The 110064-nt window shown below is 37.1% G+C and overlaps 5 protein-coding genes across 6 annotated transcripts; 2 read left to right on the top strand and 3 right to left on the bottom strand.

Moving 5' to 3' along the window:
- Nucleotides 1-19248: 19248 nt before the first annotated feature.
- LOC306871244 (transient receptor potential cation channel subfamily V member 4-like) lies at nt 19249-44179 on the bottom strand. Its single transcript, XM_079419038.1, has 17 exons — nt 43763-44179; nt 40183-40282; nt 38179-38606; nt 35729-35904; nt 34883-35035; nt 33040-33180; nt 26419-26717; nt 26138-26317; nt 25769-25927; nt 24879-24971; nt 24621-24694; nt 23989-24154; nt 23257-23323; nt 22858-23162; nt 21272-21399; nt 21037-21149; nt 19249-20428 (listed from the first exon to the last, which is right to left on the bottom strand). The coding sequence occupies exons 2-17, from the start codon at nt 40189-40191 to the stop codon at nt 20316-20318; spliced, it is 2604 nt and encodes an 867-aa protein (XP_079275164.1). The 5' UTR covers nt 40192-40282; nt 43763-44179; the 3' UTR covers nt 19249-20315.
- Nucleotides 44180-45606: 1427 nt separating this feature from the next.
- On the bottom strand, nt 45607-52581 carry LOC306872006 (glycolipid transfer protein). The gene is made up of 5 exons (XM_079420318.1): nt 52325-52581; nt 48812-48870; nt 48586-48719; nt 47151-47301; nt 45607-46974 (listed from the first exon to the last, which is right to left on the bottom strand). Exons 1-5 carry the CDS (start codon nt 52425-52427, stop codon nt 46792-46794), a joined length of 630 nt encoding a protein of 209 aa, XP_079276444.1. The 5' UTR covers nt 52428-52581; the 3' UTR covers nt 45607-46791.
- A 2085-nt stretch (nt 52582-54666) lies between these two features.
- LOC306871008 (trichoplein keratin filament-binding protein) lies at nt 54667-61302 on the top strand. Its single transcript, XM_079418649.1, has 12 exons — nt 54667-55224; nt 56938-57148; nt 57229-57285; nt 58116-58184; nt 58394-58567; nt 59059-59171; nt 59502-59568; nt 59658-59830; nt 59916-59997; nt 60616-60801; nt 60891-61034; nt 61136-61302. Exons 1-12 carry the CDS (start codon nt 55046-55048, stop codon nt 61166-61168), a joined length of 1488 nt encoding a protein of 495 aa, XP_079274775.1. The 5' UTR covers nt 54667-55045; the 3' UTR covers nt 61169-61302.
- Nucleotides 61303-64703: 3401 nt separating this feature from the next.
- Nucleotides 64704-94678, bottom strand: LOC306871169 (ARF GTPase-activating protein GIT2-like). Of its 2 annotated transcripts, XM_079418923.1 has the most exons (20): nt 94036-94678; nt 89624-89757; nt 84756-84868; nt 84207-84312; nt 83909-83995; nt 83694-83824; nt 82747-82841; nt 82431-82476; nt 81644-81695; nt 80516-80588; nt 80316-80413; nt 79350-79461; nt 79125-79267; nt 78870-79019; nt 76699-76968; nt 72542-72624; nt 72140-72331; nt 69382-69537; nt 68410-68473; nt 64710-65369 (listed from the first exon to the last, which is right to left on the bottom strand). In XM_079418923.1, exons 1-20 carry the CDS (start codon nt 94115-94117, stop codon nt 65160-65162), a joined length of 2397 nt encoding a protein of 798 aa, XP_079275049.1. In that variant the 5' UTR covers nt 94118-94678; the 3' UTR covers nt 64710-65159. The 2 variants fall into 2 exon arrangements, with proteins under 2 accessions (XP_079275048.1, XP_079275049.1); XM_079418922.1 differs by lacking the exon at nt 69382-69537 and having other exon boundaries at nt 64704-65369.
- On the top strand, nt 94222-106572 carry LOC306871170 (ankyrin repeat domain-containing protein 13A-like). The gene is made up of 15 exons (XM_079418924.1): nt 94222-95446; nt 96127-96262; nt 98235-98359; nt 99627-99672; nt 99774-99917; nt 100165-100354; nt 100946-101012; nt 101165-101246; nt 101645-101706; nt 101998-102128; nt 102253-102410; nt 103094-103234; nt 103375-103550; nt 103634-103695; nt 104233-106572. Exons 1-15 carry the CDS (start codon nt 95339-95341, stop codon nt 104426-104428), a joined length of 1824 nt encoding a protein of 607 aa, XP_079275050.1. The 5' UTR covers nt 94222-95338; the 3' UTR covers nt 104429-106572.
- The last annotated feature ends 3492 nt before the right edge of the window (nt 106573-110064 follow it).

Here is a 110064-nt window from a genome sequence, read left to right as displayed (position 1 = left end):
TTTTGATTGCTTCCATTGTCCTTGTTTGTAAGTCTCTTCGGATAAAAGCGTCTGCTAAATGACTAAGTGTAAATGTACTAAACAGAGTTTTTCCACAATTGAAATGGTTTACCCAAAGTCATTTTTGACTTAATCATAGTAAACAATTTATACTTTACCCTGGGTTATTAATCAGTCCTCGTAGTCAGGTTTTGAGACTTCACCCTGCAAACCCTTTGCATATTACGAGGTTAACAACATTGATTTGACAAGTGCAGCATGAAACGTGTTTTAATAACTGCTTGTCGATCACTCCAAGTTTGCTGTCACTGTTCAATTTTTTTCCCTCAAACACAGAAAGGAAACGCAGCATGTGAGTTTTGTTCATTAGTATTTAAGATAAGCAGCATGGATTATCATTGGTTGTTGCTAAACCACTTGCTGTGACATTTTAGAGCAACATTGTTTCACAATGCACATCTTTTGGCACAGCAATCTGGGTTTAGTGCCTTAAGTAGAGCAAAATGTAATAATAATAATCCAAAGCTAAAAGTGGGCCTAACCACATATATGTGAAACATTGCAAAAAGATAGTTTACCAAAAATGGAAACTTTTCTCATTTACTCATTTACCCTCATGTCACTTGTATGACTTTATTTCAACCCCAATGTTTTTCAAAAAATCTACTTTTTGTTCCAAAGAAGAAAGAAAGGACAGGAGGGTAAGTAAATGCATAAGTGTACAATCTGTTCTGTTCAATCTTATTTTATTTTGTTTTATGTTTATTTATTTTTAGCATTTATGATAATGCTGTAATAAAACTGCAAATTTAAAAGACTGTAAAAATCCTACGGTAATAGCATGTTAATTAGTTAATAATAGTTAATAGATTAACACTAGTGGGGGGTTTCATTTAAAAAATACCGTTAAATGTACAGGTTGTGAGTGAAAAGAACAAGTCATATTATAATTTAGTTCAATTCGCATTCCTAAAATTCTCTGTCACAGCTCACATTTGATGGTTTTTCACTGAAATAACTATTTTGGTAACACTTTATTTCGATAGTCCACTTTAGACATTCTACTAACAGTAAGTAACTTTGCAACTACATGTCAACTAGCAGTCATTAGAGTATTAGTACAGCTTTCCTGTAGCTAAAATAGTAGAGCGTGGCGCTAGCAACGCCAATGTCATGGGTTCGATTCCCAGGGAAAGCAAGAGCTGATAAAATGTAAAAACTGTAACTTGAATGCAATGTAAGTCGCTTTGGATAAAAGCATCTGCTAAATGCATAAATGTATATGTAGCAGACTCTCTGCTTAATATCTGCTAACACTTTATTTTGATGGGTCCACAACATACTGACTATGAGAAACTTTGCAAGTATATGTCAACTTATTCTACTAAACCTACCCTACAGAGAATTAGTAGACATGTAGTTGCAAATTAATGATAATTAGTTGACATGTAGTTACAAAGTTACTTATAGTTAGTAGAATGTCTGAAGTGGACTATCGAAATAAAATATAACTACTATTTTTTCCTAGTTTTTTTTTTTTTTGTCGTGCATCTTGTGTTGCTAAATTGTTTATTGCATGGACGATCGTTCACCTTGTCTCAGTGGTTCATCTGACTGTAATCACGTTCCAAAACACAGTCCTCAAAAGTATTTTGACTGATACGTCAGAAACGTAGCTTGCCATGTTTCAGTTTGAAACACTGAAGTGAAAACCTCACGAGCAGCTGAAATACACACATAGTACAGCGTTTCTCCTCAGAAGACAGCAAAAGCGCTACAGTGCATGTCCACAGAGATTCATTGTGTCTCTGCAGAGAAGCCATGTAAGAAGTGATTGTGTTAGTCAGGCTGAGCATGCTTGGAGTGTGCCGTATTGATCTGCTGTAGATTAGCTCATAATAGCGCACCGCTTGCTTTGAAGACAAACAAGGGGACCTGCAGGGAATACAGGCAGCACACCTGAAGTCAGCCTTGCCTACACTCTGCTTTCACATCACTAGTCTTCAAGCAGATTTTTTACTTTTTCTGTCCATCAGTGCCGTGTTTGTGCTAGATAAGGGGTGATATCCTAGATAAAATGCGTTCTGAAGTATGTGAGCTCATGTTGGTTTAGAGAAACCAGAGTTGTAACCGTCTATAAACATCTCGGAGTGCACGCTGTCTTTTTTCCGTGTGTAGTTTTTGTCAGCTTGAAAGATGTGCTTCTGATCACATCCCTGGGGGCTTTCCTCTCTGCCTCCCTGCTGCTGTCATCCTTTATGTTCTATCTCTGCTGTGTTAATGGATTTGAGGAGTCCGCTGCAGCACAGGACTCTCTTTCAATCTTTCTTTTTCTCGTCTTCTGCCCTCTACAATTCAGAATGCAGCCTTTCATTTTATTTAGAAATAGAATGGACTTCATCGGCTGGAGGCTGATGGTGCTATGCAACTACTAAGTCATTCTCTCTTTACGTAATGGTGTACAGAAAGACTTACAGTGCCCTCCATAAGTATTGGAACAGTAAAGACAAAATTTATCTGTTGGCTGTGGAGAATCACAGCAGTGAATCTGTGACCCATAGACATCTCCAGACTCATCCTTTGAAATGCTTGTCCCAGCCTTTAATGCAGCCAATTCCAGTTGTTTCTTGTTTTGTTTTTAAATCTGATTTAAATCTGGAGATTGACTTGGGCAATCTAGGACTTTCCATTTCTTTGCCCTTATAAATTCCTTGACTGAACTGGCAGGGTGTTTTGGGTCATTGTCCTGATGCAATATGAAGCACTTCCCAATGAATCTGGTGGCATTTTCTTGAATATTGGTAGGCAAGATGGTTTTGTACCCTTCCAAATTCATTCTGCTACTGCCATCATACATTAAGTCATCAGTAAAGTTGAGAGGGCCTGTTCCAGAGACAGCCATGCATCCCCATGCCATGACACCACCTCCACCATGCTTTACAGATGAGGCTGTATGCTTGGGATCATTGCAGTTCCCTTTTTTCCTCCCCATTTTTGCTTTCCCATCACTTAGATAAAGGTTCATCTTTGTCTCATCGGTCCATAAACACAGTTCCAAAACTCTTCTGGCTCACCTTTGTGCTTTTTTGCAAACTCTAATCTTACCTTTCTATTTTTGGTGCTGGTCAGAGGTCATCTTGCTGTGTAGCATCTGTAATTCTGTGTCAAAGTCTCCTGAGGACAGTAGATTGTCAGAGCATCACCCCAGCTTTCTGGAAGTTGTTGGTGATTTTACAGACACGTCTTTTAGGGTTCATTTTCACAGCTTTTATGATTTTTCTGTCATCAACTACTGTTGTTTTCTCAGCCGATCAGGTAGTTGTTGGTTGCTGGTGTCGGTGGTGGTTTCCAAACTCTTGATTTCTCCATGCCCTTTGTTTTTGCTAGAGCTCTAACTGACTTCCTCTTTTCTTTTGCATCCAAATTGCTTGCTTTTCTCTCAAAGTCAGCTCCCTCATCCTCATCGTCATCTTTTAATCATATTTGTAAATGTCTTGACTCCACAGCCAACAGAGCAATTTTGTCTTTACTGTTCCAATACTTTTGGAGGGCACTGTAGATATTATGTATTGCCAAGAATCTTTGGTACATCCAACAGACATTTTGAACACTTTTAAAACCCATGGCAGTTTTTCACCACTATTTAATCACGCCACGCTTTGGAATACTTTATTCTGATTGGTCGATCACAGTATTCCGCAAGTAGATATGTTCACTGTCGTCGATGTATATCAGTCCACTCCTACATACAAACACAACACCATCTCATGTCTCATTTATCAACTGTAGTGAAAATGACAATAATAATATATTACAGTAATACTGTTGCTGTGTTTGTCTACGGGCAATTTAGTTTTTTTTCTTGAGGAAAAATCTAAAATAATGTTGTAAATATGCTGTAATTTTAATAGTATCCTAAAAACCTTTTAACTGGTTAACAATAAATTCCCTTACTCTATACCGTGAAAAAACGCTAAAATATAGAATGGGACTTTTCCAAGTTTACAGTAAAATTGTTAAATGTACAGGTTTTGGAAGTAAAAAAACAAATCATCTTATAATTTACAATGAAAAAACATAAATTGACAGCGGTCTCTATGTGACCGCTCACATTTGATAGGTTTTCTTAAGTAAATGTATTATTTTGTTCTTATTATTTACCTTAGGGTTTTCTATATATTAATATTTACCTTATTTTATGCCAAAACTACTTGTAATGAACTTCATGTGGTGGTTATTATATATTATAAAAGCAAACAAATATTTTAGTAATTTGGTATATCAACATTATTTCAGGAAATAAAATGTACTGTTTTTTACTGTAAATTTAATTTTAATCTGTAAAATTGAATGTTGCTACCATATATATTTTTACAGTGAATTTATGGCAGCCTCAACTGCTATTTTTTTGTTTGTTTTTAACTATAAAATCATGTATTAAATTTATGATTTATTTAATTGATTTACTTTTATGTTTTGCTTAAAGTTCATGTAGTCTACATTCAGTAGTTCAATAGTCGAAATGTCACGAAACAGATTAATGTAGTGTCACACATAATTAGCAGCACCAAATATAATAACAGCAAAAATAAACAGGTTTTTCTGACCACTCTATTGTTTGTCCCGCCTCAAACTCATGCCATATGTTGACCTGTCGGACCGCTCAAGCAGAACAATGTTTCTCAAGCTCCACCGAGAGACAGTGTTTACATTTCCCAGGAACTCAACCTACAAAGGCTTATAGTTGTTTCTGCAATTTTTTTAAATGAAAAACATTTTGAATATATATATATTTTTTCAAAAGTGCAGTTTGAGCTACTGATCCATTAAGCATTATGTAATGCGAATGAATTACATTTTTGGTGAAGTGTAACCCAGTTCTACTTAGCATCTTGCTGAACTGGCCCGAGCGCTAATGCAAGCAGAGAGACAGATTGGTGTCAGGAACAATAGGCCTCTTAGCGTCCATACAAATAATAGCATTAGACCCCGTAAAGAATCTCAGCGAGTCGAGTCCTCATCTTCTTTGGCTTTAAGAAGACATATGGACCATCAGCAGCTGCACCTGTCCTTTGAAGCACCATCTCTTTGAGTGATCGCTTGTTTTCCGAGGGATTAGACTGGCGCTCAGATGTGCTGTCGCAGAGTTACAGCGAGGCAGACTTTGGAGAAAGAAAGAGACCGAACAGGCGGGGGTTCAGAGCAGCCCTGGAGCATGAAGTCGTCCTGGTTGGTAATCAGGATAATTGCAGCGTTGCTAGTGCTCTAGTCTCCAGTCTCTGAGTGTGGGCCTCTGTGGCCCTGTGTGCAGATTGGCCCCTCAGGCGCCGTGAACCAGGCCACTGCAATTCCCTTCTGCAAAGAGAGAGAGAGTGAGACAGCTCTACCTTCGGCCTGTCTTATTAGACATACTTATCAGATTCGTTTAATGAGGATCATAAAACTGATAAAAATACACCATTCTGACATTATACAAGTAGACTTGAAATCAAAATTAGACCCTATTTACGCTCTTAAAGGAGTAGTTCACCCAAAAATGAAAATTTACTCACCCTTAGGCCATCCAAGATGTAGGTGAGTTTGTTTCTACATCTGAACAGATTTGGAGAAAATTAGCATCACATCACTTGCTCACCAACAGATCCTCTGCAGTGAATGGGTGCCGTCAGATAGTGAGTCTGATAATGTACAGTCCATCGATTAACGAATTGTGAAGTGAAAAGCTGTATTTTTTTAATAAAAGACATCATTAAGACGTTTTTAACTTCAAACTATTTGTTCTGGCTAAAATAAGAGTCCTCTATTCATAATATTGTTTTTTTTCAGTGAAAAAGTCATCTTGTTTGGATAAGGAGAGGAATATGTACAGATCAAGCACCGTTTATAAACAAAAACAGTCCAAAATAGTTCTAAACAAACATCTTGGTGGATTTTGATGTGAGAGGACAACATTGGAGATGGACTTCATTGGAGGAAGCATTATTACAGATTATGGACTTTGTCTTAACTAGTAGCCAAGCAGCTATTTAGGCATCTTAGCATTTTAGGCTTCTGTTGTAGAAAATGATTTTTTTTTTCAAAAATTTTGCCAATAGTCGACATTAATTAACATTAATATAATAAATATTATGGGAGTATTGCAAATAATAACGATCTGAAAGACAATATGCATAATGCAATGTTAAGTTCATGAGTTTGATTGCATGACCTGGTAAAGACACTGTCATTCTGCCAAATGCATGAATGGATGCAAATGAAGCGCTACCACTGAGAAGCTCTGGAGAGTGAACTTGAACTTTAACCTTCATGTTTCATCTTCAAAAGTGGGTTCTGGTGTGGAACGCCCAATTTTCATGATCCAGTCATTTCCAGATTAATAAAATCCTGGCCTACTTTTATAAATATTCAGAAATATTCTATGAAGTGCATGGCATTATAAAAGTAAAATGGGCTGTGATTTTTTTTTTTTTTTTTTTTTTTTTTTTTTATGCTGACATTGAGGTGGCTTCACTTGAAAGGCAGATTTTGCATTCTGGCTTCATTTGGATTCACTGTAGAAGTTTTTGTCTTTCAGCCTCACCGCTTGACTTTCCTGCTTCTCATGCCCACATACCTTGACATGCTCAGCCACTTTGAGCGGATTTTGTTGTCACTTAACTGTTGAAATGGCAGAGCGGGTCAGAGCATCCCATTAACAGATCCATATGTGGGCTTTCATTCAATACCCTCTCTCTCTCTCTCGGGGTCTTTATTCTCTCTCTCTGTCGCACTCTCTTTCTGTCTCTCTCACCCTCTCATTGTAATTTAAATAGCTAAAGCAGCACTCCTTTTCTTCTCTGCTGGTTCAGTGCTACAGTCATTAATTAGTTCATCTTTGGTTCTGTTCAGCTGTCAGACGGAAAAGCTCTGGGTTCAGCGCTCTGGCTTTAACATACGGATCTCTTCCTCTCTGCCATTATAAGCTAAACATGATTTCAGAGGACGTATGGCCTGTAAATACATCCTATGCATCCAATTAGTGTACCACAGTCAACATTTGAACCCACTTTGGATTCCACCTGAGCCATGAATCATTTTTCATATTGATATTTAAAAAATCTAATTTTTCTTTTTTTCCCCTCACATCTCATTATAGAAACATTTTAGTTCCATATCAATATCTTTATTAATTATTTTGTTGCCTCAAGGCTACTTTGTGCAATTAGGGTACCAAAACTCATATGAAAATATTATTAATTAGTGATTTTTAATAGAGTATAGCAACTGTGCACAAGTACGGTAATTAAGAGAACGGTTTTGAATTTTTTTCTTTGTAATCTTTGCCTTTTTATCCTTTTTAGTCTGTCGTTCTTCTAATTCCACACTGTTCAAAATATTTGAAATAAATTCCTGGTAGCAGAAAAATGCAAGTATCCTTAATATTTCCTGCACGTGATGATTAACGTGCCATTGCGTCCTGGTTCTGAACGGCATCTTCTTTTTCCCCAGCCTTGCCTGTTATGCATGGTGTCCCTGTATGAGGACAATTTATTTAAGATAATTTTTGTTAAATGTAGAGATTAGTAAGCACATAAACCACCACAGACTCAGTGTTACAATGAGCCACAATCCTGAATGCTATTGCATGTGCACAAATTATCCCTGACTGCAGAAATTGGTGACTTTTAATGAGAAGATTGAGAAGATGAATATGCATGTCGCAAAAGAAGTCTCTCATGTTCACCAAGGCTGCATTTATTAAATAAAAATACAGTAATATTGTGAAATATTATTATAGTTTAGAGTAACTCATTTCTGTAGCAATATATTGAATTTGTAAATTATTCCTGTAATGGTAAAGCTGTATTTTCAGCATCATTACTCCAGTCTTCAGTGTCACATGATCCTTCAGAAATCATTCCAATATGCTGATTTGGTGCACAAGAAACATTTTGTATGTTGAAAACAGCTGCTTAGTATTTTAGTGGAAGCTGTAATACATTTGTATGAATAGAAACTTTAAAGGAACAACATTTGTTTGAAATAGAAATCTTTTGGTACATTAGAAATGTCTTTATGACCACATTTAGTTGATTCATTGCAAGTTATAATTAGTTTATATTGCTTATTTATATTCATAGCTATACTCCATATTGGCTTCTGAAACAAAGTAAGTTACGATTGTTTGGAGCGTCCCTGCTGGGAAGGAGATGTAGAGATTGGACCTCCAGGAACTTTAATTGAATGCCTCTGCTATATATTATCAGTGAATGTGACTCGGTTGAAATCATATGTGCATGGCAAACAACTACGCATCAAAATAATTCTCTTTCATCGGAATGAATTGAGTGGCATTTCTGCCCCGTCTGTCTATATCAGCGTTATCTAGATCTAGATTCACGTCTACGTCTAGGCAACACTGGTGGCGTTGTGCACAGCAGGCCATTGTTACACAGCCAAGTATTTGAAGGGCACAGGCCCTGTGGGAGAGAGACAGGAGCCAGTAACAGGGAGAGAGATATGGCAACACAGTGAGCTTGATAGAGAGCTAAAGCCCATAATCCCTCTGGTTCAAACCACAAGTGAGAGTCTTTCCCCTGTGCGCTTGATGGCAGTGTCTAACCCTTTGGTGTGCGTGCGCATACGAGGCCAAAAGCAAGGCATGCTGATAAAAGCCATCCCTCTCGCTTCCTCCTTATCCATCTCGCTCAGAAAACAGAAATAAAAATAAGGGCAGCTGCTCTCACCGCAGATCTCTGGCACTGCGTCTCGAGCATGGAACGCACACAAACACGTAAACACACAAACTGTAGGTCTTGCCCCCATTGTGGTTCAAGCTCGGTGAGGTGCATGTAAACCAAAACATTGCTTTTAAAAGAGCGTTGCCTCTAGTGCAGAATGTATGTACTCTCATGGAGAGCTTCGCTTCTGATCTGGCTGCTCTCCAGCACACTACGCATTTAAGAGAGATACAGGCCTGACGTTCATCCAACCGATCAATGCCAGGGGCCTCGATGGTAACTCGGCCCATCCGAACCTTACGCTCCTTTCATGGTATAACATTTTTAGATGTTTTAATGTTCTGTCAGGAGTTCACTGGGCTGCATCCCAATACGCCTACTTATAGTATGCACTGGAAGTATGCACTTCACTGGTGAGAGGAAAGTACTGTATGAACTGCGAAAGAGTCTTGTTTACCTACCCTCATGTTGTTCCAAACCTGTATGTACCTTCTGTGGAACAAAGAAGGTACAGTGAGGTACAGTGTTGAAGAACAAAACAACACTGTACCTCACTGAATTGCAGTCAAAAACATCACTGAGACTTTCAAATGTCTTCTTTTGTGTTCCACAGAAAGAGTAAGTTAAACAGGTTTGGAGGGTGAGTAAATAATTCTTCAAAATTTTCTACATTGAGATATTCTTCACAAATTAACACACCTTTGAATAATTTGAAGCCTAAATAGAATCATCAGAAGTAAAAAGGTAACGTAGACTATAAACACACTACGCCAAGGTCGCACGACTTCAGTGTCAGCACCATTAAGCTTCTAACAGATCTCTCAGTCTTTATCTAAAACCGTTTTCCCTGAAAGTTTGAGATGGCACACAACGAGGCTGTGAAAGCGGACCAGTGAGTAGATCACCGTTGGAAAAAAACCCAGCATATGCTGGTTAGGTATGTTTTGAAGCATGGCTGCTGGTCATCAGTGGGTTTAAGCTGGTCATGTGCTTCAAAACATATCTAATCAGCACATGCTGGGGTTTTTATCAACAGTTTACCTGTTTGGTATGATGATGTTTAATGTTCCTGACAACCTCTGTACTACCATTTAGCCACTTGGTAGCAAAAGCTGCCTTCTAAAGATTTAACAACAACAACAAATATCTTGGTGTATTTTATGTTGTTGAATAAAGACATTATTTCGGGCATTTAACCAAAAAACGATTAAAAAAAACCTTTTGACTTCAGGAAGATGGAACCAGAAGTGCTAAAAACGTTAACTTTTTCCAGGTTTTGGCCTACAAAAACAGGCCATCCCTAAAGGACTCTATTCAAGATGCAGTGCTTGCGTTATGTGGCGCACATTTGAATCATAATCATATCTGATGCTGTTTGTTCATAATGTTACATGTTATATGAAATGTAGTCCCGAATGTCGTATGAATAAACACCCAATCATTCTGAGGATCAAGACAGATGTTCCTTTGTGGTTAAATTGTTGAACACATGGGTCAAAGGACAATGTCAACATGGCAGATATAGTACGTGCAGGAATGTATTTACACCTAAAGTCGTGCTTCATAAACGGTCGTGAAGTTCAGCTCATTCTCTGAAAGTCTCTCTTTTTCCTTCTTGTACTGGTATCTTTTTAACCGAAGGCAACTGAAAGGCGCAATCTCTTTTTAGTCAGACAGTCAGCAAAACTAAAAGACAAGAAGAACAGTGGCATTGTTTTTTAAGTTGCAAGCCAGAAGATTTCACTTCACTGGCCTTTCCTCGGAGGAATTGCAGTGAAACTGAAGATAGCCACAGATGAAAGAGACACAGAAAAGAGAGCGAGAGGGAGGGTGAAAGAGCTTTGTATTTGTCGCTAAATTGGATTAAAGATTTAGCTGGCATCATTTGTAGTAATGTATGCAGAGTTAAACGCTGCTCAGAAGCCTCTCTCTCTCAAAGAGCTTTAATACTGAAACTGAACAAAGTGCATTCAGCTGCGCTGAACACAATCTCCACGGGATGAGCAGTTTCCTTTTAATGTTACCATAACTACACTTCACCGCACTTTTGGCAAATTTCCCACCCTTTGAAAAAATTTCAAAATGCTGCTGTTTCACTCGCTGTCTAATGTACGAAGAGCACTAGACAGTCTGGAGATTAGTTCAGCAGTTTTATTTCCCATTAATTGCTGTATTGTTTTGTTGGGCTCACACTGAGAATACATCTGTGACTGAGCAGAAGCAGTTCCGCAATGAGAACCAATCACAAGCCTAGACAATGAATCTGGAAATTCAGTTTAATGCTTGACAAAGACCTTGTTTTTACTCTTCTGAAAGAGATGTACCTGACTTTTTGAAAAGATGAAGACAAGCTGACATGAACGATATGCTTGCGCTGATCGCTTACTCTCCTCTGAAAGTGTCTGGTTAATGCATAACTGTGTTATATTTCAGGTTTTCATTTGAGTGTTTTATATGAATTCTGTTACGGATGATTCGTTGTGAGCTTTTAGTTCAGAAAGTTGCTCAGGGCTTCAGCATCAGATCTGATTCAACATCATATTCAGTATCATAGTGAAGGATGTCGAGGATGGAGGTGGTGGAAAAGAAGAATATAGATGGAGATGGCCTTTACATTTTGTGCGCTTGTAAAAGGCATGATCCCATTTAAATCAGTTATGGAGTCACAGTAACAGTATAAAGATCTTTCCAGACAGTCTGTCTGGCCAGTTTTAGCTGTGATCAGCTGAAGGTCAAATCGTTTCGCCTTCTGAACTCTACTGCTTTTTCTTTGAAATAGATGAAGTAATGCAAGCAAGCAAGAAACAAACAAAAAACAAGCTTTCTTGCTTGTGAATCACCCAAAATGAAAATTAGTATCTAAAATGTAGATGACTCTTTCTTCATCTAAACAGACTGATAGAAATGTAGCTTTACATCGCTTGCTCACCAATGGATCACCAACTGTTTTGGACTGTAAACGCTGCTTGATTGGTGCATATTTGTCTCCTGATTCTGACTCATATTTTAGCTGGAAGCGAAGTTAAAACTGGATTTGTTTTTACAAACGCGCAGCTTTTGGCTTCATAAGATGTTGATTTATTACGTCTTGTCAATGACTTGATCAGCTACTCTTATCAGCTGTTGGGACATTTCTGCTTATTCTACAGTTCTAAAAATGGTGTATTGTTAAATAATGGTGTTCATCACAGTTTTTTCTAGGTTTATTGGTTGTGTTTAGTGTGAATGTGCTTGCATGCTAAAAAATATTGATTGTAATATACTCAAAAAGATACTAATAAAGACTAGCTACAGTTTCAAAGTAGCTTCTCTGGTGCTGGTGGGTGTACAAATAAATGGGTTTTATCAGTCTGTGTGTGAAAAGACTATTAAAAAAGAGAGAGAGCGAGAAAGCTTTTGGGGGATGGAGGAGGGTTTGTGTGTGTGGCTTGGAGAGGGAAATGCAAATAACCATGAACGTGGCAAAATAACAGCGTGAAAATTCAACTGTGCAGAAATTCCTCACAAATCAAGCTTCAAGCACCCAAAATTGTGCCATCAGCACTCCACCCATAAGCCGAGCAGCGTCTGAGTTCATTAAGGCTCGTGAGCGAAGGTGCAGCTGCACATGAGTGTGTTTGATTAACTCTGCAATGATTTCTGACTTAATCAGTCAGAAGAACAAATTCAGTGAGCAGGAAGCCTTTTATCAGCCAGACTCACTCACCTGCACATCTTCCTGCCTTTTAGCCAGCAGCAAATTAGCAAACCGACGGCTGTCAAAAATGAATAATTGAACTACATTTCCTAGCCCTTGTGAAAAATTAGTGCACTTAAGTATACTTTTATAAAGTGTACTTATTGCAGAAATAATATACTTTAAAAGAACACACATAAGTGCGAATTAAATTTATTTTCAAAGTTATTTTCAACGCTTAGATACATTGTTTTTTAATTAACTTCAAATATATCACATTTTAAAGAGATATTAAATGCAATAAGATGAACTTTAAAGTAATTTTTTTAAACCATTTAAGTGGTACTTTTTAGTACATTTGTACATGTACTTTCATAATTGTTTCTAGTGTCTTTAAAATATGGTTAAAGTGTACTACTAATGTACTGACAAGCAATTAATGTTAACTAAAATATACTTTAATGTCAGTTAACAATACACTTAAGCATGAATTAAATGTCATATTTTTCGACCACCTAAATGCATGTTATTTGTAATTGATTGCAAATATATTAGTTTAAAATTACATTAAATGCAATTAGTTGAACTTTTGAGGGATATTTTTGAACCACTTAAGTGGGACTTTAGTATATTTTATATGTACTTCTCAATAAGCAATTAATGTAAACTGAAATGACATTCAAGTATATTTTAATGTACTTTAATGTTACATATCTCTGGCAATGAAGTTGAAATTTAGTATAAGCTATTTAAAATTTTATTTAAAAAAGAAATCTCTTAATTATCTAGTTACAATCAACAGAAACACAAAATGAAAACCCACTACATTTATTGACCAAAATCTCTAAAACAAATGCACAAAAATTATTTTTGCTTATGCACAAGAAAAACCCAACACTATACACGCAGCTGCAACACTTTAACTCACTTATTAGAGTCTGGAGAACAATGCAAAATCACTTACATACATACATACAAAAGTACCTAATCTCGCCATCATAGAAAACAACATTCTGTATGATGTATAAGCCTGTTTCCTCATTGGGGACCTAAATTTCCTGGTATTACTATACTTGTGGAGTCATTTGGTCTCCATAACGTATAGGATTACTAACACACAAACACACACACATTTAATATAAATCAAGAAAATTCATACAACAAATGAGACCTTATTGTAAAACATTACCAAACTGTGTTAATGGTGTCCCCGGTTTCACAGAAAAGGCTTAAGACCAGCCCCAGACTAAAATGTAATTCTGAGCGGTTTCAACTGAAATAAACTTGCACTGACTGATCTTTAAAAATGCCAGTGCCTTTGTGTTGTCTCAAGATGCACACCAGTAATGTTTTTTCTAAGGCATGTTAATGAAAATGACTTAAATGTCCTAATTGAACTATGGCCTAATCTTGGCTTAGTCTAAGCCCTGTCTGTGAAACCAGGCCATAAATTCTCAAACCTTTACTAGCACCAACATTAAACAGGACCTCCAGCATTAGTGAATGCAAGTTTGACTAAATAAATAAAGGTCCCAATGAACTTGCTGGGAAGTGCTGTTTGTCAGTGTCCCAGAATCTCTGTACAAGAAGAACTGTATAAGAAAGTGTATTTTAGTTTAGACGACAAATACATTTCAAGTGCATTAATGCTAACTAATGTATTTTAGATGGGGGTACTTAAGTGTGTTCTTAAAAATTAAAGTCAATTATTTTACACGTGCTTTAGTATACTGATAAATATATCAAAATAAGTGTACTTATTTAAAACACAATAAGATCATAATTATGTAAAATGTATGTTTAAGTAATACTTAATTAGATATTATTATAAAGTGCATTTTTAAAAAGTGCACTTAAGTATGTTAACACCTATTGTCATTAAAGTGTACTCTCTTTAAGTACACTTAAGTGGCCTTTAATTTATATTATAATATATTATCTGCAAGTGCACTTTTTAAAAAGTATACTTTTAATAATTGAAGTACACAAAAAGTACACTTTTACTGCAATTAAGCACACTTCTTTTTCACAAGGGAGATGAAGGCTGCACATGAGTGCTCCATTCTGTCTGAAATTACATACGGTCAGAGTTTAATAAAGCATTAACCATTGATAAAGCACATTCTGTAAGCATCAGATGTGTGTAATATGAGTGCAGTCTGGTCATATTAACCCACCCATAAGTTATATTTGACATGTTATTGTTTCCTGCCATTTACAAATATTATAATGCCTCATCCGTGGCTTCATGAGATGGTTAAGTGTCCATCAGATGGCAGTAGGTCATTCAGATATTTTTGTTTAATTTTTACCACATTGACTTTAATATGATTTCCACAAGGCACCCAGATAGTTATTTTGCATCAAATCCTATGTAGTGGCGGACAAAATGCCTTAACATTAGCTGAAAATAACCTGGTCAAAAAATGGTTCAAGAAAGGTTATAAAATGAAATAAAAAGAAAATAATTAACTTACATTTGTATGTAGACCTCAGCGAAGAATAAATCTATGATAATAATAATAATAATATGATAAAATGATAGATATTGCTGTGTGAACCTTATTGTTGATTTTGAACCAGAACATACAAAGTTTATTTTGCATTAAGCAGATTAAGATTTTGAAAGCATCAGTGTTTAATGTGAGATGATGTTAAAACACAAAAATCTCTTTCCAAACAAGAAAACCTCTGTTGTCTCATACTGCAAATCTCATTCATTCAGAAATGTCTCACGTTGGCGATGAATCGCACCGCTGTGTCTGAAACCTATGCCTTCCTCCTTCTTCAAAGTAAGGACACATTTACTTGGGAGAAGAGGAATGTCTGAACCAATAAAGAACAGAGAGGGGTTAAACAGTGTCAATACCATAACCTCATTTATCTGCCGCCTTTAGGTCAGCAGGGCCGGCTCCAGCCGATGTTAGCCATTAGCCCAGCCATTTGCCCATGTGTTGGAGCAAATGAGTGCTCAGATAAGTCATGGATCCGATAATACACCCATGAGCAGTTAGATTTGACTTTTAAATTGGACTGATACTGTATGGTTCATTTTGCTGGAAAAAGATCCCAGTGTGCAGTGTTTTATAATTGAACTCACACATTCATTGCAAAATATTATCTTCTTAATCAGTATGCTACCAAATGCTACACTGATTTGGAGCTATAAATTGTGATAAAATTCACTGAATGTGACTTTATCACATAAAATTCAGGGCCAGTTACATAAACATAGTCACCACGTTAGGACTGTCTTAAGAACTAGTTTAGTAGCAGCTAACCAAGTGGTAGTCAGTCTTACATTTCGGATTTAAGTTAGACCAATTTATGTTTTATGGAACTGACTTTAAAAAGTTATGACCGGTCTTGCAGAAAAAAATAGATGATTAACTTTTAAGACCAGTCTAAGCGGTTTATACAGCCAGCTACAGAATTTATGTCATTTTTTTTGTCTTGGATACTTTTTAATTGTAGTATTCTGTCATTTTTCCCCCCAGAATGGATACTGAAAAAAAAATGTCATGCTTATAGCTAAATTTTAAGGCTCCTATAATCTGTCTGCTCGCACTTTTAGCACAGTTTAGTTCAAGGAAATTATTAAAAATTATTTGAAGGGAAAGTAATCATTTGAATTTATGATTAATATATTTTTTTCCACCTACAGTAGATTATTGGGGCCTGCGAGTACAGTAGTGGAAAAAAATATGAAATGAGAAATATGATGCTTTTGTGTTCACTTTCATAGTATTCAAGTATTACATTCCCCCGAGAAACTTTGCATTTGCAAAATCACTGAAATACTTTTATTTTTTTTATTTCCATCACAAAAGTTTTACAAGTGAGTTCTCTGGGATTGCAAAAAGTTTTAAACTTTAAATGAACTTTAAAAACTTTAAATGAGCATTATGTTACCATTCCTGGAAGAATGTTCACAGTCTAATTTTCTTTCGTTTCGTATCTGAAACCTGAGTCAGCTCACTAAAGCCAGCACAACATGATGACTGATGCTAACATTTAACCAAGAAATAAAATGCTTCTTTTATGGTACATTACAATTCGTGGAACTGTTTGATGGGTCACAACTTTTTAATGAAAGTAAATTTACAATTTAATATTTTCAGAGAATTTGTCTTGAATATAAGTGTATTTTCTTTTTTCACTGGAAGATTTTGCCTTTTTTTCACTTGAAATAAAAAATAGTATTAGAATAAACCTCAATAAATTTATGGATGTTTATATATTTTTACTACAATCCAAGACAAAGTTTTTTTTTTTTTTTTTTTTTTTTTTTTTTTTTGCAGTGTTCATTATCCCACACAGATGAAAAAGGGCCATTTTCTTTGGGTTCTGAGCACAAACTCACACTCATGTTCAGAGTATCAGTGCTCTGGCAAATAAGCCATCTGCTGGGGCCTGGAGGGCAGAGTTAAATCAACGTTAGTCCAGCGCTGGCAAACAACGCTGAGCTATTGCCTCACGATTCTGAGGCCAAACATTCATCTTTCCTCTTCGTATCATCCATCTCTTCTTATTCATTTCCTTCCTGCTTCGTTCTATCGCATTTTCTCCTTCCTGCAGCTCTCATCTGTGGTCTGTCGTTCTCTCTGAGGAGTGTGCGGTCGGAGCTGAGCCGCTTAGGTTCTACTGCGGTTACAGAGGTGCTGACGGTGACACTTGCCGGCCCAGACCGTGCCCTACTTACAGAGAGTGAGAGAGAGAAGGGAGAGAAGGAGGGTGGGTAGGCTAAAGTGTCAGCAGTGCGAGGTGCTCAGTGCTTAGATAAACTCCTGTGGGATTAATGGCCTAGTTAAAGTTGGAGCTAAAGAGGATTAGCCTCCTCGGAGAGGTGGCAATAGATCCAGCATGTCCTTCAGCGGTGGAAGGGGGAGAGAGGGGGAGCTTCTAGATTGCTACTGAGCATGCAAAAAACAATCACATCTTGCAGGTTGACACAAGGTCAAAATGTCGCCTGTCACCAAGGTGGTGGAAAATGACGGCAAAGACGAGGGCGGTGTAGCAGGTGTTCTTGCAAATCGTGACTCCAGCAAGTGATTTGATTTTCAGTGGACGGTGCACTGGACCATCTTTAGCAGGTGTCATGGAGTCTTGGCTGTTCATGTATGGTCTCGGTTTGAGTGAATATTTGTGCATGGCCGTTGTATATTCTGTGTTGTTTGTATTGGGACTTCACTGGTCTGGTCTGAAGGAAGGTGTCATTTTTATTCTGTTTCCCCTAACGGTGTAAAAAAAGTAAAAATTTTTGACAGCATGGTTGCATTATAGTACTTTGGAATACATACTGTACATATTTACAAGCTTTTCTTTACTGCTTTATTCAGACATGACCAATTAATAGCCATAATACACATAAAAATAAAATCTAAAAATACAATATTGATTAGCTATCTGTGTGTACATTTTGTAAGCTGCAGTTGATGTGTGTTGGGACAGCCATACAGCACTTTATCGCCATCTAGTGGTCAGCAGAAGAACAAACGCTACAAATCGCCTTGAAGCAGGCGGCTAGAGTCGAGTTGAAGACTTTTGCAGAAGCTCCACATCGAACGGAACATTTGTTAACAGTATGAATTTAAATAGTATTTTTTTTTTCTAAAAATGTGTTAGTTAAATCTCATTCTATAAGTAGGTTATCCCAGTACTGATGTTGACTGTTAAATCAGATCATTTTCTTAAATCATAATTAAATTGATTCTGAAATTGGTGAACGAGGCGTTCTTTGACTCTCTGAATCTGGTTCGAACCGTTATTTGACTCTCTGAATCTGGTTCGAACAGTTCTTTGACTCTCTGAATCTGGTTCGAACAGTTCTTTGACTCTCTGAATCTGGTTCGAACCGTTATTTGACTCTCTGAATCTGGTTCGAACCGTTATTTGACTCTCTGAATCTGGTTCGAACAGTTCTTTGACTCACTGAACCAAGAACCGTTTCGTTTGGACTTAGTGGGCCAAGGAGCAGATATTTAGTGAACCGAGGCAGAACAGCAGGAATGTTAATAAAACATAAACTATGATGTTATTATATTTGGAGAACAAAACCAGTCTTAAGTCGCTGGGGTATATTTGTAGCAATAGCCAAAAATACATTGTATGGGTAAAAATGGATTTTTCCTTTATGCCAAAAATCATTAGGACATTAAGTAAAGATCATGTTAAATATATAGCATAGCTAAGAACTTCCTTTAGACAACTTTAAAGGAGATTTTCTCAATATCTTGATTTTTTTTTTGCACGCTCAGATTCCAGATTTTCAAATACTTGCATCTTCAGCCAAATATTGTCCAATCCTAACAAACTATACATCAATGGAAAGCTCATTTATTCAGCTTTCATATGATGTATAAATCTCAATTTTCAAAAAATTGACATTTATGACTGGTTTTGTGGTCCAGGGTCACATATGGGCAGTTTTATAAACACATGCGTAGTTAAAATTGCTATTTATTAGTGCACAAACTTTTTTTCAGACAAGAGTTACAAATGAATTTTAGCTCTATAAATGCAAATTATATTTAGGGCTAGATTGTAAATCTCTTTTTTATTAGCTGAAATGAGACACGTGAAATTACAATCATATTTATTAAAACAAAGCAATATATTTGATGAGTTTTACTGGAATATTTTAGAGCTATCACGCCACGATGTGAAAGAATTGCTTTAACTATTTTTTTTCTAATGGCACGTTAAATAGGACTGCTGAAGATTCCTTTAGAAAAGTAATCAATTTCAATTCTTTCCTTTTTGCATGCTTAAGGCATTCAGATCAGTGATTAAGAAACAAAGGAGATTAATTAAAAATACAATAAGTAGCACACAAATGAAAATAAGACTTTCAGATGGTTAAGAGTGGGCGATCCAGAATCTCTTTATTGTTGATGGAACAAATCTCTCTGATTGTTTGAATAGTCAGCACATAAAATAATGCTTATCGACAGCAGGATCAAACATCTAACATACTGGCAGGATAATATCTGCTACCATGAATATATTACCATCTATTTCTGTACATACCTAAACTATACTTAGTGTCTAATAAAATAAAATGATTTTTTAAATGACTAGAGTGTGGAAATCAGGCCTGTAAACAAAGTCAAGTCCTCGAAATCACACTTCATGGACTTACAGACAATGCCTTTTTTACTCTGTTAAAAAAGAATATAAAATATATTAAAAATGCATAAAATAGTTCCCCTACAATATGTGCCATTGTGTCTTTTGGCATGGGTTTATCAGTGAAATAAGAAACCTCTAAACTGAACGGGTCGCTTTAAATCATTACCACTATCACACCAATTAAGTTCAGTGTCACACTATTGCTGGCATACTGAGGTGAAAATAGCAAACTGCTGCTGTCTGGCGTCGTGCACACTCCTGGTGTGGGTGCCACATCTGTTTTCTACATGACCTTTATTACAAAACAAAGCCAAAGGCCAAATCAGAGCAGCATTTTTTGTCTTTTCATAATAGGTTGGCAATATAACAAAAGAATAACAATATGATTTTTCATTAAAAAAAGGACTGTACTTTATCACATTTAACACTGAGGTAATCTGACATGATTATTGATTAAAATATAACCTTTTCCACATAATCCACAAAAATGTCAGCAGAAATCAATAGAGCTGACAGACGCTGCTACTCAAATCCAAGTCCTTGTGGGGTGTTGTTTTTTTTGATCAAAAATCACTATTGCACATCACAATATTACACATCAAATATGTTCCTGAGTGTCTCATGGGTCCAAATATACACGTAAAACACACTTTAATATATGGAGCTGTTCTCCCAATAGTGATGAAAAACTCTACAACTATTGTCAGCTTTTATAAAATACATAAAAGAGGGTCAAGCCCTTGAAACTTTTATTACTGGGCAGACAGTTAAGTCCTTGGCGTTCAGATTTAGCTTTCAGACTTGGGTCTGTGTCTGCCTGTGAGAGGCTCCAGCTCTACGATATGGTCTCTGGAGCCCCTGTTCAGCTCAACCACTCTTGGGACGACAGTGGACCAACGATCTGTTGGAGTAGAGATGAGAAATTATATTTGTTAGTTGATTTTTCAAACGTACATTTCCATGTATTAGGGATGTGCATCTCAAATAACTGGGGCTGATGCTATAAGCATCTCAATGCATAGCCAATGCATCTAATAATTATATATAAATAAACTGATTTTTACCAATGCAAATATGTTAGAAACAATGCATTGCGATACAAATACCAACTTGTACCCGATGCACATTTTTTAAAATTCATGCATCGCATCGTTAACTTTTATGCTGATGCACCGATGCAAATCAGTGAATCTTACCATCCCTACTGTGTATGTATTTTGTCCTAGTACCTTGCAAAATAGCTTCCAAGACTATTCGAGAACTTTTAGTCTTACTACTACAAACTTTTGTGTTTAATCTAATGTATGACCTGCCACTTATTCAAAATTGTGAACTTAACTAGCAATTTCTGAGTGAGAATTGTTTTTGCACCAATTTTTTTCTGTGTAATTTTGGAAAATTTGTGCCCAACAGTCATAAAGCATTTTTTAATTCTAAAAAAGCATTTGTTTAGGGATTTATCTATGCAGCACAGCGGCTGTGAAAAATCATGTCTGCTCATTTACCGACCTCTTCGAAGGCCTCGGCCACCTTGTGTCTGCTCGTAATGGTCTTTCTGACCTGGATCCTCATTTATGATCCCCAGATTTTGATTCCAGTGGGACCACTTGACCTCGTCCACTCTAAAAAGCGTTGTAAAGGATTTGAAAGTGAAAGTAAAGTGACATGTGGCCAAGTATGGTAACCCATACTCGGAAATAGGCTGTTATTTAATAAATGAGTAGCGGATATCTTGTAGTTCTACCTGAAGCACCAGCGTTTGTCTGGCGTCCCATCCAAGCCCCTGCCCACAGTAACCATCTCTCCAGCACGGAAAGACTTCCGCAGACACACAGGGAAGGACCGCTCGATGTCCAGGATAGTAGTTGCCCACTGATGCAAACAAAAGGAAAATGACATGTTAGAGAGGAAAGCCATTTATAACCAGTGAATACTGAGGTAAAAGCTTTAGACAGAAGTTAACAAAAAAAACTGAAGTGAAGTGTCAGATGTGCACCAAAGTAAACCACTGAAACAAAAACGCAAAGGAATAGTTCACCCAAAAACTGTCATCGTTCACTTTCTCACACACATCATTCCAACCCAGTTTTTTATTTTTCTCTCTCTCTCTCTATTTTTGTTTCAAGAAAACACAAAAGGACATTCTTCTACAATTAATATGTATGAAAATAAGCGTTGGGAAAATTACTTTGGAAATGTAATCGGTTACAGATTACAAGTTACCATATTTCAATTACTTTATTAATGTAACTGATTACATTTGATTACTTTTCTAAATTTCTAACAAATGTTTTCAAATGTTAATCAGTTTGAAACATTTAAAGCAGTCAGGGTTAACCTTACAGATTACTGTCAGACTTTCAAAATCCTTCATCACTTGAAATAAGATTATAAAAATGTTATTTGAAAGCACAACCACCACAAAATCAGACTTTAGCACCTCTTTTTACTTTGAGATCAGTTTAAATACAGATTTAAAATCATAAGATATAGTTTAATAGCTATGATACTGTTTTTGAAATCAAATCTTTACATAGCTATGACAGGCACTGAAAACTAACAATGCTTTGGAAAAAACAGTTCATCTTTAAAAAATAAAGCATGTACATAAATCCAAATAGGAAATAAATCTCGAATAAGTTCGAAAAAATGTTTAGAGCAGTCAATGCAATTCAGGAAAGAAATCAATCAAATCTGTATGTGTGTGAAAATATTCAGATGTAACCCCCTTTGTATGCATTAACATTTTCATAATTTAATTTCACATTTGGTTACACTTTATTTTAAGGTGTCCTTGTTGCAGTGTAACTATATATTTAAGTACTGAGTAATATTAATTAACTACATGTACGTACTTTATGGTTAGGGTTAGGATTAGGGTTTGGCTTAGGGTTACTTGCATGTAATTATGCATAATTAATTGCTATTATAACAGTAAGTACATGTAATGTGTAACAAGGACACCTCACATTGTTTCTCAGTAACTGTAACAGATTACAGTTATACTTATTTTGTAAATAATTTACGTAATTCCATTACATGTAACTAGTTTTTCCCCAACACTAATTATAATTCATACAGCCAAAAAGGATATAGACAAAGGCGAATGGAGGTTTTATGATACTTTTATGTATGAATTGGCATTTAATGTTGCTACCTGGAAAATAAAATCTCTGACATTCTGCGTTACATCCCGTGCTTAACAGAAGCTATTAAAATAAATGGGGTTGAAATGACATCAAGAAGTTACATTTTTGGTCAAATGACTTTAACCTTTTTACTATCTATAACAGACTGCCACATTTGACCTTTTGTATAGCCCTCACTCACCTGCAGTTTCCAGATCTGCTTGCTCTCTTTGGACACCTGTCCCACTGTCTCCCCCATCAAAGCAATTAACATGTTGAGTAACAGGACGAAGGTGAGAATAATGTAGGTGACTAGGAGAATGAGGAAGACGACAGGATACTGTGCGCCTTTCAACATGTCGTCCAGCTCTCCAATGCCTATGGTCAGCTTAAACAGGGCCAACAGAAATTCACTGAAGGTGTTTGTATCTCGGCATTCTGGGTATTTAGGGCAGGTACCATTACATACACTCTTTTCAGGGCAGATTTTCAGCAGTGACACTAACGCTGGAGCAGAATACAAAACAAAATAGTCAGAGTCATTCATTCCGGCAAATGCTTCCATAAAATACCAATAATTGAACTATTATTACTAGAATACCTGATGCATAGCCGATCATGAAGAGCACGTAGACCAGCAGGAACCGGAACAAATCTTTGATGAGGATCTGAAAGAAATACCCAAATTGAAGACAGAAAGGTAAACGGAATGGTCTCTTACTTGCATTGATAATATAAGAAGAAAGCAGACCAGCAAGGATGCTAATTATTTTAAGTGTTTTATGTAGTTTCTAGTAGCAGTGTATACCGTTAGGATTGTAGTCATTACTGGAAACAGCAGCTTGTTATACACTTAACTACGAAGACATGCTGTTTAACAAGCAGGACGATCAAGAACATCATTGTATGAATACATATTAAAAATATCATTAGGATATTAAGTAAAGATCATGTTCCATGAAGATATTTTTAAATTTTGTCCTACTGTAAATATATTAAAACTTAATTTTTGATTAGTAATATGCATTGCTAAGAATTTCATTTGGACAAATTTAAAGGCAATTTTTTCAGTGTTTAGATTTTTTTGCACCCTCAGATTCCAGATTTGAAATAGTTGTATCTCGGCCAAATATTGTCCTTATTTATTCAGCTTTCAGATGATGTATAAATCTAAAAAATTGACACTTATAACTGGTTTTGTGGTCCAGGGTCACAAATAGTGATTTGTTTTACTGACAAGCCAGCCAGTAAAATCATTCATAAAGACAGGTGAAGAGAAAAAAAGTAAAGAAAACATATCCCGATCAAAGACCTAAACCTGCTCTTTTCATACCTTTTGAATCATGATGCTGTAAGTTCCAGTGAGTTTAAGGCCTCTGGTAAAATAGAGGGTGTTCATCCAACCTAATACTAGAGCAAACACCATCACACACACGTAGGCCTCGATCCCTGACAGATACAGCGCTGCACTCACCAGCACCAACACGGAGTAGCTGAAGCTATGGAAACACAAGGGATTGGTCAACAGGTAATGTACTCGTCATCAACATACTTCAACTATTAAGGTTACCAATTGCTTTAGGTTACCGACGACTAATTGTCAGTTCAAAATTGATAACTTAACATGCTGTGGCCTCTGGCTATTTTCATATTTTGTACTTGTGAAGGTTACAGAACGTCTTATTTGCGGAGTTTCAATATGTAAGATTTGCTTTTCAAATGCAAAATGCCTCACTGGTTTAGCAATGCCATATATTAATTATAATTAACATAAACATATCGGTGAACCGCAGTCATCTTTGCTTGGATCGTGCTGTTTTTATGCAAGGAGATTAACTATTAAAACATGCCAAAAAAGGGTTCTGGAATTAATTAGACGGCTCAATTAAAAAGAGGGAGAAAATCGCCTTAGGGAAAGACATGGAGAGTAAAGGAAGACACAAAGAATGGGACCGAGTGTCTTACTAGAGAAGTTGAAAGGATCCATCAATAAATAAAGAATTCACCCCCGGGCACTTCTTCAGGAAAAGGTCCTTAATCTAAATCAGGGGAGAAAACCAAGAAATGCTGCTAAAGGCTTTTAGTGATGGCTAAGGAGGAAAGGTAGGGAAAGAAAGAGTGATTTTGTGTACTAAAACATACAATCTTTCAGCAAGCTCAGATGGAAGTGTGATCTTATACATTAAAGTAGTATTAAAAATTATTGGTTGTTGTGTAGCTTACATTTGTTGCGAAGAAAAAGACTCCAGAAGCCACGGTTATGATCTCGCCTGCCAAACGCACCTTGTCTTCTGTAGAGTTGTAGGCGTAAGGGGGCTGTGTGGGTATAAGATTCAGGAATCAACTACAGACCTGTTCATTCCCAGAAAGCATCTCATGAACTCTCTTTCATGCAGGAGGAACTATTACTCTGTATTTTAAAACACCCACATGTACACTATCGTTCAAATGTATGGGGTTAAGTGTCTTATGTTCACCAAGGTTGCATTTATTCCATCAAAAATATAATAAGACAGTAACATTGTGAAATATTATTACAATTTTAAAAGCTTTTCTATTTCAAATAATTTTTTTAAAATGTAATTTATTAATGGGATGGCAAAGCTGAATTTTCAGCATCATTACTCCAGTCTTCAGTGTCACATGATCCTTTAGAGATCATACTAATATAATGATTTGCTACTCAAGAAACATTGAAAATAAGAAGAAATATTTAAATCAGTTGTGTTGCTCTTTCAAACATCTTTTATTTCAAATAGAAATCTTCTGAAATATAATGTAGTATAAAAAATTCTTACTGATCCAAAACTTTTGAACAGAGCTGTATCAGAAAACTATTCATAGAAAAAATGAATAGCTCAATATACTCGCTGGACAAATATGTAGCGTGTTTTAGCCTGATTTAAGCCTAAAGAAGCTGAATTTAATTCTAATCCCATTGTTTTTGTCATTTGATTGGTGAATTGACATATACTGCCAAACGTAATCTTCACCAACCGTTTTAGAGAGTTCAGTCGTTCAAGATGTACTCGTCTGATTGGAAACTATGGAGCAAAGCCAAGATGGCTGCTGAGCAAACTGACTTGCCTTAAAAGGATTTAGACTGTACTCACTGTACCCGTGGATGGGCGATAGTAGGCCACAAGAGTGAAGATGATCATGGTGGCAAGGTAGGAAAACACACTGATGTAGAAGGTCACAGCGGCAAACTTTTGCCACTTGGCCCTCAGCAGCTCGTTTATGGGTTCCACCGCCAACATCTCATGGCGATTCTGCATAATCAACATAATGAAGAGAGTTTTTGGCTGTATTTTTACACCATTTCTATAAATGCTTTTCTAAACATTCACAACAAATTATTCATTCAATCATTCACCTTGCGCTGTTCAGGTCTGCAAGGCCTCTAATCTCATTTGACAAAATATGGAGTGCTATACAGAACACAGTCTATCTCCCTCACTTCCTTTTGTCTACAAGTTCACCTCAATCCTGCTGTTGTAGACGAGTATCTCCAGAACAGAGACTTCCTCTCCGCAGGTATCCAGTGAAGACAGATCATACAGGTTGGAGTATACGGGTCCATAAACCCAGTCCTTAAATTTCCGGGAAAGATGTCGAGCCTCCTCATCTTTTATCTCTCTTCGGATGATGTGCTGGAACACCTGTGGAAAAAACAACAACATTTCATTTTAGTTTGCTCCGCCATTTCCTATCACACTTTCCTAATGCATGTTCCTAAAGCTGGCATAAGGCAATCTCCTACCCCAATTTTACCCAGCTTGGCAGCCATCATAAGAGGGGACATGTTATCATTGTTGAGTACGTTCTCCAAGTTGCAGTCTGGGTAGAGTTTGGCACATTTAATGAGCAGCAAGTCGTACATCTTAGTGACGAAACGCGTGTTGTCCCGAGTGTTGTCAGCGATATGGACCAGGGCGTGCAGGACTGTGTTTCCCCTCGAGTCCTGCCTCCGCAGATCTGCTGCCTTGTGGCTGTTCTCGGTCAGGTAATGCACCATATCTGGTTGGTTGGTACAAGCTGCGAGTGAGAGAGGCAGCTCACCTGTGCAATGAGAAAGAGACTATCAATTTCAGTTGTCAATTTGTTTCAATTGAAGAAAAAAAAAATCATTATAACAACATTTGTTTACACTTTATTTTAAAGTGTCCTTGTTTCAGTGTAATTATCTATTTAAGTACTGTGTAATATTAATTAACTACATGTTCTTACTATATGGTTAGGGTTTGGCTTAGGGTTTCTTGCATGTAATTATGCATAATTTATTGTTATTATAATAGTAAGTACATGTAATGTGTAACAAAGAGTTTCGGGTTAAAAAAAATATTAATACTTGTATTCAGCAAGGATGCAATAAGTTGATCAAACGTGACAATAAATGGATTTAGAATGTTACAAAATAATTCTATTCCAAATAAATGCCGTTCTTTTAAAAGTTTTATTTATCAAATAATCCTGAAAAATAATGTATCATGGTTCCACAGAAATATTCAACATTGATACTAATAAAAAATGTTTCTTGTACATCAAATCAGCATATTAGAATCATTTCTGAAGAATCATGTGACACTGAGGACTAGAGTAATGGCTTCTAAAAAGCCAGCATTGCCATCACAGGAAGAAATTACATTTTAAAATATATTAAAGGGATAGTTCACCCAAAAAAGAAAATTGTGTCATTAATTACTCCCCCTTGTGTCGTTCCAAACCCGTAATTCGTTCATCTTCGGAACACAAATTAAGATATTTTTTATGAATTCCGAGAGCTCTCTGACCCTCCATAGACAGCAAGGGTACTACCACGATCAACGCACAGAAACGTAGCAAGGGCATCAATAAAATAATCCACGTGACATCAGTGGTTCAACTGTAATTTTACAAAGCTACGAGAATACTTTTTGTGTGCAAACTACAAAAATAACTACTTTATTCAACAATTCTTCACCCTGGCGCCATTTTGGAGAGTATTCGCTGAATGTAAACAAAGTATGCTGTTCTGTGTCAGCCGCACCACGTGGATATGTTGTTTTCGTTCAGATCAAAGCATGTGCATACGTTGTGATACTCTCCAAAATGGCGCCAGAGCGAGACGAATTGTTAAATAAAGTAGTTATTTTTGGTTTCTTTGCGCACAAAACGTATTTTCAAAGCTTTGTAAAATTACGGGTAAACCACTGATGTCACATGGACTATTTTATCGATGTCCTTGCTATGTTTCTGGACCTTGATCGTGTTAGGATTACGTGTTACAGCTTTCCTGTAGCTCAAATAGTAGAGCATGGCGCTAGCAACGCCAAGGTCATGGGTTCGATTCCCAGGGAAAGCAAGAGCTGATAAAATGTAAAAACTGTAACTTGAATGCAATGTAAGTCGCTTTGAATAAAAGCATCTGCTAAATGCATAAATGTAGGACCCTTGCTGTCTATAGAGGGTCAGAAAGCTCTCGGAATTCATCAAAAATATCTTAATTTGTGTTCCAAAGATGAACGAAGGTCTTACGGGTTTGGAACAACATGAGGAAGAGTAATTAATGACAGAGTTTTCATTTTTGGGTGAACTAACCCTTTAAGATTTTAAATTGTAATGTGTCACAATATTACTGTTTTTACAGGCTTGGTGAACATGAGACTTCTTAATTAAAAAAAATCTAGACCATCATTGTGGTTTATGCTGGTTTGGACATTGAACATCATGGTCCGATAAATCAGGTTGCAAAAGGAAGTCTTGCTGGTTAAGCTAGTTAAAAAGCCTGATGAGGACTAGCATCCAAAAAAAAAAAAAAACTGCAACCACCTGCCATCTTCTGTAGGATTTCTGCCCAGCCATTAGACTCCAACCTCCAGAAGCCCCTTTTATCTATCATTTGCCTTTACTACACACCACGATGAAGAAATACAATTAGCCACTAAAAGTCAATCAGTCCTTTGCAGGGCTCTCATGACAAATGCTCTTTGATCTAAATGTCACTATTTGTATCCAGTACTCAATTAGTGCTCGTCTCACGAGAACCATCTCAAACAGGGAAACCAAACAGAGAGCCTTGAGAGTGAGCTGTTGCCAGGGGTGACAGATTATTTTCATGTCACTTCTTATAGAAACGCTTCGCTCTCATTGATTTGCACGCGCTCAGAGAGCGGTTAGTGTGACTGCTAAATCACATTAGCTGTCAGTGCTCACAGGTTCACGCTCACATCACCGGGAAGCTCCGCGGCGAATGACTCCCTTCGTGCTCAGATCAGGAGGGATTAAACACTGACAGCCGTGTCTAATACAAATGAAAATAATTTACAGGTGAATAAAAGAGAGATGGAGACTCCTGGCAGAGCACCAGAAAAGATCATCCTATTCTGTCATCCTTGGATTATTTTAAAATAGTTTTGCATCTTTCAATCAGTTCCAAAGCAGACGTCTTGTTTTGGGTAGAGATCGACCGATATATCGATTTACCGATATTTTTCCCGATATTTAAGCATTTTTCCATAATCGAATATCGGTTTTGTAATATCGGATTCCCCGATAAACACCGCCATCTTGTGGACGTTTTCAGAATTGCGCGCAGGATCGCAATTGCAGCGCATCTGAGGGGAGACGAGACAGCAACGGCGTGCAGGTACTTGATTTGCTGTAGTTAGTAAACTATTTAATATTACAGGCATTAATGCACAAATTAGATGTATTACATAAATGCCTGATATGTAGTTTAAATGCAACTTGGCTCTAAGAAATATGATAAATAAGATACTCTGTCAAGCCCTGTCCCTATAAAGATAGGCTATAACTTTGCCTGAAATAACACAGCCATGAATTAGCACATGGTGGAAATAAAAGCGCTGAATTTAATTCTCTCTGTGGTCTATTAGTCTCCTGAAGTCGGAGTCACATAGATAATCCGTCAAGTCCTCTCCCAATAAAGACGTAACTTTGCATGAATTAAATAATACAGCCATGAATGATTGCATGTTGGAAAGAAAAGCATTGAATGTAATTCTCTCTCTGTTGTCTATATGCTCATCATTAGTCTCGTGAAGCCGCTTTCATATTGCAGTTCACTCAGCGGTTGATGTTCAAGAAATGCTCAGCACGGCCACCGCATGTAACTTTTAACAAGATTCACTTTTTTGAAGCACCCTAAATTGTATTAACACTTACTATATAACCATTATTTCGTTTATAAACATCTAAATTAATACAACTCTATGGAAATTAATTATTTATTATCTCCGCGATCGATCGCAGTTTGAGTAGCCTATAGTTCTGTGTAAAGGCATATAAACCGCGCTGTCAGCAGCATAATTTAGAGCATGCCAGTTGAGAAATGCAATAAAATACAATGCTTGTTATACTCCAATATTCCAGAGAATATTATTCCGTGAATTAACATTATCCAGTGAATTATTCTTCACTCTTTATCCTATTAAACAGCTTATAAACCTAGGCTACTAAAACTGTAGTTAAAAATGAAGTTGATATGACTCCTTTCCTTTATTTTCTCCATTTGAAAACATTAGACTTTCTATGTTCATTTTGCTTGCTGCTAATATTAGTGTTGCTGCTAAAGCTTTTTATAAATAAAATGTTTTTTTATTGTTGTAATACGAAGATTAAATTGAACATGACAGGGCTCTAGACTGCGACCAAAATGGTAATCGTTTGCGAGTTAAAATTTGACGTGGTCGCATTTGTACGAGTGCCAGGTCTGCGCTGCTCCAAAGCGTCTGCTTCATACAGCGCGCGCTGCCAGCCGCAGCACATTATAGCAGGAGTCAGATTTCACTGATCACGTGAAGAGAGGTGCTTTCAGCCGAGCGCTTAGTGGGTAGAGCCTGGTTTATACCCGCCGCGTCAGCACGAGCGTGAAGGTGCGCGTCGCGGATGGAGCGCAACGGATGGATTTGTTTTCAAACTAAAGTAAAAGACCGCTTCTTAAACCAGAGAAGGTGAACGTGGTGGTATTCTTGTAGAAAAAACTCCTGTCAGCTACAGCCAGTTTAGTTTTACTTTTCTTTTTGTTTTCGTTTTGAGAAGCTTGTTATCTTTGCTGTTTACCTCAGGTTATGCTATGGAGGCTTTCCTTAATTAAAAAAAAATATATATTAATATTTATTTGCTTCCTCAGAGTTTGCTAAACATTCTGTAATATACTAGGTATATAGTACAGCATGTGGTGTGTCCTATGCCATGCCTCGTCTTATTCGTTTTTGTTGATAAATGTTATGTAAGAGTTTGTCATTGTCAATGTACTGTTTTATTGTTGTTGCGCTTTTTAATTAAGAATAACAATGAATCCATCTTTTGTTTTAGTCTTAAAAAGTTAAAGGTGTATAGATATAAGCAAAACAGACAATGATCTTTTCTTGTAAAATGTGACACCAAGATCGCAAATTTGAAAGTGAAAGCGCACGAAAAAAGGAATTCCTGTTCACAAAATTTAAATCACAAATAATACAGATGAAAAAGAACGAGTTGAATGTTGAAAACTTTCGTTACCATATAACTATAAACTATGATAAAAGTTCATTAGCATGCATTGATTAATCAAATGTTGTAGCAAAAACAAAAAACAAATTGCAACCAAATTATGTGCTCGTGCGCAAAAGTGAGATCAGTGGGAAGAATGAGTCTAGCCCTGCGTGAAAGACTGCTAATTCTCAAAACATTTTTTGTTAAGATGACTGAAAGGAGGAAAAACCAAAGTGAAGTATGGACTTACTTCACGCAGTCATTTATTTACTTTATAACAGTAAATAAATATCGGTTCTGCATATCGGTTATCGGGCACATAGACATGCAAATAATTGGTATCGGTATCGGTTATAAAAAATCAATATCGGTCGATCACTAGTTTTGGGGTTTAACATTTGTGAGATGTAAATGAGGCTCATGAATAGGGAACTCAAATTCTCAGCTTGATTTTAAAATCACGGCTTTGTAACCTCTAACATCCTGTGAGGATAAACTAATTAGAATATTTGACATGACAAAAGAAATGTAGGGGCAGGACTTACACACATTATCCAAAGATGACACTTCAGAAGTAAAGCAAAGCTTACATTTTGATGAAAAATGACAGACTTTTTCTTTGGAATAACCTGCACCAATAAATCATGCCCAATAGCGCGTAGAAGCATGCATCGAAGGGATAGTTCACCCAAAAAAGAAAACCTTGTCATTATTTACTCACCCAAACCCATTGACCTCCATAGTATTTTTTGTCAATACATCAGAAGTTCATAGGGAAACAAAACGGTTTAGTTTCCAACATTCTTCAGAATATCTGTTTTTGTGTTCCACAGAATGCACGTGGGTTTGGAACATCATGAGGATGAGCGTTTTAAGGTGGACTATCCCTTTAAGAAAGTCAATTTTCACTCAGCTGTAGTAACACATCTCATTAACAGGGGGCAGAATGTGTTTAGGCAGATGAGAGGAAACTTTTCTAGTATACTTCAGACCATCATCAGGCCTCCAAATATAAGACCCTTGTACTGTATTTCCGTTGCAAACACAGAGGCTCCATTCACTCTCTTCCACTTGTTTTATTTGTGACATAATGTCTTGTTGGTTTTCCTCTGAGCTACAGAAACCTTTTTACTCACAGCTAAACATTTAATGAATGTAAACTGTGTGATGCATCTCACATTTGCCAACTAAAGAGAGGTTTTTTGGAAAAAGCAAAGTTAATCACCTGATGTTACTATGGCAAACACTGGGCCAAAATGCATTGGTTATTCATTGGCAAAGTTATGATAAAAAGCAATATTATTATAAATGATATATTATTACAATTTAAAATGATGTCATTCATTTCTGTAATGGCAAAGCTGAATTTTCAGCAGCCATTAGTGTCACATGATCCTTCAGAAATCATTATAATATGCTGATTTGATTCTCAAGAAATATTTTCCATTATCAATGCTGAAAACGGTTGTACCGTTTAATATTTATGTGGAAACGGTGCAGAACTTTTGATAAATAAAGCAAACAATTTTTATCTTTTTTTTACATTATGCATGTATTTACACTTGTCACTTTTGATCAATTTAATGCTTGTTAAATAAAAGTACATTATTCGTTTCTTTCAACAAAAAAAAAAAAAATTGACTGACCCCGAAGTGACTGATAAAACAGGAAATGGAGCTTCCCACACATAACTTTGGCAGTTAAAGGCATGTTGTAATGAGGTTAAAAGCATTCGATATATGAATGAAGATTTATGACTGAAACTATAGCAGATTCATATCCTACACAATACACTGAAAATCCCCTCATATTCTCAGTACATTAAACATTAATAACTGGTTGGATTCCTTATCACTCACAATAAAGATGATTTAAACCTTTACAAAACTAGCATCAACAAACTCACCAAAGTAGAAGTATCCACCCTCCTCTCTGGGCTGAAAGAATCGGCCCCTGGCCTGAGCATGAACATCAGCACCATTCTCCACCAGAAGCTCCACGTACTGCTTGCATCGTCGCTCTATGGCGATATGCAGTGCCGTCTGACCTACGGACACACCACATTTATATTATAGATGAAGATGCCAGTATCAGTAAGAAGCAGTTCATCACGTGATAATGAATTGACCTTAACATCCAAACCAAAGCGCTCTGTAACGTTACAGGAAAACTGATATCTATGATACATCTTATCAGACAAAGCAGAGGGAACCGGCATAATATTATTAGATACTATCAACTTATCTTACACAAGAGGAAGTATTGCAATATGAAAATTAGGCAATCCGGCTCATATTGTGTCTAGAGCCTGTAGTTTTATAATGAGTGTTTGTGAGAGAGCTCTATAGGACACAAACACGTTTTGTTCTCTCTCTGCTACTTTTGTTCTTATTTTAGATTACAGAAAACACTCATTTTTTACAAGAATATTCGGCTTGCCTGTTTTCTCGTTTAGCTTCTGATTTGCTTTAGCTATTAACATTCATGTTTAGCAGTGACCCATGTGTCATCAGTTTGAACAGACCGCTACCCTCTGTCCAAATTTACAAAACAATTAGGTTTCATATTTCATGTGTGCATGAAAGTACATCACCAGTGCACGGTAATAACATCTGTCCTTGTGACTGTGACTAACACTCTTATATTACTGATGGAAACTTTCTTTCTTTCTATTGTCCACAGATTTAACAGAATAATAAAGGTTGCCTAAACTTAAAGTCTAAGTTTAAGGAAGCAATTTATCATATACTTGGCTGAACTAAGAAGAAAGGAATCATCTTAAATGACTTGCTTTTAGTGGTTCAGTGTATTTGCATGCTTTTTGGTAGTGGGTCTACATGAGGAAATCTACTGAAATCAAACTGAACCAATGTGTGAATGATTGTTTCCTGAGGAAATGAGAGGCAGACTACACAACGTCTGCTGCAAGGACATTATTATGTATTTGGAGAACTATGACTTCCCGGTATTAATAATGCTGCTCTTACAAACCATGTACAAGTCAAAGATTACAACGGAATAAAAATAAAAATTAGGTTTAAACAAAACCATAAAAAATACTTTTTTCGGTGGTTAGAAAGTTCAAAGAAACAGCATTTATTTGAAATAAAAATCTTTTGTAGCAATGTAAAAGACTTTACTGTCACTTTTAATCAATTTCATGCGTACTTACTGAAGAAAAGCATCAATTTCTTTAAAACCACAAACTTCTGAACAGCAGTGTATATAAATATTTGAACATATTTGATCATTTATTTGGAATATTTTGCCACTTTAATTGACATGGAAAAAAAGAAGAGATAACATGAGCCAGACTTGAATTTGTCACCCTCAGGAGCTCTGAGCTGCTAGGTTTCAGCACTGAAAACTGTGATGCAAAACATTCAGCATTTTTTTGTATCAGAGGGAAAGTTATGAAGTGCATCGGGTGTGGCACTGGCAAATTCAAATACCCTAAACAGGCCACAGAGGAACAGCGTTAAATTGAGCAGTGCTTGTGAGGACTCTTTGTACTGAACAGGGTGGGGACTGCTGGAAACCCAACACTAACTCTGGGGTAACTTCTCTAACATTGAGCTCAATCAGAAGCACACATGAAGCTCCACCTTCCTGCTCAGATTTCATGAACCTGCTCAGGGTTGCCCAAGAAGCTGCCGTTCACAGATTTTGGAAACATTTCAGACAAATGATGCTTGAAAACTGGTTCTGACGTCTGAATCTGGTCGGTCTTTAGTGGTTGGAGGACTCACCCCTATAATACACATCTCTGAAGGGCGTGTTGATGAACTCTCTGAGGTTTCCTGTCTGGTCGGCAATGTCCACCAACGCAGGAATGGTGTCGTTCTGACCACTGTGCAGGTTCAGAAGTGCTTTTGGTAGGCAAGTCTTCCCTGTAGAAGGTTCTAGAGAAAGTCCAGGAAAGAACATCTGTTATCAGCTACAGTTTTACATTTTATTAAGAAAATTTGAGTCTGTCCCAAGTCTTCTATGGGATTATATTTGGCTTTTTTTAATCATCCAGCAAGTGCAAATTTTGAGTCTGGTTACTTAGAAAAGCAATAAAGAGAAAATGTGCACATAAAAGTTTAATAATTAATCTGAAGTATGAAAGTAATAGTAATGTTTGCTGCCTTTCTTTCATAAAGGTATATTGATAAATCCTGATTCACACATGGATCAAGTGAGATTTTTTTTCATTATTTATATTTAGCCAGGGTTATCTGTTTGATCCCCTCATTCCATTTGTGACAGTTTGCTGTGATTTCTTACTGCTCTTTGTTAAAAGTTTGCTTGAGCCTTTGAGGCAGGAAGCAGAAATATACGACCCCACCTTGCAGGATCACATCAGCTGATATAATAGAATTTCCTTTGCTAAACGAAAAAGGCACAACAGGGACACGACCCTGTTGATTCTCAAGTGTAATATAGGAGGGCTTTGTCTTTTTAATAAAAAAGTGGGATCGTTATTAAGGAAAGCAACATGTCCTAATAATAGTCTTTACTCTAGTAAAACGGTCAAGAACATCGTAGTTCAATCATTCTCTATTTACACTCAGTGCTGTTTGCTCAGAGTCTAAACCATTCCCAGAATGCACCTTTGAACTCCTCATCAGTCAGCCTCTTTTCATTTGACTGAAGATACTGCAGGAGACCATCCAGAGCTTTTCTATTTGCTCGAGATACGGCTTCAAACAACAGCCAGCGGTTGAAGACTTTAAGAACAGGGGGATCCGGGGATCCATCGTCACATGACATCTCAACCTCGGCCTTCCTGCAGGGGGAAACATACACTTTCAGAGGAACTTTAAAGATTATGACTATTTAAAAGTGCACCAAGTATCTTTATGTTTCACTGTCCCAAACTGACTCAAGACACGGCTGGTTGTGATGTAAGACTGCTTCCTTAATGATGGGATTGGCTTATCTTAACATTTTTAAGCCACTTACAAAAGTTAAAGGATTAGTTCACTTTTAAAAAAACTTTTGCTGATAATTTACTCACCCCCATGTCATCCAAGATGTCCATGTCTTTCTTTCTTCAGTCGAAAAGAAATTAAAGTTTTTGATGAAAACATTTCTCCATATAATGGACTTCAATGGGACCCAAACGGTTCAAGGTCCAAATGACAGTTTCAGTGCAGCTTCAAAGGGCTTTAAACGATACCAGACGATGAATAAGGGTCTTATCTAGCGAAACGATCGGTCACTTCAAAAATAAATAAAAAAATTTAAGTTTTATAAGCACAAATGCTCGCCTTGCTCTGTTCTGTGATGCGCGTTCGTGACGTCACGTAATGCGCAATGACGTGGAAAAGGTCACGGTTGACTTAGGCGGAAGTACCGAGTCAGTGTTTACAAATGTGCGGAAGGGGGACCATATACACATATTCAAATGTCTTTGTGTCAGTTTATCGTTTAAAATGCCCATTTCGTGTGTGTATCCTGGGTGTTTTAATATTAAAAAGCCTACTGACTCGGTACTTCCGCCTACCTCATCCGTGACCTTTTCCACGTAATTGTGTATTACGTGACGTCACGAACGCGCATCACAGAACAGAGCAAGGCGAGCATTTGTGCTTATAAAACTTCAACTTTTTTATTTCTTTTTGAAATGACCGATCGTTTCACTAGATAAGACCCTCATTCATCATCTGGTATCGTTTAAAGCCCTTTGAAGCTGCACTGAAACTGTCATTTGGACCTTGAACCGTTTGGGTCCCATTGAAGTCCATTATATGGAGAAATGTTTTCATCAAAAACCTTAATTTCTTTTCGACTGAAGAAAGAAAGACATGGACATCTTGGATGACATGGGGGTGAGTAAATTATCAGCAAAAGTTTTTTTAAAAGTGAACTAATCCTTTAATGATCACTTACACCCTTTTTTTGAAGAAACATTACTTGTTGCACCTTTGAACATTTAACAAATATAAAACTGTACAGAGTATTCACGAAAACGTTGAGGTGTAGCGGATGAGCTGTAATGGAACCACCCTACCTGGCTTGAATTTTACCATAGCCAAGTCCTAATAGACTATGAAAAAACTCCCACAAATAAGTCTATGTACTGAGGAAAAACTGACTGCCTAACAGACCTCAACATAAACATTACCCCAAAAGCATTCATGGAAACAACAACAGACATTCATTTGCCCCACTGTGCATGATCAAGACTGTCCACAGCATGGAGCATAATACATGCAAAAGAGACACTTCATTGTCTGTATAACATTCAGAGAAGATCTGACCACAGTCTCACCACAATTAAAGCAATATTTTTTTATATTCTGACCTGTAAAGAACTTTAAGCTGCATTGTTTTATGTACAGTATGAAAGGTGCTATACAAGTAAATATTTAGGACTATTAACAACCTCAAAACATCACAATTGTGAAACGTTCCAAAGAGTGATTATTTCATAATAAGCAGTCCTCAAACCACAGTCTGCACTTTATCACCCAGTAAACAACATGTCCCTCTCTGTTTTCAGATTCCAGAAGGTAACTGTATACACTTGAATGATTTTTATTGGTTTTGGCAGTGGCTCACTTGCTATGCTAAACACATACCCAAAGAATATTAACAACTTTGTATTTCTTTAAGTGTAAAAGAAAGATGGTATGTAAAATGTTATATTAGAAATACATATTATATTATATTTCATTACATTACATTATATATTAAAAATAAACCAATAAATATAATAAATATACCAAAAATATTTATTTATTTTTCAGTGCACTAAAGTGATCTTGAGCCAGTAATCAACATGATTTATTGCATGGAAAACAGCAACTTTTAAAAAGTTTAAAGAGTTGAAATCATATAAATGACCAGCAGAAGAACTTATCTGAGAGGGCGAGAGGTTATATACATGTACAGAGTTATATACAGAGCTTAGTGCATGTGTTTGGCAAGTTTGCATTCTGACATTTTCCTGATCTCATTCCCCCCATTTCATCATCTCCTGTACCCTTTCCACTACTGAATCAATAAAAGTGGCGCAAATATAAAACAAAATCACATGAGAAGCTATGTCTCTCACCCTCGTGGAAGCTTCTTCCTGCGCTTTTTCTGGTTGTTGATCTCCCTACATGTGCCGTAGTCAAACAGGGAGTCCATAGGTGCTTTCTTCGGCCCAGGTGCCACTGGATACTCAGACATGGTGGACTCAAGAAGGTCCATGGGGTTAGGAACTCCCTTCTTAAAGGCCCCTGGGAACCTTATTCGCGAGTTCTGCTTGTTATCATTCTGTTGTCCAGGTCGAGCTGAATCCTGGGCTGGCTGTGACCCATCATCATTGTCCAGAAGTTCTGCCAGTGAAGACATGGGGAAGTTGGGATCCCCGTCTGCTGAAATGTCCTTACCCTCTGACAGGTCCTCAGCAGCAGTCCCGGATGGTGAGGAGACGGAGTTTGACTCTGTCATAGCCAGACGATAACGCTTTAGTAGAGTGGAAGCAGACAAACCCTGCTGGAAAGTCAAAAATGGATTGAGTGGACTTTAAGTACAAAAAAAACAATTACTCTGGAATGTACTCTAGACTTCAAAAGTTAATTATTTAAATGGAAAGTAATTAAAATTGCAGCTAGGCAACTATCTAAACCAATACGTAAGACTTAATTTGATGCTTGCTTAATGGAACTTGTACAGGGCTTTGGAAACAATCTAAAAATATACAGTAACTTAAAGTGGTCAAAGTTCGTTTCCCCAACTGTAGGCTAATTAATTAGTATTCTTGAAACTTTATAATTTGCTCTTCTGGTCTGATTAGATCAATTATATAGCAGGAGCAGGTATAACTGGAAATAGCATTGCTGCTTCCAGGAAGTGTTCTGTGTTTGTTCCTTTAAATGTTGTTTTTAACAAATGTTAATGAGATGGGATACAGTACTGCCTTGCCACTGTTGCCTTCTGGCTTGCTCATTTGGGATCTGAAAGATATTTAAAAAAATGTATTGATATGACCGCACTGACTGGCACTATCGTTGTCTTTAGAGCGGCTTTACAGCTGAAGAGCATCTTGCAATGTCAACACTGACTCGAGTCAACACCAAACTGACTCAAACTGAATAATGACATGCCCTTGGTAAAACTACTTATGGCTGAACTGAACTCGTTTCAAAAACTTATTTTCTCCAGCATTTTTTTACAGCAGAACCGGAATCGTCTCTATAGTTATTTCCATAACTGATTCTGCTAATTTCTCTTTAAAGCTGCTTTGACACAATCCGTATTGTATAAACGCTATAGAAATAAAAGTGTCTTGAGATTCTGTCTCTGTTTTCACCTTCAACAAATCCACTTCAGCAACTAAACACAGAAAACTCTGCAGGAGAGATGCATTCCAGAAACAAAAACAGTCCTGGAATCTGCACTTGACTGTGAAATCCAGGAAACAGTTTATTCCTGAATGAACAAGAAAAATGAAGATACATAGCAGAAATAAGGCTCTTTATCCTTTATCCTGCTGGTACTACTAGACAACCTTATGACCCAGGATTTCCTCTCTCTCTCTCCCAATAGTGTTTAATAAGTTCAATTGCGTCTGCTTCTTTTGTTTTTGACAGGGATCTTTCTTCCTCCAGCAGAGTCAAGGATACTTGCTTGTGTCCTGACTTTCATTAGCAGTTCTCTATTACTTTGTTGCTACATTACTTTGTAATTTCAGCTTCTTTTTCAGTGTAGCCTGATGGAATCGTTTTAATAAATGTTCTATTTTATTAATACATTTTGTGTATGACCACTTTTAAATTGCAGTCAAGAATGAGTTGGATGTAACAGCTTAAAGACACTTTCAAGACACCGACTGCAATCAGACCGATGGCTTTTTCTTCTTTCTTACGTTGTATGTATGTAAGAGTTGGTATCGCCAGTGAGGACTCTTACCAAACATCTGCTGTAACTTTGGGCTGTTAATCAAAAACATTTCTGACCTTCTGAAAGCCTTAATCAATTTTGCAAGACACTTTTGCACTGCAATGACGGCTTGAAGAAAATTTGAAGTCAGGCTTGGACATAATTAAATAGAAATACATAGGCTACTTACTTCAGTCATTTCTTTGTATGCTACGTGCACTTCCTCAATGCCAAATTACTCCTCCGGGGAGCTGGAAAGTGTCAGGAGGTCTGCAGGGACACAAACAAACCTGGAGGGGGGAAATAAAACAATACCAGCGTTTACAGAAGACAACTGTCAAACTGGAACTCAACAAGAACCATGTTGTAAGATCCATGTCCCACAATATTCCCGAGGCTTCTGAAACCATTCAGTCATTTACACCTGGTTCATATTTGCTGTTTATGTAAACAAGTAAGCACATTGTGAAATGCTGTCAGCCCACATGCAGCTCTGAGAGTTCATTTGTGTACTGTGGATTTGTCTATCCTAGTTCATTGTTTTCTGCCCCACCCTGTGGGAAGTCGTGGCCTAATGGTTAGAGAGTCGGACTCGTAATCGAAAGGTTGCGAGTTCGAGCCCCCGGCCGGCAGGAATTGTAGGTGGGGGAGGGAATGTCCAGCGCTCTCTCCACCCTCAATACCACGACTGAGGTGCCCTTGAACCCCCAACTGCTCCCCGGGCGCCGCAGCATGGCTGCCCACTGCTCCGGGTGTGTGTTCACGGTGTGTGTGTGTGTGTGTGTGTGTGTGTGTGTGTGCATTTGTTCACTACTCACTGCTGTGTGTGTGCACTTGGATGGGTTAAACGCAGAGCACCAATTTCGAGTATGGGTCACCATACTTGACAATACGTCACGACTTATATTCTTGGATTTCGGTTTTAATTTGTTACATGTGTTCTGAACTGATTTTGACAGCCTGGTACTGTTGTTGTGAACCTGCATTGTACCTTGGATTGGGTTTGTTTTTAATTATGTGTATGAATTTCAATCCTAATCCAGTATCTGAATAAACATAAGTACTGTAATTCGAAACCATATGATAAGTCCCACTACAGACAGGTGAACAAATATTAAATGTGTGAATTCAAGGCCAGCAATTCAAAAAGAAAGACATTAAGAATCATGAATCATATAATGGTGCCCATGCATGTAATGTTTTGAACCAAGCCACTTCGTCACAGCTAAAAAAAAAACACCTCTCTATTCACCCCAGATATCCCCTCCACACATCCCACTCTAGTCCCTTTGTCCACATGTCACAATCCATCGTGGGATTCATCTCAGTCCTAAACTGATTCTCTCATTTCCCAGAACAGGCATGACTAACACCAACACTCCTCTGTTCTATTCTCTTCCCAGTTTGAAGGGAACTTCCTCCTGATTGCATCTAAGTACAGTTAAATCTGAACTCCTGAGACAATGGATGATGACGACATCAAAGAACCACTATTGCTGATGTTACATTTAATTACAGTGCTGCTTAAAACACTGCATTCAAAAGTAAAAACTCTATCATTTTGTTTCGAAACTGAGTTTCTTGCTTTTGTGGAATACGAAAGAAGACATTTTACAGAATGTTCACGCTGCTCTTTTCCATACAACCAAAGTATACAGTGACAAAGGGTAGACAACCACTCAAAATGAATAAAAGCACCAGGGTCAATCAAGAGGTCCAATGAAAGCTGCTCAACTTTCTTTTTATGTCTAAACAACAAGAATGTTCAAAAACTGGAAAAGTGAAAAATTTAAAATCAACCAAAAGTATCATATTTGTTGGTATAGACTATCTTTGTGATATTTTTTATGTATTTTTTTTTTTTTTTGTAAAAAAAAAAGAAAAAAATCCCTGGATGCTATATACTTTTGTATGAACAGAGCAGCGTGGACATTCAGAAAAAATATCAACTTTTGTGTTCTGCATATGATAGAGAGTCATATGGTTTGGAATGACATGAGGTTTAGGGTTAGGCAATGATTGAAATTAACTCATGATTTGGCAATATAGGACAGTGTCATCTTCCAGGTTTTGTTTTTTTTCCGGATTCTCCATGAGCTCATCGCCACCATAACAATCACTGGTCCTGTTCAGGCATGTCTGAGACGCTCCACAACTCCTCTGAGAGAAAGTTTAGGAGTAATCCCCAACAATGTATACTTATTTTAGAATGAATGACAAATTCTCAAATTTTAGGCTGGAATATACTAGGGTTGCAAAAAGGAGGACAATTTTTAGAAACTTACAAAACTTTTTGTGAATTTTTGGAAACTTTTGGACATTTTTCGTCCCCTTTTCAACCCTAGAATACACTACATGACTTTTACCCAGATTTTGGCCCCGAATTACAGTCTGGACAAGATGACAGTTGTCACAAGTCAGAGCCAGCCTGCAGATTTTGAGCAGTTGGAGTTGGCAGAGTTCAAAGAAAACTGTGTAGTGTATAATGGGCACAGGTTTTTTTAGCTTCAGACTTTTATTCCATTCAATCGTAGGATATCATCAAACACCTTTGATATTTTTAGCCGCTTTTAAAACACATTGTTTTCATTTGTCATGCATCTCCTAGCAAGGTGCATGCTTCTCTGTGAGTTTCTTGTGTTCGGAATTACTTTTACTTATATAAAATAAATCCAAATCAACCAACTTTACAATTTTTGGACCACTTAAGATGGACTGACCCAGCTTGAAATATAGCCTATTTAGATGTATGGACAATCTTTGTGTCTGGGTGATAGGTATATAATGCCTATATTGTAGGCATTTCAAAAGTCTTGTATTGTATTCCAGCCTTACATTTACATTTAGCAGACGCTTTTATCCAAAGCGACTTACAAAAGAGGACAATGGAGGTAATCAAAATCAACAAAACAGCAATGATATGCAAGTGCTAATAAAGACTACACCACTGATACTGAAGGTTTTTATCACTCTTTCCCCAAACGTTCAGTATGAAAGTTTTCATCTGCCCCTCATGTTTGCTTAAGCGGATGGTGGAAATCTAGCACAAGCCCCCACAGTTACTGCCCCTGGCCTGGCAAGCACTACCCAAATACTGGCTACAGCAGCACCTCTGCTTTGACCGGACTCCAATACAGTCCATTATCACCACAGAGAGTGAAAGCAGAACAGTGGAAGTTTTGATAAGCTGTGGTAACATGGAAGTGCGATGGACTAATCATATTGTGTTTTGGGAATTGGAGAGTGAGGTGGTGGTGCATCAGACCATGTAACTGGAAGACCTAGTGAGAAATGTAACAGATGTGAAAAAGGCCTATCTACATAGAATAGCATAAGATAACAACTGGAAATGACAGACTCCATCTCCGTGCTCCCAGAGGAAGATCTACGCTTCCTTTTCCATGGCATAAGGTCTCCAAAGAGCCAAACAGCTGGGATGAGGTTGTGGGAAAAATGAACGTAAGTCAAAGAGCATTCAGTGTTGGTTCTTCTGACAGGTCACCCACAGTTCTGAGCTAATGAGATGACTGTAAAACATTTAAATTTGAGAAGCAAATAACAAAACAGATCTGTGCATGTCAAACAGGTTCTATGTTGATACAGACAACAATATGACTAGGAAATAATCAGGTATAGCGTCAAGAGGAAGTTGTTACTTTTTCAATTCTAAATGGTTCTAAACTGTTTCATTTTGATTTTAAATTCCCCAACATTCCAACAAAACAGCTATAAAACTATATCACAAGTCATGGATTGGAAAAGTTGCTCACCTGTAAAAAACAAATGCACTGCTAGACGTTTCTTCTTCTTAGATGTAGAATCAGTAGTTATTCCGTTTATGAGGTCAAATTCGTCCATTTATTCCTCAGGTAGGATCCGTACAGCTCTTTAGGTAAACTTTGGAAACGGCTTCATCGTTCCTCCTGGGTGTTTCATACCGACAATGGGACAGAAGGACTGCAGAAGCAGTTTTGATTCCACTGAATGGAAACCTGTAGAAATGAGCGTTAACTTCGGGGTAGGGACCTCTTCATTCAGAGCCGTAGACGTAAGAGACAGGGATCATTTTACACAACCAAACACAATCTCCACAGTCTAACTTATGAACTTGAGCCATTTCACTTAGAAAGCCTTGTAGACAAACTAAATACTTCACTGCTTCATATAAGGTGTTTCATAACAGGTATGACCGGTTTGGTTCATTTACATTGCTAAGCTTTTTGTTATGGATGGCGTTTACATCCAAAATGTTGGGAATGGCGTCCTCTGGTGTTCTCCTGAAGGAGCAGCTTAAGAGACCGTCTCGTTTTTAAGAGGCTAATAATGGCCAACTCATATTTGTTTTCAATATTAGTGTCATTATAAAGACACCTTGGCCCGGTTTCACAAACGGGGCTTAGCTTAAGCCAGGACTCGGCCTTAGTTAAATTAAGATTTTTAAGCAACTTTTACAAAAATGCCTTAGAAGAAAACATTAGGGTGTGCATCTTGACACAGAACAATGACACTGACAAGATAAGATATGTCAGAGCAAGATATATTCAGTTGAGACAGCTCAAACATGCATTTTAAGCCTCGTCTGTGAAACCAGGGGCTATAATAATTTATTAAACACTATTATCAAAATAAATACTTTGCACGTTTTTAGTTACAGTATATCTTTTTACTTCCCTCTTCTTTGAATTCAGTTCAGATTAATGTGTATATCAGGCTGGACTGGGACAAAAAATCCCACCACTTCTGTATATATACACTACCAGTCAAAAGTTTTTGAACAATAAGATTTTTAATATTTTTTAAAGAATTTGTGCTCACCAAGCCTGCATTTATTTGATGCTAAATACAGAAAAAGCAGTAATATTGTGAAATATTTTTACTATTTAAAATAATAATATTTGTTAAAATGTAATTTATTCTTGTGATTTCAAAGCTGAATTTTCAGCATCATTACTCCAGTCACAAGATCCTTCAGAAATCATTCAAATATTCTGATTTGCTGCTCAAAAAACATTTATTATTAATATTATTATGTTGAAAGCTGAGTAGAATTTTTTTCAGATTTTTTTTTGATTAACAGAAAGTTCAGAAGAACAGCATTTATCTGTAATACAAATCTTTTGTAACAATATAAACGTCTTTATCATCATTTTTGATCAATTTAAAGCATCCTTGCTAAATAAAAGTATTAACTTCTATAATCCCCCCCCCCCCCCCATTCAAGCTTTTGAATGGTATAGTGTATAATGTTACAAAAGCTTTTTATTTCAGAATCGTTACTAAGTAGTGTTATTATATATGTATAAATATTTTAAACATCTTTAACAAATGTCGAATTACACTTCAGATAACCTCAAAATGCATTTGTATTTCACTTTTAAAAATCTACATTTTCCACAGACTCCCTTGAGGCCCCCAAGACTTTTATTTATTTAAAAGTAGCTCTTATTTATGTATTTGCAAATTCAAATCTGGATTTTAAGCACACAGTTATATGATGTCTTAATATGCATTTACATATAGAGGAAAAGTATGGTTATACTAGAGGAATAAAACAGAACAAAATATAAAGGCCTTTTTAGCGCAGCCAAAAGGAAAGTACACAGCAAAACAACTTACACAAGGTTGTGATTTTAATGATATTTTAAAGAGACTACACATGACTTTGATCATTATAAGACACATTGAGATACAAAAATGACAGTGGAAGAGCAAAACAGCACCTGAAGGCATCACAGGGTCATCATGATTTACTGCTTCAGGTTTGCCCGTCCTCTACACCAGTGAGATAAATGAGCTTTTATTGATGTCAGCTCCACTTAAAATAACATCTTCAGAACGCACTGTATGTTGTCCTGTGAAATGCATCAGAGTTGTTGGATAGTGGTGTAACCTGGGACAGAACTGAGATGTGCTTCATCAGGATTTGCCTACTGACCAAGCAATAGCAAAGTGAAATAAGTCTGTAATGTCATAAAACGAAGCACAAGGCATTAACACTAACATTAACATTTATTCCTAAAAAGCAGTTTGAATGAAATTAACCTTTGGGAATGACAAATTAAAACCTACAAACCAACAATACTCATCCATTACATAAACAAAACATCAGACCAATTACGTCTATGAAGATTCAGTCATCTGTATAATAAGAGTATTAAGAAGTAATAAATTACAACACAAATTTTTATTAAGAAATTATTACTATTTATTGTTTCACCCCTCAATATAGAGGCTTCATTGTCACTTCTGAGGAAGTGGTTTCTGTTTTATGTCACATTCAAGTATTTTTTTCTCATAAAATAGAATCCAAAGTAAAAACTAACAGCAGTACAGTCAATGTCAGATATTTGGTTAGAGAGTCTCCAGACTTTTGTTTTGGTATAATTAAAAAAGTCAAATGAAAACCTTAATTTGCAGTATATAGTTAAAGGTTACACATACTTAAAAGTGCATGTATCAAGAATCAAACAGAAATTATTAGTAGTTAAGGTTATAAAACACTCACAAACTCTCTTTTGTAAGAAGACTACTTTTCTCAAGAAAATCCAAAGCATTCAACACGAGCAGAACAAACAATAACAGACATCCTCCCTTCCAAAACCACCAAAGTCTTCAGCAGCTTGGACCCTAATTGTCCCCCAAGAGAAAACACAACAGCGTACTGCTGGACATGCAGGATCCAGTAGGAGAGAAGAACGGTCCAGTGAGGAGACTAAGGAGGAGTCTACGGGGAGGCAACAGTGATCCAGTGGGACAGCAGTAGATGAGGTCTGACGTTTGCTCGTTTGTGAATGTGAGATCACACAGTGTAGTCCAGCTCTGCGTTCATCTTGGTGTACATTTCATAGATGGCGTCGATAGTAGCTGTGAAGTTTACTAAGAACTGCCGCACTTTGTCCAAGCATTCTTCCTCCTTGACCTCTCGACCTTTAGAAAGAGCTTTGAGAAAATCTGATCTGTATGGAGCGGCATATAGTGCTGCCTGAAAAAATGAAAAACAGACAGAGCAAGGTTTTTCCAAGCTTTTGCAGTCATCCGAAATGTCTACATTTCACTCATTTCACTTTCAGATGACGAAAAACTATTTTTAACTTACATAAAAACAACTTCTGAATACATACATACACATATGCATGCATTTTTTTTAAAGAAACTTACTGTAAAGAGCTTCTGGACAAACCAGCCATGATACTTCTTCAATGCCATTTCATACGCTTTGGTGATGTTGACTCTGATGAGGTTAGGGTTGTTTTCATCTTTATCCCCTTCCACTAGGCTCTGGAGAAGAACCTGGATGAAGCGTAGCCCCCTAACAAAAAACACAAGGAAAACAGGTTTTAGTTAAAGGGTAAATCAAAATTCACATTCTCAAAAAGTGTGGTTTCACAGAATGTTCTGGGTGCTTGTTTTTCCAGAATGAAACTCAGATGTTGTCAAGTTCCAAAAATATCATAAATCATAAACGTAGTTTGTTACTAAAGGCCAAGTAAATGATAACCGAATTTACTGTTCCTTAAAGGAATAGTTCACCCAAAAATGTAAATTTGTTGAAAATGCACTCACCCTCAGGCCATCCAAGATGTAGATGAGTTTGCCTCTTCATTAAAATAGATTTGGCTCAACAGTGGATCCTCTGCAGTGAATGGGTGCCATCAGAACAAGAGTCCAAACGGCTGATTAAAAACATCACAATAATACACAGGTAATTCTCAGGACTCCAGTCCATCAATTAACATCTTGCGAAGTGAAGAGCTGTGTGATTGTAAGAAAAATCCATCATCAAGCAAGCAGTTGCTTCTGGCCAAAATAGTCGCTTATTGGAGCCCATAATCCATAATATTGCTTCCTCCAGTGAAAAAAATTCATCCCGTTTTTTTTCTCACATGACAATCCACCAACATATTTGTTTTAGACTGTTTAAACAACTTTTTCACTGGAGAAAGCTACATTATGGATAGAGGAACGGAAGAAACAGTTTGAAGTTAAAGTCTTAAGGTCTATGTGAAATCTTCGTCCGAAATTATTGCACGTTAAACAATAAATACGACCTCACGTGGTGTCAATCTCGTTTGCACACTGCCTCTGAAACTTTCGTCCGTCAAAAAAAATTCGGATCAGGTTCGATTTTCTGCGTTTTCGCATCCGTAGCATGCATTTTGATAGGAAAGGATGGGGAATACGAAAAAAACGCATGCAAAAATTTCGTACTCAGTGTGCAATGGCCTTTAATGATGGGTTTGTTTATTAGAAACACACAGCTTTTCACTTCACAAGATATTAACTGACAGACGGGAGGCATGTGGCTTACTTGTGGATGTTTTTATCTGCCGTTTGGACTCTCATTCTGACGGCACCCATTCACTGCAGAGGATCCGTTGGTGAGCAAGTGATGTAATGCAAAATTTCTCCAAATCTGCTCTCATGACTAAACAAATTCTTGGATGACCTGACGGTGAGCACATTTTCAGCATTTTTTACTTGAACTATTTCTTTAACAAAGACAGAAGTCCATGTTTTCGTTATGCAGCTTTAAAGCAACTGTTTTTTGCTTTCACTTCTCTAAAATCAACAAACATTTCAGGCCCAGCCTTGCCTTTTCAGCCACATGAGGGCAAGTGTTGCTCCTACTTTTGGCCACTCGGTTCCATGCATCTCCTTCTCTGCTTCCAAAATGTGCTGCAGGGTTTTAAACCTGGTAGGGTTGCTGTCATACACAGCCTTGATTTTCTGTGAGAAAAAGCAGAGGTGGGTGGAGTTATGATTGTAAATGTTATACTGTTCAGTGCTTATCAACTGTTTATGTCACGTGGTGAACTTACAGTAATGTTACCTGCGATATCAGCTTTGATGGGGGTAAAAACAGCAGAGCCGAGGCAATCTAAGAGGAGATAAAAAGAACAGATGAATAATATTTGAATGCATGCAAATATGTTATTAACATTTATGGAATTTGCACGTATCTGAAATGTTGCCTGGCAACCTACTGTACACATGAAAACTAGATTATGTTATACACATGTGAGAATGCAACATTCTTTCACAGAGCTGTGAGGTAATCCTCTTTTTGCATACTAGAATATTTACAGGAATGTAGCAGACACACGGTAAAAGTATTGCCGCTTCTGATCCCTTAGAACTTAGAGTGAACTCTGACATTACCGCCTTAAAAAAAGAGCTCTAAATAATTAACTGTGCTTAGAGAGCATGACAGATTTCTGAAAGCACCCATGCGGTTCATTAAAGTTTCAGTACCACCCATTATCAAGCTGAGACACGCCGTCTGATAATGAAATAAACACCTGTGGAAAGGGAAACACACTGAATCACTGTATATAACCAATAGACACTGTATATGCTTTGTCAATTTTTTGTATTTAAAAAAAAAAAAGGTTTGATTGTATGTTGTTTGCATGCACGCACTGCCTAACTCTGTAAGCATAACATGCCCTTCAAATTTACTTTGTGTGGGTTACACATACCGACAAAAGGGTCATGCCGTTTCAAATTGAGCAAATTAGATTTTGAGTGCAACTCCTAAAAATGGTATCTTTGATAATTAGTTTGCATGTCTAATTAGATTATAAACCTGATTACTACTTGTTTAAAACTATTGATGCGTCGATATTAACACTCTGCCTGATACCGAATAACCTGATGATTATATTCATGTATTGAGCATTAATAAACGGACAATAATAAAATGATTGACTATTTTGCCTAAACAAATTAAAACTAAAACACTGGCAACAAAACTCAATTGTTTTAAATGCCTAAAGTGAATTTAGGCATCACAACATTATAATGTACAATATGAAAAATGGATATTCATTTTGAAATATTGTGAGTATAAAATATCTAGTGAGTATAAAAATTATGGTAAATGTAATATAAATGTAAAAATAGAGGAAATGAATATGCACAGTATCTAATATCAGCCAATATATTGATAAATAAAGAGTGTGTTTACACTTGTAGTTCACTTCTCTTGGTGTTTTGGTCCGGACCTGCTTCACTTAGTGTTCACACTGTAATTTTTTTATATCAAACCTAAAAATATAAGAAAAGGATGAAGTCACAACCTGATTAGACAGCTTTTATGACGTATATTTTGCAAACTGTATGCAGTTTTTTGTATGTGAGTACATATGATGGTGTTTTTACCAGCTGATGATTCACAAAGAGCTTATAAAATGTGTAAAGAGTCAAAACAGCACACTGAGCCTGCGGTTCTGGCACCTGTACCGAACTGTAAAGGGCAACAGGACAAGTTCATATTGCTTGTTTTTGTTCATATATCAGTCAAACCGCACCAGAGTTCATTTGGAAGCCTGAAAAGGTGGGTCTCGGTCCACTTGTTTGGTTACTCAGATGAACCGTACAAACAAGAGCAATTGCACCAAAGTTTGCTTTAATCAAATGGTACCAAGAAAGTCACGACTGCCACTGGTGCCCCTCACAAAAATAAATGTATGATATCCTTGTATATAACAGCATTTTATGCAGGCAGAGGATCTAAGCCCCATTCAAAAAAAAATGCCTGAACGAGAAAGGCCTTAGAAAGTGATATACAGTATGTGTTCCTCAAGTGAGAGTAGCAGCTAGAATTTCCCAACATAAAAGTGATATGTTCAACAGTGTAGAGTTCAAGCCAGCACAGTCCATTGGAAAGATCTGGGTCATCAGCATGTTGTACTATTAGCAAAAGGAGCATCTCTGGTTACAGATGACTCTAAACAAGCATCTAGTCTGCTTACACTCCAGCTTTTTCTGTGTGAATGAATGCCTTATAATTACAGAAAACACACACACATTCACTCACATGCCAAACAATGCCTCCCTCCCTCCTGTTTTCCTGATGTTGGTACTCCACACAGGGCTTTTTGTGTTAAAGTGTGAATGCTAAACAAGAGCTGGGAAGCTTAATTGTCTTTCTGTGGGAGTTAGCGACATCCACAACAACCAGTGTCCCCAATCACCTTATGACATCACACGATCATAAATACGTCTCCAATCATAGCCTGCCATACAAAGTTCATCTACTGAGGTTAAGCAGCTGTATCATTCATAGATCAGTTTAACTATGGGTTCCACCTGGAGATTCTTGTAGAACAAACAGTTGGGTCCAAAAGTCTGAGATCACTAGTGAAAATGCTTAATTTTTTTTTTTCAAATGACTGTTATTTCTAATGAAAATGTTTATTACATTAGAGAATACTAATATTTAATAATGTATTGAACATTTTCATTAGAAATTATATTATCAATATAATAATTTGAGCAAAAAAAAAAAAAATTAAGTAAAAAAGCACAACATTTTAAATAATATATCAAAGTTCAACATGGTCAATTTAATTAGTGACCTAATATAGAGCAGAATCGAAAATATTTCAAATCCATTTTAGATTAAAAATTTATTGAAAATCCTAAAACAGTTGTTTTTTTATTAGATTTTAAGTCTTGGGTTTTTAATGCGTCTCAGACTTGTCGACCTCCACTGTAGTTCTGTATTTTCACTATAAGGTTAATTTTTTTCTCCTTTCATATCCAGTTTGTTTTACAACCACAGCAAGAAAATGAGCCTTTTAGTGGCGGCTGGCAAAAAATTCAAGAGTACATTATGAGCTAATGTGAACACCTCAGGCTTGGCGTTTCAAGTGGCAAATTCATTTTAAATGCATTTTTCATATTAATACCAAATGAGGCTTCGAACAAAGATGCTCTGATGTTCCGTTCCACCAATGAACAGAGCAGGGCAACTCAACACCATGCTAATCAATTTTCTCAACTTCCAAAATCGAGGGCAGCAGATTAAATTATGCATGCAATTGGTTTGTGGCCTTCTTTGTGAAAAGAAATTTGAGCCAAAAAAAGATTAGTCCTCAATAGCAAACAATGGCTTCTGCTTGACAGCTAGGCTTTGTCAGACTCCTGCAGAGCACTGAAGATCTTGATCAGGAGTGGAAAATCTCACCCCTGATCAAGCAGCTGCAATATCCCAGAAAATCAGATGACATCAGACTATTGGTTTCTGTAACTACATTTTTATAATTATGTAACTGAATCAGTTTACAACTCTTCTTCTCTTAACATGCATGCATCACGAATTCATTAATTTTGAAGATGACATTCAGAAGTGATTTATGAGGGAGGGAATCCAAACTAACAAACACTAGCTATTTGATCATTTGCATATTGAAATAGATAATAAAGTAACTTTTTGACGACTTGAACAAGTCGTGCTGAACACTGAAAACTTGAAAACCTCAAAATATTGTCTTAAAGATCATTTGAAAGTCGTTTCATGACAGCACAGAGTTCACGGAAGAACCTACCGAAGAAAGGAGGAAGGTGAGACACCGCCTCGAGAAACGGCCGGGTTTCCACTTGTTTGTCAGCTGGAAGTTGCCGGAACTGGTGCTCCATTAGGAGAGCCATGATTGCCTAAAGTGGGCGAAAGTGACTTTTTTTTGCCTACAACATAAGACGGGGACAACACAGCAGCACTGAAGACGGAACCCGGAACTACCGCCACACACACAGACAGCATAGAATCACTTCTCCTTCTAGCGCTGCGCTGCACAGCTGGACTGCCCCCTGCTCCGCCCCTTTATGCAAATATATGCAGACTAATGAGGAGGAGCCAATCATATCGCACGGGGCGGGGCCAAAGCTTATAATACAGTCTTTTCAGTGCCCACACTTTACGATAAATAGCCAAATAGCCAAAAAAAAAAAAAACTAGATAAACATATAAACTTAAATCTACTATCTTTTCTTTATACTTAAATTATTTTTTAATCAGATAGAATATTAAAGTTAAATTATTAAATCAAATAATTATAAGTAGCTATATAAATCATAAATAAATAATTAAGGGAATCTAAAACTAATTAGTCCAGTATGCTGAGGAGGATATAGGCCTCTGCTTATTACTCTGTTACTACCATTGGTAAAATGTGAACAAATAAAATTCAAATTAAGGGCGGGGTATCCTGTGATTACAAATCATTACAAAATTTGTCTAATTTTTTATTTTTTTTATTTTACACTATGGTTTATGAGCTGTTTTCCTTGTGTCAAAACTTATATAATAGCCGGTTTAAGTTTATATAAACCTATATTAACTGCTGAAATTATTTTTATTACTCTCACCATTTAAACAGATGAAATATAAGTAAAAAAATCCAAAACTATAGTACACTGATCATATTATCAGCTTATAGGCTCTGGTTATTACATGAAACGCATCCACTGAGTTGGATTTTCCCAGGCTTATGGACCCTTTTTACATTTCTGTTTCTCAGAAGCAGAAGTTGTCAAAGTTGGATAAACTTCTAAAGCAGGAGATTACATCAAATGTATTTTTTGTGTTCCCATTTCCTCAAATAATGGCTGTCAGAAGAGAGAACGATGAACGAATTTACCATCACTTCCTTAGCTTAACTATTTTTTGTCATCTGATGCAAAGGTAGGCCTGATATGCAATGTATGGTGTTATAAATGTACATGATTTTTTTAAATAAAATAAAAACTTTGTGGGATTTACGATGCAGATTACCATTGAAACACATCATCACAGTCTGTAAAAAGGATCCATTTATAATTCTGAATTAAGAATTAAAAATGCTGATTATTATTGAAGTAAAATATTCTGATACTCTTATTGAAGTTCAGCTTTAGGCAGATTAAAGGACATGTTTAATGCACAAATGATCCATCGTGAAATCATCTAAAAGTGTTTCTCTTCAAAGAAAGTTAATAAGTAAAAGTAATGTCAACATGCTGCTTAATTTCACAACTGCTTCTTGAAGGGAATAAAGTAATCAAACCAGCTCTGAGTATTTGCTGAAACTTAAGGGGCCTCATTTAGTTAATAATTAAAATGTCCTTTACCCTGTTACTGACATTAGAGGTTTAAGCGGGGAGTCTTTCTGACGACGATTAGACACGATTATCTGGTCACCATTAAACATTCACATGCAATGTTTAATTCATCCAGCATAGGCTTAACCCACAATGACCCAGAAAGTGATGCCATTCTCTCTCTATTAATACTGCCATCAGATTCTCTTCTTTGACTCACACCTCGGCTGACTGCACATTTTTAATCAATATTTAATCTTGTAAAGCAGAGTCACCTTCTGTGTAGATCTTGATCACGTCTGGAATAGCCCTGAATATTACTGAAGGGCCAGCATGTCTGAATTATAAGTATTTTAATATCTTTTGATACTTTTTGAAACTTCAACCCTCTAAAATGTCCAGGGGAGTTGTAAAATATGGATGCAAATTTAGTGTAAATCAACTAGCAGAGTTCAAATTGTGTAGTGCATTTGACCTATTGAATTTGATCCAATGCTGATTTGGGTTTTGGCAGCTATTTACGCAACTTCACAACTTTAAAGGAATCACTCAGACAGTCTTATTCTGTGAAGAGCATGCCTGCATTTCCTTTCTATTCATCAAGAAAAGTCTTTCTTTTAGGCTATAGGCCTGCTCTTGTTTTAAGATTAATCAGTTTATAAAATAATACTTTGATTTACCACATTTGCTACTGTAAGCTTTGATATCATAGTTCTATAGCTACACATTAAAGTAGTGTGGAAATCCACAACTTATCCCTTTACCCAATCGCCTCGCTGTGTTTGTACCTCACTGCTCGCCGTAGGTAACCAGGAAGTAGTGCCGTAACCAAGTGGAACGCTTCTCTTTTGTGTTTAGCTTCGTGCCGTTAACGGCTTTTCTCTTTTGTTTTCATAATATTCATTGAATAAGCAGAGCACCAGAAGTTAAACGCCTCTGTCTGTGCGCTAAATCCACAGCTTTCAACGTAAATTTTGAAACGGAGAGTTAGCAAGCAGAGCCTAATTTACTTTATTTAACGTTAGCTTCGACTGCAGCATTAGCGCCTGTCTGTCATATATGCAATATAGTTATATTTTTATGATCACAGCATTTTTGTGAACTAATATCGACTGCTACAGTGATTGTAGGTCAAGGTCTATCATATAGGTCCGGATAGAAATAACGTTTCGGAGCTAAACTCCTGGTCCATGGCTCTCCCGACGCTCTCGGCGCGCTGGCCGGGTCTGGAGAGGCAGCTGGTGCGGCAGCGGGAGCAGGAGGCTCGCTGGAGGCAGCAGTGGGAGCTGCACTCCCGGTACTTCAGAGAGCAGGAGGTCCGCAGCAGCAAACAGACGCAGTGGAGCTCACGACAGTCCTTCCAGCGCAGGTACTGATGCTCAATCCGATCAGGAATTTCTTCCATTAGTCCTTTAGTTTGTTTGAGCTTATGCGCAAAGTTTAGAATTGAGAACACACTCCTGCCCACATTCAGGCCTGTTCTGGGATCAAGCTATGTGACGCAAATTTTCAAAGATTAAGACAGAAAATATAAATACATATGTACACTACCAGTCAAAAGTTTTTGGAAAGTAAGATTTTTAACTTTTCTGCATTTATTTGATCCAAAATACAGCAAAAGCAGTAATATTGTGAAATATTTTTTAAATAACTGCTTTCAATTTTAATATAATTTAAAATGTAATTATTCCTGTGATCAAAGCAAAATTTCCAGCATCATTTTACTCCGGTCATGATCCTTCAGAAATCATTCTAATATGCTGATTTGCTGCTCAAGAAACATTTTTATTGTCAATATTTAAAACAGTTGAGTAATTTTTTTCAGGATTCTTTGAATAGGAAGATCCAAAGATCAGCATTATCTGAAATAAAAAGCTTTTTGTAATATCATACACTATCCCATTCAAAAGCTTGGAGTAGGTATAATTTTTTAATTTTTTGGGTATACAAATTAATCATTTTATTTAGGAAGGATGCTTTAAATTGATCAAAAGTGATGATAAAGCCATTTATAATGTTACAAAAGATTTCTATTTTAGATAAATGCTGTTCTTCCGAAATTTCTATTCATCAAAGAAACCTGAAAAAATTCTACTCAGCTGTTTTCAGCATAATAATAATAGGTTTTTTTTTTTTTTTTTTTGAGCAGCAAATCTGAATATTAGAATGATTTCTGAAGGATCATGTGACTGGAGTAATGATGCTGAAAATTCAGCTTTGAAATCACAGGAATAAAATGTTAAAGTGTATTCAAATAGAAAAGAGCTTTTTAAAATAAAAAATATTTCAAATTTTTACTGTTTTTGCTGTATTTTGGATCAAATAAATGCAGGCTTGGTGAGCAGAAGACACTTATTTTAAAAAAACATTAAAAATCTTACTGTTTAAAAACTTTTGACCGGTAGTGTATATGTATATATACATATATAATCATATACATGTTATTGTACATAAGTATAGTGGATGATAGAACAATCTAAAAATGTCATATTTTACATTTAAAAGAGATATTTGAGCCATATATAATGATTAAAATATCAAATAGTTCCACCTTAATAATAACTGTATTGAAACTTTATAAAAAAATGTATATAAATATAATACACCCATTAATGTTATTCACGTCAAATGTTGGGATGTGAATATGATTTTGTGATTTTCACTCTATTAAGGCTTTCTGAGAAGTAAAACTTTGGAACACTTAAGTTATTAATGTAAATATATTGATCAATCAGAAGACAATATGATATAATGGGCATGGTTTAATTGTGAACCTTACCTTTTTTTTGTTATTTAATCGTGAATATTACTATGATTGGCTGATTTCACTTATTCAGTGGAACAATTTGAAAAAAATGTATATAGACCTTATCCATTATGTAGCTCCACCAGCTAATTACTCTTCAAAAGTGATACTATAGACTAAAGCTACTGCAAAAGCTGACGTTTAAAGACAAAATTCTAAAGATGGCTGTGTTTCTCGAACGCATATGTTCTGTGTGAACTGCCTTTTGCATCCAAAGTGATGTTGAAGATAATATATCTATAACAAAGTTACAAACTTTGTTTCATGGCGTTTTAGTATGTCAGCATTTCAGCGGGAGCGAATGAAGGAGGAGAAGCAGCAGAAACTGCAGGAACGCAGGGAGCGTCTGAGGATAATGCTCCAGGAAGAGAGAGACCAGTTGGAGGCCGAGCTCAGAAATGTTCGTCCAGACAGAGACACACTGTCCAGACAGCTGGTAGAAAAAACAGATGCCCTCCGGTCTGCCAGAGAAGAGAGGAGGAAAAATGTACAGTATGAACTCCTGTCTTAAAATTATGTTATGGAACACAACTGAAACAGATTTATTGATCTTTTTTTTTTTTTTAGCTTGCACAGGAGCTGCTGAGGGAACACTGGAAGCAGAACAACCCAGAACTGCGGAAGGTCAGTCATATATCAGTAAAACAATCGCAAGCAGAAAACTTGACATGTATGTTAGTTATGAGTATTATCAAATATGCAAGTTTGGGGTCAGCAAGAATTTTTTTTAAAGGAATCAGCAAGGATGCAGTAAAGAGACATTCATAATATTACAAAATATCTATTTTTTTTATTACGGTTTTCATACAAATATTAAGCACACAACTGTTCAGCATTGACAATAATAAGAAATGTTTCTTGATCTCCAAATCAGCATATTAAATTGATTTCTGAAGGATCACGTGACACTGATGACTGGAGCAATGATGCAGAAAATTCAGCTATTCCATCACAACAAATATTATAATAAATAATATTTCACAATAATACTGTTTTTATTGTATTTTTGATCAATTAAATGCAGCCTAGATGAGCTTAAGAGACTCTTTTCAAACCCATTAAAATATTACAGTCCCTAAACATTTGAAGTTTGAAAGAAAACAAAACGAGCTTCACATTTCTGCTTTTAAAACCCTCAAATTATATATTTGTCTTGTTTACCTCAACTGAAAGTGTCTTACTGTTACTCAAATTGTTCCTTCTGAAAAAAGCTGAGAGATGAGTCAGAATTTCTGTGCTAATCGACTCAATGCCGTCAATAGTGCTGGAACATTCACCAAGATTTCTTTTTAATCAAGAACCAGACATGACTGTAAGTTAATAGGGCATGTGATGTGTGTCTTCCATGGCTGATCTGTAACTCTGAGCTCGGGATTTGGTTCCGAACACAGGCAAGCACTTCTGGGGCGTTGTTTAATCAGACATCTCAGTGTCTCAAATGTTTGTGCATACAGGTGGAGACAGAGTTGCACAAAGATCACATTGTGAGCCAGTGGCAGGTTCAACAGCAGGAGAGAAAACAGGTGAGATGTTCACAGGAGGTGGTAAATGCCAGTGCTGCCATGTTGGCTCATGCATGAGCATCATTTAACATTAACATCTTGAGTTTTGTGTTAGAATAATAGTAGCTGCGTCCTTGTAGAAGAAGGACATTTCCTTTTTTCTTTTTTTAGTTTAACAATGTTCTTTCATGTTATCGCATTGAAATGTAACTCTGTTCTGTAACATTCAGGCTGATGAGAGAACTCAGGAGGAGAAACAGCGTTTTGAGAATGAGTATGAGAGAACAAGACGGGAGGCTCTGGAGAGAATGAAAGAAGCAGAGGAGAAGAGAAGACAAGAGGAAAAGAAGCGAGCTGAAGACCTCTGTAAACAGATGGAGGAGCTCAGGCTACGGGAACAGGAAGTATGGAATTACTGTAAAATAGAATTACACTTGCAATCAGGGCTGTGCAAATGTAACTATCATGTGCATCTCATGCGACGCATCTCAGATGGAGCAGCATTTACTACACAGAGCCGTAGTTCACTGACAAGCTACACATTATCCTCTTCATAATCGTAGGCGATACATTGCCGATAATTAACGTGATATTGTGGAGCTTGTCAGTGAACTACGGCTCTGTGTAGTAAATGCCGCACCATCTGATAGCATGTGATGGAGATTTACTACTAATCACAGAACTGGCGTTACTGACGAGATGAGCATGATCATCGCATTCGATTATTTGCACAAAAATAACCATGTGACAAAAAACAAATGCCATAAAGATCAAGTAAACTCAACTTTCTGTGTGTTTGTTAATGTGTATATTGTTTAATGTGTAAAATTAACCTTTTTAAGGTCTATACATGCAACAAATGTAAGGCTTACATTTCATCGCGTTCTTGTTCCAGGCTGAGCGTCTTAAGCAGGAACAGGAAGCTCTAATGTCTCAACGCTGGGAGCTTGAGAAGCTAGAGGATGAGAGGAAGAGGATGGAGGAAAGCAGGAGGAAAACTGAATTTGGGTAAAATAATTAGGAACATTTTTTTTTTTAACTAAAACTATTCAAAATGTACGTTAAATTAAATAAATCTGAAATATAATATAAATAATAGGTGAAAAACAACTAAATTAGATGTCGCCTTGGCCCCAAGCTGAAATAAAAAGTGAAGTACAAAAATTATTTAAAAATTTATTAAACCTATTTAAAAAATAAAAATGACAAACGCACATAACAAAATGACTAAAAATATAAAAGTTAATTTAAAATGTGAACACAAAATACAGGATATAAATAACACTAAATTGAAACTGTTCTGCAGTAGCCTAAAGCCAGTGTTCTCTGCTTCCGCAGGCATTTCCTGACTCGTCAATACCGTGCTCAGCTGAAAAGGAGAGCACAGCAGGTGCAGGAGGAACTGGTGGGTTACCACGAAAACTGAAGCTTTGCCCTAAAGCCGAATAGAATTTGTCTTGACTGAGTGACCTCAATAGCTTTCCTGTCCACCAGGAGGCAGACCGCAAGATCTTAGCAGTGCTGCTGGAGGGAGAAGTGGATGATCAGAGACTGGAGAAAGCCAGGAGAGAGAGAGCCGTCGCTGACGCCGCCTGGATGAAGAGAGTCATAGAGGAGCAGCTCCAGCTGGAGAGGGAGAGGGAGGCAGAGTTTGATATTTTATATCGGTGAGTAAAGTCAGGATGTTTGTTAAGAACTTGCCTTTGGAACTGGAAGTCAATTTCATACTCTGGTTTTGTTTGCCGCCTGCAGGGAGGAAGCTCAGCGTGTTTGGGAGAAGAGAGAGGCAGAGTGGGAGAAGGAGAGGAGAGCCAGAGAGAGACTCATGCGGGAGGTGAGGACGATGGCCAGCAGACCAGCAGGCACATGCTCCAACTCAAGCTCCCTTCAACAGTGCTCTTTACTTACATAATTCACGTGAATAAGTTCACGAAGTTTAGCATTTTTTAAAAGGGGTCAAATAATGAGGAATTCCATTTTCCTTAATCTTTTGAAATATAAGTGGTATAGATATAGTAGTTGAGAAATATTGTCCCCAGACTCATTCTGCTGAGTCAGACAAATGCATACATTAATATATTCAAATCCTCAGCTAGGAAGTAAGTGCTAAATATCGTTTCATATGCATTAAGGTCACATCAGCGTAAATCATGAAAATCAAATTTGGTGTTATAATATACACATTACCTTTCAAAAGTCAGTATGAAATCTCCTATGTTCATTAATGCTGCATTTATTTGATCAAAAATACAGTAAAAACAGTAATATTGTGAAATATTATTAGAATTTAAAAGAACTATTTATATTTTTTCCTGTTTTAAAATGCAACATATTCCTGTGATCGCAAAGCAAAATTTTCATCAGCCATTACTCAATTTTTTTTTAAAGAAATGTAGTTAAATAGCTGACAGTGTTTGGATGCTTTGATATATTTTTAGTCAATGTTTGGTAGGTCCTGACAGGGCGCCAGCAGCAGCTGGAGGAACGAATGAAGGAGAACAGGCTGGCAAGGGAGGAGTCTCTGTGGAGGAGAGAAGAGCTCATCCAGCAGCTGGAGCAAGAGAGAGTCACCCAACGGCAGGAGAGGGAGCAGCAGGAGGGAGCACGCACCGCTCGCATGCAGGAGATCAATGCTCAGGTCTGGACAGAGAAACACTACCTAGTAGATTTACTTGGGTTATAAAGTATGGCTTCTAGATGTCTTCAACTGATGTATTTGTCCAACAGGTGGAGCACAGGCGCAGGGAACAGTGGGAGGAGCAGCGACGACTAGAGCAAGAAGAACTACAAGAGAGGGAGGAGCTTAGACAGCAGGAGGAGGAGCTTCATCTTGAGACAGAGAGAATGATTCGACAGGGCTACAAGGATAAAGTGAGTGAAGATTAAAGTGTTAACGAGGACATGGCGTTTATTTGAAATTAGATTTTAAGTGCTTTGTAATATTATAACTGATCTATTTTTCATCGTGGCAGATTCACAACAGACCCCGGTCAGCATGGACATGAGAGCGCTTCACAGGAAGAGTCTTTGTGCCACATCCCCTTTCAGGTGCTAGGAGTATTTTCTAGCACTGTTTTTCATTAAGAATTGGGGATATCTATGTCCATGTTGATCTCGGCCACTTTGTACTTAAATGAGAACCAGGTTCCCTCTCAGAGATGCTTTATATATATATATATATATATATGTTAATGATTTACATTATGGCTTCCATAAATGATTGTATAGGTAAGTTCTCAATCTTAAATTTCCATTGCACTAGTGTTGAGGTTTCAATGTAGGTCTGGTTTTATATGTCGACTGATTTGTATAGATGAATTTCATTGACACGTTTTTCAATAAAGACAACGTTATCCATTGTTTACTGCATTCATATATAATTAAGAATTTTAACTGGACAGCAATGTGTGCAAGCAGTAATAAAAATATGTAAAAAAGTAACACCTAGTCAACAATGCAAGAAAGAGACGTGATGAGTAGATTTCTATTATAATTAACACTGACTATGAGATTTTTTTTATTAAAAGTTTACATTTGTGTTCTCGACTGACACATTGTTTTGGAGTTTAAAAACATTTTATGGTGTTTTACAGTTATAGTGCTAAATAGTACATATCAGTTTTAAGATTAAAAATGCCAGTAGGTATGCTAATTATATCATAGTTAAAGGAATAGTGCACCTAAAGTGAACATTTGTACTCACACTCAGGCCATCTAAAGTATATACGAGTGTTTCATCGGAACAGATTTGGGGAAACTTTACATGACTGCAGTGCTCCTCTGCAGTGAATGGGTGCCGTCAGAATGAGAGTCCAAACAAAAATAAACAAATTAAAACATCACAATAATCCACAAATATTTAGGTTTGCACTTCTGTAACCAAATCTGAATTTCTTCTCCCATGTAATATGTCAGCCATATTGCCACACCAGCAAAACGCTTCTAGCGGAGAGTTGAACTGGCAAGAGATTGACGGATAAGAGCGGACCTGCTTTAATGTTTTGATAGTGCCTGGAAGGCTCAGTGTTTAAAATTTGGGGTATGATAAACACATGCTTATAGTAGTCAATGAACATAAACTGGTAGGGGTGGGCGATATGACCAAAATCGTATATCACGATATAGTAATTTTATAGGGTGACCATATGTGCCATTTTTCCCAGATGCATCCTGGCCAGGATTTCTATATTGCTTTGATTCAAAGTACCTCAAGAGCGTTCGAAAACATAAGGAACCGATGTCATATACCAATCGGTCTGCACACGCAAACAAAGCCAAATCCTAGATATTTCAGGCAATATAGAAATCCTGGCCAGGACGCGCGTGTCTGGGAAAAATGGCACGTATGGTCACCCTAAATTTTATTTCACGGTAACTATTACTACTATTATAATTTGTATAGCGCTTTTAACAATGCAAATGATGTCAAACAATGTAGAACTCGTGGCTCGATTGGACTCGTCATGTCAGAAAGTGATCATTTAAAAGCGATAATACGGGAAAGTGCTGTGTGAATGAGACATTTCGAGACTCACACCTGTAAAGAAAATGCGGTTGTCAATCCCAAAAACTGACAGTGTGAACGTTGCCTTATAGACTGCTGTCACTGTAGAAGATTTTTATTAGTCAAAAGATGAATTAATCAAGTATAATGTCAATTTAACCATATATGTATTAAGCTATATTTCCATTATAATCATATGCCTGTGTGTCTGAGGCCTGAATGAATGAAATGTGCTGACCCTCATGATAGGAAACGTGTAAAAATACAAAAGGGGCTTCTTTCCTTACTATAAACAGGAGCCCCTAGGAGTCTAGGAGCCCCTTCTCTCTAGAACATATGTATAAGGAATTTAGACGAAAAAGGTAAAGCGCATATGTATGAAATGTATTGAACAGGCCTAGAGGAAAAACTATTTAAAGAGAACATTCGAGAGATCTTTTCTGCAGAACACTTCTCAGCTTTATTCTCTTTTAGACATTTATTATTTCATTCAACCGATTCATTCAAATGGCTGATTCATTCAGAAACGAGGCAAATGACTGTCCTTATGAATGGGCCACTGAATCATTGACTCACTCGATTCGTTCAAAAACGTGGATTCATTCAGTAACGAAACACCGCTGTAGAAGTAGAAATAATTTGGGATGAGGTTTAGGTCTTTCACTTTATTCATATGGCTCAATTTCTGATATTAACAAGAACACTGGAGCAACAATTGAAGCTCAAAATGATAAATTAAGTTTATTTAAAAAATAAACATTTTCTTTTTAACCACAGGCATAGTAATAATATTAACGAGTGGAAGGCCAGTTCATCTAAACAACTACAAACACTCAAACAAGGGGAATTTTAACACTGAGCTACCAATCCACTGCACAAACTGTTTGGTAAGACTAACCTGATCAGGCTAGACTAAAATACTTAGAGAGGAAATAAAAAGATCTGTGAAGTTAAGAGCTGCCCAAAACACTGAACTGAATGTACAATATGAGGAACTATCAAAAAACAAAAACACATCTAAACCATCACAAACACAGTATCAGTGTCTGCTGGTGGAGATTGTTCATCTGCAGTGTAGTAAAAAAAAAAGAGGATGTAATTAAATACTGTACTTGGACCTCCAAATAACAGATTAAATATGAGGTTAAGGTCAATTAACGTTTCCTCACTTTATTTTTTTTTCATGCACTCTAGGGGTCGACCGATGTGTGTTTTGACATGGCTGGTGTTGGAATTGAACTGCGAGTTTGTCTGGCCAGAGGAGAACTGGACCCCCGACTGAGCCTGGTTTCTCCCAAGGGTTTTTTCTCCATTCTGTCACAGAGGGAGTTTTGGTTCCTTGCCGCGGTCTCCTCTGGCTTGCTCAGTTGGGGACACTTAATTTCTAGCGATTATCGTCAATTTGATTGCACAGATACTATTTAAACTAAACTGAGGTAGACAATGACATCACTGAATTCAATAATGAAATGCCTTTAACTGAAAATTGAGTGTTTAATCTTATTATACATTACGGACACTCCATCCTTCAATTTGATACTGTTAAGTGCTTTGACACAATCTGTATTGTTAAAAGCGATATATAAAAGGTGACACGACTTGTTTTTCAGGGCCGATGCCGATATTTATTATTACAGATCAAGTAGACAGATAACCAATATTTTGAACCAATGTCTGGTGTTAAAATGTATTTTTTACACCATAATAAGGGCTCTGACAAAAACTCTTTTTAAATGCTTTTAAATTATTTTATCGTCAAATCAGTTTTGAAAATAACCAATACCGATAACCATAAAATTGCTTAATATCAACGGTGATAATTGGTTGACCCCTACTGCACACTGTAAATCTGAATTATAGCCACCTGATTTATCCAACCGAGAAAAAGGTACCTTGGGCATGAAATTAAATATCTTTAATTCATACTTAATTTGACATCTTTATAATTACAAGTTTATTGTATCTGTACCTAAACTTGACCTACCTGACTACAACTGAATGTTTTGTACAATAGTTTTTTTTTTTTTTTTTATATTATACATATATTTAACTGAGATTGAAAAAAAAAGCTTGATTTTAACCATTCAAAAACAACCACAAAATTTTTTTTAACTAAATGTTTGAATATGAAGAGGTAAAAGCAGTCAAAATTTTCAGAATAGTGCAAAGAGTCAAGCATTTACTGAATATTTAGTACATGATTGGCTGCGCTATTGCGGATTCATTTCTGCTTAAATCCTTCTCAATCCACAACTGCCATCTAATCAAATACAGTTTGACAGGTCCACACATATACACATCCTTACCCTTGAGAGCACTTCAGGCTTTATCTTATGGCTTCAAGCCAAACAACACTGACAACAGACACCTTAAATTAAAAATAAAAACATGCAAATACACCTTGGTCACACCAAAAACTCATGTGACAGCTAATAATTACTGCTAAAATAACACCAGGGTTGCATTACAGATGGAAATGGGTGGAAGCAGGATCAGTTGTTCTCTTTGGTGGTTATGGTAACAAGTTGCTTCGCAGCCTTGGCGATGTCATAAGCGCACTGGATGACCTGCTGGGTGACCAACTGCACATCGGCTGCAGGGCTGCTCTCCAGAGGAGACGCTTTCTTATACTCACCCTGCAGGCGGTTTGCGCTGGATGTTAACAATCGCAAAGAGCTCCTCACCGTCTCAGAGCGTGGTCTCTGGGAAAGGTGAAAATACAGAAACAAATATAGAAAATACATTAAGACTATTTTATAGTTCAGTATAATTATACTTTGGTAACTACTACATGAAGGTATTTGGACACAAAAATAAAACATAAAAATGTAATGTCATCTTATTTAAATAATAATGTGTATATTATAATTTACAAATAATATTTTATCAAAAGCATGAAGAATTTCAGTCACTTTTCAGGCCTCATCATAGCACAGAAACTGCACTTGTTAAAATTACAAATGACTTGTTTCTTGCTTCAGACCAAGGCTGCATCTCATTGCTAGTATTACTTCATCTTAGTGCTGCGTTCGACACTATAGACCATGACATACTCATAGATCGATTACAAAACTATACTGGTATTCAAGGGCAGGCTTTAAGATGGTTTAGATCCTACCTGTCTGATCGCTACCACTTTGTTCATTTAAATCTCAATTATCACCAGTAAAGTATGGAGTACCACAAGGATCTGTCCTAGGTCCTCTGCTATTTTCAATGAATTTTCAATATATATGTTGCCCCTTGGTAATATTATTAGAAAATATGGGATTAGTTTTCATTGTTATGCTGATGATACTCAACTATATATCTCAAGACCAGATGAAACTTTTAAATTAAGCTAATAGATTGTGTAAAAAAATATAAACGATTGGATGACCAATAATTTCCTCCTATTAAATTCAGATAAAACCGAGATTTTACTTATTGGACCAAAAAAACAGTACACAAAATCTCTTGGATTACAATTTGCAACTAGACGGATGTACCGTTATGTCCTATAAAGTAAAAAATCTGGGTGTTATATTAGACAGAAACTTGTCTTTTGAAAATCATATTTCCCATGTTACAAAAACAGCATTCTTCCATCTTAGAAACATTGCCAAGCTTCGAAACATGCTACCTGTTTCTTATGCAGAAAAGCTAGTTCATGCATTCATGACCTCTAGACTGGACTATTGTAATGCACTGCTAGGTAGTTGTCCTGCATCTTCAATAAACAAGCTACAGATAGTCCAAAATGCAGCGGCTAGAGTTCTTACCAGGTCAAGGAAATATACATATATATTTTACGGTCTCTGCACTGGCTACCTATTAAGTTCCGTATCATTTACAAAATATTATTACTTGCCTATAAGGCCCTAAATGGTTTAGCTCCTGCGTACCTAACTTGTCTTCTACCACGCTACAATCCAACCTGCTCCCTAGCAAATATAGGATAGCAAAGTCCACTAAAGGAGGTAGAGCTTTTTCACATTTGGCTCCCAAACTCTGGAATAGCCTTCCTGATAACGTTCGGGGTTCAGACACACTCTCTATGTTTAAATCTAGATTAAAGACTCATCTCTTTAGCCAAGCATTCACATAATGCATCTTATAATCTTGTACTGCAGTTATATCTGATCAAATGTACATTTATTATTATTCTTTAGCTTGGGTTGAAAAAATAATTTTTGCTTAGATGTAACAGCAGCTACCCTAATTATGTCTCTATTGGTTTCTGTTTCTGCCACGGGATTAACATCCCATGGTAATTAGGAATTACAGAAGCTTCCGTCTGGATCCAACCCTTAAATGATCTGAGATGACCGAACACCTGAGAAGAGATGATACCAACCTCTCAGAGGATGCCAAAGCTCAGACAACATACAGAATTACCAAATTTTGCCATAAGTTAAATATATTAAGGTTCTGCAAAATATAAATGTATTGTGGAAACTTAATTTCCTGTAAAGCTGCTTTGCAACGATTTGTATCGTAAAAAGCGCTATACAAATAAACTTGAACTAGTTCACCCAAAATTGAAAATTCTGTTATTGAAAGTGGGGTATGCATTTATTCAAAAACGCTTTAGAAAACGAGTCGGGTTAAGTACCAAAACAAACTTGGAGCCAATCAGCAGTAAGGGGGAGTTTTATGCTCTACTCATGATGAGGGGGAGAGAGCACTCAGTGCACAAGACGGACGAGTCGAGTGATGGCAGAATGATAGAGATGGCGGATAAAAAAACAAAAGAGGGAAAATGTCTGTGGAACAAAAGGTGGCTTATACACTGTCTACAGCGGTTTGTCGTGTTGCGCCACACAGCACCAGCTAAAGTCTGTCTACAGTGGTAGACAGCAAAGGCAAGAAGTAGGACCCGTGTAAATATCAGATCAGCTTTCCAACGATCGGTGAGTAACATTGGTTTTGCTTTGTTTCCCAGACCTATCGTTCCCTGGTTTGCATATGTATGTGTGGGGTGGAGCTATCAAAATCGGGGCGTGTTTGTTTTGGTGATTTCAAATCTCAACATTGGCTACCAGAAATCACTTACCCCACCTTTAATTACTCACCCTCATGTCGTTCCAAACCCGTAAGGCCTTTGTTCATCTTTGGAACACAAATTAAGATATTTTTAAATAAGAGAGCTTTCTGACCCTGCATAGACAGAAATGCAACTACCGCGATCAAGGCCCAGAAAGGTAGTAAGGACATCATTAAAATAGCCCTTAAAATTCACGAGAGTATCATGACGTATGCGTGTGCATTCCTCTCTTTGCAAACAAGCCGTAGTGCATTCGGGTTCTACGTCAGAACGCCGGATCCTGCGTCAGCAGGATCACACGCATGCATCGTGGGACTAGTGCGTCGAAGTCTGACATGGAAGAGAAGAATCTGATGAATAGAGTCGTTATTTTTATTTAACATTACGGTTGAACCACTCATGTCACATGGACTATTTTAACAATGTTCTTACTACCTTTCTGGGCCTTGAATGTGGCAATTGTGTTGCCGTCTATGCAGGGCCAGAAAGCACTTGGATTTCATTTCATCAAAAACAACTTAATTTGTGTTCCAAAGATGAACAAAGGTCTTGCGGTTTTAGAACAACATGAGGGTGAGTAATTAATGACAGAATTTAAATTTTTGGGGTGAACTATTCCTTTAAGCCAGACTTAAACATACAAAAACAAATAATTTTAAGTTATTATTTTTCTGATTTTTTATTGCATTTATGAAGTGTGGAGAGAAAGTGCACACCTTGGGGAACAGGGCAGCCATTTCATTCACAGCCACATGTATTCTTTCTGCGCAGGGTATAAAGCTATTAGAGGAGAAAATGATAGATACTGTATTAAAAAAAAATCAGTTTGAAGAGTGAAAAGTGAAGAAACAGCAATCAGAGGGTAAAGCTTTAAAGGCCTGTTCACACCAATTTTTTAGCCGATGAATGGCAAAACCACTGACAGTCAATCAGAAATGCTTTAAGAAGCTTACAGTTCTAATATAGTTATCGCTATAGTTATTGTTCTTGGTGTGAATGGGCCTTAAAGCTGGACATTTACGCTATCATTGAAAATACAATTTGTCCATAATATTGTACTGTATACAGACCGTTTTGTGTCTTTAAAAAATACCTTTTGTCAAATAGTAGTGATTTTTATTCCACTCAGACATATCAGTTCACAAAAAAATTACAGGTATATTAAGAAAATGTGTGGAATACATTTGCCTCGATTTATTTACAAGTGTTGCAGTAAATGCTGTAAGTGTTACAATTTCTGTGCAAAAATCCACACACACACACAAAAAAAAAAAAAACATGCAGATCTGTTTGAAACGTTAGTTGTGCAGCAGACATGATGCATCCCCAGCGCCAATACATTTTTAAGAGGGTAAAACATCTTGTAAAATAATTTCAACAAATTGAGAAATAACTTTAAAAATAACAGCTTATTTTGCAATGAAATACAAACCAGTGCAAAACAGAAAGGCCAAAAGTTAGATGGATATCAGTACAAAGCCTTTTCCTAAAAGAGAAACCAAGTGCACCAACGTGAGTTCCTGCAGATAAAGGTGAGGTTTAGAAGACAATGCAAACTGACACAAGCCTTCAGCAAAGTAGTAATCATGCGTATTCCATTCATGTTCAGATTAGTGGGTTATGAGGTTATGAAGAGAGAGATAGAGGTAGAGACTGTGCCTGTGAGGCAGGGACAGAGGCCAGAGTACCAGGAGGCAGGGTTGTTGGGGTTGGCTGGGTGGGGAGCTCTTAGGCCGAGGGACTGCATGGGAGACGGGGGCTTGTCTGCCCAAGGCACCAGTGTGCTGAAACAACCCAGACTGTGTCTAAGTCTGCGGACACTCTCCCTCTGCTCACATGATGCACTGGTGGGGAAACAGACAGATCGGGACCCAAACAGAGCATGGCCCCCGACAGGACAGACCCCAAATGATGAACACAGACAATTGAGAGTAGACAGAAAATGGAGAAGCTATGAATGGAGGAACTGAGTCAAAGAAGTGATCTGCATAAACAGGCACTTTCCATGAATAGGGTACAAAAAGCCTCATATGCATCCGCAGATATATACCATTTGAAAAGTCAGCAAGACTTTTTAAAAATAAATTAAAACTTTATTTATAGTGAATACATGTTGAATTTTACACTTAGATTTAGTCATTTAGCAGACACTTTTGTCCAAAGCGACAAATGAGGACAAAAGAAGCAATTAAAGCAACATTATTTAAGTGCTGTGACAAGTCCCAGTTAACGTAGCAAGGTTTTTTTTTTTTTTTTTATATAGAATAGAATAGAAAACAAAGAGAACGCTAGTGTTAGAGGGTCAATTTTTTTAATAAATAAAAAGAAAAGTCAAAAGAACAGAAAGAATATAGAATGCTAGTGTTAGAGGATGCTGTCAAACGATTAATCGTGATTAATCGCATCCAAAAAAGTTTGTTTACATAATGTGTGCGCGTACTGTGCATACTTATGTATATATAAATACACACATATACAGTATATAGCTTGGAAATATTTACATGTATATTCATATTAATGTAATTTGTTATAAATATATAAACATGTTTCTCTAAAATATATACGTGCATGTGTGTGTAGCTATATACACACATAATACATACAGATATTCACACTACACACTATGCAAACAAAAAATTATTTTGTATGTGATTATTTGTTTGACAGCACTATATATAATTTTTATTTTTTTTACTACTATAATGAATTATGTCATTGGTAAGGACAGGCCAAAAAACGGTTTAAAACTTGCCATTTTTTATGCTTTGGTATTATGTTAGATTTAATCTGAAATATCTAAAAATTCTTACAACTAAAAACATTGATTTCTAAAAAAAAAAAAAAACATTGATTGTCTCTAATGATTTAAAGGGATAGTCCACCAAAAATAAATATGTCATCACCTTCATGTCATTTCAAACCCTGTATGACTATTTCTTTTACAGAACATAAAAGATACACTGTCCATCCAAAAAGTCACCACCTGGATTTAACTAAGCAAATAGGTAAGATCCTCCCATTGGATAATTACTGCATGCATGATTATGTTATGTGCCCAAAGAATGAGGTCAGCTGACTACCTGAATATACTGAATGACCAGGATTATATTCCAAGATGACAATGCCAGGATTCATCGGGCTCAAATTGTGAACGAGTGGTTCAGGGAGCATGAGACATCCTTTTCACACATGGATTGGCCACCACAGAGTCAGACCTTCACCCCACTGAGAATCTTTTGGATGTGCTGGAGAAGACTTTGCACAGCGGTCCGACTCTCCCATCATCAGGGAGAGGTTCATCATCAGTCATCATCCTCCCATCATCAGTCTGGTTCAGCTCAGCTACCAAATCTGACCTCAGAAGACTACGGAAGGTAGTCTGGACTGCTGAGCGAATCATTGGTACAACCCTCCCCACTCTCCAAGAACTGTACTTATCCAGAGTGAGCAAAAAGGCTGGTAAAATCACTCTGGACCCCTCACATCCAGCACACAACCTCTTTGAACTTTTACCATCTGGTCGACGCTACAGAGCTCTGAGCACCAGAACGACCAGACACAGGAACAGTTTCTTCCCTCAGGCAATCCATCTCATGAACACTCAATAAATAAACGTAGAACACACAACTAATACATTATCCATTCACCACACTCACTTATTTGATTTTATTTTCTCATTTCTAATTTGCACATACTTGACCTGTACATACATAGTCGCCTATATTATATATTGTGTATTTTTTATTTTTTTTTGCTGCTTTGTACATTGGTTATTGGCTATTTCCTGTTATTTTGTTTCATTACCTGTGTCCTGTCCCGTTACTGTCTTTCTGTTGCACTGTGGAGCTTTTGTCACTATAACAAATTCCTTGTATGTGTAAACATACCTGGCCAATAAAGCTCATTCTGATTCTGATTCTGATTCTGATCAATACAAGATCTTGGCGAAAAATAAATGCAACTCTAGACGGGAATAAATGTTGTGACAATACAGAAGCTTATCGGAATGATGCCACGGCGAATGCGTGCCGTAATCAAAGCTAAAGACGGTCCAACAAAATAAAGTGTGTGACTCTTTTTTTGGAAGGGCAGTGTATTTTAAAGAATGTTGGTGACCAAACAGTTTCGGTTCATTGTAACTTTTGTCCGATTGACTTACAACTGTTTGATCACCAACAATTTTCAAAATATCTTCTTTTATGTTCCGTAGAAGAAAGAAAGTCATACAGGTTGAGGGTGAGCAAAAGAAGAATTTGAATGTTTTGGTGGACTATCCCTTTTATTTGTAACCTACTCATGAAATGTGCCAACAATTTACATGTGAATTTGTTACATATGTGGCAGAAGTTAAAAGGAAGAAGAGAATTAAATGACATCAGATTTTTTGCTGCCATATATGATGGAAGAAATACGAGATGGGAGATGCTGACACTGACGTCCTCTCACCTCTCATGCTTGTTCTCCTGCGCAGCCCTCAGCAGGTCCTGGATGTTCTTGGTGATCTGCTCAGTTTTACGGATGACGTCTTCGGTGCTGGGCAGACTGGGGTCAGGCTCACACTCGTGATCATCCAGCTCAGGTATAGAGCCGCTTTCTCCCATCCAGCCACTGCTGCGCAGACGACATCTTCGGCCAAAGCTGCGAGGTGGGAGGATGTAATAATGAGGCGTCAGGGATGAGTCATGCTCGATGCCTTTAGAGCATCATTAGTGTGTTTCCTCACTTTACTTGGCTAAAAGCAGAGGACTGGCAGATATTATTTTCAGAGGGAAAAGAGGCTGGTTTTGTTTGCCAGCAGGATTTGAGATATGAGTTTTTTAGGTCATAAAAAGGAAACTGGACACATACCCAGAGTCATCCTGATCAGATTCGTTAACCGTGTTATCATAGTCACCATCGGACACACTGCTCTGCTTGTCAAATTTGGAAGCCTAAAGAGAGGAAAGGGTACAGCAAAAGAACAGGTGGCACATAATGAAATCAGCGATTATCAATATATCTGGTAGTTCATATGAAATCAATTATTAAATTAAACAATCTGCATTATTGGAATGCTCAAGTCTAGAATTAAGCAAGCTTTTAGCATTAGATATTTCAGGCAATATACTTTGAAAAGCACAAGGTGTGAAAACCTGAGGAGAGCAAACTAATTAGTTTAAGTAAAGTCTGTAAATGTGCTTAAGTGAGTTCTTATGTACATGCACTACTAGCCTATATCTACCATATTTAACTGAGCGCTAAGATGCCAGCAACAATTTGAGCCTCATTCTTTACACTTGATTATTTTCTCCATTTGCCTCTGTTTGAAAAGACCAATATGGCTGGACATTGTTATACATTGTGCTTTGGATGCTGGTATCTAACACGGAGCTTACAATGCCAAGGTCACGGTTTGCCTACTAGTAAACACACACACACACACTTACGAAAACAGTATATACACCACTGTTCAAGAGTTTAGGGATTGCAAGATTTTTCTTTTTAAGAGAAATCAGAAATCATCATAACATTGTAATAACTGCTACTAAAAATCTTACCAACCCCAAACTTTTAAAACCGTGTGTATCGTACCTTTGCACTTTTATGTCCAGCGGATAGGTCATCTTTGTTTTGCAGCTGACCAGTGGATGCAAAAACTAAACTAGTGTCCTTAGGAGTTAAACTCAGGGTTCTAACTGAATGTAGGTCATGGCTCTGATCAGTGTTTTCCTTTGCAGCGCAGTAAAGCATTTACAGTAAAGATATTTGACAGTCTCACTGAAGCATGATTCACTGTGCTCAAGGATAATGAGGTAATGGGGTCAGATGCCAGCAGCGCTCTGAGCTGGGATATTAACAGAGCATTGAATCAATTTGTTATCAGGGCAGCACCGGTCATGATGCTTGGAGACCTGCCACATGATGTGGAATAATCAAATTAAGGTTCCACTGTACACCCTCTTATGCATCTGCTCTACACACATCTTGTAGGGATGTAAAACTGCACCAATGCTTTGTGGTGCATTGATCTAACAATTTAAAATCAGTAGAGTTTAATAATTGATTATATTAATGCCCAGTGTACTGAACAGTACATTCTATTAATCGGCTAAAAATCCAGATTCTCAATCATCTTCCAAGTGAGGATATACACTACTGTTCAAAAGTTTGGGGTCAATACGATTTTATCGGTTTTTCAGGGATGCTTTAAATTGATCATAAGTGACTGCAAAGACATTTCTAACGTTATAAGATTTCGATTTCAAAATTCCTATTAATCAAAGAATCCTAAAAAAATTGCATCACAGTGTCCACAAAAATAGAGCGCAAACGCTTTCAACAACAATACAAATTATTATTGTTTCTTGAGCAGCAAAATAGCATATAAGAATTATTTCTTAAGGATCATGTGACAATGATGATGAAAATTCAGCTTGGCAGCACAGAAAAAAAAAATACAGATTAAAATAGAAAATACTTATTTTATATTGTAATATTTCACATTATTTCTGCATTTTTAATAAAATAAACAGCCTTAGTGAGCATAAGACACTTAAAAAATTTTTTTTAAATAACCCCAAACTTTAACGGTAGTTGAATGGTATAGTGTATTCAAAAACAATTAAAAATATATAAATAAATTGGCTGATTGATTGAATCAAATTGTCAGATCAATGCATTAAAAAATATAATTGTCACAATAAAAATTTAGATAAAACGTGGCTCATTTTGTGAAAAGTGCTAAACACCCATAAACAAGACCCAAAATGCACAAACACACCAATCTAAAAATCTGCACACACAGCTCATTTACATATTAATATTTCACAAATGGGCATTTCTTCTTTCTACTGTCAGCTTTACAAGACATCCTGAACAGATGTGTGAGCAGCAGCAGTAGACAAGCCCTGAGCAGTGCACCCTGGGAATGAAGATACAAGCCATGAAATGCATGTGCTATCTATGAGGATGATGGTGATGATGAAGGCAGAAATACGTATCAGTTGAAAACAGCAGCCCCCGGAGGGTCGGTGGACGGAGCGTTCATGCATGGTGATGCGTGGAGCACAACAGGTGTAAGAGGAAAAGGGATGGATGGGAGTTGAGGAGGAGTTTGTGAAGGAGGGTGGAGAGGAGGTGAAGGGTTCCGGCGGCTTCCGTCCGGTCCCGTGAGGAGCGTACTTAACCCTTTGTGTACTCTCATCCCACAAAAAGGACGGAGAAGATGAGGAGGGGAGGGAAGAGGAGGTGGCCATAAACACACCCTTTCCCATCTAAAAAGGGGTGCAAATAAAACTTAAGAATGAAAGACAAAAAATATATATATTAAATACTTGGCCATGATGGAGAGCCTGGGCTGGAGAACAAGGTGCTAAGAGTAATTTTGACTTCTGTAAGATGGCATGATGTTGTCAACAGTAACAATCTAACAAAATAGAAGTCAGTCAGTCAATGGTAATAATTTAGTAACACTTTACAATAAGGTTCAATTCTTTACCATTAATGTAGAAACTTAAACTTACAACGATCCAAGTTAATATTAATTCATACACAAGCAAGCTTAAAAGTTTGGGCTTGGCAAGATTTTTTAATGTTTTTGAAAGAGAGGTCTTATGTTCACCAAGGCTGCATTTATTTGATCACAAATACAGTACAATAGTAATATTGTGAAATATTACAATTTAAAATAACCATTTTCTCCTAGAATACAATTTTATTATGCAATTTATTCCTGTGATGGCAAAGCTGAATTTTCAGCCGCCACATGTTCCTTCAGAAATTATTCTTATATGCCGATTTGCTGCTCAAGAAACATTATTATTATCATCATCAATGTTGAAATCAGTTGTTATGCTTAATATTTTAGTGGAAACCATGAACACACTCTTATGCGTGTTATGTTTTGTAACATTAAAAATACATGCATTGTCCAATTTGATCAATTTAATGCACTCTTTATAAATGTATCAATATTATTAATATGAATAATTACTATTAAGTATTAAATTCTTTAAAAAAAAAAATAATAATAATAATAATAATGACCCCAAACTTTTGACTGGTTGTGTATACCAATACATTATTAACATTATAAACTAGTTATGAATTATGAACAATCATAAAGCAATAGTTTTATAGAACCCAGCACAAATCCAGTGTTAAATAATAATGACTGATGAATAAAGTTTGAAAAGCTGCAACATTTACATGCAGAAAATAATCAGTATCATTCAAATTCAGTAAAAGCGATGCAAAGCCATAGGGTTAAAACATTTTTAATGTCAACACTTAAAAGGTCTGTAAAAAAAAAAGGAAGGAAATGAAATAGGAACTTACATTATAAAAAGACAACTGAAAATAAAATACTGGGCATTTTACATCAAGACGATACTGAATTTTGTGAGCTAGAGTAACCGTGACATGTACAAAATATATTTTTATGGTGTAAAACAACAACAACAACAACAACATTTAAAAAAAAATACACTTAAGTAACTTTTTCCACTGTGAAAATGTTGTATCCCTGAATAGATGTTTAATACTTAAAAATAGGTTTAAAATGATGTACACTGACTTGAAGCATATTCAATTACTCACTTTATATCAGTAAAACCCAATTATTGGACCCTGGTACAACATTATCGGTCATTGTCATAAAATTGCTTAGTGCACCTTTTCCTTGAAAGCTTGAAATGAAACAAAAATTCTACGTACAGACCAAGTTACATAAAGCAATGAGAATGAGACTGTGTGACTTATGCATTGAGTTGGCCATAAAGACATGTTTTGTAACCCCCAAATGACATGAAATTAAAACAGGAAACAGAAAGTATGGTGAAATAGCTGCTATGCGAGTTGACAGGATGCATTGTGAAGTAATACGTGGAATAGTCCAAAACGTGTATTTTGGAAACTCTCATAAAGCGCAGAGAATTGGAAACGTACCATGCGCATGCTGCAACATTTGAAAAGCAAGGCGAGGAAGAAAAAGGAGGAGAAAAGGCAAGAGGTAGGTTTTTACTTACATAGGTTGGGAAGGGTTGCAGGGTGGGGAAGGTCTCCTCAGGATAAGGGGTCTCTCCCTTGGGGAGAAAGGGCTTCAGACCAGAGCCGGTTTCATACATAGACATGGGGCGGCTCGCCCGTGCAGACAGGTGGCGTTTCAGGGCAGAGGAGGAGGAAGAGGAGGAGGGACTGGAGGGATTGGGGTGGTCAGGGCCACCGGGGGCCTGATAGGGCTGTTGAGTGGAGACCTGCCGCCTGAGAGAGCTGTTCTCGCTTTGCAGAGACTGCAGCTGAAGAGAAACACCAGTAAGCTAGAGAAACGCAGAGAAAAGCAGAAACCGTAGCAAAGCTGAGCTTACAGGAAAAACTGTCAGTCAAGAAATAAATGACCTTCAGTTCAGGAATCCTCCCACTACGGGCCTACAGAATTTTGATATTAGCCACGGAAAAAAAAAATAATTGCCTTTTCCATTTAATAAATAAAATTAGTAATCAAAATAATGGGTCTCATCCACTAATAACTGCGTGGATTACAGTAGAAATTTTCATGAAAAATGTTAATTTCAGAGCTGTTATTCAGAGAAACCTCACAGCTTAATTATGTATTCATTTTCATCTTAACGCGAATGTAAGGCCACAGAGTATGTGTGGTTTCAGTTGTTTCATACATCATCTTGTATATTTTGAATCTATTATAAAACTTTGTGAATCATGATTTGTTCATGAAAATATTTCTATCAGATTTTATGCACATATTTATGCGTGCACATTCTTAGTGAATGAGATCCAATATTACCAAATAGTGGGGAAAAAAAAAAAAAAAAAAAATTTTTTACCCACATATTTTCTATTATTTAGTTTGATGGAACAGCTTTCAAATCTGGCCTATGAGAAATCAATATAATTAGCATATCTAAACTGCTTTAAGAAACCGTTATATGGAGTTGCTCAATAAATCCAAACATCTCATCAGCAAAAAGTCCAGTTTAGCATGCAGGCACAGGCAGATGCAATGTCTAGACATGCTCAGGGAACGAGCGCAAGTTAGACGTGCCTAAGAATCTGCAGGGAGAGAGACAGAGATTCACTCCGCAGCTTAGAGAGAAGCTAAACAGCTCGAGCAGACACGATCAAAAAGGAAATGCAGAGCATAACAAAAGAGCCTAAAGACGTCACTCATGATAATATGATTTTAGCCATCTCTATTTTTACCCAGTCAGATGTGCGTCCAATGCAAAGCCACATAGTTTTATCCCACAAATGTCACAATTTTCCTAATCACAATCATTTCTAATAGTATCCAGGAAACATCATATATAACCTTTTGTGTGGGAAATACATATAATCCAAAACCACTTTCAACTCAATACATTTTAAGCAAGAAGCCAAACAACAACTAAACTAGTTCCATGTTCTTTTATGAGAGGACTGAACAGTCAAAAACAAAATCTTTGAAGTACACTAATCACCACTATGAACTAGAATTAAATGAGGAATGTATTAGGAAGGCTGAAACTAACTTCTTTAAATGCAGGGCCATTTAGGGACTGCCCTCCTTTTAAAATATTACTAAACCGTTACAGTTGATTTATGCATGTCTAAACACTTCAGTGAGTGTGAGCAAGTTCTCTCCAACTGAATTATAATATATCATCTTGGGTTTGTCAATGTGAAAGAGTAATTAAAATAGTAAGACTATTTTAACACCGAAATGACAGTAAAGGCTCCAAATTCAATTCATAATCATTTTATAGTCAAGCCATAATTTTAGCTCTGATTTAAACCCTTGTATAATGCACAAACATATAGAGAACACAGCCAATTAAAATGAGTCATGCTGATGCAAGAGCCAACTTTTAAATAAGGTTTGTGGTTAGGGAGGTTAGCATGCCAATCATCTCATTCAAATGCTAAATCGTCAGTATGTTTTGGTTTCACGTCTCTAATACTGTACGTCTTTTCCAATGGTTTTAGAGGTCAAGGTCATGCTGGTTATCTGAACACTTGCAGTGGTTATTACAGTATTATTTTGACATCGGCATTTCAGAGGATTTTAAGAATCATAATCCTTTTTGCCTCCTCGCGTGCGAGAAGAGGTGCAGGTGTAGGGGTTAGACAGTCTTGCATTGTTTAGGAGCAGAAATGCTGCTCTGGCCAGAGCCTTCAGCGCTCACGGCTGAATCTCTGGTACCTTTTTCTGCATCAATCTCAGCTCCTCACTCAGATTACTGTTGGCCTTCATCAGTTCCTGAATTTTGGCCTCCGAGGCTGAAAGCGCATTTTTCACCTCCAGGAACTCCTGCACAGAAATCGGTCCATCGGACAGATCGGAGTCCAGACTCTGAGGAGAAAAGAAGTAGTTGGGAAAGACATCCGACATGTGCGTATCGACGCCGTGATGGCAAGTATGGCACAAGACAAAGTACCTCATGCTTTACAGGTCTACCTTAGCTCTGTCTGCTTTGCCCACTCGTAAATCAGTGTCCGTGTCCTCATCGGACGCCACACTGTCATAGTCTGGCTGGTCGATTTCCTGGCTTTCACTTCCATGACGACTACCCACGCTTTTGAAGAATACGTCAACATTGTCTATGAAGTAGTAGACACAACAATCATGAAACCTCAACAAGGACTTTAAAAGAACTCAAAGACTGACGAGTGCAGGCTGTACCTTTAGGACTTGAGACTGAATTCCCCAGCTGGCGTCGCTTTGCATCACTAAGAATATCAATCACAAGTGTGGCAAATTCATGAGCGTTAAACCTTGCCAGCTTTTGTCTTCCCTGTAAAAGAAATTCAGTGATGATTTTATTGCACATTCATTGTCTGAACAACTAGTTGGTCTTTACATCACTTGGTAACCAGTGAATGGGTGCCGTCAGAATGAGTGCAAACAGATGATGAAAACATTACAATAATCTTTTCTACCATTCTGAAATGTCCAGATCTGAACCCCTTTGTAAGCCAAGAAACGTAATGACCCCTTTAATGATAGATTTATTTCTTACAAACACACAGCTTTTAACTTCACAAGTCGTTAATCGATTGACTGGAGTGGTGTGGATTGCTGTGATGTTTTTATCAGCTGTTTTATCATTCTGACGGCACCCATTCACTGCAGAGGATCCACTGGTGAACAAGTAACGCAAAGCTAAATTTCTCCAAATCTCGGAAATTTTCAGCAACTTCTAATTTTTGGGAGAACCATTTCTTGAATATTCCTTAAAATAGAAATGGACAAAGATGCCCATCTGCATGTAGAAACTACTAAAGTAAATTTACAGTATTTTTTCGTCAATTTTATTGTTAAAAGTGTACAGCTTATTACAAAATCACAGCTTTCGTAGTTAGTGTGTTAAAAGACAACTTCTCAAAAAAATAAAATAAAAGAAATATGCAAATCTATCATTTGTGGTTTGGTTCTGAGCTTCAGCGCATAACAGTTTTGATGCCATTTCCTTTATTAATTTTGTGACATCTGTTTCCATGTTCGTCTGACACATTTCTGCTTGTTGCACTTCTAGCTGTAAACACTGCTTAAAGGTGTTATAAAATGTCACATGTCAAAGTGCAATATCTTTATTTCCTGTTAAAACATCTTTAGCGAAAGCATAACGACTTTCTGTTGAGAACTTGCCTGGTTTCGTGTTGATGAGTACTCTGGGTTTACAGGAAGGAAAGGCACAACTGTTGTCTCCGTTACCAAGGTGCTGTGGTTCTGAGTGGCCAGCCAAACTGCACCAGATACAAAGAAAGCGATCAACGTTTGCACTCGTATAATGTACATTTCCTGAGTCAGTTCTTTCCATTGTGTTTATTAAATGCTAATCATCTCACCTGCATCGGTCTCTCTTCGATCCACTTCATCGTACACATCCATCGCCAGTTCCTCAAACAAATGATCACTGAGCTACAATGATATTAGCAGAGCTGCATCAGTCATCTGTGCTCTCAATGGCTGGAAAACTGTATAAAAGCATGTCTGGAGCAAATAAAGATGCTGTCTTTTATATTAATGACTAACGGTTTTGGGGCTGTTGCGACACTTAAAGGCCATCTGCTTCAGAGAAGCCCGACCGTTTCCTCTGTGCTTAGAAGTGTTAGCTTTCCAAGAAACAAGCTGCAGTAGTTAAAGCCAAGTTTGTTTGTTTTGTTTTTTAAAAGTATACCTACACTACAATCTGCCAGCAAAATATAGCCATTTCAAACCATAATCTTCAGATGCATCTAACAAATGGCATTATCTCTGCAATCACACTAGCATTTATCTGGTACTAAACAATAAGGATATGGTTTTGAATCTTGGTATTTTTTTGTAAACTGTAATAGATTGTGTTCAATTAGAACATTGGTCTCCAACTCAATTCCTGGAGGGCCGCAGCTCTGCACAGTCTAGCTCCAACCAGCTCCAAATCACACCTGCTTGGAAGTTTCTAGTGATCCTGAAGAGCTTGATTAGCTGGATCAGGGGTGTTTGATTAGGGTTGGAGCTAAACTGAGCAGAGCTGTGGCCCTCCAGGAATTGAGTTTGAGACCAATGAATTAGAGTGACAACATTTCAACAGATAAACCTGAAACAGTCAGTGCTGTGTGACCACATTTCAGAAAAGACCATTTAATTCAATATTCCGCTTAATATATCAGCTTAGAATAATAAAAGCATGAGTTATTTTATTATTCTGGCTACAAAAAAGTAAAAAAATTGAGAGACTTCTCTTAATAGTTAATTAAATAATTTTCACTGATCTACATTAACTGTCCGAACATGCTGAGTCGCTAAAAAGAATCAGACTTCCCAAAGCTACTGTACTCAAATATGTAGTTCGATTTAGCAGCATTGCTACTTTTAGTTAATTACTCCCCAGTATTGGTGCTTAGTCTCGTTCTGTTTGAAAGAAATGCTGATATATTGGCAGTCAAGCCTGATGCATTGCTTAAAGTAAAATACAAATAAAGAGGACTCACAGACTGTAATTTTCTTTTTGCAGCTTTTGCAAACTCGGTTAACTCCAGACTGCTAAAAAAGGGAATAAAATGGTGAATAATATTAGTTTTCTTTGACTATTAAATAGCATTATTATAAAAGACTGTAGTGGCCAAAGACAAATGTGAAATTTAATTTTCATTTTTCTTTCATCAAAGATAGCAAAAAAAAAGGAAATGGCAAGATATTAATATTCAATTATGTGAACCTTAAAAACCTGTTTGGATCACTATCTCAGCCTGGGAAGTATTCTGGGATGCGATCACTATTATTTAATAAAGTGGTTGACCGAAGCCGATGCCGATATCCTAGAGAGCAGGGTGGGTGAAGACCGATATAAAGCCATCACGATAAATGAAGTAAATAAATTATTATAATGTTTGCCTTTCTATTACTAATAATATAAAGCATTTGTTATAATCCTTTATTGTATAGCTCTTAATTCCTTTGTTTAATAGTTCTATCTGACTATTAGACAGACTTTTAGCTGTAATAGACAACTATTACACAGCGACAGCAAAGAATGAAAAGGAGCAAACGTTCTCCGCGGTGTCAAAATAAAAGTCTGACGCACTGCCTCGAACACATCGGCCGATGCCGATATTTGAAAAATGCTGAATATCGGCCATGGCAATATATCGGTCGACCACTAATTCAATGAGCAAAACATGACTAAGCACACCCCAAAATACTCCTCTAGAAGAAACTTCTAGAAAAACGGCACCAGTTCACAGAGGAAAACATCAGAATGCATTAGATTGTTACTACCTATCCGCCATCTGCGGTATAATGAAATGCTGTCCATTTTTGTGGTCTGAAAAACAAAATGTATTGACAGTATTGACATACTTTAACATTTTCAATTGACAATCCACTGATAAAGATTAGCACACTAAAGCAATAAAGCCCATTAAGCTGACTCCAACATCACAGCACAATTTTATTGAGCCATCTGGCACTCTGAAGGCTATAACCCACTAAAGTAAGAGCATGCTATAAACTGGCTTCATCAGCGTCTGCAGCTGGATATCAAAACATCAGTTTTCATCATGATAGCACACCATCGCTCTGCGCTCTGACTCACCAGGCTTCCGCCCACAGAGATAGAAGGCCAGCCTGTCTGTGAGCTCATACTGTATTTCCACCAGTCTGTCTGCCAGGTCCTGATGGCCAGCTTGCCTGATTACAAACAACACAATGACGTTATGACACATGGGTTTTTATTTTTGAACTTTAGGGTCCTGTGCCAAATGCTGCCCTCAGTGCTCGTGGTCCTAGGGCCCACAGCAGACCTTCTGAATCATAAAATGACAAACAGCACACCATACAGTGGACCAGTGTTGTTGTTAACTAAAATTAAACAATTAAAATGGTAATTTTTGGTCATTGAAATAATGCTAAAACAAAGTAAAATATATGTATTTGATGAAATTTTATATAGAATTATAAATATTTCCTTGGCAAGTTTCAGTTGAAGTACTAAAACTATACTAACAAAATTAGCACATAAAATTTGTAAAACTATATTTTTAAATAAAAATATAATTTCAAAATACTAATACATTTTATTCTAGTATATAAATAATACTAAAATAACAATGTCATGGACTTAGAGCGATAGTTCACCTGAAAACGCAAATTCTGTTACTTACCCTCATATCTTTCCAAACCCGTATGACTCTTTCTTCCGGGGAAAAAACTAAAATTAAGAATGTTGATAACCAAACCGCTTCGGTTCCTATTGTATTTTTTTTGTCTACAGTGGACGACAACTGTCTGGTTATCAACAATCTTCAAAATATCTTATTTGTGTTCCACAGAAGGAAAGCCATAAAGGTTTGGAATAACATGAAGGTGAGCAAGTAATGACAGCATTTTTGTTTTTGGGTGGACTATCCCTTTAATCTGGATATTTGTCGGTGAAGGCCACATGACAAGTATTCTTTTTAAATCACCACATTGACAATATAGGAACTAATCAATAAATGCAGATTTTGACCTTTGACCATTAATGCATTAGCTATTGATTACCTTGCATAGTGGATGGGAGTTTTGCCGTTGGAGTCTGGAGCACCAGGGTCTGCCCCATAAACACAGAGAAGCTCAGCCTGGCACACTTGTCCTGCTTTAGCTGCTATGTGCAGCGGGGTGCTCCCTTTCTCCTGTTCAAAGGAATGCAGAACCATTAAAAATGAGTAGTGTGTGCAGAGAGCATTTTTAATCTAACTGAATATGATAACACTTACCGGGTGGAAGTAGTTGGCTTGAGCCCCAAGCGATAGGAACCGCAAACAAGTATCAAGATTGCCGGTTCTAACGCTGGAGTGAAGTTGCTAAAGAATCAAATACAATGTGCATCAATAGAGACATTTCAACAAGTCTGATAGAAGACAGCTGCATCAGATGAGAATTAGATGTACTAGAGAAACAATAATGCATGTCAAGTCTGATTTTTTTTTTTACCATAATGAATGCATCAATATTTGAAAGAACTGAATAACTGCAAAATTTCACCCATAATAAAACCGGTAGCTCTTTCCTTACCTTGCTTAGATCAGCGGCTGCTGTACTGTCATCATCTCGACAGGGTAAACGATGGACGAAAGCCAGCATTTGATACTTTGATTTTATAAACTCGGTTTTGTTAGGGCTTTTTGGGTGAGAGAAATAATGGAGTTATTAGAGCCAGTTAACAGTTGGAGGAGTTGGTGCATTTAAGACACTTTTTGTATACATGACCGTTCAAAAGTTTGGGGTTGTTCATTTTTAATAGTTTTGAAAAGACTCTCTTATGCTCATCATTAATTCAATTAAAATACAGTGAAATCCGTAATATTATCATCACATCATTCATGTGATGGAAAAGCTGAATTTTCAGCATCATTACTCCGGTCTTCAGTGTCACATGATCCTTCAGAAATCATTCTAATATACTGATTTGCTGCTAATCACTGTCACTTTTGATCAATTTGATGCATAATTTCTAAATAAAACTATTGATTTCTTTAAAAAAATATGTACTTTACTGACCCAAAGTTTTGAATGGAAATGCACCTGCACAAACACCTTTCTATTATGTGTTTTATTACTCACTGGACTTTATCCTGAGGATTGGGTTTGCGTTTCCCACTCGTGATGGATGACGGGTCCAGCAGGGTGTGCTCCCATATTGAATTAGCACCATTGTTGTATAATGTCTGAACCATCTGTGAATGAGAAAGAAATTGAGGGCATACATCACAAGACAAAAGCTCATTATGACAACATGCTCCTTTAAATATGCTTTGTGAGTCACACTCTCTGTTGGAAGGCCCTCCGGTGAGGTCACACACCAATAAACCATTTTCTTATAACAATTAAAAAGACTCCACTGATGGATTAAAAAAACAGATCTGTAAATAAGAATATGGAAAAATGTACTACACAAGGACACATTAAATGAAAAGAGACATTACTGGATTAAAGTTATCAATCATTTACTTCAAAAGAACAGAAGCTTAAGAGAGACGATGCTGCAGGCTATACAAGTACACATTACTGTGACTGATTTTCATGTATTTATTAACATAAGAGGCAGACAAAATAATGGCTATTAGATCGCTTTCTTTTTTTAATTTTTAAATGAGTTAATCAAAAGAATTTCCATACATATTCATTTTTTAGAGAATTATAAAAGCATAATAAAATTGAATTCTGTTAATATTATAACATTAAATGAATTGTTCACCCAAATATTTAAATTTGGTCATCCTTTACTCCCTCTCATGTTGTTTCAAAGGCTTTGATTAATCTTCGGATCACAAACGGAGATATTTTTTAATGACACCCGAGAGGTTTATTTCCATCTATTTAAAGGTGACGAAAGCCACTCAAAATCTTCTTGAGCCCAAAAGTTTGCTTAAACTAAATGTGAACTTACCTTGGTAAAAGCTGAAACCGGTTTCGTGCTACTGGCCACTGGTAACCAAAACTTACAGTCATTGTAAACAGAAGCCTTGTGCAGAGATATGATCGCTTTACATGATAAACAGATTTACTGCAGGCTTTTATTTACTTCTAAACATTGACTGACACACATACAGTGCCCTCCTTAAGTATTGGAACAGTAAAGACAAAATTGCTCTGTTGGCTGTGGAGTCAAGACATTTGCAAATATGATTAAAAGATGAATATGAGACAAAACTACAGAGTGGCAGTTGTGGCCTAATGGTTAGAGAGTCGAACTCTGGTCCGGCAGGGGTTGTAGGCGGGGGGAGTGAATAACCAGTGCTCTCTCCACCCTCAATACCACGACTGAGGTGAGGCCCTTGAGCAAGGCACCGAACCCCCAACTGCTCCCGAGCGCCACAGCATTGGCTGCCCACTGCTCCGGGTGCGTGTTTACAGTGTGTGTGTGTGTGTGTGTGTGTGTGTTCACTTCTCACTGCTGTGTGTGTGCACTTGGATGGGTTAAATGCAGAGCACAAATTCCAAGTATAGGACACCATAATTGGCCACGTCACGCCCTTTCCTTTCCTTTCCCATCACTTAGATAAAGGTTCATCTTTGTCTCTTCGGTCCATAAACACAGTTCCAAAACTCTTCTGGCTCACCTTTGTGCTTTTTTGCAAACTCTAATCTTGCTTTCTATTTTTGGTGCTGGTCAGAGGTTTGCATCTTGCTGTGTAGCATCTGTAATTGTGTGTCAAAGTCTCCTGAGGACAGTAGATTGTCAGAGCATCACCCCAGCTTTCTGGAAGTTGTAGGTGATTTTACAGACGCGTCTTTTAGGGTTAATTTTCACAGCTTTTATGATTTGTCTGTCATCAGCTACTGTTGTTTTCTCAGCCGATCAGGTCGTTGTTGCTGGTGGTTTCCAAACTCTTGATTTCTCCATGCCCTTTGTTTTTGCTAGAGCTCTAACTGACTTCCTCTTTTCTTTTAGCATCCAATTCACTTGCTTTTCTCTCAAAGTCAGCTCCCTCATCCTCATCTTGTTTTTTGTGTTTCATCATCAAATGCAAGATTCAGAATGCAGAAGTAATGGATATAACTGATACGACACATTCCCTGCTTTTAATATCTGAAGAATTAATGCAACAGGACACAGCTGATCACTTAGAAAGACCTGTGAGGCAACTGCTCCAATACTTATGCTCAGATCAGATAGAGGGATGAAACTCTAAAAGTGCTGAACTTCTTAGCTGGTAAAACATCTATGTGTTGAATCACCCAATAATAAAATGTGGCATTCTGTAGTTTTGTCTCATATTCATCTTTTAATCATATTTGTAAATGTATCGACTCCACAGACAACAGAGCAATTTTGTCTTTACTGTTCCAATACTTTTGGAGGGCACTGTATATACACTATGTTGCCAAAAGCATTGGGTCACCCCTTCTAATGAACATGTTTGACTACTTTAGTCATTTCTATGAGTACAAATCTTAATGTTTAAGCATATACTGATATTCTAGGGAATTGTGTGCTTTAATTTTATAGCAACAGTTTGGAAAAGACCCTTTTCTATTCTAACATGACAATGCCTCTGTGTATAAGACACGGTTCAAAAAGACATGATTGATTGAGTCAGTGTGGAAGAACTTGACTGGTCTGCAGAAAGCCAAGTCCTGATCCCAGCTGAACACCTCTGGTGTGACTTTAAATGCAGACCTTGAGCCAAAAGCTCATCACCAAACACCAATGACTTGTACATAAGGGTGCTGTCATTTTAGACACGTCCAAAACTATTGCAACAGAGATGGAAATACAATTTTTAAATACATGAATTATGTTTCCATCTTTGTTGGCACAGTTTTGTTAGTGCCTTTTTCTGTTCTAAAAAAGGGGGTGTGTCCCAACACTTTTGGCAATATAGTGTATATGTGACTAAAAACCTGAATTAAACCTGACCTAGTATTAGGGGTTTGGACCTGAGTGAGCAAATGATGACAGAATTTTTATTTGTGGTTACATGTATTTGCAAACTCATTCTATATTCAGTTCTCTCCATTTCTGTCACACTATTTTATTTTAATATTGAAAGTTTTCATTTGTGATAATGAAATGCATTTTATTTTAAACTTTGGCACATACAGTACTAGACGGACACTTTCCAATGATAAAATGGATAATTTATAATTTTAGTAGGGCTGTAAAAGTTAACATGCCAAAAAAATGCGATTAATCTAAAAATTAACGCATTAATATTTTTTTAACACAAATTAATCAGTTTAAATGAGGTTTGACCCCAACTTCTTGCCGTCATCGCAGCACGAAAGGTAATCATTGCCTGCGTCCCAATGTGCACACTATCCATCCTAAATTCCATGTGATATTAGTCATTTTTCAATACTATTTAGGGCAGATAGGGTGTATAGTATACACATTGGGACGCAGGGATTGTGTGATGATGAGGCGCCGGGCTCGACAAAAGTGAAGCGAACGCAGAGAGAGAGTCGCGGTTGTCAGGGTCGCAGTTTTCTCGCACAATTGGGCTATTTTGAAAATACAGTCGTAGGAAAAAGTGTATATGTATGTGTACACATGTGATCGCAAAAGGAAGTTATTACAAACACTCAATGGTGGTTTAAGTGAGTTCTGAGTAAAAGTGTACTATTAATCTCATAAATTGTCTTATGTAGCATGATGCTAATGTTAGCTCTAATGCACCTGTAGAACAGGTCCAATTTTAACCATGTATATTTCCAGCAGCAAACAAGTATTCAGCTAGTTTTACACTATGTATTGGTCAAGTTAGTTATACAGTATATATAAATGGACCAAAGTTAGAGATTGAGTAAGATTCAAAATCTACCAACAATACTGTAGATATCAACATCAGCCATAAAAAAGCCATATCGGTCAACCACTACTTTCAATTGTGCCTGAGACCGATGATTACTATTAGGGATGCACCGATACCACTTTTTCCAGAACTGCCCAATACCGATACTTTTACTTTTGGTACTTGCCGATACGAGTACTCACATTTTTTACACTGATCTATAATAGAGGGGAAAGGGAAGTGGTGTGTGGCCAAGTATGGTGACCCATACTCTGAATTAACCCATCGAAGTGTACACACTGTACACCCAGCCCGGCGCCCGGGGAGCAGTTGGGGGACCTGAGACTCGAAACCATAACCTTCGGGTTACAAGTCCAACTCTATCCACTAGGCCACGACTACCCCTAGATATATAGAGACTAATGTGCAGCGACTTAAATTCCAAAGCGACTCATATAATGCAATTAACGTCAACATGCAAAACATGCAACACGCGTTTACATCTGTATTGGTGCAGAATGAGAGAACCGTATAGCCTAGTGCATTTCAAATAGGCTGCTAGTTTCACTTTCACTTGAAATAAGTTGTGTATGTCTGACCTTTAAAATACATGTTGTTTATAGTGAATGCCCCTATAATTTCTGTTCGTTTAATATTTACGATTTAGTTTCAATCCAAATGATTGAAGTGAGCGATCATGCAACTTTCCATCAAGCAGCATATCTTTAGTAACTTATGCATTGTTTTACTTCCTTGTTTTTGACATATTCGACAAAACTTTCCAGTAATGTCTATGAGAAAGGTATATTCACCAAACGATCTTGAGCATCTGTGCCACCGCTCAATCCACTCTCTTGTGCTTTGTTATCAGCTCACGCACATCAACTATACAGATGTGAATATTGAATGTTTAACATTATATTAATTACATTCATCTACTTCATCCTTAATATCTAATAACTCCAGTCTGCTCTCTATTGTTCTGTTGTCAGCGTTTCTTAGTCTGGATACGGCACTGTTCACATGCTGTGTGGTATCGGGGCATTTTAAGGAGCATGATTACAAGAACGCAATATCGGGCCGATATCGGTATCGGTGCATCCCTAATTACTATTATGCTGTAAAGTCTCGGATGAAGCAGGGCGGCATAATAAAGGGTCCCAGGGTGTCTGTTTTTCTGAGAGTTAAGCTCACCTGTAGCTGGGTGGGTGGCCAGGGTGTGTTTGACAAATGCCGCACTTGCGAGTTGTGGCGACCCAGACTGCGGTGAACACCGCAACACTCGTCACATATCAGAACTCCTCTGTTCACAGACGCCCAGCGAGGACCTAAAGGATCCCAAGAAAATCAACATATTAACAGGAAGCAAGCAACAGCGTGTCTCAGCAGCATGCTGATCACTGATCGATACACAATAACACTAATGGAGCTTTTAGGCTGGTAAATGAGAATGAAAACAGAAATACAATACTTTTAAAAGGCTGCTGCAAGGAAGATGCTTGTTACAAGAATGCACTGCAGAAAATGAACTAAAATGCACTTGTCTAATGCAAAACCTAATTCAAACAGTGCACAATCAAATCAACATAAAATGGGATCTGCATTTCCACACATTATACTTTAGTAATTCTGGAATTGCGTATATTTTGGGCTTACATTTTTAATAAACTTAACATGCACGAATGAATCATCACAAACGTGAACTAAGAAAGCACGTTTTGATCAAGGTTATTATAGTTGACTAAAACCATAAAAAAAAAAAACCTGTTACCTGAAATAAAATAAACCGTCACTAAATTAAATTTAAAAGCTGAAATAAAATAACTTATTTTACTTCAGCTAGTTGCCAAGGAAACATGTCTGTTATGTTTTATTTACTGTAAGATGTACACTGAAATAAAAAATAAACACTATATAGACATAAAATCTAGTTGAAAATAACAACAACCACACAATAAAATTTATAAAACTTAAAATATGTATTAATAAAACAACTATGCCTATATTATAGTTTATCAAATAAACTCAAACGATAATAATCATACACTAAAATAACTCTGGTTTTGATTTCATGATAGATTCATTTTCATTAAAAATAAATGTTTACTGTAAAACAGTTATGTAAAGTATTCATTTATGTTCCACTATAATAGTCTGATTAACTATTACTAGTAGCAGAGATGCACATCAATTGTAAATGAGCATTTGATATTTTTCCTAGAAAAAAAATGTGTAGCACCAATACGCATGTGATGTAATATATGACGAAAACAAAATGCGGTGCCGAGTTCTTCCTTATAAGGTCACAGTAGCAAGGGTTGAATGTCATCCTTTTATGTACGGCTGTACACACGCCAACTTCCTCTTACATATACATGCCTCAAACCACAACAAATGCTAAGCAGCTGAGCTTTACTTCCAGGGTACGAACGGGTGACTGGGAAACACTGCACGGCTTTATTTTCACTACCTTATTCAAGAGGATCGTCTACTGTAGTGTAATTCTAAACTGGTTTAACATCAAGTTGCAACCCAATAAAGTAACCAAAAAAACAAAAAAAAAAAGATCTAATCTAATCAGTACTGAAATGGAACTAAATTACCATGAACTGCATATCTCCAACAAATTTAGAATTAAATCAAAAAGGATGAAAGGGATTTTTATAGCTTTTGTAAATGCATAAACAACAGAAGAAGAGTGATTTATCAGCCTAACACATGCAACAAACATGGGGCTAAATATTGCAGCGGTATTATCACTTGAATCTGTTTCATCACTTTCCTATACGAAGCAAATTATGCATTTAGTTGCAATCTGCAACCCATTTTTAGGTCACGACCCACCAGTTGGCCCAAACACTTGATTGCTCAGAGATCCCCCACTACTACACTAGACAATCTCAACGACCCAGAGCCAAATCACTGCTCATATATCAACACTCGTCACTGGCACTCATCCTTCATGGGCGTCCCATACCAAGCCAGTTTTTAATAGAATATGTCATAGTCTCAGTCCCTCACTGAGTCATGATGCCAAATCAGTGTAAGTGGGGCCAACCACATTGGACCTATGACTACTGTGTCTGAGCAGCCCAAGAAGTGTTCATACAACCCCCCCCCCCCCCCCCCCCCCCCCACAACTTTTCCTAAGGGCAGATTCTGGCCAACTTGTGATTTCACTTTCCTTCAGAAACAACGATGCGAGTCAACGCTCCAGTTTGTCAGAATTCCCCAAGAACAGAGAGATTTGAGGATTTTATTTTCACACTGATTACAGGCAAAAGCTTTTTCTACTTAAATGTTTATTGAGATTATTAAAATTTGAAGCAAAAATTAAAAAATGATTTCATTTACTTTTTATTTAATCTAAATGGTGCAAAAGTTGGTGATTTTTGTTGCATTTGCTATATAAAGACAAAAAATCTGGATATTTTTGGAAAAGTCTAAATGGTATTAAATAGTCACACCTGTGATTTTTGCGATTAAAAAAAAAAAAAAAAAAAACTGGCATAGGAAATTAGTGCAAAAGACAAAAAAGCTGATTTTTTTGGTGTACAATCTACAAATCAGCCGTGATATAGTAGTTATTGATCATGTCTGAACATCTAAATGCAAAACCCAATAAAAGTAATTATGTCTGAAAATACTCTTAGCAACTAGGGAATGCATAACGCATTATTTCTCACACCAGATGACACCAATCTGCCTTCTATGAATTAGATTTTAAATCTAATGCTTTATTGCTCCATTTCAAACTTAATGTATTATTATTTAAAAAAAATACTGTATTATTTTAGATTGAAATAAATGTTGAATAATTGAGGTCAACATACCATAAAATCCCTTAAAATCCAAAATATTAAAGAATAAATGTTACTGAAACAAAATACATTCATTTGCGTTAAAAAAGGTTACTTTAATTTCTTACATTTACATTGTCATTTAGCAGACGCTTTCATCCAAAGCAACTTACAAATGAGGACAATGGAAGCAATCAAAATCAACAAAAGAGCAATGATATGATATGCAAGAGCTATAACAAGTCTCAGTCAGCCTAATGCAGTACATGTAGCAAGTTTTTTTTAATTATATAATAAATAGAAAACAAATAGATAGAATACAAGAAGAATAGCTAGTGTTAGTGGTTTAAGAAAAAAAGCAGTTATTATGAATAGAGTGCAAGTCTAAAAAGGTAAAGTTTTTTTTTTTTTTAAAGAATAGAATTTGAATAGAGAGTGATAGAGTTAGAGGGTGAAATAACGATGGAAGAGATGTTGTTTTAGCCGATTATTGAAGATGGCTAAGGACTCAGCGGCTCAGATCGAGTTGCGCAGGTCATTCTTCAGTCTATTTTGACCTCAGAGGATTACAAATATGATCCCTATTCCCAAACTTAAGTGAGGAAGGTTAGAGGGATAAATCTAGACTAAAACGCATTATTTTACCGCGTCAGGTGGGAAGGCTATTGAAGATGCCAGTTCAATAAGTTAATGACCAATTTGGGTTTCACAGCCTGCCTGACAGACATATGATACCACAATTGCATCGGTCTGACAGAAACATGAGCTATCTAAAATAAAAACTGATCCACTGATAAGCAGAGAGCAGCCTAGAAGCAAAAGTCACTTCCTTTCAAGCACAGGAAGTATCAAACAACAGCTGCAAAGAGGCCAAGGGCCAGAATCAAGCACCTGGCACAATCATCATCATCTCTCTCCTTTTCTTTCTCTTCAAGCCAAGTGCTGCTCTCTTCCCCATCAAGTGCTGCAGCGGCTAAAATAAAACCAAGAGCTGAATGACTAAAAATATTCACCCGAACAACAACTGCTCAATGATACTGACACGCCGGGGCAGCCCAGGCCAGCTGGTGACTGAAGCACAACTAATCAAGGGGAATCAATAAAGGGAATGAGGAGAAAAACAAACAATGCAACAAGCACCAAAATAGGTCTATCTAAACTACAGTACATTTCATAAATTAATAATGATATAGGACTTGTGAAATGGTTCTCTACGAATGTCTGGAATTAAATAAATGTGTGTTTCATCTCATTTATAGTCTTTGGAGGTCAAAACTCTGATATAGTATTTAATCCTGTAATAAGGACAACAATATCATGTGATGTTTTATTTCTTCAGCCTCTCAGAAGTCAGGGAAATGCATGTCACTTGTTAGTAATAAAAGCATTATTTATTACTAACAAACTCGATATTGTAGATGTTTTAACCAGGAATACAGCTTGAGAATCAATAGAGTACATTTACCTATCCCCCTCGTCCACTCCAAAAAATAAAAAATGAAGTAGAATATGCTGTGACAGATTATAAATCTTGAATCTCTGCATGCTGTGGCTCTCTCAAAACCTAATGAGCTGCCAGCGTGTAGCATATTTGGCCACGCGTTTCTGATGCCTATGTAGACAGCTTACTAGGTTTGAGACGCAGCCAGTAGCAATACATCATTACACTCCAAAACACATACATTCATTATCCATTCATCAATTCAAAGCTGAACTGAGGTTAGCGTCAAAAATAGCTAAATGTTATCATTCGGTCACTTAATGCAGTAATATCAACTGATTCTCTTGTACCCGGAATATACTCACCCGAATTGCTGCAGTCCGCACAAACTTCGCTATTTCGCACCCGTTTCGACATCCTTGTCTCCGGGAACGTTGGTATTACCATGTATTATCGACCCAGAATCGTCCACGGATAAATTTAAAGCATGCACCGCTTTGACATGATGATCGAATCCGTTTAAAAGTGTTTTATCACTGAAAGCGGATCTCATTCCCGAAGAGCGCGCGCGTTCGGAGTTAAATGCGTGCATGCATCTGCACTGCAGCCTGCTGTGTGTGAAATAATGTATGTCTGTAGCTTGAAATTAGGACAGGAGCCTCTGTCATGATGCATTAAAAACTACACTACGGAAATGCTTGCCAGCAACCCATCAGATCGCAGAAGAGTGCCATCTGCCCTCCCAGACCACACATTTGAGTTTACAGGGACGATAAATCAGCTTTCTAGCGCTGCCTGACACACAGTGGACAGACGCGCCACTGCAACGCGTAAGATATTTGATCAATTTATCAATCTATTCACGTGCCGTGAAGATTATATCACGATACATCATATCAAATGTGTAATTCTTTTAAATATAAATCCTATTTATGTTTGGAACATAATTATAAACCCGGAAATGAAATCGAAGGCGATCTTTATAGCATGCTGAATTCGTTTCTGCGCATGCGCAGAAGTGATTCATCACCAGCCGCTCCTGATGAGCTAAAGATCATTTAAAACACACAGGCGAGCGAATTATTAATTACGATCATTTACTAATATTTCATTTGAAAACGTTTTCGTTTCATGCCTAAATTTAAAAAATAACTTCTCTTTACAAATATGCAAAATTCACTCTTTGACTTTACACAATTTAGCCATATTTTATAGGACGAACACCCCTGCTTTTTATGAAATGGTTTAGTCTGGCGTCGGGCTCGCCCATTTCAATAAGAAAAAATAATTGTTTTTCCTTTACCGTTTTTCTTTTTATTTGTCATATAGCTAATTAGGCTATTATCGATTTTTTTATTGATAAAATTATTTATAAATACAACTAAATGCAATAGGGTTTGGAGGAGAGATTTGTCAAATGACTGGAAACACCCCCACCCGAATAGTTTCAACCTGCCACTTCCTTGTTTTTCAAAAGTTTATTTTGAAAAAAGTTGGTTGCGTTTTCGGCGTCCCCTTTACTAAAATCCACCTATTTAATAGGCAGAGCAACTGTATAATTATTAACAATTAATGAAACGCATGAAGAGCTTTGATGGTTCATGACAGTAGCTAGCTCGCAGGCTGGCTCTTGGTTTTGGAGACACGGAGAGTTTGAATCGAGCCAGAATGCTTTCGGCCACCGCTGCCAGCGTCGAGGATGTCAGCCTCAGGTTTCCACTGCATGCCCTGGTGTGGGAGAATGACTACAGGAAGCTGGACAGAGAGATCCAGACGGTATGTGTGTGTGGGAAATCCGTAATGCTGCTGTATGTAGACTGGTGGTGCTGGTGCATCTGAATCATTGGACTGCTGAGATTGCATGACATGCTTGACATGTATTTAATAAGCTAACGGAATTGGAATTATTTGATCTTCGTGCAAAATGCTTCATCAGCTTGCCATCCACTTGTTAACCACAGCACTGCTGTATGTCATTGCACTGGAGAGCTGCTGAGCATCAATAAAGCTTCATTTTACTGCACCATGCTGTAGATCACAGCTTTGTTGGACAAATAAATAGATAAGAGTAAGCTAAATAAATAAATTGCAATGCAAATAAATAATACATCTAGCATGAAGTAGAAAAACGCAGTTTCACACACATTTGTAACATTTATTTAACAATTACATCATTTTTCACAGTGAATTGTGTCTTTATTCATTTAAATATATACAGTAGCTACCTTTCAAGTTTTAGGATTGCGTCTTTCACCCTAGGGTGATCTTATTTGAATGTCCATGCCATCTGAATGATTGAATACCGCTGCTATATATGACAGGCATCATGATGATCGATTCACTGGAAGACCGTTGCATTCCATATTTTCATTTTCGTTTTTTTAAGAGCAGCGCCCTTGATTTTTGGCACTTCTCAGTTTCCTGACTAAGATATGAGCTGTTTACACTCCTTTCAGAGTAACATTGAAGAGGTGGATCCCAGGGGCCGGACGCCTCTGCACCTGGCCGTCTCACTAGGACACTTGGAGTCAGTTGGAGTGCTGCTCCGACACGGCGCAGATGTTTCCAAAGAGAACGAGAAAAATTGGACAGGTGAGAATAATAGAGCCTATGAAGAAGACATCAGAGAGTTTTGCAGTATCGCCATGCCAGGTTTTGAAGTAAATTGCATTGGCCCCCACAAGAATACCATTAGAACTATAATGACCACTTGCACAGTTTTCCCAGCCCGTGAAAGCGTTCATACCTCTGGTCTGGCTTTTCCGGGATGCAGTGTGATGTATACTCTAATGATCACCTCCTAAAAGACACTTACTGGTCATTTAGCAGATGTCTTTTTAGTCCTGTGTGATTTAGAGTGCACTATATAATAGAAGCTAGTATATTTACCTTTCCATTACAAGCCCATATTCTATATACAGGTGCTGGTCATAAAATTAGAATATCATGAAAAAGTTGATTTATTTCAGTAATACCATTCAAAAAGTGAAACTTGTATATTAGATTCATTCACTACACACAGACTGATATATTTCAAATGTTTATTTCCTTTAATTTTGATGATTATAACTGACAACTAATGAAAGTCCAAAATTCAGTATCTCAGAAAATTTGAATATTGTGAAAATGTTCAATATTGAAGACAACTGGTGCCACACTCTAATCAGCTAATTAACTCAAAACACCTGCAAAAGCCTTTAAATGGTCTCTCAGTCTAGTTCTGTAGGCTACACAATCATGGGGAAGACTGCTGACTTGACAGTTGTCCAAAAGACGACCATTGACACCTTGCACAAGGAGGGCAAGACACAAAAGTTCATTGCTAAAGAGGCTGGCTGTTTACAGAGCTCTGTGTCCAAGTACATTAATAGAGAGGCGAAGGGAAGGACAAGATGTGGTAGAAAAAAGTGTACAAGCAATAAGAATAACCGCACCCTGGAGAGGATTGTGAAACAAAACCCATTCAAAAATGTGGGGGAGATTCACAAAGAGTGGACTGCAGCTGGAGTCAGTGCTTCAAGAACCACCACGCATAGACGTATGCAAGACATGGGTTTCGGCTGTCGCATTCCTTGTGTCAAGCCACTCTTGAACAAGAGACAGCGTCAGAAGCGTCTTGACTGGACTTCTGCTGAGTGGTCCAAAGTTATGTTCTCTGATGAAAGTAAATTTTGCATTTCCTTTGGAAATCAAGGTCCCAGAGTCTGGAGGAAGAGAGGAGAGGCACATAATCCACGTTGCTTGAGGTCCAGTGTAAAGTTTCCACAGTCATTGATGGTTTGGGGTGCCATGTCATCTGCTGGTGTTGGTCCATTGTGTTTTCTGAGGTCCAAGGTCAACGCAGCCGTCTACCAGGAAGTTTTAGAGCACTTCATGCTTCCTGCTGCTGACCAACTTTATGGAGATGCAGATTTCATTTTCCAACAGGACTTGGCACCTGCCCACACTGCCAAAGCTACCAGTACCTGGTTTAAGGACCATGGTATCCCTGTTCTTGATTGGCCAGCAAACTCGCCTGACCTTAACCCCATAGAAAACCTATGAGGTATTGTGAAGAGGAAGATGCAATATGCCAGACCCAACAATTCAGAAGAGCTGACGGCCACTATCAGAGCAACATGGGCTCTCATAACACCTGAGCAGTGCCACAGACTGATCGACTCCATGCCACGCTGCATTGCTGCAGTAATCCAGTCCAAAGGAGCCCCAGCTAAATATTGAGTGCTGTACATGCTCATACTTTTCATGTTCATACTTTTCAGTTGGCCAACATTTCTAAAAATCATTTTTTTTGCATTGGTCTTAATTGATATTCAAATTTTCTGAGATACTGAATTTGGGACTTTCATTAGTTGTCAGTTATAATAATCAAAATGAAAGGAAATAAACATTTGAAATATATCAGTCTGTGTGTAATGAATGAATCTAATATACAAGTTTCACTTTTTGAATGGTATTACTGAAATAAATCAACTTTTTCATGATATTCTAAGTTTATGACCAGCACCTGTAAACACCTAAAGGTCCAGTTAAAGCAGATGTCTGTGTGTTGTTGTATGTACAGTGCTGCAGGAAGCAGTCAGCACAGGAGATCCAGAGATGGTGCAGCTGGTGCTCCAGCGACGAGATTATCTTAAAGCCTCCACTGCGCTGGGAGGTGTTCCAGATTTACTGTGCAAGATCCGAGAGGTGCGTCTTTCATTTGATTTTGTTCATTATTTTGGTGAATTTTGAGCTGATATTGTATAATATAGAGAAGTTGGGGGATGGTAAGATTTTTAAAAGTAGTGTTCACCAAGGCTGCATTTATTTGATCAAAAGTATAGTAAAGACTGTAATATTGTGAAATATTATTAAAAATATAAAACAAGTATTTTCTATTGTAATACGTTTTAAAATATCATTTGTTCACGTGATGTCAAAGCTGAATTTTCAGCAGTCTTCAGATTAATATGCTGATTTGCTGCTCAAGAAACATTTCTTATGATCTTGGATAAAGCTGTGCGGCTTAATATTTTTGTGGAGACCGTTATACGTTTTTGTTCAGGATTCTTTAATGAGTAGAAAGTTTAAAAGTACAGCATTTATTTGTAATGGAATCTTTTGTAATATGTGACTCTGGACCACAAAACCAGTCATAACGGAAAATTTTTCAAAATTGAGATTTATACATAATCTGAAAGTTGAATAAGTAAGCTTTCCACTGATATATGGTTTGCTATGATCAGACAATATTTAGCTGAGATACAACTATTTGAAAATCTGGAATCTGAGCGTGCAAAAAATCTAAATATTCAGTAAATCACCTTTAAAGCTATCCAAATGAAGTTCTTAGCAATGCATATTACTAATCAAAAATTAAGTTGAGATATATTTACAGTAGGGAATTTACAAAATATCTTCATGGAACATGATCTTAATATCCTAATGATTTTTGGCATAAAAGAAAACGCGATAATTTTGACCCATACAGTGTATTTTTGGCTATTGCTACAAATATACCTCAGCGACTTAAGACTGGTTTTGTGGTCCAGGATCACACTTTATAAACATCTTTATTGACACTTTTGATCAGTTTATTGAATCTATGCTGAATGAAAGTATTCATTTCTCCAAAAAAAAAAAATATTTAGCCATTAAAACACCCATCCTTTGTGTTAACATCAAAGGCATTTTGATATTCATAGGTGTGTTATTCCTTAAGCAATCAACATGACTTTTTTCATTCGTCACGAGTGTTTTCTGTTCTAAGGACACATGTTAACACTTGTTTTACTTTCACTGTTCACTGTTTACTGCATATGCTTTCTTACTACCTAACAATTTGCCCTTTGATGCTATTTGCAACACGTGGAAGCCAAAGTGGCGCCTGACACTTGTGTTGAGAGATGCGTTGAAGCCCTGATGTGAGTCATGTGAAAGCGCCTAAAGTGTAATGAACCTCTTTTTGTCCTAGTCTCCAGATTTCTACATGGAGATGAAGTGGGAGTTCACTAGCTGGAGTAAGTGCTCTTTTTTTTTTTTTCCCATCACCTTTTCAAATCCTTATGGCTTTATTAGGCCGTAGAATGATCCTCATCTGCTGCTTTTGCTCTGGATCCAGTTCCTCTCGTATCGCGTGTGTGTCCCAGCGACGTGTGCAGAATCTGGAAGAGTGAGGCCTGTCTGAGGGTGGACACCACCCTGCTGGGCTTTGAAAACATGACCTGGATCAGAGGAAGAAGAAGCTATATCTTTAGAGGAGAAGGTTATTTTCTCTGCCTCTTTGCATGTTTACAAAAAAAAAAAGACTAGTCGCCCGTTCTGAGCATTCATGGTGTACGAATTAATTTGGCGGTGGGGTTCTAGTAAACATGCTGTGAATTCTGCTGAAGCTTACAGGAAATTCACATTTGTATGTTTACGAATGCAAATCATTTGAGGATAAGTGAAATGCCTGATGTTTATTTGTGATTGATCAGTATCATGTGGACTTTGCATGTGCGTTCTCCCAGACAACTGCACTGAGCTGATGGAAGTTAATCACGAAGACGAGGTGGTGGACACTGAGCGCTTCGATCTCTCCCGAGAGATGGAGGACGTCACGCTGGACTCCATGCAGCCCGCCGAACAGGAAGTAGCCAAGAGGCTGACAACACCCATTGTCAACACATATCTGGACACAAAGAACATTGCATTTGAGAGGTATGGCCCCTTGTATACATCATATAACATCTAATAAATGTACTACCATTCAAACGTTTATGGCTTTAATGGTTTTGAAAGAAGTCTCTTATTGTCACCAAGTGTGTTATTAGATGAAAAACACAGTAAAGTAGTAATATTGTGAAATAGCTGTAATTTAAGCTGATTTTTCACCAGCCATTACTCCATATCTTCAGTTTTATGTGAAGTCATTCTAATTGATTGGTGCTCAAGAAGCGTTCTTTTACCAATGTTCAGAAATTGTGCTGCTTAATATTTTGTGGAAACTTTCTTGTTTTTTCAGGATTGTTTGATAAATGGATTGTTTGTTTAAAAGAACAACATTTATTTGTCAATTTTCCCAAATTCACATGTCCTTGCTGAGAACAAAGAAAAATGAATATCATTAAAAGAAGCCTTTCTGACCACAAATGTTTGAATTGTAGCATTTATGAAAAATGTCACACACAAACATCCATGAACATTGTTGCACACTCATTTTTTTTTTATTCACAGAAAACATACAGAAAAAACACAATTGCTGCTGAAAATAAATCAAACATGCTATTAAAAAATGTATTATGTGTTCAGGTCTAAATCCGGTATCTGGGGTTGGAGGTCAGACAGAACAGAAGTAGTAAATGGATTTGAAGCCAAGGTACGCAAATGACCAGCTGTTTCTGTTACAGTACCATTTAAGAATCACTGGAAGGACAAAAAACTGTTACAGAAAGTGTGACTCTTTTTATAGCAGTGAGTTTCAGAATAAAGCAGTCTTTGTCCTGTGGGTGATGATACTGCTTTTGGCAGGTTTTTTCCGTGAACAATGTGAACGTTGTGATTCGCACCAGGACGGAGCACCTCACAGACGAGGAGAAGGCCAGGATAAAAAGTAATTGACCCACTTTAAGATTTACACTATAAATATCATACCCCTTTTCTACCAAAATGGTGCTGGTGCTCAAACTGCAAATCTCTCTCACAACATCCCTGTGTTCCCACTTGAGTTATGAACTGTGATCTAATTAACGTTATTACAGTACATAACTAGTATAGTGCTAACTCTAGTACAGTTTTGTTTTGCATCAGCCTTGCAAATTTATCGGTTGTAGGGATCAGTTTGAAGCCAATTTTCCTGGCCATAATTGCTTAACTGGCAATAAAACGCATGAAATAGTTCCAGATTGGGCTCCAGCTCTGTCAGTGGTACAGGGTAAATAGTCTGTTGCCTGGAGTTCCCTGTTATGTTAACTGATTAATATCAATTACTGATGCTTTTGATCTCAACAGGTGAAAGGAATGTTCTGGAGTCTTTACTCGGGACGGTAGAACAACAGATCGGTGCTCAAGGGGTAAGCACGCAAAACAGACGCATTGAATTGTTTTCTTCTGAAGTATTTGGGCACTGCAGTCACACTTCCAAATTTATGAATGTCAATGAATTTGATACAAAATTTCAAACCAAGTGATGCAAACAAATGTATGATCTTTTGTCATAAATAACATTGTTTTAGCCATATCAGAAATTAAATTTTTTTAGGTGTACATTTAAAAAAAAAAAAAAAAAAAAAAAAGCATTGGGACACTTGTGTTTTACAAAGCTGGAAGGATTCTGTACTGATTGTTTCTATACACGATTACAGGACATGACTATGGAGTATGCCACTGCCACGAACCCCACAGCTATTACTCCAGAGGAGTACTTTAACCCCAACTTTGAGCTGCAGGGCAGAGACATCGGTCGGCCCATTGAGCTCACCATCAGAACACAGAAGTAAGGCTGACCCAACCTCACACTACAATTGTTTTTAAATAATTAAATCTAAATAGCCAAAAAATTACACACACATATATAACTTAGGAAATAGTTGAGTTTTTGTGTTTCAACCCCCTCTCAGGTTCAAAGGCACCCTGTGGATGAGCGAAGAGCATCCTCTGTCTCTGGTGGAGCAGGTCACTCCCATCATTGACCTGATGGCTCGCACCAGCACTCACTTTGCCCGACTCAGGGACTTCATCAACCTCAGGTTCCCCCCTGGCTTCCCTGTGAAGATCGGTGAGTGAGAAGAACAAACAGCCCTACTACTCAGTTCTAAAATGAAACCCTGTCCAGCATAAAATTTGCATTTGTAATTTAACGCATCAGATTGAATATTAACTTATCTAACTTGCAACAAAACTGCAAGTACACTCTTAAAATTCAACTAAATGTTTGCAAATTGTGTGTGGAAGAGAGTTTAGCATTAATAATCAAGCTGTCTATTTTGATAATCTATTTAGTTTTTTTGTTTATTCCAATTCCATGAAGATAATTTAAATGTTGACATGGCAATAAAAATAAACAACTAACTAATCTTGTGAATGGCTTTAAAGGGATAGTTCACCCAAAAATGAAACTTCTGTCATTTACTCACCCTCAAGTAGTTCCAAATCTTTGTTCTGCCGAACACAAAGGAAGATATTTTGAAGAATGTTTGTAGCCAGGCTGTTTTGGGGCACCATTGACTTCCAGATAGGAACAAAAAATACTATGGAAGTCAATGGTGCCCCAGAACTGCTCTGTTTCCAACATTCTTCAGAATATCTTCCTGTGTATTCAGCAGAACAAAGACATTCATACAGGTTTGGAAGTACTTGAGGGTGAGTAAATGATGACACAATTTTAATTTTTGGGTGAACTATCCCTTTAATATAAGTCGGAACATGGTGCTAACTAGATCATTGGTTCTGTTTCTTCAGAAATCCCTCTGTTCCATGTGTTGAATGCCCGCATCACATTTGGAAACGTCAACAAGTGCAGTACAGATGAACCCTTGGACTCCAACCAATCAGCTTCTACACCCACACCTACAGAAGAGAAGTGTGACAGCCAGGCTTCAGGTTTGGAAATATATTGATTCCCGTTAACTGTCACAAACTCTCAATTCATAGTGGAAATGAGTTATTGGTTTGTTGATCCAGCAGGGAAATGTTCTAACATGAATGTTAAATGCAGTCTGTTTCACTTCCTGCTCCTGCAGGACCTGCTCCATTCAAGGTGTCCCCATCTGTGTTTGTGCCACCTGCGCACTATCACCACCGAGGGGGCTACCGCCACGCCAGCACACGCCAATACAACCCAACCAGTCATGATGAAGAGCTGCTCCAGTATGCCATTCACCAGAGTCTGCTCGAGTCCAGTGCACTCAACTCACAGGTCAGAGAACTTCCTGTTGGTGCATTCTGTGCATTTCTCGATGATGTCTCTAATATGCAGTCTGGCTGGCTGTTTTGTTTTAGGACAATTGGAGTGATTCTGATGGACAGGCAACACAATCCATGATGAATCGGTTGAGCGATGGGTACTTTTCATGTTTCCATATTAATTTGTCCAAGGGCACATACCGTTTTATTTTGTTTTTTTTAAAAAGAAAGTAATATATATTTTTTTTTATAATTTTAAATAGTGCATTAAATTGATGTATAAAGACATTTATATAATATTTGAGAATTTTCTTTTAAACTTTCTATTCATTCATCAAAGAATCCTGAAAACAAACTATTTTACCAAATAGTAGAAAATTTGATTTTGAAAGATCACATGACACTAAAAAATGGAATAATGGATGCTGAAAAATTAGCTTTGGCATGACATTTAAAAATTTATTAAAACAGGAAAACATGTTTTTTACATTTTAATACTTTTTACTTTTATTTGCATTTGTATTTTTGATCAAATGAATGCATATGAAACGTCTTTCAGAAACATTTTACAAACTCTCACCGACCCCAAATGTTTGAGCAGAAGAAAAGTATGGGTAGGGTGCTCTTTCAGAATGCTCTCGGTCATTCCTTGTGTGCATGTTCTTAAACCGTCTCTTTCTGTCACAATACCACAGGTCTGGGTCTGAAGGAGTTTTAGTAGACCTTAGTGACACCACTCCCTCGAGCCCTGGCTCCACCTCCAGCCCCGACTCTGAGCTGCGATTGGCTATGGAGCTCTCGACCCGGGCACAGGAGGAGGAGGAAAGGACAAGGAAGGAGGAAGAAGAGGAATTACAGAGGATTTTACAACTCTCCTTAACAGAAAAGTGACCGAGTAAGATGAGGGAAGGAAAGAAAAAGGGAGTTCCTGTTATTGCCATAACCATTAAACCTTTTTATTTATACCCTTCTTCAGATTCACGCAGTTCTCTGTAGCCACTGACATACGACTTTGCATATTTACATATTCGGTTTGCAGCCAACATCCGAAAGTTTCTGCTTCTTTAGCAAACATTTTGTTTTGTGATCACTCATACATTTGACTGCATTTCCCCACTTTCTTTTCCTCCTTCAAAGAGGTGATCATGCACGTGTTTTTACAGGAAATCCAGTGCTGCTTTTGTAAGATTACATGGTCCTTGAGTTTGCACGTCCTGACAGTAACGAGTTTTATTGTACGTTTTGATGGAAAGGAAGGTTGTTTTGCATTAACATTAGCTTTAGGTTTATATTAATACTATATCTCAGGGTTAAACTGATATTCACCAGTTGTCGGTTCCTTTAAAACCATTTCATACGCAGCCAAGGGAAGTGAAAGAAATTCATGTTTTACACAAAACAGTAGGACCGTACCATTTTCAGCCCGTGTGCTTTTGTCATTAGACAACTTCTGACTGAAGCATCTCTACCGTAAAGGCAATAAATCACACCGCTGTGCCTCACCGGAGTAAGAGGCACTCATACAGACCGGGATATTTCTGAAAGGGCCTGTCCGATGTAAGCCGATACGCCTCAAGCTTTTAGTCTGCCTAATTTGTAACTGATACAATAAAACCGCTTAGAGTATGTTGTAATGCAAAGAATGAATGTGGCAGTACTGGGTCACTTTTCTGGCACCAACCAAACCTCATGCTACACTAAAGGACTAGAGGAATGTGTGACAAGAAAACCAGCTGTTTTTGTTTGCTGAATGAGGTTCTGATGTGGTAAATGTGGAAGAACCTGCCCTGCTCTGTTTGGGAATCTTTAGGGAATCTCAAGCTGTTGTAGCTGACAGTGCTATTTATTTTGTCAATGTTTTTTTTCTTGATGTCTTGAATGTTCTTTTGCCGATTTCTTTCTGTAAGTGTGTTTTTAGATCTTTGCGAGGCTCAAAAGGCATCTGAGTATTGACTTACAGCTTGCAGTATCTCTCTCACTACTTTTTGTATGTACCATGTCTTCTGTCATCTCATTATATATGTCATAAATTGTTTGTTTTTTTTGCTTTACTCTTTTTGTAGCGAAACAGGATCTGAGGATAGTGGCAGCCACAGTCTCGCATTTATCATAGGGATGTTTTATATTAACAGGATATTGATTTTACTTTCCTGTGTTTATACTTATGCTGCATTTAAATAACAGAGTAGAATAAATCAGATGTTCTGGCTACAGTTATCCACATATCATGATTCCTGGACACAGAATTCCATTTAATTTATTTCAAACCTCATTTAACTTTTGGTATTTGGGTATAAGTCTTAACTCGAAACTAATTGCAAAAATGTTTAATGGTCTCTACCGGATCAGGGTTGGTGTTGATTCTCGGTGAATTGTCATGCTGCAAAATGCAAGAGAAATTATCCTCTTTAAGCATGTTGAAGAAATCCTGAAGGCATTTGTAAACTGTGATGTATATTTGACACACACACACACACAAATTTTTTTTTTTACTTTAATAAAAACACTTTATTGACTTTTTGGCGCTTCGTTAACTGTGTGACAACAGCAAATCAAATAATAAATGTATAAAAGCAATCAAGGCGGTCAGATCAATTTCATCATAAAAGCTATAAACATTTATTTTTACTTTCAATTTTAAAAGTGGTTATCTGGATATCTGAAATTTCTAAATTTACTTGTATATCTTGGCATTAAAAACATGAAATTGCTTTTTTATATTTTTATTCATGCAGTTCTTAATCATTTATTCTCTTTAAGAATTTAATTCTATTCCCTAAAGGGTCTGATAATTTGTCTTGTGCCTCATGAATTTTATTAAACAAACCAACAGATGGCACTGTTCTAATGCATACCTGTGTCTTTCTTCTTTTTTAAAAATTATTATATCTTGAATGCTTTTTGTAATATTTCTTTTTCAAAAACTTTATTGGAAGTATTTTTCGGAATGTATTCAAAAGGAATTGCAAATTGAATTTGTGGTTGACTGTGGGAAGGAAAAGAGGCCCAGAAAGATCATTAAAACATTTCCCTTGAAGATATTTGTGATGGATAATATGGAAGTATTTTCCAGACTAGATTCAAAAGGAATTGAAAATTATAATTGCAAATTGTATTTGCAGTTGTGTATTCAATTCAATTTGGAAATTCTGACATAATCCAATGTCCAAAATGACACTCCTACAGATGTGGTTGTTGTTCATTCATCTAAAGATACACTTTCCCATTGAGAAATCTTGCGTAATGTGACATTTCTTAATAGGCCCCCACGCTTGTCTTGGCACCTCATCTGCACTCCCATCTCAGCAGACCTTCGAGTGCCATGTGTTGGCAGAGGAAAGCTGTATGTCAGCAGTGGTTTGAGGCAGTGTGCAGTCAACCTCAGCCGTCTCTGGGAATAAAATCAGGATTTTAGTGAGATCATAAGTGAAGGAAATGTCAAATGCATCAAACTTTACATTAAGGCTGATTACTGATATGCAATAGGGTTTTTACGATAACACTTTAAAATAAGTTAGTTAACGTTAGTTAATGCATTACAATGAGAAAAAAAATGAGCAAAGCTGGATCATGGTTCATCACTTTATGCTAAATTTCATGAGAGAAGTGTCAAACAAATCAAAATTCACATTTAGCAATGCAAAATCGCAAAGAATTTAGGTCTTTCAGTAAGTACCATACATAATATTGTGAAAAGAGAATCCAGAGAAATCACGGTACATGTAGGCCAAGGCAGGAAACCTCAGTTGAATGTGCTTGACCTTTGAGCCCTCAGATGGCATTGCATGAGAAACCGTCATGTTGCGGTGTTAAATAAAGCTACTTGGGCTCAGGAGTACTTCGGAAAACCACTGTCATTTACCACAGTCTGCAGATGCATCAAGAAATGCAACTTGAATATCTGTTACTCTAGGAGAAAGCTATACATCAGTTCCATGCAGCGATGCTGCTGGGTTTTCTGAGCCAGAGCTAGTCAAAATGACAGTGAACATATGTGCTGTGGTCAGACGAGTTTACATTTCAACTTGTTTCCAGGAAAAAATGGATTTTGAGTTCTCAGTCCCAAAAAACCAAAAGCCAAGGCAAACGTCTGTCATGGTATGGTGGTACTATTGATATTGAGGCATATATTGGGATTGTACAGAGACATGTACTGCCATCAAGATGATGTCTTTCATGGGAAGTCCATGTTATTAGGTCAAGACAATGCCAGCTCTTATTTTGCATGTGTTACAACAGCGTGGTTTGGTAGACACAGAGTGAATGTGTTAGATTGGCCTACCTGCAGTCCAGATCTGACTCCCATTGAAAATGTATGACCAGTCATGAAAAGGAGAATCAGACAATGACCATCACAGACTGCTGAGCTTTTGACGTCTTGTATCAAGGGAGACTGGACAAAAATTTTGCTTGCAAAACTTTAACAATTAGTATCCCCAATTCCCAAACAATGAAACATTGTAATGAAAAGGAAAGTTGAGGTGACACTGTTAAACGTGCCTTTGTCCCAATTGTTTTGGGAATGTGTTGCAGCCATCAAAATGTGTTCATATTTACAAAATACATTAATGTAGGACAGTGAAAACTTGGGAAATCTTTTCTCAATTAAATAAAAGAGAATGAACAAATCACATTTTCTTGATTTTATTGCATTTTTACAAAACTTCCCAACTTCTCTGGAATTGGGGTTGTAGTTAGCAAATGGAAATTTACTGTAAGTGTTGCCAGTTTTACAATGATTACATAAAACAAACTGAAATGCTTTTGTGCGTGGACTGTTTGCACGATTATGGAAGATGCAAACCAAGTGAATGCAGACCAGCATCTTGGTTGACTTCCAAGACCACATGTAATTTAATATAAATGATAAGTTAATTGTCTTCTAGTGTACTTGCTTAGTTGATAAACTTGTTTACTTCTTAAACCTACTGTAACAAATCAGTCAAATAGATTTATTTACATATCGAATTCATACGTGTCATTTTTACTTACATGAATATCCACCTTTTTGCAACGCTGAAGATATTTTCTGTGAATGTGCAAGTCTTTTGATTCATAGGAAATAACTAGAAGAATAACAAAGTGCAGTAAACAGTAAAACCGGTGTTAGACTACCTGAAGCAAAATACAGAAGGATCCTGAATGCTACCGCTTGTTCATCCTTGGCTTTAAAAGCTTTTAATGACTTTTTCAGGAAATAGTTCTTCACTCATTTAGGTTGCTTGACTTAATCAGCTCAAGTGCTCCATGACTTCAGCTCAGCAGGTGTTTCACTTGTGAGCCAACTGCTAAAAATGTGATGAAAAATCATTGTGCAAATATATACTGTATATATATATATATATATATATATAAGTATCCATTTGCCCTCTATGTATCCTGTGTGAGGGAGAGATAACCTGCTCAGCAGATGCTGATCTTATTGCATGTGACTGGATTAGAAGAATGAGTTGTTTCTCTCCCCTAATGAGAAAAATAAATGAGAGACTGAGGAGAGGACACTTAGACAAGCTACTGAATAGAAATACTATACTATTAATATTATAAAAGTACTACCAACTACAATCATAGGCTATATTACTTTTAATGGTAGTTTAAATACAAAGCTGTTACTTGTATCTTATTCACCCCTGAATAGTACATCTTAGGTTACCATATATATATTAATACATTAAAATATTAGTACATTTTCAAACGGTGCCAGTTTTCTGAGAGTGTAATTAACTTTAGGCCTATAGAAGTATAGTAAAACATAAAAAGAATGATTTAGCACTGTTGCATTCAGTTATTTATTTTGAACACAAGCACATTCATACTGATTCAGGCATTGACTTTATTCAGTAGCCGTATTCAAGAGGTCAGACATTCAAAAACTAGAACATTTTACAATAAATACATGAAAATAATATTAAATAAAAATAAATAAATACATATAAATTCATCTGTATAAAAGCATCCTAATTTAGTACGCATGTGTTTGAAATAGTGTTCAGTTTTAAAAACTTAAATTATAAGGTAGGTTTGGGGAGATCTGTTTCATCAATATTAATTAGGTCATACTGACGTTAATTCGCAACCTTCCAATAAGAAGGGTTGGATCCTGACTATTAAATAGTTCGCGCTGACGTGGCGTTGTTCTCGTCCAATGGCTTGGCTCGGCTCATTAATATTCAAAACCAAGCCTTCTCCATAGTAGTGTTCAGTTCCTGGCGTCTTTCATCCTGAGGGCTTCTCACCTGCGTCGAAGAGGTTTGTAGACACAAACTGCCATTGCAATCATGACCACCAACAGTGTGGACAGCACACTTATTAGAAGAACTGCAGGAGGAGATAAAATGAACAAACAATCCACTGATGCTCATCTAGTCCAATGCAGTGCACTACAATCATATCTGAACTGAGAGCCCAATTCATGTCCAAAGGACAGCACATAAAAGTGAATCTATGCTAAACTGTGCTGTCATGAGGTGACACAATGGCAGGTTCACCCTTTGTGCATGCAATAGGCCTGACACAGGTTCAGTCGC

This window comes from Barbus barbus (assembly GCF_936440315.1).
Source record: "Barbus barbus genome assembly, chromosome: 6".
Classification (NCBI taxonomy): Eukaryota; Metazoa; Chordata; class Actinopteri; order Cypriniformes; family Cyprinidae; genus Barbus; species Barbus barbus.
The sequence above is the reverse complement of the archived record's forward strand: the minus strand, read 5'-3'. Positions and strand labels throughout refer to the sequence as shown.

Coding starts and splice junctions, on each gene's coding strand:
- LOC306871244 (XM_079419038.1), bottom strand. Junction 26,318..26,418: donor CCAAGCTGGGTAAAATTGGG/GTAGGAGATTGC, acceptor TTTTTTCCACAG/GTGTTCCAGCACATCATCCG. Junction 23,163..23,256: donor CATGATCGGCTATGCATCAG/GTATTCTAGTAA, acceptor ATTCTGCTCCAG/CGTTAGTGTCACTGCTGAAA.
- LOC306872006 (XM_079420318.1), bottom strand. CDS start 52,427: ATGGCTCTCCTAATGGAGCACCAGTTCCGGCAACTTCCAGCTGACAAA. Junction 48,871..52,324: donor TCACCTTCCTCCTTTCTTCG/GTAGGTTCTTCC, acceptor ATCTCCTCTTAG/ATTGCCTCGGCTCTGCTGTT. Junction 48,720..48,811: donor ATATCGCAGGTAACATTACT/GTAAGTTCACCA, acceptor TTTTTCTCACAG/AAAATCAAGGCTGTGTATGA.
- LOC306871008 (XM_079418649.1), top strand. CDS start 55,046: ATGGCTCTCCCGACGCTCTCGGCGCGCTGGCCGGGTCTGGAGAGGCAG. Junction 57,149..57,228: donor GAGAAGAGAGGAGGAAAAAT/GTACAGTATGAA, acceptor TTTTTTTTTTAG/CTTGCACAGGAGCTGCTGAG. Junction 59,172..59,501: donor AGGAGGAAAACTGAATTTGG/GTAAAATAATTA, acceptor CTGCTTCCGCAG/GCATTTCCTGACTCGTCAAT.
- LOC306871169 (XM_079418923.1), bottom strand. CDS start 94,117: ATGGTAATACCAACGTTCCCGGAGACAAGGATGTCGAAACGGGTGCGA. Junction 84,869..89,623: donor GGCCACCCACCCAGCTACAG/GTGAGCTTAACT, acceptor TCTCATTCACAG/ATGGTTCAGACATTATACAA. Junction 79,462..80,315: donor ACTCATCAACACGAAACCAG/GCAAGTTCTCAA, acceptor TTTCTTTTACAG/GGAAGACAAAAGCTGGCAAG.
- LOC306871170 (XM_079418924.1), top strand. CDS start 95,339: ATGCTTTCGGCCACCGCTGCCAGCGTCGAGGATGTCAGCCTCAGGTTT. Junction 102,129..102,252: donor CTCACCATCAGAACACAGAA/GTAAGGCTGACC, acceptor ACCCCCTCTCAG/GTTCAAAGGCACCCTGTGGA. Junction 103,235..103,374: donor GTGTGACAGCCAGGCTTCAG/GTTTGGAAATAT, acceptor CTGCTCCTGCAG/GACCTGCTCCATTCAAGGTG.